The sequence below is a fragment of the Chlorocebus sabaeus genome, chromosome 25, assembly GCF_047675955.1.
Source record: "Chlorocebus sabaeus isolate Y175 chromosome 25, mChlSab1.0.hap1, whole genome shotgun sequence".
NCBI classification, from domain to species: domain Eukaryota; kingdom Metazoa; phylum Chordata; class Mammalia; order Primates; family Cercopithecidae; genus Chlorocebus; species Chlorocebus sabaeus.
In genome coordinates this window covers 65,651,117-65,795,295 of record NC_132928.1, presented here as the reverse complement: position 1 = coordinate 65,795,295, position 144,179 = coordinate 65,651,117, and the positions used below count along the sequence as shown (strand labels likewise).

The 144,179-nt window shown below is 37.2% G+C and overlaps 1 long non-coding RNA gene across 1 annotated transcript; it reads left to right on the top strand.

Annotated features, from left to right (window-relative positions):
- The first annotated feature begins 49,180 nt into the window (after positions 1-49,180).
- On the top strand, positions 49,181-133,511 carry LOC140710214 (uncharacterized). Its single transcript, XR_012091149.1, has 3 exons — positions 49,181-49,300; positions 51,432-51,561; positions 132,632-133,511. It is a non-coding gene; the product is annotated as an uncharacterized lncRNA (long non-coding RNA).
- Positions 133,512-144,179: the final 10,668 nt, after the last annotated feature.

Here is a 144,179-nt window from a genome sequence, read left to right as displayed (position 1 = left end):
CCCTCTTAATAATAGAGAGTAAATCTTCTCTCATGCATATTGGACATTTATAAAAATTTACCAATTCACCATGTTAGTGGTGAATTATAAATAAAGTATAAAAATTTATTACAAAAAGTGCTAATAAACTATAAAATTTTGTGATTATTATGAAAAAACTGGACTCAAATGAGGAAATGCAAACCAATATAACAGGTATTGTAAAAAACAATGATAAAAAGCTGTGATTCCGAGTCACATGTCTTTAATCATGCAATTAAGGCAGTGATCAGAAAAAATTTATGGTATTGATATGGAAGGGCTGGGCTCCCAGCTAAACCTGCAATGAATGACCAGTGGTGGACTGAGTGAAATAAATTACTCCAGTTGTTACTCACAAAGGGAGTCAAGGTAATTATCCTATCTTAGTATTAAATATATATGTCAATAAAAATGGACAATGACAATAAATTTGGAAAACAGAATAAAGAGAACAAAGGAGAGAAATCAGAATACAAACAGAACAATGAAGTAGAAAAAGAAAAATAGCCATACCATAAATAAATATTGGTTTAAAAAATAAACATAATGGACAATCACTAGCTAATCTGATCAAAAAAGGTAAGATTGTATATGAGAAGGGGGTAAGAGGAGAAAGCACAAATATACAAGATAAAAAGTGACAAAGAAAAATAACCATTGAAACAGAGAAGATCTAAGTAATGAAAAAGTGAAGAATTTTATGGAAAAGCATAATTTGTCAAAACTGATTCCAGTAAAGAAAACAGACCAAGTATTATAGAAGAAATAGAGAAAGTCAACTGTTACTTCTCACTCTCAAAAAAATCAGAAGCTCAAGATGATTTCACAGAGGAATTCTACAGAAATTTCCAAATCCAGGTCATTCTATTTGTACAAGAACATAGAAAAATGATCTTCCAAACATTTCTGACAAAAAGAATGAACATTAACAACAAAACTGGATGTAAAAAATATTTTTTTCCTCAAACCTACAGACTATTTTCACTTACAAATATTGATGCAGTAGTCTAAAATAAATATTAACTAACAGTGCTCAACAGCACATTAGCAAAATAATAATTCATTAGGACAAAAGAGAGTTTATATAAGAAATACAAGATAGATCAAGAATTAAAAATCTGCAAATATACTGCACTATGTTAATAGACCTGTGGAGAAAAACTATATGTTCATGCATACTGAAAAAGCATTTGCAAAACTTAGTTCACATTTCCAATGGAAACACATCATAAAAGTAACCAGTGGATATTTTTCAATATGATAAAAGGTGTGTATCTTACCCAAAAGTTGGTATATATTAAATGGAAAAATACTGAGCGCATTCTTTCTGAAGTCTAGCCCCAGGCAAGAATGCCACTTCACTATCCTTCAATATAGAACTAGAGATTTCAGGACACAGATTCTGACAAAAGTACAAAATTAGAGACATAAGAATTAGAAAAGTTATGTTAAAAATACTCCTATTTGAAGATAATATGATATGGTTGTATGTCTTGAAAACCCATGAACATCCATAGAAATACAACACAGCTAATAAAATTTTAGTACAGTTGCAGAATATTAAATTAATGTTTAAAAATCGATAGTCTTCCTTATATCACATTAACAGAATTAAGGACAACAATATATATCATCTGAATTGATGCAGAGAAAACATTTAACAAAATTTGACACATTTTAAGATAAAAACAGTCAACAAAGTAGGAATTAAAGGAAACTATTTCAATATAATAAAAGCCATGTTGATAGTGACAGGAGACAGACAAATTCCTAGACAGATAGGGACGGGTCCCTAGTAAAACTCAACCTTCAAGCCAAGGAAACTCTAAAGCCTGAAAACCAACCTACCAGTTCTGATAGAATCCATGGACTGGAGTGAGAACTTCCATCCGCATTTTGCCCACTCTCTCTCTACTGGCTCATTCTAAATGCTGCCTTTTAACCAATCAAATGGTGCCTTCTCCAAGCCTACCCATAAACCAATCCACATGTGTTTCTCCATTCTAAGCCCATAAAAACCCCAAACTCAGCCTGACAGATGGCTACCCATTTGTGGGTCCCTCTTCCTGTCAAGTACTTTTCTTTCACTCAATAAATTCTACTCTGCCTTACCCCATTCTCTGGCGTCTATGTACCTTATTCTTCTTGGTCATGAGACAATACCCAGAACTCAGCAAACTGTGGGAGCAAAAGAGCTGTAATGCTCCTGCCTGATGAACTACAGGGATGAAAAAAGCTGCAATGATATATAAAAAGTCCACAACTAATATTATACTCAATGGTGAAAGACTGAAAGCTTTATACCTAAGATCAGAAACAAGACAAGGATGCCCACTTTCACCATTTCTAGTCAATATAATACTGAAAGTTCTAGGCACAACAATTAGACAAGAAAAATAAAAGCAACCAAATTGGAAAGGAAGAAGTAAAATTGTCTTTTCTCACACATAACATGATCTTATATGTAGAAAACCCTAAAGATCCCACACTCAGAAAAAAACTGTTAGAACTAATAGATGAATTCGGCATTGTTGTAGGATATAATCAACACATAAAGTAGTTATCTTTTCATACAATAACAATGAACAGTCATCTAAAAAAGAAATTAAGAAATAATTTACAACAGCCTCAAAAAATACTTGGGAATAAACTTACCCAAGGAAGTGAAAAACTTATACATTGAAAAACACAAAGCATTGCTGAAAGAAATTAAAGAAGACACAAATGGAAAGACATCCTACATTTATGGATTGGAAGACTTAATATTGCTAAGATGTCAATACTAACTAAAACAATTTATAGATTCAACACAATCCACATCAAAATCTCAAGTGTCTATATTTTTGCAGAAATAGCAACAAATCATCCTATAATGCACATGGAATCTCAAGAAACCTTGAATAGCTAAAATAATCTTGAAAAAGTAAAACAAAGTGGGAGGACTTATGCTTCCTGATTTTTAAACATTATAAAGCTATTAAAGTCAAAATAGTATGACACTCATGTGAAGGCAGACATATAGATTAATGAAATAGAATAGAGTCCAGAAACAAACCTAAATGAGAGTGCCAAGCTCAATCAATGGGAAACAGTCTCTTCAACAAATGGTATTGGGAAAACTGAATACGCACATGCGCAATAATGAATTTGAAGCCTTATCTTATACCATATACAAAAATTAACTCAAATGTGTTAAAGGCCTAAATGTAAGATCCAAAAATGTAAAACTCCCAGAAGACATAAGAAAAAAATCTTTATGATATTATATTTGCCCATGATTTTCACACATAACACCAAAAGCACAGGTAACAAAAGAAAAAATAGACAAAAGGGACTATGTCAAATTTAAAACTTTTATTCATCAAAGGACACAATCAGCTGAGTGAAAGGTAGCCTACAGAGTGGGAGAAAATATTTGCAAATGATATATCAGATAAGGGGTTAATATCTAAAATATATAAAGAACTACTATAACTCAACAACAACAAAAAATCAAATTACTCTAAAAATGGGTGAAGGACTTGAATATACATTTCTTCAAAGATGATATGCAAATGTCCAATAAGCATATGTGAAAATGCTAGACATCCCTAATCAACAGATAAATGCAAACCAAAACCACAATGAGATATCAGTTCACACCCATTTGGATGGCTACTACAAAAACAAAACAAAACAGAAAATAACAAGTGTTGGCAGGGATATGGAGAAGTTAGAATACCATGCAAAAAATCCTCAATGACGGGGGCCTAACCCTAACAAATACTACAACATATTCTAAACACTCTAAAATAACCATAGCATGACACATGGATAGACAGACTGAACAATGAAACAGTAAGGTCCATAAATAGATTGTTGAAATTTGGCAAATGATAAAGGCAGCATATTTAATCATTGGCGAAACACAACCTATTAATAAACAATGTTGAGAAAACTAGATAGCCATTTAGTAAAAGATAAAATTGACAAATATCACAATATTAGTCAGAAAAAATCCCACATGAATCAGATATCTAAAATGGAAAAAAATTATAAAAAGTATCAGAAAACATGAGTAAATTTATTTATAGTTTGAGAATAGGAGAAGCCTTTCTGAAAATACTGAAATTTTAGTAAAATGACCTGGAAACAATGACACCTGATAGCAGTGAGTGCACTCAGGGCCCAAATTTTAGATTTTTGATATCATTCCTACTCAATGGAAGCCGGGATCGTGAAGAAATAGCTAATTCTGGGTCTGGATCAGGGAATGTATAAAGGAAACATTTTGTTTTAGGGTGCAGGGAAAGAGAAATGGCACTGAAAATGGCCCATATCCAAAGTCACAACATTCCTTTTGGCACGTCCCCTCACTACTACTCACCGTAGGCCATATTTAAGAAAATTTGAACATAAAAAAGAAAGTGACTCTAATTGGCTCTAACTGATTGTGAAAGAATAAATAAAAAACCAGGAATCCATAGTGATTCTTTTTTCCTATGTCCAATATCCCCTTCTTTTGCCACACAAAAGCCAGAAAGATTGATTTAAATTAAGATGTCACTTTTCTTCTAGAACCCTTCAATGATTTCCCTTGGCTTTTAAAATCTAAAATCTTTGCTATGACCTCTAAGGCCTTGAATGACCTGAGCCTTATTTAACTACAACTTTATCTCCTATATTCTCTCTCGTGCTCAGTGCCTTCTTAAACACAATGGCCCTTTTTCTCTTCCTTGAACACATCAAGCCACTTTGCTACTTGGGGATTCTGTACCACATTTATTTCCTCTGTGACATTTATAGCAATCTTCAATTATCCTGTTTCTTTCTTTATTTATTTGTTACCTGTCTTTCCCCAGAGAATATGAATTCCAAAAGGGCAGAAAAGTCTGTCTCTTTACTGTCATATTACAGTCCCAAGTGTAGTGACTGCAAACAGTTGGCTCTCAGAGGCTATTTCTGAATACATGTATGTTGTATGAATGAATGATGAATAAATGAATAAAATGGGTCTCCTGACTTCCAGTTCCAATCTCTCTCTGTGACAAGGCTCTCTTTTTTTTTTCTCCCTGCTTAGTTCATATCTGTATGCACATGGACCATCCTGCATATGTTATACAGCCTAAACGCTTACACATTACAGCTTTCCATGTAACTATCAATGAAAGCACCTGATATTGTTACTGTTTTTCCTCTTAGAAGGATAATATTGGAAAGGTCCTTAGAAAACCCCTGTAATCATCTTGTTTTACAAATAAGGAAACTGAGGCTTGTCATGTATATATTGCCCAAGTCACAGCTAATTAGTGGTATATGTGAAATTACAACCTACATCTCCAAATTTTCTAGTTCAGTGGTCTTTTCAGGATCCTTTCCTTCTCCATACTGGTTTACCCCTTAATCTTCAGCTTCCTACCTCTCGCCAGCACACAATAGGAATAGGAAAAAGATTGTATAAGTAAGTAAAAATGAAGTCCTGGGAGCATCTTAGAATCATTTGGTGTTCCCAGGAGAGAGCGCTTCACTGAGCTAGTAAACATCATTGTGTTCCTATGCAGCATTTTTGAAATCACTAGTGTGCCCTCCGAGTGAAATTAGCCTCAGATGACATTATGTCTTGCGAGGCTAGATGCTAGCACATCCCCAGCATGTGCATTTACGTAGTCTACTGTTCTCTAAGAACCACCTTGCCAATTGTAGAGATGGAAAAACTATACCCGGAATTCCATAGCAATTATTTCTGTATTTCCCATGTTTGTTCAAATGATAAATGTAAAACCATCATCTATTTTTAAGTTATTTGAGCCTATTGACTCAAAAGAACAGGAAAGCCATGTCAGGACAATTCTGTTTTATGAAAAAGTAAGGGTGGGGGCTTCTGCTATTCTTTAAATAGTCTAAAAGTTTAAGGTTGTTTTTTACACAAGAACTGTGCAGTTAATTGGAATTGAATGGCCTTGTCTTCCTCATAAATGAAGCCCATTCCCAAGATTAAGTACTAAATCTTAATCAGGTGACGTCCCTGAGGCAAGGATGTGCGTTGAAGTGTAAGCAAAGGTTTAGCAAAAAACATGCTATTCCAATGGGCACAGAGTCTGCTAAGGGAGCAAGGCCAACTCTTCAGGAAGAATGTTTACTATGATATTCATGAAGTTTTCATTGTATTATTCTGCAGTCTTTTCCTCAGTCTCCAATTAGCTCAGTAATTCATTTATCCAATGCTGTGCAGTATCAGTTATTCATACGGCAGAACACTGTGGGTTAGGGGCACAAAGATGGTACAACTCTCCCTCTTTCCTTAAGAGACAATTTAATGAAAGTTTAACCTTCTTATATTATGTACAATGTTTATGTACGTTTATTTAAGCCATGTAATGGGGGAAACGAATAGAAATGACTTCAGAGTGTAGCAGGGTTTGAAAGAAGTTCTGAGATCATCTTGGCCATTGCTACTCAAAGTGTAGTCCCTGGGCCAGAAGCATCAACATCACCAGGAATCTTCTGTGAAATGTAAAATCCTTGGCTTCCCTTCAGTTCTACGGAATCAGAATCTGTAATAAGGTCTTCAAGTGATTCCTGTAAGCATTAAATATGAAAAGTCTTCATCTAGTCTCTTTGGATTTGTTCTGTGTTTACAAACACAGAGAACTGTAATTCTGTGATGAATATATATTCAAACCAAAGTTTGTCCCTGTCTTCCACTCAATACCACACAATTGTATCCAACTTTGGCTACCCTTGCATAGGTACATCCTCATCTGTATTTCAGAACAAAGAATGAATCATTTAGGGCCATAGCTGGGTACTTGGACACAGAAAACAAGAGAGCAAGGGAGAAAGAGAACAAGAGAAGGAAAGAGATAGAGGGAAGAAGGGAGCGATGCCAACTATGATCTCTCCTATATCAAAGGATACATATCTTTCTAAAAAAATATGAGAGGTGGTATGGCAAATTGCTCTCAATTATTTCTGCTCCTTCCCTATAGGGGGCTTATACATCTCTATCTTTTGCCATGGGACAAAGTGCCTTCCTGGAGAAGTTGTTTTTCCCCTATTGACACCAGGCTTGGCCTAAGGACTTGTTTTGGCCAAGGAAATGTGAGTTTTAGAGTCATTAGAAAGTTCTAGCTTATCTTTTTGCCCTTTCCCTCTGCCTTGAGTTTAGAGAGGCTCCTCTCCACTCTAGATACTGGAATAAACAAGACACATGAAAAAGGAACAAAGCTGCCACCAATACGTAATGTGCATTAGAAACAAGCCTTTGTTGTTGAAAGTCACTGAAATTTTAGAATTGTTTGTTACTGCATTTTAGCCTAGAGAAAGCTGACGAATACACATGACAATCTGTGTTTCCTGCAATCAAGGGTAATCCCAATATATTTAATTCAGAAAAATGATGTTAAATATAAAACATTCTCTGCACTATTAACACTTACCATGTAGATAAATTATGAGATAAACAAAGTATAAGTAATCTCATTTTGAGGGTCCAAAGAACCTACTGAAGGATGAAAAGAGGTACCCACATAACCCTGGACATCAAGGCAACTCATTTAAAATTTTAATGCACATATTTTCCTGCCTGGAATGCATTTTAGTTATCTGAAATATTTTTCACATTATTAAATGCATCAGTCATTTTAGTGCATTTTTGCCTTCCAAAATTATTTTGGTTTTATATTTAACATATCTATTTTCAATTAAATAGGTCAGAGTTACACTGAAATAAAGTTAAAACTTTCTATTAACTTGGTACAAAAATATAATCAAAATATTGACAGAAAAGAATAGAGTTTTAAAAAGCTGAATAAGCTATTTGTTATTCCTTTAACAACTATAAAAATGAATAGTGTCTGCTTTTATATTAGTTGGAATTTCTAAGGTTAACCTTATAAACAAATTAATTATTAATAGGATTCCAGATTCTAAGATCAATTTTCAGTGCTAATAGTGATAATGGCCCATATTTTATATACTTTTATTGAATTAACACACTTGAACATAAATAATATTTGATTTCTCTCAGCAATCTTGAGATAGAAATAGGGGACTTAACAGCCTTCTTATCCAGAGGTGAGCTCAGACTCCATACTATAAAATGGCATAACCATGGCCACACACTAATGGACAGTGTAGGCAGAACCACGGTTTCTGAGTTCATTCCAGCCTCTCCATGCGTAAGAGATTGCCAAAGCTACCTACCAATTTGCTTCATGTGTTGAAACAGACTAGTAAGATTGAAGAGATTTTGTACCACTTGGAATTTGTAGATTTGTTTTTAGTTTTTCTCTACTCCTTCAATCTCTCCCTACTCCTGTATTTCATAATTCACAACTATCTAAAGGCTTTGGTACATTAAATATTCTTATAAAATGAACTCCCTGGACAACTTAAGTAACCAATACCAGAAAAGGTCCTTGGCACAGCCTTTATCTTAGCTGTACTATTCTCTTGGGTCTTGTCTTGACTACCAGAATCCTTCCTCACCCAAAGAAATTGCGAAGACAGACATCTGGAATTCATTGGCTGAGGCTCACCTCATGACCTCACAAAGCCCAATTTGCAGACTCTGGTAATTTTCATTTTTCACATGAGCATACACACTTAAATACAAAGAACATTGACAGAGTAAATGAATAATTCATTGACAGAGTAAATGAATAAGTAAATGAATAAACGAATGTCAGTTGAATGAATGAATAGGATTATTGGTTGCTTGGACCTAGTGTACTACCAGAGTGGACTCTATTTAAGTCTTTTGTTTTATGTCTATAATGTTGCCTCCAACCCTATATTCTCTACCGGCCTCTATTAAACACAAGATATTCTGCTTAATTAAGACATTTTGTTAATTAAGAGGTGATTGAATTGTTTGGAGTCCTAACTCCAGCAAATTTATGGTCCTTGAATAAAGCAAACTTTAATCTTGCTTCTGCCTTCTTTGAGTTGGGGATGAAATGATAAAGATATAACATTTTTAGAGGATAAAAGTTAGTTCTCTTTTCACAAACTTCCAAAGTGATTTGGTGGCCATATAATACCATATAATATTGGCCCTTGATACTAGATATTTTACAAAGAAAAAAACCAAAAAACTGAAGGTCAGAAAATAAGTTCCTCTCAGAGTACTAACTAAACCACAAATATCCTGATACCTCATATATTCTGCTTAACTCCATCCTTTCTGATTAAAGAGACAGTCTTGGTTTTAAACGAATTGCTTTCCTGGCCATTAACTTTTGGTTAGTTAAAAATAAATTCTGAGAGCCTACTCTGTACAAAACATGCTGTTAGATATTATGGTTACTTCAAGGATGTACAAAAGTGATCCCTTGCAGAAACTTATCAGCAAGTTAGGGAAATCAGATGAGGCATGGCAAGTAAGGTAACAGTGAGCTCAGTAACATGTGAGCTCTAACTGGTATACAGGCCACATGAGCCACAAGGAGTGCTGGCATGGCCTTTTCCAAAGGAAAGGTGGCCTTGGTCCTAATAAGAAAACAAACAACCCAATTTTTTAAAAAAGAGTACATGATCTGAATAAACACTTCATCGAAGATGTACAGATAAAAAATGAGCAAATGGAAAAATGTTCAAGGTCATTTATCATTAGAGAAATGCAGATTGAAACAACAAGATACCACTACACACAGATTAGAATGATCAAATTTATAAAATTAACAACACCAAATGCTGGTGAGGATTTGCAACAGCAGGACTCTCATTCATTGATGGTGGGAATGCAAAATGGTATAGCCACTTTGGAAGACAGTTTGGCAGTTTCTTATACAACTAAACTTATTCTTATCATACAATGCGGTAATCATGCTTCTTGGTATATACCTAAAGGAGCTGAAAGTTTATGTTCACATAAAACCCTGTACGTGAATTTTTTTTTTTTTTTTTTTTTTTTTGAGACGGAGTCTCGCTCTGTCGCCCAGGCTGGAGTGCAGTGGCGCAATCTCGGCTCACTGCAAGCTCCGCCTCCTGGGTTCACGCCATTCTCCTACCTCAGCCTCCCCAGTAGCTGGGACTACAGGCGCCCGCCACTGCGCTCGGCTAATTTTTTTCTATTTTTTAGTAGAGACGGGGTTTCACCATGGTCTCGATCTCCTGACCTTGTGATCCGCCCGCCTCGGCCTCCCAAAGTGCTGGGATTACAGGCGTGAGCCACCGCGCCCGGCCTGTACGTGAATTTTTATAACTCCTTTCTTCATAATTGCCCAAATCAATAAACAATTAATTAGTCCTTCAATAGGTGACTGGCTAAACAAACTGTGGTACAATGAAACATCGTTCAATGCTAAAAAGAAGTGAGCTGTTAAGCCATGAAAAGAAGAAGAAAACGTAAAAACATATTTCTAAGGGAAAGAAACCAATCTGTCAAGATTACATACTGTATAAGTTCAACTATAGGACAAAGGAAAAGGCAAAACTATTGAGACTAAAAGGATCAGTGGTTTCCAGGGTTTAAGGAGATAGGAGAGAGGGACAAACAGGTGAAGCTTGGGGTAATTTTAGGACAATGAAACTATTCTAAATGATGCAGTAATGATGGATGCATGTCATTATACATTTGTCAAAACCTATGGAATGTACAATGCTACGGTATGTTGTATTGATTGAACACTATTGTAAACCATGTATTTTAGTTTCTAATAATGCATCAATGTTGAATCATCGATTTTAACAAATGTACCACATTAATACAAGTTATAAATAATAGGAAAAGGGTGGGGAGGGAACATGTACAAACTCTCTGTGTGTTCTGATGAATTTTTTCTGTAAAGATAAACTGCTCTGAAAACTTCTATTTTTTTTTTTTTTTCTGAGATGGAGTCTCGCTCTGTTGCCCAGGCTGGAGTGCAGTGGTGTGATCTTGGCTCATTGCAAGCTATGCCTCCTGGGTTCACACCATTCTCCTGCCTCATCCTTCCAAGTAGCTGGGACTACAGGCACTCGCCACCACGCTAGATTAATTTTTTGTATTTTTAGTAGAGACGAGGTTTCACCGTGTTAGCCAGGATGGTCTCAATCTCCTGACCTCGTGATTCAGCTGCCTCGGCCTCCCAAAGTGCTGGGATTACAGATGTGAGCCACTGCGCTGGGCCATAAAATTTTTAAAACTCATAATATTTTTTAAAAAGCGATCTTGGACTAGTCAGGATTCATATAGGCCAAAAAGGTGAGGTGGGGGTTCCAGGCAATGGATGCAGCAGAGCACAAAACCTAAAGGGAGGAGGCTATGTCACACAATGAGGCAGAGAGAAGTAATCAGCGCCAGACAACTGGGTCTGCTAGTCCTTGTCCTGCAGTTCTGGATTTAAAACTTCAGATTACTGTCAAAAAGGCTGCATTCGAATCCTGGCTCTACCACTTGAGGGTTATATGAGCTTCTTTAAATCCTTAAGCTTTCCGACCTGCAACACTGGGTGAAAATAACATATGCAAGATTGCATAAAGGCACAAATGAGATAATGCATGTGGAATATCTTTGTGAATTTTGAAGTGTTAAAGAAATAGTTGTTGTTATCATAAAAAGAGAAACCTTCTCACTGCTTTCATTGCTTTTATGGTGACCCTCTCTTGGCAACTAGCTACCATGTGCCAGAGCAGATTTGCTTGTTGAAATGGAATTATTCAAGTCTACACCTGCTTTCTCTATCTCATACTGAAGTCTCTCCTAAACATTGTCTTTATGACTTATTTGTATATTTGGCTAGTCTTCTGCTGATACACCAAGTTTGGAATGGTATCAGGTATTCCAAGAGCAACTTTAGTGGTATTAAGTGCCAGAAATCTGGGATGGCTGTGAACAGGCTCTGGAGAAAATCAGGTCTGGGATAACAGTGCTTGAACTCAGTGACTTTTTTTCCTTACCTCCAAATTCCTTCTCCCTTACATTACTCTCTACCCCCATATCCCCTTCAATGGTGATTTTATGATGTCTTCTGCTAAAAATTTCTGTGAAAAAGAAAATCAAATTAAAAGGCAGCTAGAGACAGCTCTGTGGACAGTTTATCATAGGCAACCTGTTCTTATGATTGACGGGTATTCCATTAGGAGAAAGAGTTCAAAGCAACCCATACTTGATCGCAACAAATGTAGCATGCCTATTATGTAAAAAACAGAGTAATGCTTAACCATTCTAAATGTGGGAATAAAGTTTAGAGCTTCTTTTTATAGATTAATTTAATTTTCACAGACCTTTGGTGATATGCTTTATTACCAACCACATTTTACCAATGGTGAAACAGGTTCAGAGATTTTCAGTGCTTTGGCCTAAGTTCACACTCATTCCTCAAAAAGGCAGAACCCGACTCCACTTCTGCTGAGTCTAAGCCCAATTTCTTTTCCTCTTGAGTCTTTCTCTCCTACTGTCCTCCTAAATGACAGACATTGTGATGTTTTAGTGTGACAGTCACTTAAGAATGAAAACTCAGCCAACTGAACAGGATGTGTTTGTGCCTATGAAGGCAATAGTCCTCAGGTGGTTTCATTCAACAGACTATAAACATTTAATGAGAGCTCGTGTGTTCGAAACTTGTTGTAGGCACTATCATTTTAATGACGAAGAAAATGTTCTTCCCACTATCAGGAGATTTTCAATCTCATGGGAGAGAAAAACGTATCTCTCATAAGGTACTGAGATGGGATAGTTCCCTTGAATCCCCTCGTGGGCGGGAAATGGAGTGGCTCATTTTACTCAGCCTGCCACTGGTCACTCCTGGCAGCAGGCGGCGAGTGTGGGAACCAGAGGGAACGAACACTGGAACCAGCCAGTCACTCCTGTCTCCGGGGAGCAGGCTCTGTGCGGACCCCACAGCAGCATCCAGGTGTGTTACAGCCACGCACTTTCAGCCCTGCTGTCTGGGGATGGCTAAGTGCCAACCAGTTTAGAGGAGGGTCAGGGTGGCAAGCCCCCGCCCTCTCGGCACCTGGGTTCTTGTCCAGCATCCAAGAAGATTCAGGTCACACATGAAAGGTGATGGATGCAGAAGACTTTATTGAGAGGTGGGCGGCTCTCAGGGAAAGGGAGGCTGGAAAGGATATGGGAAGATGTGCTTTCCATGAAGCCCGGTCATCTCCGGCTGGGCCCCTCTCAGAAGCCACACCATCTGCAGTTAGCCGCTTCTATCTGTAGTTTCTGACGCTCAGTTGCTTCTCTGCTTGCCATTCAGCCACTTGTATCCTTGATGCTCAGCTGCTTGTGTTGCTCCGCCAGCTGGAGTCTTTTATGGGCACAGGGTACGGATGGAGCAGGCCAAAAAGGCAACATTTGGGTGGAAAAGCGAGGTAAGCTGTTTTCACTTAAGGCTGCAGTTCCAGGCTTAAGGGTGGGATTTAGCTGGGAGCCCAGACCTTCTGTATCAGTACCTAAAGAGTGCAGCTTTTATGATTGAGGTATCCAAAAACTACGGTGGGCAAGAATAAACCAGAGATGGATAGAAATAATTCCCCATAGGAGGCAGGAGGACTGGTGGTAAGGAGACAAAGATAGACAGAAAAGTTGTCTGAGTATATGTTTATGTGGTTTTGACTTTTAAATTATGTAAGTGTTTTACATGTGACAAAATTGAATTGAATCAAGAAAAAAGACTACAGTGATGGCACATGGGAGTGAGACACTTGCGTCTTCTGGGGCATGGGAAGAGATCATGAAAGAGTTCATAGAGGAAGTAAATTTTGAAATGAATGCTTTTGCTTTGTGTCGTGTTTAAAATTGTGGGTGTTTTAGGTTAGTCTGAAAAGGTGAGTGAGTGAATAATGCTTAAACTATTATCATTAACTGTTTTCCCCAATCACAGATAATGACACTTTCTGTACAACCCTTTGAAATGGGGGACTGCTTGAGAAAGAGCGGGCATGCAGAGGATTGGGAAAACAAGTTCCTTTGGTGGTGATTAATAGTGTAATCACTGGGAAAACACGTTACCTTTCAATGTCGTTTATAAATTGAGGAAGCCTCCCTGGGTGGACTTCAAAATCAGTTTTCATACAAGGATTCTACACAGAACTGCCAATAGCCTATCGCCTACACTGTGGCTATAATTTATTGGGCTGTCATTTTAAAGAGTTGCTCTTATGTCAACAAATGGTTATCCTTCACAATTAGTATGTAAACCTAGATTCTGGAATGTATTAATTGTTCTTCACTGTTGTGATTATTTAACTATAAAGTATTCAGAACCTTTGTCTTGTAACCCCTGGCCTTTCTTTCTCATGGGAAGGAAAGAGAATCGCTCAGAAGGATAACCTTCCCACTTGGGTCAACAAGAGCTGCAACTGGTTCTAAGGAGGGTGTCTTATCGCTGTCAAATTGACCGGGGTTGTCACACATGAAGCCTGCTGTCACTGCATCTTGCTCAGAACCAGCCCCTTAGCTTGCTGAGTCAAGCTGTGCTGACTCCTGGTGATAGAATTTTAATGTGAGGAATGACAGAGGCCTTGGAGTTAATGTGTACGTGGAGGTGACAGTTTTGAATGTCAGCCAAAGCACAAAGGCCTGTCTGAAATTAATTTTGGGGGGTGGCAGAAAGTCATGGGAAGATGGAGAGAAATAGTATGATGGAGAATTGAGATAAGTTGAGTCAAATCTACCACCATCTGCTACAAATGAAAGCATCATTCTGTGTATAGACACAGAATATTTGAGCCTGGGAGGTTAAAAACAGAAGAGCATTGTCCTCATCAGATAATTCTGTAGCTTTAAGTTTTAGTCAACCTAGCGTGCAACTTGCCACTTTTAGATCTCTATGACCCCAATTTCCTTTGTTAAAACAGAGTTACAAAAAGTGGGCATGGATCTTCTGATGATATGAGTTGGAACTTAATCATTTAAAGAGGCAATATTTAACTTTCTGGTAATAAAATAAGCCAAACTGCATTTTATGTACCCTAATTTTCCTTTTACATTGTCACTTTTTTATACTCTTAGATATTTTCCTTGTTATTTAGAGGACAATATCACATCTTTAATCTGTCTGTGGTAGGAAGAATAATGTCCAAAGATGTCCACATCCTAATCCCTGGAATCTGTGAGTATGTTAAGGGAGAATTAAGGGAGCAGATAGAATTAAAGTTTTTAGTTAGCTGACTTTACAATAGGAAGATGATCCCAGATTACCTCAGTGGGCCCAATGTAATACAAGGGTCATTAAAAGTGAAAGAGAATGGCAGAAGAAAAGTCAATCAGACTTATGTGGTGTGGGACTCTACTGGTCATTGCTGGCTTTAAAGATTTAAGGGGGCCATGAGCCAAGGAATGTGGGCAGTCTTTAGAAGCTGGAAAAACAAGGAAATAGATCTTGTTTAGAGATCCCAAAAGAAACACAACTTGCTAATACCTTTATTTTAGCCCATCCATGTCAGACTTGTGACCCATAGAACAAGCCTGTGTTGTTTCAGCTATTACATTTGTGGTCATTAGTTATAGTAGCAACAGGAAACTAATACACTGGCTTTTCAGGTCTTTCACAGTGTGAATCTGCTTTTGTCCTCAATTTTCCTAGATGTACCCTACCTCTGAATTCTGACACTGATTTCTAAACACACCTTATATATTACAAACTTGGTCATTCCATTTCCTGTGTCTGGACCCCACTGTGGGGCTAGTTAGCACTAGAGGAGAGCTATAGGTCCTAGGGGCTGATTGTGGTTAGACTTGCTACTTAATGTGGGTTGAGGGAAGCATGTGAGTCCATACCCTTGAAAAAGAGCAGAAGCCAAAGAGGAAAAACTAATTGCAAAAGTCAAGTTCAAAAACCATTTATAGAATTACAAACATGGGACAAGAGCAAGATTTTGAGGCCAGATGGCAATAGAAAAAGGCAGGGGATTAACAACATGTGTACTGGGAAAACAGTGTCAGAGCTCTTGAGGGGCCTATGACTCACGTTTGTCATGGTCCAAAGTAACCTGTGGGATTGCTTTGTGTTGATCGAAAGGTGATACTTATGTGTGGCTGCGAGTTTTCTCCACTATCTTCAACTACCCAAATTCTACCATTGTTCATAGCCTAGCTCCTCCATAATGCTTTCCTAAATATTCCAGCCCCAGTTATCTTCTCTTCCTTTGAAGTCTTAGCATTTACCTTTTCTATTCTTCATGTGGTAGTTGCAATTTATGGCCCAATATTTTTATCTAAACAAAGGTATTGTATGTACAATTGTAAAATTTTAGATAATACAGTAAAACATAAAAGAAGACTTTCAAATTATTCAGAATCTTACCATTCAAAGATAATCACTGTCACATTTTGGCATTTATCTTCCTATACTGATACTGATACAATATTTTTTGTATATGCACATACATGCACACACATATACACATACATAAATGTGTTTCATTTGTATTCTCTAAAATAAAATATATTGAAGGAAATTGTATGTATTACAAATTAAGTCAAGCTTATTACATATTAACTTAAACAAATTTGACATTAACAATATCTATATTATTATTCTGACATCTAAACTTTTCACCTGGACATATCTTTCTATCACAGACAAGTAGTAAGTATTGTGAGGTAAGGTAGCAAGATTTTATGTATTTTTTTCTGTCCCCACTGATGCTTAGTATAGTACATTGCACATTTTAAAGGCTAAATACAGATACATTAAAAAGTTGTGGCCAGAAACCTGTAAACACTTTCTACCTACAAATAGATAGTATTTGTTATTGATGTGCTTTCAGATTTTACCAAGTAATTCCAATAATTATTTCCATATAGAGAATTTTTAAAAAGCTGCACCATACTACTGTTTTTACAGTGGTCAGGCTATTATAAATCCAGAGATTTGTCATTTAGCATCAGAATTACTTGTTAAAATGGGAAAGGAGATAAACAAAGATAGGGTCCTTGTTAACTCATTAATATTCCCTATAATGAAAAATGTTGCAGGAAAGAAATAGCTGCGGTAATACATGTAATCAATCTAGCCAGGGAAAAGTGATGTAATTTGTTATCTTTACAGAGTTGCTCTGTTCGCTAGTCAGCTAGTTGGCATATTTATCAAATGCCCAGTTGGTGCATAAGAGTGTACTGTTTCTCTGGGCTGCATGCTCCTTGAACTTCATTAATTAATTCATGCACTTTTCACTATTCTTTCTTTGCTTCCCATTTTTGGTGTGTCCATTATATGCACGTTACTGTTACAAGTCCTGGAATAACAAAGGTGAGCAAGGCAGTTTTATTCTGAAGATAGACTCAGTGGAGGGGAAAGTCACAAAAACAGACAATTAAAAAATCAAAGAATGTGGAGGTGATTTTTTAAAATTTTTTTTTAAGCTAGACTCTCTTTCTGTCCCTCATGCTGGAGTGCAGTGGTGCAATCTGGGCTCACTGCAACCTCCACCTCCTGAGTTCAATGGATTCTTGTGCCTCAGTCTCCCATATAGCTGGGATTACAGGCACGCTCCACCGTGCCTGGCTAATTTTTTTGTATTTTTAGCAGAGATGGGGTTTCCCCTTGTTGGCCAGGCTGACCTCGAACTCCTGGTCTCAAGTGACCCACCTGCCTCGGCATCCCAAAGTGCCAGGATTACAGGTGTGATAATCATGCCTGGCCTGGATAACCATGCCTGTCCTGGAAGTGAATTTTAATGAGTTATGCACAAGCAAGAAGGCTTATTTCTACCCTCGAAGAGTTTCAAGTTGAGTAGCAGAGGTGCTATTACAAAAGACAAAATATACTCTTTCATTCTGACTGCAATAGTATGCCCAGAAATGATCTGATTTGGGCAGAAGCAGAGTTCTTAAAGGGACTCAGTCCTTAGCAAGACCGAAAAGGAAGATGCCAGATTTTGTTTATAATTCAGGAGATATCAGAGCAGGCAACAAGATATGTTGCAAGCATTCTTGCCTGAAAGACACTGTGCTAGCTTTCTAGGGCTGCCATAACAAAGCACCGTGGACTAGGTGGCTTAAATAGCAGAAACTGATTTTGTCAGAGTGCTGAAGACTAGCAGTCTGAGATCAAGGTGCCAGGAGGGTTGGATTTATCTGAGGCCTCCTTCCTTGGCTTAAAGACGGTCATCCGTTCCCTGTGTCTCCACACAGACTTCCTTCTCTGTGTTGCTATATCCTAATCTCTTTGTTTTATAAGGATGTTAGTCATAACTAATTAGGACTTACCCATATGACCTCATCCTAACTTAATCAGCTCTTCAGAGAACCTATCTCTGAATACAGTCTGAGACACTGCGTTTTTGGAGGAGCCCAATTCAGCCCATAACAGGTACCAAGAGTGGGTCTAACAGAGTCAGAAATCCCAAATCCTAAAAAGAAAGAAATTCACTTCACCTTACCCTTTGAGGTTGCTTTAAACATTCCTTGATTCCTCTGGCCCACTGAAGACAACTCTGTGTTCTAGGAATTTAAGAACTTGGGAAGGGGCAAGAGAGGACATCTTAACCACAGTCCCTGCAATTGGCATGTGGTAAATTATTTAACTAATTCCTTACTCCAAAGAGTAATTCCCTCCGAAATTTTACAGTAGTCCTACAATAGGACTCTAAAGCATAGAACTGAGGGAATTGTAATATAATGGATGATCCTTTAACTGCAGTAATAGAAAACCAAAAGAAAAGTGTGTTAAACCAGTGTTTCCAAACTTCACTGATGTTGAGACTCACTGCTTAAAAAATCCCAGCTTTCCAGCCCCTTCCCTATGATATTCTGACTTGGGACTGGGGTAGGACCTAGAAATTTATACTTTTAAAAATGGTACCATATATGTTTCTTATATTTATAGAAGTTTGGCAAGGAAATCAAGTCAACAATATCAGTTTGGGTCCAAGCTCTTTCTATGTGCTCTGCTATCATTATTGTGTTTACTGTCAGTGTGACTGTGACACTTGGGGTCACAAAACGATGCTGATGTATTGCATTCACAACAGAAGAGGAACAGTTTCTTCTGTTATGTTGCTGAGAGAAAGAAAGAAAGTGATAAAGAGGGAGGAAAAAAGAAAGGAAGGACAAGGGAAGGAAGGAAAGACCCTAGATAAGAAGGCCCTCAGCTTATCTCTCCATTTGTCTCATTGCAGAACTGCGCCCACCTTTAAACCACAGGGAAGGGAATAACCATGTTTGACCTAAACTATGCAGGATTTGCCATTGATCTTGTGATAGTTCATCATTTTTCTAGGTGTGTATCTTCACAGAGATGGATGGACATCCAAATAATAAGATGGAGTAATAAAGGATTGAATGGGCAAACCATGATGTCTCCTACAACTAAGTACAATGAATACAACGATGTTACCAGTCAAAGTAAAATTAGAATTAGATAATGATGGTTGATAGGAAATAGCTAATATTTATTCAGTGTTTATTATGTGAATGACACTGCGTTCTAAGGGCTTTATGTGAATTAAAATAATTAAGCCTACAACATATGATGATGCAAGTGCTGTTATATTAATCCCACTTCACAAATGAAGAAACTGAAACGGTGATGTTAATTAGCTTATCTAATATCATACAGCTCTTAAATAACTGAGCAAAGATTTAAACCCTAGCATGCCAGGCTGCTCCAGAACTACACTCTAAATCATATCCTATTCCACACGAACAGATAACAAAGCTGGACTTTACAAATACAAATAGTGCTTGTACGACAATTAATGAAATTGGTTTGGTGCCTAGTTGCATTGTTAATCTGTTCTCTATTTAACAAGCACAAATAAGCACCTTCTATCGGCAAAGGACTATATCAGGGGCTACAAAATTTCAAGAATTAGTAAGAAGTGATGCAACTCTCCTGAAAGAATGTCCTCCACTGGAGGAACTAGGCATTCAATCGATTATTTGTAATATAATATAAAATAAGATAGAATGTAGCAAATAGTAAACAAAATACAAAGAATGCGTTGTTGAACTGAAGATAAAACAGCAGTTAATTCCTACAGGATAGGTCAGAGAAGACTCCTAAAGAAGGGTGTGTATGTGGAGAGAGAGGAGGACATTCCAGGCTGAGAAGAAATGAGGAATCAGAATTGAATTATGTTATGTTGTACACTGAGAGTAAATTGCTGTGACTAGAATGTAAGAGACTTAGAGATATACTGACAACTGTGAAGATCTAACATTTAAAGGGGATGCCATGGCATATATGAAATTTATACAAGGAGAACCACAATTGTTAGATAAGGTTGTTATTAGGATGGTGGGTGCTTTATTTTGACTCTTGATTTCTGTCTTTTGATAATACTCAAAGAAGGCTGTTTTTTTTTTTCCTTCCTCTACTTAAATAATACATCCCCACCTTTAGGGCCCATTTAAATTTTTCCTTACAAATTTGACCCTTGTCAAAATATGTCTTACACTCTCATTAAACTATTACTGAGTGATGGTTTTATCTTTTCAACTAGATTTCATATTTTCATCTAGAGTTTCATAGAAGACAGGGATTATATTTTTAAGTATTTTTGGAATTGACTCTAATGCCTGACCTAGTGTTGTTTATAGTGGATCCAATCAATAAGTGTTGAGTAATTGCCCACATCATTGTGATTCCCTATAGGACTTCCCAGACCTTTAGAGTATCACTTTCCCAGGTGGTTTAAGAAGCCTCTTAATTTTTACAGGAGAACTACATGTGGGGAAGCCTCACTTTATATGAAATAACTTCTCTGCCACTTTTTCCATTTGCTGGAAAATCAGGTAAGGAGATAGCCGGAAAGTTTTTCCAGCCTCTAACTAACAATCCAGGGCATCGATCAATGCTTCAGACAACTTCTTTCCCAACTCTCTCAAGGGTTTACTTGATCTGCTACCTTTCTGACATCTGTTGCCTTAATAATTTTCCTTTGGGGAATCCATTCCATGGGCAAACCTGGCTGTGCATCTCTTCCCAGGGCAGTTGCTTCTTTGTAAGTCTCTCTCCTTGGTTATTTTCATGCCAGGCAGCTCCAGCTCTCTAATCAAGGTTTGTGTATTCAACTGACATTTTATCACCAACCCTGTGTTTAAGTTAATGAAAGATCGTTTCTCCCAGATACTTGTTACCATTACTTCTTATCTCATGTATTTGACTTGTCAAAAATTTTTCAGAAAAAAATTCTCTGAGATGGCTGTTGCTGACCCACTGATCATGGGAAAGAAAAAGCTATTCCAGGACCTAAGGGGCTCTGTGTTGGGTTCTCCTTGTCTGTTGGGACTTAGTTAACAAGGTCTTCATAGATATTCAGGAAGTATATGGCATTGCAAAGCACCTGATGACCCCACAGAAATTTTCTGTATTTGTAGTAAACATTCTTGCTCATTTATTTCATACTTGAAAATTTATTTCAAATTAGCCCTATACTACAAGCTTCGCTGGAGGTTATTGACATAAAAGCTTTCAAATGCAATCCTAGAAATATCTGATTATTAGAAATTCACACAGGTATGTTTATTCTCCTATATATTTCAGAGCCTATTCCTCCACTATTTACTGTTGTATTTCCAGTATCTAACAGTGATTGGAAACAGGTAGGTCAGAAATACAACAATTTAGAATGTGATCTATTTCTCCCTACTCCTGATTCTATGATATTTATTTCTAATCTATTACAGCAATCTTTTCTATAGAGTTCGTGCTGGCCTCTCAATGTTGCCTCAGGAAGCTTCTCTGCAAGTTGATTAGAGTTTGCATGCAACATGAAATCTACATATCATTCTCACAGTTAGCACCAAACACATATTTCTTAATGACTGAAATAATATTTTTCTCTGCACATGACCCCTTCAGCATCTTCTCTGATGAATTACCATTCTATGTCTGCTTAAACACCTCTACATGAGAAAGAATACTTTATTTCTTAAGACAGGTTCCCCCACTGTGATACAAATTAAACAGAAAGTTCTTTATATTTAGCAAAATCTTACCTTTGTTAACTTATTAATCAACTTTTACATACACCAAGAACAACTTGTTGCAATTAGTTAATGCTTCCGTAGGAATTAGTTCCTATTCAGATACCATCCTACAATAGGTAACTTTACCTGTTGTTTTCAGTTAGCTCTTCAATAGTGCTCGTAATCAGTCCAACCAACTTGGTTTCCTCTCTTTAATAATGTCTAAATTAAAACTTTTTAATGACAACTACTAACACATACATTCATATGCCCACATGTGTGTGTACATGTGTGTGCTATATGAAACAAAACATTATGAAATACATAACCATTCAAAAATATTAACAGGTACACTAATAGGTACAAATGTCGTGATGTTCTAGTGTTAAATATCCAAGATCTTCACACTACACTTCAGTCAAGTATTCAGCCAAGTGTGTATTGGTGGCATGTCTCTGCACAGGTTGTAATCTTAATTTTCTTCTTTTATTACCTTGGTTGTTAGTGTCACCTAGTTGTCAATATTAGACAAACCACTTTCTATTTCAGAGATGCTAAGTATGATAAATATTCAATCTCTGCAATTGCTCCAAGTTCTGTTCTTATAGGCCATCTGCCCTGACTACATAGACTTCATCAACAACATTTTCATGGATCATGCATTCTTCCCTTCTGTTTTGCATTTCTGTTGTACAGCTCTGCACAGCTTTCTTTAAGATGGGAAAATGCTGTTGTAATGAGAAAGATTTTGTAGAACTTCCCATGTGCATGTGGAGAAAAGAAATTCTTCTATGCTAAAAACTTCCCAGAGGACTCACATATTAATCAAAGGCTCTTCCCTCTTTGTTTTCTTTCTGTTAGTAAAAATAATCCTACTGACACTAACTGCCTGTCTTTAGAAATTAGGGGAATAAGAGCTGGAGCTTTAATATTTAAAAGTGTTTCATGCTTATATTAGGGGGTTGTATGCTCTTCCTCTAATCAATGTACTTTCTGTGATGTTGTTTCTCTTTACCAATGTTACTTAGCTCATGGAGAAGGGTGGGGATTTTGCCTATTATTGGTCAAGAGGAGGCCTTCTTAAAATGATTTAACCTCTCTTCAGTGTTTGGTGAAAGAAAGACCCTAGGAACTCAAACTTTCCATTTCATAATCTTTTGGTAACCCCTACTGTTACCTATTTTAATGAATAATTAGGTAAGACTTCCTCTTCCATCGACCTATAATCACTTCAGCTCCAGAGAATGAAAGTAGGTGCTCCATTGAGCCAGCCGTTATTACTGAGCCCTTTCAGAAGGCAGCAAAAGTAACAGAACACTTAATGAGTGATCATTACATGTGGCAGACACGTTACATGTTACAGGAAAGTAATAATTTTGCGTACAAGGAAATCAAAGTCAGATAAAGTAACTGTACTTGAAAGTCAACATTTGAACTCAGAACATTTGAATCTAGAGCATGTTTATATAACCATATCATCTAACTGTTTCCTAACACAGAGCATGCTTCTAACTCACAGATGATAAGAGAGTGTGGATTCTTGTCTAAAACCAAGAAGAATTAGTTTATATCCATTTCTGATCTTTAAAACTATAATAACAAAATAAACTCAACCTTATCTCTTTACAAGGAGGGGGAGTCTGGAAGAGGTGAGGCTGGAAGTAGGAAAGAACGCACAAGAATGTATGTACCAAGACACTTGCCAGAACTATTCCAATTGCACATTTCCCTACTGGCTAAATTATCATTCTCTGTCTCTCATTAGATTAGGCAGATATGAAATTATTGCTCATAGAATGTTATTTCTTAAAACTTTATCTCTCAAAGGCATGTATTTTGGAAATAAGATCTTACTCCTCCAGGGAAGTCAGAATCTTAGTTGTTTTGCCATGAAACAAAGTGATGTCTGCATTATGAGCTGCCTTCTAAATGGCTCATAGAACTTGCCTTGAGTGAACTTCTTTTTCCTCTCAACACCCTGGTGAGATGACAGGTGCAAACACTATTAATCCCATTTTGCAGATGAAGAAATACTGCTAATCCTCTGTTTCTATTTGAAGAACATGCTATGCCCTGGAGTTTGTGTCCGTTTATTTGTCTGTTTGGTTCCACCTAACATCTGAGAAATACTATCTATGAGCTCTGAGTTCTTTTTATTTCTAAGTTTTAAATTTGTCATTTACGTCTCTGAAATCCTAAGAATTGCTATGTTTAGGTGCTAAATAACATGGTCTAAAAAGAAACACCTATTAGGAAGTTGAGACACATTTCCATTGTCTGAAATATTTAGCAATACAAGATGGGAATTCATATTAGAAAAATAAATCTGAAGGAAAATTATATTTCTTTTAACTAACAGGGAGGGAACTCATGAAAGCACTGGTTAATGCTGAAACAGTGAAAACTGAAAAGTCATAGCATGTACTCTTTACTCAAAGGGAGTAACACCTCATTCCTTTATACCTGTGTCAGAAATGAGCAATGGTGTCTTAAATTAGGTTTAGATAGCATAGGTCAATCAGAATAACAGTGAAGTGTGGTCATACCCAAGTTCTCAGAAACCATCTGAATGGTTCTAGAATCAGAAGCATAAATTTGACATTTGGCATAGCTTATACATGACAGTAATAACTATTAAATGCATAACTATGGTGTTTGACATTGTGTTGTGTATCTTGCATTGTCTTGTTGTAGGAGGACAAAGGCAAGAGTTACAGCTGAATAGTTGACAAGGTCTGCTGAAGTCTTTTAAGCACCGTGTTGTAGTCCATTCCCACACAGCTGTAGTAGAATAGCATGGACAGACGAAACAATGATGAAATAGCCCTAGATAACTTCACTTAGTGTTGGGGTGGATCGTATGTTGGAAATATTGTATGTTGGAAATATTATCAGAAAACATATTTTGATTATCTTTATTCTAAATACCAAACAGGTGCATGGAGAATAATGTAGATGTACTTTGACTCCAAAACCAAAGGGAAACACTGTGTTGGATTCTAGGTGAACCATTAGAATGACATGTATCACTTCTCAATTGAATTATTTTCATATCCTTCTTCCTGGCCTCTCAGGCTACACTATTTTCCCCCTCCACTCTATGCTCATCTGCTACACATATGATTTTTGTAAAACAAGGATAGTGCTACTTTCTCCTGATTTTACATTTTGTCTTTATAAAATAAGGATCCATCACCTATTCGATAAATGCAGATTCCTTCCTTAGTGTTTAAGACAGCTTTCCACATTTTTCTACAGCTGGTCTCAACTGTGTTTGTAAACCTTTCCTTTAACATCAACCCTATGCAACGTATGTTTCAGCCAAATTCAGCCAAACTAAAGTATGTTTGGAACTTCCACATCTTTTTTCCTTTAATATTCTCTCTTTCTCCCTTTCCCTCTCCCTTTCTTTTTAAAAACAGCCGTATAGAGAGGGAGACAGTTCACAAATCATAAAAGTCACTCATTTGAAGTGTACAATTCAGTGGTTTTTAGTGTTCTTATGGAGTTGTATAATTATTTACTACGGTATAATTTTACAACATTTTTTGCTGCATCCAAAAGAAACTACATATCCATTAGCAGTCATTCTCCAATCCCTTCCACTTCTCATCCCACTTCCAACTCCCAGCCCTGGGCAACCATTAATCTACTTTCTATCTCTACAGATTTTTCTATTCTTGACATTTTATGTGAATAGAATTACACAATATATGGTCTCTAGAGACTAGCTTCTTTCATTTAGCATAATATTTTTATAGTTCATCTAATGTTGTGGATCTATCAGTTTTGCATTCCTTTTTAATATCAAATAATATTCCATTGTAGAGAGATGGTTTATTTCGTCAATTGATGGTTTATTTATTTCCTCTCACATTTAAATTGTTCCCACCTTTTGCCTATTTTAAATAAGTTTGCTATGAACATTCACCTGCAAGATTTTTGCATGGATGTATGTTTTGATTTCTCTTCATTTCATCCTTGGAGGAGAATTGCTAAGTCACATGTTAATTCTGTTCAAACTTTCTGTAAAACTGCCAAATTGTTTTCCAAAGCATCTGCACCATTTCATGTTCCCACCAGCAATGTACGAGGACTCCAATTTCTTCATATCTTTGACAACACTTGTCATTGTCTGTCTTTGGTTTTAACATTTCTATTGAGTGTTAAGGGATATTTTACTGTGATTTTGATTTGCATTTTGGCTTGAATGGCTTTTCATGTGCTTATTGGCCATTTTTATGTCTTCTTTGAAGGAATATCTATTCATATCCTTTACTATTTTTAAATTGTGATGCTTATCTTTTTGTTGAGCTGCAAGGATACTTTATATTAATATATTCTGCATGCAACACCCTTATCAGATATGTGATTTGAGATAACCTTCTATTTTATAGATTGTATTTTCATTTTCTGATGGTATCATCTGAAGCATGAATCTTTATTTTGATCAATTCCACTTAATTTTTAGTTTTGTTTCCTTCACTTTTGTTGTCCTATCTAAGAGGACTGCCCAACCAAAGTTATGGAGATTTCCTCGATTTTTGTGTTTTTTTATTTTTGCTTTTCTTTTCTGAGATGGTGTCTCAGTCTGTTGTCCAGGCTGGAGTGCAGCGCAATCACGGGTCACTGCAGCTGTGATCGCTTGGGGTCAGGTGACCAGATCCTTCTATCTCAGCCTCCTGAGTAGCTGGGACCACAAGTGTGTGCAACCCTGCCTGATTCATATTTTTATCATTTGTAGAGATGAAGCAGGTTCATTATGTTGCCCAGGTTGGTCTCAAACCCATGGGTTTAAGTGATCCCCTTGCCTTGACCTCCCAAAATATTGGGATTACAGATATGAACTACTTACTGTGCCCAGCCAGATATTTACAGTTTTAATGCTTGCATTTGGTTCCGTGATCCATTTAAAAATTTTTATTTAATTTTAAAATATATATTGTACATATTTTAGGGATATTCGTGATAATTTGATGCAATCATATAATCAAATCAACATAACTGGGATATCTATCACCTTAAATATTCTTTTATTTATGATAGAAATATTTGAATTATTCTAGCTATTTTGAAATGTACAACCGATTAATGTTAACTATAGTCACCCTACTGATTTATCAAACACCAGTTATTCTAAGTGTGTTCTTGTACCCATTAACAAACCTGTCTTTATCCCCACTTCCCCCAATCTTCTGAACCTCTGATAACTACTAATCTTCTCTCTATCTTCATGAGATCCACATTTTTAGCTCCCCATATGAGTGAGAACATGTGCTATTTGTCTTTCTATGCTGGTCTTATTTCACTTAACGTAATTACCTCCAGGTCCACCCACGTTGCTGCAAATAACAGGATTTTTTATGGCTGAATAATATTCCATTGTGTATATGTACCACATTTTCTTTATCCATTCATCTGCTAATGGACACTTAGGTTGATTCCATATTTTGGCTATTGGAAAAAGTGCTGCAATAAACATGGGAATGCAGATACCTTTTCAATATATTGACTTCCTTTCTTCTGGATATAAACTCAGTAGTGGAATTCCTAGAACATATATAGTTCTATTTTTAGTTTTCTGAGGAAATGCCATACTGTTATTCATAGTGGCTGTACTAATTTACTTTCCCACCAACGTTGGATGAGACTTCCCCTTTCTCCACATCCTCGCCAGCATGTGTTATTTCCTGTATTTTTATAAAAGCCATTCTAATTGGGGTGAGATGATAGCTCATTGTAGTTTTATTTGCATTTCTCTGATGAATAATGATGTTGAGTATTTTTTATGTCCATATTGACCATTTGTATGTATTCTTTTGAAAAATGTCTGTTCAGATTTTTTGCACATTTTTTAAATTAAATTAGTTGTTTTTTTGCTATTTAGTTATTTGAACTCTTCATATATTCTGATTATTAATCCCTTGTCAGATGGGTAGTTTACAAGTACTTACTTCTCCCATTCTGTGGATTGTTTTTTCTCCCAATTTGTTGATTGTTTCCTTTTGCTATGCTGAAGTTTTTAGCTGGATATAATCCCATTTTTCTGTTTTTGTTTTTGTTCCCTGTGCTTTTTGAGGTCAAATGCAAAAAATCTTTGCCCGCACCAATGTCCTGCAGCATTTCACAAATGTTTTATTCTAGTAACTTCATTGTTTCAGATCTAAGATTTGTCTTCAATCCACATTGATCGGATTTTGTGTAGGGTCAGTGAGCAGGATCTAGTTTCATTCTTCTGCCTCTGCTTATTTATTAAAGAGACTGTCCTTTCCTCCACTGTATGTTCTTGGAGACTTTGTCAAAAGCGAGTAGTCTATAAATGCATGGATTTATATCTGGGTCCTTCATTCTGTTGCATTGGTCTATATGTTTTTATGTCACTACCATGCTAATTAGGTTACTATAGCATTGTAGTATATTTTACCTTATTTACTTTATTTTTAACTTTTGTTTTGATTTGGGAATACATGTGAAGGTTTGTTGCATTGGTGAACTCATGTTGTGGGGGTTTGTTTTACAGATTATTTCATCACCCAGGTATTAATTAAGCCCAGTACCCAATAGTTATATTTTCTGCTCCTCTCCTTCCTCCCACCCTCTCCCTTGCATATCTACTTCAGATTTATACTACCTTAATTCTAATATGATAGGAAAACTTTACTCGTATAGCTGTATTCTTTCATTTTTATACTTGGTGTGTCTATATATGTTAGAAATCCAGTCACACATTTTTATGCTTAATATATGCATTTTTCTCTTTTAAAGAAGGCGAGAGAAGGAAGGTGGTATGGTTTGGCTCTGTGTCCCCACCCAAATCTCATGAAATTTTAATTCCCAGTGCCAGAGGAGGGAGCTGGTAGAAGGTGACTGGATTGTGGGGATGGATTTTCCCCATGCTGTTCTCATGATAGTGCGTTCTCATGAGATCTGATGGCTTAAAGTGTGTGACACCTCCTCCCTCTCTCCCCTGTTCATCCATGGTAAGATGTGCTTACTTCCCCTTTGCCTTCTGCCATGATTGTAAGTTTCCTGAGGCCTCCCAGCCATGCTTCCTATTAAGCCTGTAGAATTGTGAGTCAATTAAACTTCTTTTCTTCATAAATTACTCAGTCTCAGGTAGTTCTTTATAGCAGTGTGAGAACAGACTAATTCAATACAGAAATCAAACAAGTCTGTATTTATGGTGTTATATTAACTTTCATCTTTACCACTTTTTTGTTCTGTTCATTTCATAGTCTGTATTTGAGTCACCATTCACTGCATTATTTCACTTCCATTTCTCACTTCCATACAGCTTTGTTTCCACCAGTCTCCTTTGTGCTATTTTTTTAACCAATATATTACATTTCTATATGCCACAGGCCTAACAATGCAATTATATGTATATTGTTTTATACAATTACTCCTTAAATAAGAGAAGAAATGAAAAGAACGATTCAATTATACTGTCATTCATAATTACCTACATAATTACATTTTTCGGTGTTCTTGGTTTTTATGTGTACATAGGAATTACTTTCTGATGTCACTTGTGTTTAAACAAAACAACTTCCTTTCTTATTTCTTACAAGTTTGCTAGGAACGAAATCTCTCTGTTTTCATCTGGGTTGCTGTTGTTGTTTTTGTTGTTTTGGCTTTGTTTTTCAAAAATACTTTTACTGGATATAGGTTTTCTGGTGTTCATACTCTTTTATTCGGCACTTCAAATACATCTGTTTACTGCCTACTGACCCCCACTGCTTCTGATGAAAATGAGCTCTTAATCTTGTTGGAAATCCTTGTATCTGATGAATTGGCTTTCTCTTACTGCTTTTAAGGTTTTCTCCGTGCCTTTGTCTTTGAACATTTTGCCTATAATTAATGCATCTTAATATGGATCCTTTTATGTTTATCATTCTTGGAGTTTGTTGAGCTTCTTGAATGTGTAGGTTAGTGTTTTTCATCAAATTTGGGAAGGTTTTATAATTGTTTTCTCAAATTTTTGAATTTTATTTCTTTTTTTTTTTCTGATGCTCCCCTTATGTAGGTATACTTGATGGTGTCCTGCATTTCTCTGAGACTGTCTTCATTATTCTTAATTCTGTTTCGTCTCTGTTCTGCAGACTTTATCATCTCTATGATCTATCTTCAAGTTCACTGACTTTTTCTGGCCATCTCATGTCTACTGTTGGATTCTTTGTGTATTATTTATTTTAATTATTGTACTTTCAGTTTCAGAATGCCCATTTGGTTCTTTTAAATAATTTTCATTTCTTTATTGATATTTCCTGTGTGTTGAGTTATTGCCATCATCCTTTCTACTAATGATTTAAACATGGTTCCCTTTAGATCTTTGAAAATATTTACCAAAGTCATTTTGTAATCTTTTCTTGTTGTATACAACTTCTCATCCCCTGCAGGGCAGTTTCTATTGTCTACTTTTTATTTCTATAGATGAGTCACAACTTCTTGGTTTTATTTTTTTTCTTGATGTCTCATTTTGTTACTGTGGAAAACTGGAGATTTTAGATAATGTGTTGTAGGAACTCTAAATATTGACCCTTTTCCCTCTGAAGCCATTGTTTTTGTTGTCTATTTATTTACTTGTTTTTTAGTGACTCAGTTGGACTAATTTAGCGAAGTCTATATCCTCTGCAGTTCGCAGCCTCTGACGTTGGTCCTTACAGTTTCCAAACTTGGGCATGCACAAAATGTTTCTGACCACCAGCAATATCTGTGGTTTTAGCTATGCTCTCTTTAACGTTTTCTTTCTGATATCCCTGTTATTAACAAAATCTGGCTGTTCTGCTACTATTGGTATCAACCTCAGCTATTAGCCTCCACTAATTGCTAAGCAATAACCGCAATGTTTTCAACATACCTCTCACCCCAACCAGTCAGATCCAATTGAAGTTGAAGTCTGACCCTGGCAGGGGCCCTCTTTGAGGATTTCTTTGATGCTCCTGAGGGCAGAAAATTTGCATTGTGGAGAAGAGAATTATAAACTTGGTGGGAAACTCTTATCAGTTGCTCTAAATGGATCCTCCCTATAGCAGGAACGACACAAGTGTGTGTGTGTGTGTCTGTGTGTGTGTGTTTGTATTGAGGACATCTCATGTTGCTACCGTGCCGCGTCTACCGCCCAAAGCCAGAGAAGATGGAATTTGCCAATGCTCATCATCTGCCAAATCTAACCAGAATAAGTCTTCTACTCTATGATAATGAAGGAGATAGGAGCCACCACTCAGCTGCTGGGCTGATTTCACAACACAGAGCCATGCAGAAAAGGGAAACGAATCTCCTAACTACCTGTTACACTAGGATTCTTTCTTTCTTTCTTTCTTTCTTCTTTCTTTCTTTCTTTCTTTCTTTCTTTCTTTCTTTCTTTCTTTCTTTCTTTCTTTCTTTCTTTCTCTTTCTTCTTTCTTTCTTTCTTCTTTCTTTCTTTTTCTTCTTTCTTCTTTCTCTTTCTTCTTTCTTTCTTTCTTTCTTCTTTCTTTCTTTTTCTTCTTTCTTTCTTCTTTCTTTCTTTCTTCTTTCTTTCTTTCTTTCTTTCTTTCTTTCTTTCTTTCTTTCTTTCTTTTTTTCTTTCTTTCTTTCTTTGTTTCTTTCTTTCTTTCTCTCTCTCTCTCTCTTCCTTCCTTCCTTCCTTCCGTCTTTCCTTCGTTCCCTGCCTCCCTCCCTCCCTTCCTCCCTCCCTCCGTCCTTTCCTCCCTTCCCCCTTCCTCCCTCCCTTCCTTCCTTTATTTTCTTCTTCCTTTCCCCTTCCCTTCTCTCTTCCTTTCCCCTTCCTTTTCTTTCCCTTCCCCTTCCCTTTCCTCTTCCCCTTCCCCTTCCCCTTCTCTTTCTTCTTCCCCATCCCTTCCCTTCCTTCTTACTTCTTAATTTGCTAATGTCAGACCAATTTAACAGAGTCCTCTTTGGGAAGAGGTTTCCCCAAGTAGCATCATCTTTAGGGAAGTCTTATTTCCTATTTCTTTTCTCCTAGTGCCCTCCTAAATCCTTTCCCATTTCATAGTTTGTTGAAAGCCTATATTCCCGATAAACTCTTACCCTTTTTATGAAATTCTATCTAATTAAATCATCTATTTTTCATGAATCATCCATAATACTTATCTTGTGAATTCCTCTTTGACTCATAAAAACTCTGCGTTTCTCTTTATTTTTGGAAGTTGTTTCAACTGGGTATACAATTCTTAGTTGACAGTCTGTCAGTGCTTTAAAGCTGTCATTACATTATTTTCTAGATTGGATAGTTTCTCATGAAATATTTCATGTAATTATTTTCTTTGTTCCTCTGTATGCAATGTATTTTATTTTGGGTAGAAGGAGGGATATCTAGCTGCCCTAAAGATGTTCTTTTAATGTTTGACTTTTCACATTTTGAATATAATATATTTATAGATGTTTGTGTATGCATATGTGTTTATCTTGCTTGGTGATCTCTGGGGATTTTGGATATGTGTTTAAATGTCTCATTAATTTTAGAAAATCTTGGCCTTTATTATTTCAAATATTTCTTTTGCTTCATTTTTCTTCTTTTATGATTCATGTTGTACATATATTAGATCATTTGATATTATATCACAAATCTTGAATGCTCTATTATCTTTTCATCTCAGTTTTCAGTTTGTATTTCAGTATTGTATCTATTGAAATAATGTTTGTATAATTTTATTTTTGTTTTTTACGTACTGAAATTCAAGTCCACTTTTCACTCAGTTTTCTTTATACACGTTACCAAGGTTTTTTTAGTTATTGCATTGCCATTATATTTTTTCTCATAATATTCATTCTTTACTGAAACTCCTCATCTGTTTCTATATGCTGTCCACCTTTCCACTAGTCTTTAATATACTAGTCATAGTTACTGTAAACCCCCTATCTGAGAGTTTCAATATCTATCATATCTGCACATTGTTTTGTTGATTATTTTGTCTGTTAACAATGTATTGTTTTACTTACATTATTTTTCTTGCTCATAATTTTTGTTTGAAAATGAAACATCTTATGTAGGTCAAGAGAGACTCAGTTAAATAGTATTTATTTCTGGAAATAAGCACACGTCTGCTAGACATTTACTGTGAGGGATTTAGTCAGTCTATCTGGAGCTAGTCTGGGTTGAGTTTTGTTGTTGATCTAGAGTACCACTAGTTTCAAATTTCTGTAGCTTAGTTTGTGTTCAGTGAGGATCTGGGTAGGAATCTTCTGTGGCACTTATTGTTCCCCATCTCCCAGGTCTGCACCATAAAAAAAAAAAAAAAAAAAAAACACTTATCTCAGAAACTTTCCCTGCCCCAATCTTTCCTGTGAGCTGTGAGATCCATGGATAAGTGCCCACAAGTGCTGCAAGTTACTCTTGTATCACAGCAACTGTTTTTTTACTCTCCCTCCAGCCCACACTTGACTGTTAGCAATTTAAAAAATTAAGTGGAATTTTTTTCCTGCCAGCTTATATGGCATGTGCTCTGCCACTGGAAGGCATGTGCTTGGCTCCTACCTTTGTTGGAGACACCTGTCCTTCTTTAGATGTCAAGCAAGTTAATTGTCCTTTGACCTCGGCTCTCTAATGGGTTCAAGAAAAGTTATGATTTATAGATTATCTGGCTTTTTCTTGTTTTTAGGATGAGAACAATGCTCATTACATTGTTATACATTCCAAATGGAAACCGGAAGTTCTTAACGTGATATTATATTGAGCCTGGAGTAAATAAATGAGAAAGAGTAGGTGTCAGGGAGCTTTAGGTAGCAATGAGTAGAAGATAAGAGGCTCATGAATTTAGGAAAATTAGGAAATCCTGGGCATTTTGTTCTTGTATATACAATTTTATATGTTATAGTAGTAAAAAGATACAGATATTTATATTGCTCTATGACCTATAAGCTTCATAATAACCCTGTAAAAAATTACAATGTTCAACTTACATATATGGAGTTTAAATTGCTTTTTGATGACTTTGTGGAAATTAATTATAAAACAAGTAAGAAGCCTAGTTTGGGGCCTGATACATAATAGCTGTTAAATAATAAATGACAAGAGATGAATGAATGGCAAGGGTTAAATGGGAACTCTCTTTTTGCCTCACAAATCTGAAGGAAAAAAAATTCTTTATAAGTTTAACACATCTGGTATATTTATTAATGGAAATTATAACTATATGATTAGTAGTTGCTATGAAGTGTCTTTGTAATTTGGAAAAAAAGATGCTACTTTCACTAATATGTATTCTTTTTTCAATTAGATTTTCCTTTACTTTTTCTTTCAACTGGCACTCAAATTATCATGTTTTTCAGTGGCAATGTGTCTAACTCTGTTATGACCTTTATTAAATTTTAGAGGACTATCTGCTTATATGGTTGTCTCACTAAACTAAATGCTACCTAAGAAGAGAAGCTGTATCTAATTTATCCTTGTGGTGCCAGTTTCTAACATGCACCTGCACACAAAGTAGACACTCAATAAATGTAGTTGAAGTAAACTGTAATTCAAATGTGTTAAGTACATTGTAAGGATAGTAAATTAAAGTGTTTCCCCTGTGAAGGGGATCTAAAGTCTGTCCAGAGCAATCTTCCTTGCTGGACTTCACAGTGAAGTATCACACAAATGGTAGCTTTGAGGTGGGGGTAACTGGGTTGACCAGAGGTGCCACCAAGGAGTACCTCCATCTTCCTCATCCCTTTTTTTTTTTTTTTTTGAGACTGAATCTGGCTCTGCTGCCCAGGCTGGAGTGCAGTGGCGCCATCTCGGCTCACTGCAAGCTCCGCCTCCCGGGTTCACGCCATTCTCCTGCCTCAGCCTCCAGATTAGCTGGGACTGCAGGTGCCCGCCACCACGCCTGGCTAATTTTTTTTGTATTTTTAGTAGAGACGGGGTTTCACCATGTTAGCCAGGATGGTCTCAATCTCATGACCTTGTGATCCACCTGCCTTGGCCTCCCAAAGTGCTGGGATTACAGGCGTGAGCCACTGTGCCTGGCCCCCATTTCATTTTTTTAAAAACATGAAATTGTAATGTTTACTCAGTCTTATATAGCATGCTATCAATATGTTCTTGAACACTTCCAATTCCTTCTCTCCTCCACTTTCTACTTTTAAGTCTCTCATATATAGAAATTCCAAAGCCAGTAATTGCTGGAACAACCAAAAAATTCTTTCAATGAATAAAGTGCTCAAATGTCTACTAGGTTATTGGAGGGCAACTGGAAGTGATAATATGCCTTGTTCCTCATTCTTTTGTTTTTTGCTTCGTAGGAATGAGTTATGTGTCATTAGATAGGGAATGAAGTTACTACTTTTTCACCTAAGATTTTTTGCTTGACCTCTGATATCTGATATTAGAACTAGATCTTTTCCAATCTAGTTAAAAATTGAAGCATGTCTTTTCATTTTCTTTACATTTTCAGCAGGAGTCTGGATCTCACCTATGTTTCTACCTAATCATGATGTGGGCAGTTTTAGTTATTCAGCATTGGCTTGGAAATTCCATTTTTAAGCATTTGAATTCACTGGTGACATTTCTACAACAATCTGTATGTTCTGTTGGCAGGTAAAAGGGAATCAGGTTACTGGAGCAATTAAGTCAAATCTTAACTACATCTCTGAACAAAACACAGTATGCAGAGGCACCTAGAAAATTCATAAAGTGCTTTGCTAGAAACTTGAGACACTGTGAGGAAGACTTTTGTACACAGGCTAAAAGCCTGAATATTGGGGAGTTGTAAACACAGGTCTTTGAAGTAATCTTTACATCTACCTTTATTTTAAAAATTAACAAAAATTATTTCAACTTAAAACACCTCATTTGTGTGTCTACAAGTCAGTGGGTCAAAGTTATATTATAAAATAACATATCCTGACTATTTTAGAAAATATTTTACTTTTAATGGATAGTTGAGGCTTGTCTATTTAAATGATTTTAATTGAAACAACTGTTATCTGACTTTTGATTCAATTCCCTGTATGTAAAAATTAGCCACCTAATTGAGGGATGTGATTGTTCAAGGTCTTGGAACAACCTCACCACCACTGTCTCAGTCTCAACTCAGTTTAACAAATAAGTAAATCTTACTAAATCTGATTAGTAAATGCAATTATCAGGCCCTGTAGGGAATCCTAGGACTGAAAAATTCTGCCTAAGGAAAGAGTAAAGAGGAAGAGAGGAGATCATTTGACCGGATTTAGGGAACCAATCCTGTAGATGAAAATGGTTACTTATGTGTTTGAAAAGTAAGAATGAGAACAATTAAGACCATGGTTTGACAAGAAAGTATGGTTTGTATTGAACAAAAACAGAAGCCAAGGAGAAAAGAACAAGAAAAAGACGAAATATAAATTAAAGGGAAAACAGACAAAGAGAGAAACAGTGTTTGATAAAGTTCAACATATGGCATCCACAAGCATTTATTCATTCAACAGTCAGCTATTGAAGGCTAGGCATGGTGGCTCATACCTGTAATCCCAATATTTTGGGAGGTCACAGCAGGTAGATCACTTGAGGTCAGGAGTTCGAGATCAGCCTGACCAACATGGTGAAACCCTGTCTCTACTGAAATTACAAAATTAGCCGGGTGTGGTGGCACACACTTGTAATCCCAGATACTTGGGAGGCTGAGGCAGAAGAATTGCTTGAACCCAGGAAGTGGAGGTTGCAGTGAGCCGAGATGGTGCCGTTGCACTTCAGCCCGGGTAACAAGAGCAAAACTCTGTCTAAAAAAAAAAAAAAAGACAAAGAAAAGAAACCAACAACAAAACAAAAAACCAATCAGCTATTGAGAAATTATGTGCCAGATACACCAAAAACAGAACAAAACAAAAAGCTTCATGTTTACATAGTTATTTATATGTTTTTACAATATCTTAAGAGTGAGCTTTTTAATCTCTGATCTTTTTAGACAAAGAATGTAGTAATAGCTAACTACTATTAATTGAAGCAATATTATGTGGACTAACCACTTCACATTCATTCAATTCACACAGTAACCCAATGTTGTAATCAATGCTCCTTTTCTTGTGTTACAGATAACAGAACTGAGTTTATGAGGGGTTAAATATTTTGCCTAGGGCTACAAAAAACTGGAGGTAGGACTTGAGTATAAGTGTGGTTGACTTTAAAATCTCTGATTTCACAGCCCCCCCTCTTAATCACTGTGCAGTGTTGCGTCTCAAAGATGTGGATATCTGAAGAACTTGGCTGGAGTCATATAGCTGGTAAGTGATAGGAAGATCTGATTCTAAAGACATACTCATTCATTCATGTTATAGGAAGGCACTGGAAGTTGAAATCTAGTACTAGTTTTATCTTAGGTAAGGAATATATTGCCTAAGAATGAATTGGAACAAGAATATAGCTCTAGTTTGGGGAAATTTAAAGAAGACCTGATAGAAGCAACTTTTTAATTTAGAGATTCCACACAAATACCTTTCCTAGCCAGCTCTCTTCTCATTCCTAAAAAAAATAAAGGGTGAAGAGAAATGAAACTCATCAGAATGGTGAAAATTCCATGCAGAGAGTCTTCTTTGGGGAGTCTGGAAGTTTGTCATTCTTGGGAACACACTATTAAAAGAGCAGTATTCCTTGGATATCAAATCCCCTAAACCTTTATCAATTACCCTATTGGGCCAAATTATGACGGCCAGCTGGGGAAGCCCTGCTAGGATAGGGAAGATATGCAGTGTACAGCCTCTGGAGACACTCGGATAATGAGAGGCCACCAGCCAAACTCCTCTACTCCTGCCGAGCACTGCCTAGGACCTTCTCTATCCTAGATGGAGGGCTTCATGTAGCAATGCTGCACAAGATTTGGTCTCCAAAATAGCTTTGTGCGTCAAGATTTCTTGTTGATTAAGGACAGACTGAGTCTTCAGACAGGGCCAACACTGGTGTGTCTGGTACCTTTGCACAGCAGACAAAACGGGGACACATGTATGGCAGCCCTGCTGGCAAATAATATGTAAATAACTTGGCTAAAATAAAGATAATTCCCCTATCTATCGGCACTAAACTGATAATGGAACAATACTGTCAGTAGATGTGAAGGTACATCAGGTTCAGAGAAAGGCAGTCTTATAAAGACATTTTATGTGATTATCATCTTTACTTTGTCCTTTTCCTGATCCCATCTTTTTTCACTTTGCCACAGTTTACCAAACCAAGTCAGTACAACCATGAGCTCAAACCACAGGGACTCTCAGGTTGTGATCTGTAATTGTCAGTCTTCCCTTGGTCAATTGCGAGATATTCTTTTATCTCTCCAGGTCTCAGGATGCTCCTTGAGAAAAGCCTTTAGGACAAGGATCACTAAAATGAAAGAGCACATAGACACATCCCTAAAATAGTTTCAAACCTAAATTTTTGGTAGCTAAAGGACTTTAAAAATTCTTCTTAATTGGACTCTCAGAACAATTTTAAAATGTAAGGTCATATTATGTCATTTTACTCTTAAGAAAAATAACTTTCAGAGAGGTGAAGTTGCTCATTCAGATCACGAAAGATCTTTCAACTCTTACTCAGTGGACGTTGCATTACGTCATGCTGCCTCCCATTAGAAAATAAAGAAAGATGAATTTCATGATACTCACCAATGTGATTTTGGAATCAGCTTCCAACCCTTATACTTCTTTTTCTCCGTTTTTTTGTTCTTTTCTTACTCTTTCCACTTATGCCTTTCTTCCTTTATCTTTTCTTTCTGACCCTGGCTTGTTGTCATACTGATGCTCATGCTTACAAAAGTCAGATGGAAAAACCATTTGCTAGGAAAATGCCCTGAGAACCATCACTTTCACTTGGAATTTTTTTCTTACTGTTTAAAAATAATCTTTACACTAAATGATAGTTTTTTTAGGGTCTTTTAGTGCAGTAGTCTGGCAAAAGTTGGCTTCAATAATTTTTGTAGAATTGAATTGAATTGAATTAAACTGAGTAAAGGTCAGGCTTGACACTTAAACAGAAATTCAGAGTCAAAAGTGCCAGCCAGCCTGAACATTATAGCAGAGACAATCTGGCCCCAGCTTTTGCTAGTTTGAAGAGTGTTTTAATCTAATCTTGCATATGTTTTCAAAAATCAGCAAAACTGCCAAAATTCTGTTGGCATTGCCTTTCCCCAATTCACTACTGCCAGTCCCTCACTCTCTTAACATTCCCGTGTCTCTGTTCCATCAGTTTTCTAGCCTAAATGAACCAACTTTTGCCTGCATAAAAACACATTGCATTGTGTCTCAGATCAAAATCAGATCAAATCTTGTAACTCCAACCAAAAAAGTTGAGAAAGGAAGGGCTGAGAATAGTTAATTTAATTTAGGTCTGTGAAATTTAGCGTGCTCCTACTAAGTAACCTGCCTGCTGTGTGCACATGGTAGGTGATGTGGAGAGCAGGAAAAAAGAGTGAGAGGGGATAGGGAGGGGTCACAGAGGAATTGAAAAGGAAAACAATCTTTTGCATATGAGAGTAAAAGGTGGTCTCTTCATATTCAATACAATTCCCTTTCCTCCATCTCCATTTAATACGAGGATGTGTTTTAGATCCTTAAAATGCATCTTACCTACTAGTTTTTTGGTTATTTTTCTTAACTTTCATTGAATCCATTTTTGATTTTGTTTGTTGACCACATTGCCTGTTTATTTGCCTCACTTCGACCAGGGTGCTGGGCTGAGATGAGCTAAACGTTGATGGGTAGATTTTCTGGGCTATGTGGGACTACACTATCTGTTACTTACACATTCTGCTATAAGGGAGGTGGATAAAGAGAGCAATCATAAACAGATTTTTTTTAACCCTCTACCAGCATGTGATTGCTAAGAAAAAAAAGCAGCCAGGCTGGGCGCGGTGACTCATGCCTGTAATCCCAGCACTTTGGGAGGCTGAGGTGGGCGGACCACGAGGTCCAGAGATCAAGACAATCCTGGCCAACATGGTGAAACCCTGTCTTTACTAAAAATACAAAAATTAGCTGGGCATGGTGACACGTGCCTGTAGTCCCAGCTACATGGGAGGCTGAGGCAGGAGAATTGCTTGAACTCTGGAGGCGGAGGTTGCAGTGAGCTGAGATCACGCCACTGCACTCCAGCCTGGCAACAGAGTGAGACTCCATCTCAATAAATAAATAAATAAATAAATAAATAAATAAATAAATAAAAATTTAAAAGTAGTCATGATCTCACTGCATAGAAAAGAAGGTAGATGCCTAAGATCCTTCATTTCTCTCCTAGGAAAGTATGAGATATGATCTTTTTCAGAAAAAAAAAGAGAGATTTTGGGTGTAGGACCCAAATTTGGTTAGGATATCCTGGAGATTTGGGCTAGATAGGAGAAGACGACAGGACTAGCCCCAGATTCACATGCAAATTACAGAGGCTGATATGTGAAGCACTATCTGGGACCAAAGCCAGGTAGAAGAGACAAAAGTCAAGGAACCAAAGTTGCTGGAGGGAGAATAAGAATCTATCAAGTAAAAATGAATGAGTCTATCCATATTTGCAGTGACAGGGATAATTATTACCATAAACACTGCAGGAAATAAGTCACAAATTAATACATGTGGTCCTATTCACAAAAAAGTCCAAAACCATGCATGCCAAACCATATATTGTTAGGAATATATGCAGAGATGAAGTAGAACTGTAAATTAAACAAAAAAACAAGGCAATGATTTCAAATAGTTGTTTACTGTAGGGCAGGAATGGAATTAGAGAGTCATACAGGTAATTTTGAATATTTTGGTGATATTTTATTTTTAAGCTGGGTTTTTGGATATGTGGATTTTATTAATATTTTAACTATACGTGAACATTAATGTTTTCTGTATGTAATGTATATATGTGCATGTTTGTATATGCATATTTATACGTGTATATCTGTGTGTGTACCCAAGAGACCAAGAGAAAAATTCCTGTGAACCATACTTACTTAAAGTGTTTGAACTGAGGAGTATAGGAACTGCAGGCTGGGAAATGCCTTGAGTCATAGAATATAGTTATGGCCCCTTTCATAGGGTAGTTAGTGTTTTGTGCATGGGCAGGAAGAGTGCTGTTATGGTCAATGATCTGATTATATCATAAAATATGAGAGAAGAGGAAGAGAACCTAGAGGTAAACAGGAAAAAAAAAAAAAAAGAAAAAGTGAAACTTAGATTTTATAAAGTTTGTAAAAAAAATGCTTCTTTAATCTTTTCATCATAATGTACAATTACCTGCTCTCTAAAGATTAATAAATAGATATTTATTTTATAACAAAGCCTATACCTCTATGGCACTTAGAAGGTACTCTGAAAAATATAGAAATAAGTAAGCACTATTTATACACTTCATCCTGGTTGAGAGTTTTTGTAAAGTGTAGATTGGCTCAGGTATATTGCATGGTGGAACCTCAGCATCAAGGTCTGGAGAGGACAGGAAGGACTTGGGAGTAGACACCGCAAAGCTTTGGGATAAGGACCTATGGAAGCATGGCCTTGACCCCTAAAGAGACTGTTGGCAGATCCCATACAGAGTGTGGAAGAAATCTGGCAAACTCAAATTAGTGTGGGGTAAATCTTGCTATTGGAGTTGGGAGGTGTCCCACCCAGCAGGCAGTACAAAGAAGTGCCAAGAATTACACAGGCACTGAGATTATACCTGTATTAGTCTTTTTACACATTGTTGATAAAGACATACCCAAGACTAGGTAATTCATACAGGGAAAAGGGTTTGATGGACTTACAGTTCCACATAACTGGAGAAGCCTCACGATCATGGCGGAAGGCAACAAGGAGCAAAGTCACATCTTACACAGATGGCAGCAAACAAAAAAGAGAGCTTTTGCAAGGAAACTCCACATTATAAAGCCATCAGATCTCATGAAACTTATTGACTATCATGAAAGCAGCACAGGAGAAACCTGCCCCTTTGATTCAATCACCTCTGACCAGGTCCCTCCCACAACATGTGGGAATTAAAGATGAGATTTGGGTGGGGACACAGCCAAACCATATCAATATCCTACTTGCTAACAAGTTAGACTGCTACAGTTTTAAGGATGTTAGCAGAAGACATGGTACACCTGAGTCATGGATTAGAGGCTCACACCAAAAGCAGTAGCCAGAGCATCAATATTTGTGCTAGGTTCCCTGATGCTTAGTTCCCAAGAGCAATGCAAAGAGGTCCATGTGTCACCTGCATGTGCCATGAATTTTGTAACAGGAGAGAAACTTTGTGTTTAGGAACCTAAGAATGCCTGCCCATTATTCCAGAGGCTTCATATGATTCACATGAAGATGCTGGATCTAAGACACTAGGGTTCTTAGCTCCAGAAAAATTTTCTGTCTTCGAAATAAGGCGTGGAAGGAACACCAATGCTGAACTCAGTATGACCCATACAGGGTGGGTCAATAGATATCTCAATGGTAATCAGTTTGGCCTAATGACTGAAGGTCCTTTGCCTAATATATTCTTCTGGGTAAGGTATTTTAGGACTTTTGTATCATCATGGATATTTTAAAGAATTCAGTAATGGCAGACATTAGATTTCTGTCCACCAAGGAATCTGGGAGTTTAGAGCCCAGATTGAATTAAAAAAAAATGAAACAGGTGAAAATGTATTGCTTGCTAGTTTTGTGCTATAGAATGATGTCTGTGAGAAATCCAGAAGAAGGGGGAAAAGGCAGGTAGGAAGTATTGTAACTTTATTTTATAGAAGTATGTAGCGCTGAAATCTAGTTCCTGAGATTATAGATCTATTGGCCACAAAACTTATTCCAAATGGGTAGATAACATTGTAGGACTTCTTATATATTATATATTCTTGTCAGGATGGCTCAAGCTTACAAATGAGGTTGAGTCTGAAAACATTTACCTATTTAACTACAGGAAATCTAAATTAGGGATATAAGGGAAAGACAGGATTAAGGCAAAGACTAAAGGATTTTTCCGTGTGACTTTCATACCTACCAAGAGTTTTAGACCTAGATTATCTGGGAATTGGTTTATAGTTATTTGTCAATACTTCAAAAAAAAGTTATAATTAGCATGATTATGAGTCAACAAAAGCCAAACCACTGTTCAGAAGATGGTGTAATCTGATGGTTTAAAACCTTTTAGGGGAACAAGAACATTTAGAATATGTGTGAAAACTATGCAACTTCTCTTTGGCAACTGCGTTGAATTTTATCTACAATTTAGGGGCTTTGAGGGTCCCATGGACTTTATTCAACCAGATATTTCCAATTTTAGTGTGTTATTAAAGCACTTCAGAGTGCTTATGAAAATGTAGAATCACATGCTCTACAACCAGAAAGAACAGTACATTGGATGTAGAATAGGAAACTGAACCTAACCACTTCAGGAATAATTGATCAATTCTGATGCAATTGAGCCACGTACCACACTTGGAGGAAGAATATCCTCAATATTTGTGGCCCCCTTCAAAAAAAAAAAAAAGAAAACAAACCATTGTCTAAATGCTAAATGGCTTTAAGACTACTTATGAGGTAACTATTCTTCCAAAGTCAAGTTCCCCCTTCCCTTTATATATATCCTTGGTAATCTCATAGACTGATATTAGATTCCAGAGTAATCCTAGTCCAAGGTGGAGTTGGTGAGGTTTGGTAACAAGATCAGGTGCACTAAAACTGAGGGATTCTTCACTCACAACTTCCAGATGGAAGCCACATTGGGCATATTTGAGTTTCAGGGCACATGAGAACCAGAAGTCTGAAACTCTATCCAAACTGTCTATTCCCTTTTTTAGCCTCAGCAATAGCAAAGCAGTTAGTCTGCTTACATGTGAGTCTAAATGGAAAATAAATCTATTCTTTCTGTTCTTGTTTACCTTGGACCTAAAAGCTGGCAGTAGTTCATCAGTTTTCTGCAAAAAATTCCACTTTATTGTGAAGACAGCTGCATGGACTTTGTGTCCTATAATAACATCTTCATAGACAGCCACAGCAACAATTGTGTAGAGCAGCCCCTGATCCATGATTACTCTGCAATGATTATTTTTGGTTTTGTCAGTCACTTCCTAAAACCGGATCTTCCTGGCATCTTTCCACTCCATGTTGTTCTGTGTGAGCTGCAGCTGCATAGCTAGAGCTTACATCCAACTTCAACACATATTCGTGGTGTTTATATTAGGGAAAATTCTGTGATTTTCTTATTTATTCAGTGGACAATAATAGTATGTAATGTGAGGGAGTTGAAATGCCAGAGGGAAAAGTTACCAATAAATAAGAATTCTGATAAAGATATCCTATAACTAGATGGCAAAACATAAATGTATAAGTCTTGCTTTCGCTTGTTGTTATTTTAAAAAGTTATTCTGGGAAGATTGAGAGTGAGGTGTGAAGCAATTGGCTTGGCTGATTAGAAGGGTCCAGAACAAGAAAATCTGGCTATGCAAGATGGTTCTGAGAGATGCCTTACATTGATCAAGTAAGAGGTTAAAATGAGGCAGGAATGAATGCATCAGTCATGAAACAGGTTTCTGATACAGAGGAAACATTTTCAGAAGTGTTGAAGGCAGAAAAGGTAAACTAAGTACCTCTCAGGAAAGATTGATTCAGCATATCAGAAAATTTTTAAGAACCATATTAGCTGCAGGAGGCCACAACACTGATAATGCTAACTGTCCTCATTGATTTATTCATTCAGTCAGCCATTTTACAACTATTAATCAGGCATCCACTGTTGGTAGGCTCCCCAATAAGTACTGTATATACAGTGGTAAACAAGACAGAAAACATTACTTCCGTCATAGGCTTTAGAATGTAGCATGGAAAAGAAAGAACTAGAGAGGTTGTTTAGAATAAAGTATGTGGATAGAGAAAATCAATAACTCATGTATCCATTGAACAAATATGACATTTACAGTAAGGAGACTTGTAGTCACTTAGAGTTTTGGAGAAAGTGTACTCAAAAGTAAAGTTCAATAATGTGAAGGATAAATATGGATTTTTGAACTGTAGGAATGAAATGGTAGAGAGGTAGGGGCCGGATTTGGAAAGCAAAGGAAGTGAAGGAAGCATATTCTAGGCACAGTGAATAGAACTGCCTAATAGTTGAGAGAGTTCGGGTTTTCAAAGACTAAAAGATTACCATAGTTAAGACATAGATTGTATTGAGGGGAATTGAAAAAGAATGAGATTGAAGAAGTCAAAATTGAAATTATAAATTTTTACTTGTAATTCACTTAATCAACTTTTTTATTCAACAAATACTTCATGTGAAAACAAAAAGCTATAAAGAATAGGAATAGGATGATGAATTTTGTTTAAATACCACATTATATAATTATTTACTTCATTTGAGCCTCACCATAAGCGTATAGTTAGATAAAATAACCTGTTTGGGACTTCTGACCTAAATAACTGTATAGTAATAAATTTGAACTCTTTCAAGCTGCGAAATTTGTAGTAATTTGTTATGGCATGAATAGAAATCTAATACAATTTTGTATAGCAAATATTTCTTTATTAGTCAGTAGTATTTCGCAGTATCAATATTTCAGATATATATTAACGCTCCTTTTTTTTTTTTTGAAATGGAGTTTCACTCTTGTTGCCCAGCCTGGAGTGCAATGGCAAGATCTCAGCTCACCACCTCACCACAACCTCTGCCTCCCGGGTTCAAACGATTCGCCTGCTTCAGCCTCCCAAGTAGCTGGGATTACCGGCATGCGCCACCATGCCTGGTTAATTTTGTATCTTTAGTAGAGACAGGATTTCTCTACGTTGGCCAGGCTGGTCTCGATCTCCCGACCTCAGGTGATCTGCACGCCTCGGCCTCCCAAAGTGCTGGGATTACAGGCATGAGCCACTGCACCCAACCAATGCTCCTATTTTTAAGCATCTAAGGTGTTTCTCACTGTTCAACTATTACAAATAAAACTGTGGTGATCATTCTTTTACAAGACTTTTGTCATCATATGCTTTCATTTTTTATGGAAAAGTACCTAGGAGTAGAATTGCTGGATCATACAGTTGGCTTGTGTTTAGTTTTAAGAAAAATTGTCGGAAATTTTTTCAAAGTATTTGAACTATTTTATGCTCCCACCAACAGTCTATGGAGTTGCAGTTGCTCTACATCTTTGTCCACATTTGGCGTTGTCATTCTTTTTTATTTTAGATATTCAGGTGAGTGTGAGTGTTTATATAATCTGAATACAATTCTCTGTGAGATGTATGTATTGTGAATATTTTCCCCAAGTTTGCTGTTGCCTGCTCTTTTTCTTAATGGTATCTTGGGATGAGAGAAAGTTTGAATTATGAAGCCTAATTTATGAATTAGGTCACGAGGATCTGTCTAATACTCCTTTGTCTAAACCCAAGTTTCACCTATAAAAGCTCCAAGGTTTCGGCATTTATATTTAAGTCTATAATCTATTGCAAATTAACTTTTGTGTATATAGCAAAGTTCATTTTCTTCCATATAGATATCCAGTTATTTTAGCATCATTTGTTAAAAAGACTTTTGTTCCTCATTATTCTAGTGCATTATCAAAAAATCAAATGTCATATAACTCTATTTCTGTGTTAACCCTTTTACATTCACTTATTTTCCAAACTGTATGCCAGCATCACACTATAATGATTATTTTGGCTTTGTAGAAATATTAAAATCAGGTAGTAAATAGCTGTTCTTTTTCAAATTTTTTTTTTGTGAACAATATGCTTGCTTCCATATATCACATTTTGTATTTTGTGTATTTGATGTATTGCATTTGTATTATCATTCAGTTGATGTTTACAATGCTTTGTTTTACTTCTTTGGCCATGAATTATTTGGAAGTGTGTTGTTTAATTTCCAAATGCTCGAGGATTTTACACATATATTTATTTTATTGATTTCCAGCTGAATTTTGTTGTGATTAGAAAACATTCTCTAAATGATTTCAAATTTTTTTAACTAAAGAGATTTGTTTTATGGTCCAGTATAAAGTCTATCTTTGTGAATCATCATGTGCACTTGAAAAGAATGTACATTCTGTAGTTGTAAGATTTTTTTAAGGTTCTATGAATATCAAAAAGGTAATTAATACTGTTAATTGGATCATCACTTCTCTTCAGCCTGAATAACTTTGTTATTTCTTGTAGGATAGGTTTTAGCTTTCTTTTATCTAAAATATTTTCATTTTCTTTCATTCTCAAGCAATATTTTTACTACACATAAAAATCTGGGTTGATAGTTTTTGATATCAGCGTTTTAAAGCTGTATTTTATTATCTCTGGCCGCCACAATTTCTAATCAGAAGTTAGCCATTAATTGTTTTGTTGTTCCCCTTCATGTAATTTTTAGTTTTTCTTTTGATGCTGTCAGTATTTGCTCTTCATCTTTTTTATTAATTTTTGACACGATGTACCAAGGCATGACTGTTTTCATGTGTATTTTGCTAAAGGGTCATTGCATATCTAGAAATAGCAAATTAGAGCCTTAAGTCGAATTTGGGACACATTCAGCCATTACTTTCTGAAATATTTTTCTTGGTTCATCCTATATCTCCTTTCCCTTGGGACTCTGATTGTATATATGTCAGTCTGACATTATCTAATAGGTCCTTGACATTTTATACTTATGTATATATACTCATTCTCAATGCTGTTTGAATTGTGCAATTTCTATTAATATATTAGGTTGGTGCAAAAGTAATTGCTGTTTTTGCCATTACTTTTGCACCAACCACAATTACTTTTGCACCAACCTAATAGCTAACATTAAACATTTCCACTGTCATCTTCATTAACTTATTTTCAAAAGAAATTCTAATATGTTATTTCTCAGTTCTAGAATTTTCACTTTTTTTTTTCTTTTTGAGACAGAGTGTTGCTCTAGCACCCAGGCTAGAGTGCAATGGCATAACCATGGCTCACTGCAGCCTCTACTTCCTAGGTTCAAGCGACCCTCCTACCTTAGCCTCCCTAGTAGCTGGGACTATAGGCACAGGCTACCATGCCAGGCTATGTTTTTAAATTATTTTTTTGTACAGATGAGGTCTCACTATGTTGCCAGGATTGGTCTTGAACTCGTGGGCTCAAGCAATCCTCTTGTCTTAGCCTCCCAAAGTGCTGGAATTACAAATGAGCCAATGCACCTAGTACTATTTTATTCTATCTATTTATCTGCGAATATTCCCTACATTTTTCATGTATTGCAACCCTATTTTATTTAATTTCATTGAAAATAATTTTATTAACTACTTGTGAAAGCTTTCCTGCCCATTCCAACAATTCTGTAATTTTAGAGTTGATCTCAATTTATCTTTTCTCTTGAGACTGAGTAATGTAAGGTAATTTTGAATTACATCTGAACTTTGTGAACATTAAGATGCTGCAATTTGGAATTCTATTTTTTTTTTGTTTACAAAAAGTGTATTTTGTTTTTGTTTTTGTTTTTTGAAATTTTAGCAAGCACTTTAGCTGGTTGGACATAAACTGCTGTTTTTCAGGTGATATTTTCTTTTTCTTTTTTTTCTTTTATTTGAGACAGAATTTCACTCTGTCACCTGGGCTGGAGTGCAGTGATGCAATCTTGGCTAACTGCAACCTCCACCTCCTGGGTTCAAATGATTCTCGTGCCTCACCCTCACAAGTAGCTGGAATTACAGATATGCTAATTTTTGTATTTTTAGAAGAAACGAGGTTTCGTCTTATAGGCCAGACTAATCTTGAACTCCTGACCTCCAGTGATCTGCACTCCTCGGCCTCCCAAAGTGCTGGGATTACAGGCAAGGGCCACTGCGCCTGGCCCAGATATTTTCCATTTTAATTCAAATATTCTGTCTTTATCTGGGCTTCTTTTTATTCACTTATATTTATTTATTTAATTTGTAGAGATGGAGTTTCATCATGTAACCCAGGCTGGTCTTGAACTCCTTGGATCACACAATTCACCGGCCTCAGCCTTCCAAAGTGCTGGGATTATAGGCATGAGGCACCACAACTGGCCTTATCTGAGCTTCTTAGTATGTGCTCCATCCATGCATCATTCAGAAGTAAGCCAAAGATTGTCAGGCAGAATTTGGAAATCTCCCTATTCTTTCCTTCAAGGGATTCTGTGTCCCTACTCTCACTTCAGTAGCCAGTTTTTCAGCCTTGGTCCTCTGGTTACCCAAGCGAGAAAACCTGTAATTACTTTTTATTGTTACCTCTAACACCTACACCGTTTTGACCGTGCCTGCCTTCATACTAAGAGTAGTCACAACTGCCTTCCTCTAAGTATGGACACCCCACCAGAAGCTATTTCTGTTCACTTTCAGTGCTTTCAGATAGTCTCTTTTTTGTATTAATGTATGTCCAAAGTTTATAGTATTAAATGAGGATGAATGGGTTCATTAGTATCTTACTCATCACTAAAAACAGAAATCCTCTCTTTACATTTTTAACCACAGGTTGAGCATCCCAAATCTCAAAAGCTCCAAAACCCAAAATTTTTGGACACTGACTGGGCCCTCAAAGGAAATGGTCATTGAAGCATTTCAGATTTCAGATTCATTGATTTGGAATGTTCAACTAGTAAGTATAATGCAAATATTTCAAAATCTGAAGAAAAAAAAGAAATCTAAAACACTTTCAGTCCCAGGCATTTTGGATAAGGGATATTCAACCTTTATTTCCTCTTAGTGGTTCCTGTTGGCATTAGAACATACATATTTCAGTTTTCATGGTCTAATTAAAGTTTATACTGTACAATTTTCTGTAAAATGTAGAAACCTTATAACTATAGCAGCCTATTTATCATTCCTCAATTTTTAGTTCTATATTTGTTACAGGTATGAAATCTATATACTTCATAATCCTTAGAAGGCAATGCTGTTTAGTAAAATATTATGAAAAATATATCTAATAATTTAACAAAATTATAAGAAAAAGTAGTCTTTTATATTTACATAGATATTAGTTTTAAATTTGTTCCTATTATTTCCCTTGAGTCTGAAGAATGTTTTTTTCCTTTCCTTGTAAAGCAGCTATGCTTACAACAAATTTTCTCCTTAATTATCTGAAAATGCCTTTATTTCAAATAAATTCTTAAATTGTATTTTTGTTAGATATAGAGCTTAAGTAAACAGGTTTTTTGGGTTTTTTTTTTTTTCTTTGCACTTTAAAGAAAAAATACCTTGGCAATGAATTGTGTGTTAGAAAATCTCAAGAAAGGAAAAGAAACATTTTTAAAAAACTGAATGGAAATCCCAGAATTAAAAGAATATCTAAAGTAAAAAAATAAATCACCAGAAGGACTTATAAGCATAATGGAGATTAAATAAAAACAAGTTGGTGAAAATAAAAGGAGTACAGAAATTATTTAATCTAAGAAGAAAAAGATTTATGGTATCGGAGGGGAAAACAGTCTCAGTGACCTATGGGATAATATTAAAAAGTTAACATATTTTTTAACTGTAGTCCGAGCAGTCAAGAAAAAGAGGACAGAGAATGAAGCAGATGGCCAGAAGAGAGTTGCAGTAGCTACTTTAAAATTCTATTTCCTAATTCAAATTATGAATCATTTAATGGTTGGTCCCAGTCATCTGTATTTTTACTAGAGACTGAGTCACATTTTCCTAGTTCTGTACATCTCAATTTGAATTGCATTCCAACCATTACACATATTATCTTGTATAAACTCTGGTTTGTGTTATAGACTTTAAAAAGTGTTGATGTTTTTGCTGTAGCAGGCAATTAAATTGGTTGAATTCAAATTCAAATTTTTGTGTTCGGGATAGCTCTTCTAATCTTAGTTCAGATCATTTGCTTTTATCTGAGTTGCTTTGAATCAACTTCCTGCATGTATGGTTCAGAGGACAGCCAGAGATTTAGGAAGAGATTGTATACCAAATTTAGGATTTTTTCCTCTGGCTCTCTCTTTTCTGAATTGCCCCCCTCACTTCTCAGTTCTTAGCCAAAACTCTGGCCTCTGATTCTTCAGGTCAGAAAGACTCTGATTGTCCATAGGTGTTTTAGCGGCCAGTTGCAGCACTGTCTTTGGCCATCCCACAGGATAAAACCTATAACAACAGGAAAATCACTCTACGCTAGTTTCTCTTCAAAAATGTGTTTTATCCTCAGAATCTGTTTGCTTTTTTTCTCTCCCCAGGATTGCCAAATTGCTGTTTTATTTATTTTTGTCAGAGTTTATAGGTTTGTTTTCCCTGTGAAATTAGGGTCTGTACACAGCTGTATTTAGAACCTACTCCCTCATTTTTGATGGATTAGAAAATGTGTTTTGAGAAAGTTGAAGTCCCTGGTTATATTATTTTCTTTGATGTCTAGCTATATTTCTAAAATTGGATTTTCTTGGAGATAACACTTTTCTCCTCGTAATATATTTCCCTTTTAGTGTAAGATGGTTTACTCTGGATTTGATTACAACCAAGATTCTTAATAATACAGAATGTTTTTTTAATGTTAAGAGTACATAGTAGGTATATATATTTATGGGATACATGAGATATTTTGATATAGGCATGCAATATATATTGATGATATGGTAAATGTAAATCTGTCATCTTAAGCATTTATACTCTGTGTTACAAACAATCCAGTTATACTCTTTTAGTTATTTTTAAAGTATACAATAAAATTATAGGCTATACTCATGCTATTGTGCTATCGAATACTAGATCTAATTTTTTTTTTTTTTTTTTTTTAGTGTTTGAGTCGGAGTCTTGCTCTGTCGTTCAGGCTGGAGTGCAGTGGTGCAATCTTGGCTCACTGCACCCTCTATCTTCTGGGTTCAAGTGATGCTCTTGCCTCAGTCTCCTGAGTATCTGGGACTACAGGTATGTGCCACCATGCCTGGCTAATATTTGTATTTTTAGTAGGGATAGGGTTTCACCATGTCGGCTGGGCTGGTCTTGAACTCCTGACTTCAGGTGATCCACCCACCTCAGCCTCCCAAAGTGCTGGGATTATAGGCGTAAGCCACTGCTCCCGGCCCTAATTCATTCTTCCTAACTACATTTGACCTCCGTAAGCATCCCTACTCCTCCTTCTACACACCCTACTATCATTCTCAGCCTCTGATAACCATTCTTGTCTATCTCCAAGAGTTCAATTGGTTTAATTTTTGTCTCCCACAAATAAGTGAGAACATGCAAAATTTGTCTTTTTGTGCCTGACTTATTTCACTTAACATAATGACCTTCAGTTCTATCCCTGTTGTTGCAAATGACAGGATCTAATTCTTTTTTATGGCTGAATAGTACTCAATTATGTATACGTACCACATTTTCTTTGTCTGTTTACCTGTCGATGGACACTTAAGTAGCTTCCAAATCTTGGCTGTTATGAGCAGTGCTACAATAAACATGGGAGTGCAGATATCCCTTCAATATATTGATTTCCTTTCTTTTGGGTATGTACCCAGCTGTATTAGTCCATTTTCACACTGCTGTAAAGAACTGCCTAAGACTGGGTAATTTATTGTTGGGAGCGAGCCCCCCAAAATCTGGCCATAAACTGGCCCCAAAACTCGTCATAAATAAAATCTCTGCAGCACTATGACATGTCCTTAATGGCCCTAACACCCAAGCTGAAAGGCTGTGGGTTTTCAGGAATGAGGGCAAGGAACACCTGGCCCGCCCAGGGCGGAAAACCGCTTAAAGGCATTCTTAAGCCGCAAACAAAAGCATGAGCGATCTCTTAAGGTTGTGTTCCTGCTGCAGTTAATTCCGCCAGTCCCTTCGTTTCCCATAAAGGATACTTTTAGTTAATTGAGTATCTATAGAAACAATGCTAATGACTGGTTTGCTATTAATAAATATGTGGGTAAATCTCTGTTCGGGGCTCTCAGCTCTGAAGACTGTGAGACCCCTGATTCCCCACTTCACACCTCTATATTTCTGTGTGTGTATCTTTAATTCCTCTAGCGCCACTGGGTTAGGGTCTCCCTGACCAAGCTGGTCTCCGCAATTTATTAAAAAAAAAAAAAAGAGAGAGAGAGAGAGAGGTTTAATTGACCCACAGTTCTGTAGGCTGTATAGGAAGCATGGCTGGGAAGCCTCAGAAAACTTACAATCATGGCAGAAGGTGAAGAGGAAGCAGGCACATCTTTACCATGGCAGTGCGTTAGATAGTGAAGGGGGAAGTGCCACACACTTTCAAACAACCAGATCTCTTGAGGACTGACTCACTATCAAGAGAACAACAAGGGTGAAGCCCACCCCTATGATTCAATCACTTCCCACCAGGCCCCTCCCTCAACATGTGGGGATTACAGTTGGAGATGAGATATGGGTAGGGACACAGAGCCAAACCTTATTTACCAGCAGCAGTAGCTCTACATTTAGTTTTTCGAGGAACATCCAAACTGTTCTCCATAGCGGTTGTACTAATTTACATTCCTACCAACAATGTACTAGGGTTCCCCTTTCTCCACATCCTTGCCAGCATTTGTTATTGCCTGTCTTTTGGATATAGCCATTTTAACTGAAGTAGAAGGATAGTTCATTGTAGTTTTAATTTGCATTTCTCTAATCATCAATTATGTTCAACACATTTTCATATATGCCTGTTTGCCATTTGTATATCTTCTTTTGTAAAATGCCTATTCAGATCTTTTGCCCATTTTAAAATAAGATTATCAGTTTTTTCCTATAGAATTGTTTGAGCTCATTATATATTCTGATTATTAATTCCTTGTGAGATAGATAGTTTGATACTATTTTCTCCCATTCTGTGTAATTATCTTCATTTTATTGATTGTTTCCTTTTCTGTACAGAAACTTTTTGACTTGATGTCAATTTTTGCTTTGGTTGCTCATTCTTGTGGGGTATTACTCAAGAAATTTTTTCCCAGACCAATGTCCTGTAGAGTTTCCCCTATGTTTTCTTGTAGTAGTTTCATAGTTTTGGGTCTTAGATTGAAGTCTTTAGTCCATTTTGATTTAATTTTTATATAAGGCAAGAGATAAGGGTCTAGTTTTATTCTTCTGCATATGAATATCAGTTTTCCTAGTATCATTTATTGAAGAGAGTGTCCTTTCCCTCAATGTCTGTTCTTGGTCCCTTCGTCAAAAATGAATTCACTGTAGATGTATAGATTTGTTTCTGGGTTCCCCATTCTGTTCCATTGGTTTATGTGTCTGTTTTTATGCCAATATCGTGCTGCTTTGGTTACTATAGCTCTGTAGTATAATTTGAAGTCAGGTAATGTGATTCCTCCAGTTTTGTTATTTTTGCTCAGGATACCTTAGGCTATTCTGGGTCTTTTGTGGTTCCATATAAATTTTAAGATACTTTTTTCTATTTCTGTGTCATCAGCATTTTGATAGGGATTGCATTGGATCTGTAGGTTGCAGTGAGCAGTATGGACATTTTAACAATATTGATTCTTTCAATCCATGAACATAAAATATCTTTCCATTTTTTTGTGTGTGTCATCTTCAATTTATTAAATTAGTGTTTTATAGTTTTAAATGTAAAGATTTTCACTTATTTGGATAAGTCCTAGATATTTAATTTTATTTGTGGCTATTGTAGATGGAATTACTGTCTTTCAGATTGTCCACCATTTACATATAGAAATGCTACTGATTTTTGTATGTTAATCTTACATTCTGCAACTTTACTGAATTTGCTTATCAGTTCCAATAGTTTTTTTGGTGGAGCCTTTAGGTTTTTCCAAATATAAGATTATATCATCTGCAAACAAGGATAATCTGATTTTTTCCTTTCCAATTTGGATACCCTTTATTTCTTTCACTTGTGTAATTGCTCTTGCTAGGACTTCCAGTACTATGTTGAATAATAATGGTCAAAGTGGACATTCTTGTTATACTCTGGGTTTTAGAGTGAGGGCTTTCACTTTTTCGCCATTCAGTATGATACTAGCTGTGGGTCTTTCAGATATGTCTTTTGTTATGTTGAGGTGTGTTCCTTCTATACCTAGTCTTTTGAGGGTTTTTATCATGAAGGGATGTTGAATTTTATCAAATGCATTTTCAGCATTAATTGAATTGATTATATGATTTTTGTCCTTCATTCTGTTGATACAGTGTATCACAGTGATTGATTTGCATATGTTATACCATTCTTGCATCCATGGGATAAATCTCACTTAGTCATGATGACTGATCTTTATAATGTGGTGTTGAATTCAGTTTGCCAGTATATTGTTTAGCATTTTTGCATCAGTGTTCACCAGGGGTATTGGCCTGAATATTTCTTTTTTTTTTTTTTTTTTTATGTATCTTTGTCTGGTTTTGGTATCAGGGAAATACTGGTCTCATACATGTCTTGGAAGTATTCCCTCCTCCTCTGGTTTTCAGAATAGTTTGAGTAGGATTGGTATTAGTTCTTCTTAAAATGTTTGGTAGAATTCAGCAGTGAAATCATCAGGTCCTGGGCTTTCCTTTGCTGGGACACATTTATTATGGCTTCAACCTCACTACTTGTTCAGGTTTTGGCTTTCTTCATGGCTCTATCTTAGTAGGTTGTATGTGTCTAGGAATTTATCGATTTCTTCTAGGTTTTTCAATTCATTGGCATGTAGTTGCTCACAGTAGCACCTAATGATCCTTTGAATTTCTGCAGTGTGGGTTGTAATGTCTCCTCTTTTATCTCTGATTTTATTAATTTGAGTCTTCTCTCTTTTTATTTAGTTGTGCTAAAGGTTTTTAAAATTTTATTTATCTTTTCATTTTATCTTTTTATTGTTTTCTTCATTACAATTTCATTTGTGTCTGTTCTGATCTTTATTATTTCTTTTCTTTTACTAATTTTGGATTTGGTTTGCTCCTTTTCTAGTTCTTTAGGATGCATCATTAGGTTACTTATTTGAAGTTTTTCTTCTTTTTGATGTAGCCACTGACAGCTATAAACTTCCCTCTTGGTACTGCTTCCACTGTATAACGTAGGTTTTGGTATGTTGTCTTTCCATTATCACTTGTTTCAAGACATTTTTTGTTTTTCTTCTTAAGTTCTTCATTTGTTGATCCACTGGCCATTCAAGTACATAATGTTTAATTTCCATGTGTCTATATAGTTTTCAAAATTCCTCTTGTTATTAATTTCTACTTTTATTCCAATTTTGGCCAGAGAAGTTTCCTTATACTTTTTCCATTTTTCTGAATGTGTTAAGACTTGTTTTGTGACCTAGCATATTGTCTATCCTTGAGAATAACTCATGTACTAAGGAGAAGAATGGGTATTCTGCAGCTGGATAAAACATTCTGTAAATATCTGTTAAGTGCATTTGGTCTGCAGTGCAGATTAAGTCCAATGTTTTCTTGTCGAGTTTTTGCCTAGATTTGTCCAGTGTGGAATGTGGATGTTAAGGTCTCTAGATTGTATTGCAGTCTATCTCTCTCTTTGTCATTAATAATATTTGCTTTATATATCATTGTATGTTATTTGTGCTCCAGTATGGGGTGCATGTATACTTACATTTGTTATATCCTCTTGTTGAATTGACCCATTTATCATTATATAATGACCTTCTTTGTCTCTTGTTACAGTTTTTGTCTTGAGATCTATTTTGTCTGACATAAGTAACCTTGTCCTACTCTCTTTTTGGTTTCTATTCACATAGAATATCTTTTTTATCCCCTTATTTTCAGTCTATGTGTACCTTTAAAGTTGAAGTCTGTTTCTTATAGGCAAGAGATCACTAGATCTTGTTTTCGTTTTTGTTTTCCATTCAACCTTTCTATATCTTTTGATTGGAGAGTTTAGTCCATTTACATTCAATGTTATTATTGATAAGTAAAGACTAACTCCTGTCATTTTATTTTGTTTTGTGGTTTTCTCTTCCTTCTTTCCTTCCTTCCTGTCTTCCATTTAGTGAACGTGATTTTTTTTTGGGTGGTATGACTTAATTTCTTGCTTTTTATTTTTTGTATATCTGTTGTATGTTTTTCAATTTGAGGTTACCATGAGGCTTGCAAACACTATCGTATAACCCATTATTTTAAACTGATGACAACTTAATGTTAATTGCATAAACAAGCAAAGAGAAAACTAATGAAAATTCTACTCTTTAACTTTGTACTCCTACTTGTTAACTTTTCGTTTTTACTCTTTATTTCTTATTGTACTGTCTATGTCTTGAAAAGTTGTTTATTATTTTTTATTGGTTCATTTAGCCTTTCTACTTAAGAGTAGTTTACACACTACAATTACAGTATTATAATATTGTGTTTTTCTGTGCTTATTATGGTCAATGAGTTTTGTCCCTTCAGATAATTTCTTAATGCTCACTAATGTCCTTTTCTTTCAGATTGAAGATCTCTTTTTAGCATTTCTTGCATGACAGGTCTGGTGTTGATAAAATCCTTCAGGTTTTGTTTCGGCAAATCTTTATTTCTTCTTCCTGTTTGAAGGATATTTTCACCAGATACATGATTCTGAGGTAAAAGTTTTTCTCCTTCAGCACTTTAAATATGTTATGTCCCTCTCTCCTGACCTGTAAGGTTTCCACTGGAAAATCTGCTGCCAGACGTATTGGAGCTCCATCGTATGTTATTTGTTTCTTTTCTCTTGCTGCTGTTACGATTATTTCTTTATTCTTGACCTTTGAGAGTTTGATTATTATATGCCTTGGGGTAGTCCTTCATTGGGTTAAATATGCTTGCCATTCTATAACCTTCTTGTACTTGAATGTGGATACATTTATTTAGGTTTAGGAAGTTTTCTAATATTATCCCTTTGCATAAAGTTTCTGCCCCATCTCTGTCTCTAGCTACTCTTTATGGCCAATCATATTAGAATTGCCCCTTCCCTTTTAAGGCTCTTTTCTAGATCTTGTAGGCATGTTTTGTTCTTTTTTATTCTTTTTTATTTTCTCTCTTCTGACTGTGTATTTTCAAATAATCTCTCTTTGAGCTTCCCTAATTCTTTCTTCTGCTTTATCAATTCTGCTATTACAAGACTCTGATGCATTCTTTAGTATGTCAGTTGAATTTTTCAACTCTGGAATTTCTGCTTCATTCTTTTAATTTATTTCAATCTCTTACTACATGTATCTGATAGAATTCTGAATTCCTCCTCTCTGTTATCTTGAATTTCCTTTAGTTGCCTCAACATGGCTATTTTGAATTCTCTGCCTGAAAGGTCACATATTTCTGTTTCTCCAGGATTGGTCCTTGGTGTCTTATTTGGTTTGTTTAGTGAGGCCATGTTTTCCTAGATGGTCTTGATGCTTGTGGACATTCATCAGTGTCTGGGCATTGTTGAGTTAGGCATTTATTGTAGGCTTTGCAGTCTGTGCTCATCTTTTTTGGGAAAGCTTTCCAAGTATTCTAAGGAACTCATGCCCCAAGTCCAATAATTCTGTGGTTTATGCTGACTCATAGAGTTGCCACCTTGGTGGTCTTGGATTCGATATAGGAGAATTCTTGGGTTTACCAGGTAAAACCCCTTGTTTTTTTCCCGCACCTTCTCCCAAACCAATGAAGTCTCTCTTTCTGTGCTGAGCTGCCTGATTTTGGGGTGATGCAAGCACCCTTGTAGCCACCACCCTTGAGACTGTGCTGTGTCAGATCTGAAGCCAGCACAGCACTGGGTCTCACACAGGGCCCACTGTAACCACAACCTGGCTACTGCCTATGATCACTCAAGAGCTTGGGACTCTACGATCAGCTGGTGGGGAAACCAGAAAGGTTCGTGCCTTTCCTTCAGGACATCGAGTTCCCTCAGACCCTGGGCAGGTATGGAGATGCTGTCTGGGAGCCAGGTGTTGGCGTTAACAACCATAGACAAATACCTTGTGAGTTGTATTCTACTGTGGCTAAGCTGGCCCTCAAACCTCAGACAAAAATCCTTCTCACTCTTCTCTCTTTTTATAGGCAGAGGAGCCTCTCCCTGTGGCTGCCACAGCCACCATTAATGTTCACAGAAAGCCCACAGGGATTTCTGCCAGGCCACCATTAATGTTCACTGAAAGCCCAAGGGCTCTTCAGTCAGCTCAGAGCATTCTGCCAGGCCTGAGACTCACCCTTCAGGGCGGTGGGATCCTCTCTCGCCCAGGGATAGTCTATAAATGCTGTCCAATAGCCGAAGCCTGGACTCAGTGACCCCAGGAACCTGCTTGGTGTTCTGCCCCGTTGTAGCTGAGCTTGTACCTAGGGTGCAAGACAAATTCCTCCCTTTTTCTCCCCTCTGCTTTTTTCAAGCAGAAAGAATCTTTCGCTGTAGCCACTATAGCTGGAAATGTGCTGGGTCTCACCTGATACCAGTACATCTCCAAGTCTCACCCAAGGCTAGTATTACCTAGGTAATGCTACCTAGTAATTTATTTGCTACCTAGTAAGTTATTTGTTATTTTAATGCACTCACAGTGTATTACCTAGGTAATGTTGTTGGTTATTTAGGGCCCATAGGCTCTTTAGTCAGCATGTGACTAATCCTGCCAAAACTGTATCCTCCCCTTCAAGGCAGTAGTTTCCCTTCTGGACCAGGGTATGTCTAGACACATCATCTGAGAGCTAGGGCCTGGAATGGGGCCTCACATATCTGCCCAATGCCCCATCCTCTTGTGGCTGGTCTGGTCTCCAAGATTAAAGAAAATGTTATCTTTACTCTTTGCTCTCCTCTCCTCAAGCAGAAGGAAGGAGTCACTTTTGTTGCTGTGAACTATGCTGGCTGGGGTTCAGGGAGGGGTTGCGCAAGCACTCCTTTGGCTGCCTCAGTTGGTGTTTCACTAGGTCCCATGCCACCCTTGTCCACTGGCTCTAAGCCCAGGCCAGCAGTAGGAGTTTCCTAAGAATTGCAGTCCTTGTGTTCTAGACTGCCTTTCAAGTTTCCCTAGAACCCCAGAGCACTTTAGTCCATGGTGGTGAGGCTTGCCAAGAAACAGAAATTCCAACCACTGGGATGAGTGATTCCCTTCTGGCTAGGGCTGGTCCAAATGCTCCCTCCATGGGTGGGCACTGACTGAGCCTAGCATAGCTTTGCTGTCACTGTGACTGGGCAGCATTGAGTCCAGTGCTAGGTCTTCCAGTTGGTATGGACTCCCTCCCTCAAGTGCACAGATTCTCTTTTTCCCCTTGTGGCTGCTGCCATGGGTATGGGGAAGGGGTGGTGTCAGCAATTCAAGACTGTTTTTTCCTACCCTCTTCACAGGTGCCAGCATGTCTGTTATCTTGCATACGTAGAAGTTTTAACTAATAGAGGGTTACTACCAGTGGTGTTCTGGTAAATATTTATCAAATGGCTCCTTGCAGGAGAGAAATCAGATTGGTAGTGCTTCACAACTGCTGTGATATAAATACTCTCCCCATGGCTCATTTCTGGCTACCAACAGGATATCACTGGATATGTAGGTAAGATGAGATGCGAACAATCAGCACTGATGAGCTGAACAGACTCTGGCATGCCATTGTTTGCAACACAGCTTATGCTCAGAATTCTATTTTCCAAATTAATATAGACCACAGATTGACAAACTCTTTCTGAGAAAATCCTGATCGTCAATACTTTAGGTTTTGCATGCCACGTAATTTCTGTCTCAACTATTCAGCTCTGTTGTTGTAGTGCAAAATCAGTCATAAATAAATAGATAAGTGAATGGGTGTAGATGTGTTTCAATGAAACATTATTTACAAAGACAGAAGGCAGGCCAAATCATGAACCATGGTCTGCTCACCCTCTATAGACCATAAATGCATGTAGAACCAAAAGTGAATTCAAAACCAGAAATTCAGTTAAGACTCTTCAAGATATCACTATACTACAGATGTGTGACTGTGAACATCTGTTATTACTGCAGTGTCAATGTGTAAAAATATGGGTTAAAGGGGAGCCTAAGCCAATAAAGTGCAGGCTAATAGTGTTTCCACAACTCTATTGTTTAGGAAATGCAGGTATGTTTCTATCAGATCTTATTAATTCTCTCCCACTAGAAGATGTGAGAAGACTGTAGAAAATATAAAAGAGGGCAAATTCTCTAGGACTCTGGCTCACATTGAACTTATCTGCAAACTTATTTACATGATATATGAATTATTTATCTTAAGACATATAGTTCTTAGTGAGTGTGGGTATAGGTGTCTATCTCTTGCTAAAATTTTTCTTTTTTAACAAAGATGCAGACTTCAGCACTAACTGATTGATATGCCTTACCAAGGGTTGTCTTGATAATCAATTTTTACAGATAATATTGGGTCAGAGGGGCTGTGGAATTGTAAGTCCTTTAGGGAATGCAGTTCCAGCAAAGCAGCTCTGAAAAAGCCAGGCACATAGGCAATTGATACAATAGGGCTGTATTCACTTTCAACTTATCTTTCTTTCCCGAATAATCAATTATTTTGCAGTTTAGTTCTAGCACTCCTATGGAGAAGAAAAGTTTGAGTTCCATAGTGTTTTTCACCTCACTTTGATAGCATTTTTATTTACTAGGAACTTGGTAATAGACAAAGGGACCAAGATATAAAAGCTCTAATGTGCTTAATGACTGTTAAAAAGCACTTAACATTCCACTCTCACTATGTCAGTATTGAATGAACAACTGAGTCATTAATTCCATGAAGTTTGCCTGCACCTTTATTCTATACAATGCTGGCTTGGTAACAGTGAAGCCAGACAGATCAACAAGGAGGTTCAGCCTTTGCCCTTTCTTCAGTATACACAACTGAGCCTTAACTAATCCCCAAGAACCTTTTTGGGGGACAAATTCTTCTGTGAATCATGATAGGACTTGATATTCCTGTAACAGCCCTTTATTAAGGAACTTGCATGTTACTGACATTTATCTTCTTAATCTCTGGAATCCTTGAGGGCAACCTGTATGGAGCCAATCCCCTTCAAATGTGGGAAAGCCACGGCTCCAAAGAGGGAAAAGAAAGATTGCCAAGACCTGTTATGTCATTCATTAGGAAAAAGGAGATTTGTATTTAGGTTGTTGTAAGAGTGATAGTCATAGCCACAGCTAGAAACATTTCCTCTGAAATGTTTCCTTGCATCTTCAAAGACATTTAACCTCATGGGCCAAAACCCTGATAGTCTCATTATATTGATAGCAATTCCCTTAGGGGACTTCTTTTTTATTTGTGCCTTGACCTGCAGGCCCAAGAGTGGGTAGTCATAAATCCTGTGAAAAAAAAGTTTATCCAGGAGAGGGAGATTCCTCTCTTCCTCTTCCGGAGATAGAACAGAGCTCGGTCATGAAGAGGTCTCAGAGTGCCCTTAGGCAGTCCCGAGGTAGAAAGTAAAAATGTCCTAGAGTTTATCATGTGGCATTTTAGAACTATCTCAGTTGGGTGTGGAAAGGGCATCAAGGTTTGACTTGTGAAAAAGTTTTTCAGGACACCAGAGCCAAATACAGGTGTGTCTCATTTTACATAATAAAATACGGTTGCCCAAAACTGCAGGCAAATCAGTTTGATGCTGGTAAAATTATAGGCGGCCATCCCTTAGCATTGACAGCTCCATCAAGAACGGTAGAGGTAAAGGGTTTAAGTTTTTAGTCTCTACTTTCATCGGGCCAGCTTTACTTTTAAAATGTTAAGTGTTTGAACTTGGTATAAAAGTTTGGGAGAATAAAGATTATTTTTAGCTAGAAGACCATTGATTTAATATACCCCTTTCCTATGAAAAAATTAAAAAAAAAATGAGGAAGAAAAATGTGAAGTGACTTTCTCAAATAGTTACCAATATTCTGTTGTGCTGAGAGCTTCTTCTATCACTGTATTCTTGGGGGGGAGGGCGGGGCAGCGTGTTTACCTCCATTTCTAATGTGCTTCATAAATCCATAGACCCAAAGCTGAAAGGGAGCTCAAGAGATTGCGATCTTCTTACAAAGAGCCAATTTACTCTAACCACACTGTAAAGATTAGAGCCTTGAAACCTAACTATTCCGTACATATTCACACAAATAATTAGTGACAAAGAAGGTGACGAATGCTCAAGTTTGGCACTGTAGTAGAAGCTCTACTCCCTGCTCCCACCTGGGTCCTTCTTGCTGGACTCTTCATTGGTCAGTGGCAACTGACTACTTAGCTTCCAGTTTATCTGTCCTCTTATTCAGAGGCAAGGCTCTGGAAACTAATACTTAAGGCTTTGCTATAAACAAGGTATGTTCTATTGAAGAAAGAGTCCTGAGAAAGCTCTTCTTTTCTCACTGTGTTTCCCATGCAAGTAGATGTAGATACAAAATTTTGGCTTAGATTGTAGACATGTGTGGAAGATGTATTTGATCTCTTGAGAACACTTTATGGTTAAATAAGGCAAAATAATACTAGCCTTTTGGAAAAGTCAACTTTAAGAATGATTATAAAAACAATATTATTTTCATTGCACCATACTTGACCCATATCAGAGTTCCATTTGTATTTTATAAACATGCCTTCATCATCATCGTAACAAGCTGATTGCTATCTGCCTACTTTTTAAATAAACCCATATGATCATTTTAATTGACTGGCCCTTAGCTATCCTGTTGCTTTAAGTACAATGACACTGATGTATACACATCAGGAAGTGATGGAGTGGTCACTTAATTTCTTGAATGAGGGTGATTGTTTATATGGGCATATTAACAACATAGCCATGGATTCTGTCAATCGAAGATGCATTTGATAAAGGAGATGAATATTCAGACATTTTCCCCCAGCCTATCCAAGGCATTTTTTTTCTGGTGCTAGGAAAACAGGGAATGAGAGATGATAACAGCTGCCTGTGGTGAACTTGGCACTGCTACTTGAAAATATTCCTGTGGCCAGGTGCAGTGCCCTGCCTTGGCAACAGCAATGACGCCAATACTAAGATGAGAAGCACATGCGGTTTATGACGTTTAGAAATATCCTTTATTTTTGTAGCTCTTCACATTGTTCTGTGCAAAATCAGAGGGAACTCCTGTTTCTTCAGCCTCATTCCATCTACCCAATACTCAATACTGAAACTCCAACCTAACTGGCTTTCTGGCTCATCAACTCCTCCTAGCATGTCCTGCCTCAGGGATCGTCAATAGAGTTGGTTCGATCTAGAATCCTCTTATTACTAGATCTTCCTCTGGCTGACTTCTTCTCATTCAGGACTCTGTGCAAATGAAATCTCCTCCAAAAGGCCTTCCCTGACCCTCCTATCTAGAATAGCTACTGTTCCTGTGATTATTTTTCTTTTTTTTTCATTGCATCTAACATGAACCTATTTTATCCACATGTTTATTTATCTGTCAGTTTGTTTCTTCTTCCAGATTGCAACTTGCAGGAGAACTGAAGCACCAGAATTTGAAACAGTACCTACTACATTCAATAAATACATGTTTCTTATGTAAATAACTAAACTGATCACCTTTAAACCTTTTAAAAATGTCTGAGGCATAGAAAGTCATGTGACCACAACAAAGTCAAATAGGTCAATAGTGAATAAGTGGATGAGTCTATATTTGTACCCTTGCTTTTGACGAATCGGGATTATGTCCGTTAAACCATATTGCGTCTTGCACAAAACATAGTGGGTAATACTAGTCACTTATTATTATTTTTATTTCATTTAATATTGGACAACAATATATCCCTTTTGTGCCTCAGTTTCTTCATCTAATTAGGAGGATAAAAGTACTACTTTATCGGATTATGGTTAGGATTAAGAACACACACACACACATACACACATCACTTTGTAAAGATTAGAGCCTTGAAACCTAACTATTCTGTGCACATTCACACAAATAATTAGTGACAGAGAAAGTGACAAATGCTCAATCACACACACACACATATATGTATATAGCACTGAGAATAGTGTCTGAGATATAATAAGCTATATAATTCCTGTAGAGTCCCTTTAAAGATGAAAATTTCCATTTGGCAACTTACCGCCCAATCATCTTTTCCCCAGCTTAAATAACCTCAGCTCTTTAACAATATAGTGTGGTTTCTCCACCTCCTGCCACTTTTTTTTTTTTTTAAATTTCCAACTTTTAAACTCAGGGGTAAATGTGCAGGATGTGCAGGTTTGTTACATAGTTAAATGTGTGCCATGGTGATTGGCCGCACAGATCACCTACTGTACAAACTGTGTTCCAGCTTGTTAGTGCTCCTTTAAAAACAGGAGACTATAAAAATATTCATTACAATACTATTAAAATAGCTAAGAATGGGAAACAATTTGAATTCATAATAAAACAATTATATGAACTACCATATATCCATATGATGAATAATATTTGCTAGAAAAAGAATGAAAAAAATCTCTATTTTCAGTTAGTATGTATATTATGTATGAATCTAGGTATATAAGCATTGACTGATGGTTTTCATTATGAGGTTATAATCTGAGTTATTATTTATTTTCATGCTCAAATTGTTCCAAATTTGGCTATTAGACTTTCTTTCATACTGACTTTGGGTCTTTTTCACTTTTCCCCAATCATTCTTTGATCACTATCTTGCTTTTTCACACAAGATATTCAATTTTCACCTAATTCTTTTCTGGACGCAGTCCTGAAATTAGTCATTCCCACTCCTCACACACATAAAAGGAAATCTCTAGTTCTTTTAAGCGTGGTATTTAGAAACCAAGCACTTAGTGCTAGGTATGCTCATTGTTTTTGGTGTGTCACTACAGTCAAGCCCTGTTAGTGGGTGATGTTAGGAAATATATATGTAACGGGTTGAATAGTGTATCCACAAAGCTTAATATCTACCCATAACGCAGAATGTGCCTTTACTTGGAAAGAGAGCCTTTGCAAACATAACCAATGAAGATGAGGTCATATTTGATTAGAGTGGGCCCCACATCCAATGACTGGCATCTTGATAAGGGAAAACAGAAGAAGACATGGAGCCACAGAGCCACAGACACTCATTGAGAAGAAGGCCATGTGATGATAGAGGCAAAGATGGAAGGGATGCAGCTACAAACCAAAGATCACCAAAGAGTGTCAAGGAGTGCTATCTACCACTAGAGGCTTGAAGAGAGGCATGGGATCTTCTCCCTCAGGGAAGGAATCAACCCTGCCAATGTCTTAATTTTTGGTTTCTGGCCTTCAAACAATGAGAGAATATATTTCTGTTGTTATAAACCACCAAATATGGGTAATTTGTACAGCAGCCCTAGGAAAATAACACACTATGTATCTATATGTTTGTGTATGTATATATTTATAGCCACAATTATATCTATATTTATTTGTAATATATATGATACCCTATCTATCTATCTATCTATCTATCTATCTATCTATCTATCTATCATCTATCTATCTCTATGCATGCTCCTCAAGAATTTACCTCCAATTCTAATTTGGTACTATGGGAATTAATTCCAGTTTTCTTCCTTTCCATATTTGTAACTCCCTTCTCTTGTAGTGAGAAACTTAGCTTCCATTATTTTGATATTTACATATTTAAAGGTAAAAATCTCTATGACCATTAATGGATGTACTGGGGTAACTGGATTGGTTATTGTCTTTGGGAGTTCCCTTCTAGTGAAAGAATCTAACCAGGATATCAAAGTAGAGGCAGATAAGTTTATGGTGATCAAAGTTTAAGAACATTTGGTCTCCTGTGGGCCAAGACGGCCAACTAGAAGCAGTGGTGATTGGAAGCTCCCATCAAAAAGATCCAAAACAGCATGTGAGCCCTGCACTGGCAACAGAGGTGTCCAGATACTGTCATGAGGACCGACTAGACAGCTGGCATGACCCATGGAGAGGAAGGAAGAGCAGTGTGGTGCGGCTGCTCACCACCTCCCTTGACTGAGGGTGGGGGCTCTCTTGCCACATGTAGCTATCAGGTGGCAGGGGAGCCCCACCCGCAGCCAAGGGAGGTGGTGAGTGAGCATGCCACCCAGACTGGGAAACCATGCCTTTTCCATGAAACTGTGCAACCCAATGGAATAGCCTACTTGTGAGCCCATGCCACCAGGGCCTTGGGTCCCAACCATGGAGCTGCAAAGAATCACAACAGCCACTTTGCTAGAATTGACCTAAGCTTGCCAAATTCTCTGGGAGAGGGGCAGTCATCACTACTGCTGCGGCTGCCTGCTGTCTAATAGTACTGAGCTCCTTGGAGGAGGGGCAGTAGCCAACACTGTGGCTGCAGGGCCTCCCTGCAGGAACTACAAGTCCATTCAGGGGCTCAGGGACAGAACTCTGATCCCCCTGGGCCTGAGCTCCTAGGCAGCCCAGACAAGTGCGTTTCACCCCACTGCAGCACACCCTCTCCACCAAGGGACACCAAAGTGCTTCATTGAACAGGTCCTGCTTCCCATGCCACCCAACTGGGTGAGACCCCCCCACAACAGAGATTGTCAGATATGCTATACAGGAATGTTCCTACTGGCATCAAGTTGGTACCCCTCAAGGTCAGAGATCCCAGAGGAAGGAGTGGGCACCCTTCTTTGCTGTTCTCCAGCCTCCTTGAGTGACATCTCCAGGCATGGGAGCTAACCTGATGAATAGGCCTTGAAGTGAACCCCCAGCAAACCGCAGCAGCCCTAGAGAAGAGGGACCTGACTATTGAAAGAAAAACAAACAAACAGAAATCAACAAACGACAGCATCAACAAAAAAAAGTCCCCACCAAAACCTCAGCAGCCTCAAAGATTGAAACTGGACAAATGCATGAAGATGAAAAAGAATCAATGAAAAAATGCCAAAAACCCAAAAGGCCAGAGTGCCTCTCCTCCTCAAAATGATTGCAACACCTCTCCACCAAGGGCACAGAACTGGACGGAGAATGAGATGAACGAATTGACAGAAGTAGGCCTCAGAACATGGATAATAACAAACTTTGCTGAGGTAAAGGAGCATGTTCTAACTCAATGCAAAGAAGCTGGAACCATGATGAAAGGTTAGAGGAGATGCTAACTAGAATATCTGGTTTAGAGAGGAACATAAATGAGCTGATGGAGCTGAAAAAATGCAGCACGGAAACTTCATGAAGTATACAGAAATATCAATAACCAATCAAGCAGAAGAAAGAATATCATAGATGGAAGACTATGTTGCTGAAATAAGGCAGGCAGACAAAGTTAGAGAAAAAAGAATAAAAAAGAATGAACAAAACCTCCAAGAAATATGGAGTTATGTAAAAACACTGAACCTACAACTGATTGGAGTACTTGAAAGAGACAGGGAGAACAGAATCAACACACTTCAGGATATTATCCAGGAGAACTTCCCAAACCTAGCAAGACAGGACAACGTTCAAATTGAGGAAATACAGAGAATGCTACTAAGATATTCCACTAGAAGACCCACCTGAACACACATAATCATCAGATTCTCCAAGGCTGTGTGAAGGGAAATATGTTAAAAATGTTAAAAATGTTACGGGCAGCCAGAGAGAAAGACTCTGCAAAACACATGAAAATATAAAGACCAATGACACTACGAAGAAAAGGCATCAACTAGTGTGCAGAATAACCAGCTAGCATCATGATGATAGGATCAAATTCACACATAACAATATTAACCTTAAATGTAAATGGGCTAAATGTGCCAATTAAAAGACATAGACTGGCAAATTTGATAAAGAGTCAAGACCCATCTGTGTGCCATATTCAAGAAACTCACGTCATGTGCAAAGACACACATAGGCTCAAAATAAAGGGATGGAAGAAAATTTTCCAAGCAAATGGAAAGCAGAAAAAAGCATGAGTTGCAATCCTAGTCTCTGACAAAGCAGACTTTAAACCAACAAAGATCAAAAAAGACAAAGAAGGGCATTACATAATGGTAAAGGGATCAATTCAACAAGAAGAGCTAACTAGACTAAATATATGTGCATCTGATACAGGAGCACCCAGATTCATAAAACAAGTTCTTAGAGACCTAAAAAGAGACTTAGGGCCGGGTGCAGTGGCTCACGCCTGTGATCCCAGCACTTTGGGAGGCCAAGACGGGCGGATCACAAGGTCAGGAGATCGAGACTGTCCTGGCTAACACGGTGAAACCCTGTCTCTACTAAAAATACAAAAAAATTAGCTGGGCGTGGTGGTGGGCGCCTGTAGTCCCAGCTACTTGGGAGGCTGAGGCAGGAGAATGGCGTGAACCTGGGAAGCGGAGCTTGCAGTGAACCAAGATTGTGCCAGTGCATGCCAGCCTGGGCGATGGAGCAAGACTCCGTCTCAAAAAAAAAAAAAAAAAAAAAAAAAGAGAGACTTAGACTCCAATATAACAATAGTAGGAGACATTAACACCTCACTGTCAATATTAGATAGATCAATGAAACAGAAAATTAACAAGGATATTCAGGACTTGAACTCAACACTGGATCAAGTGGAACTAATAGATATCTACAGAACTCTCCACCTCAAATCAACAGAATATACATTGTTAGTGTCAGATGGCACTTATTCTAAAGTCAACCACTTAATCACTTAATTGGAAGTAAACCACTCTTCAGCAAATGCAAAAGAACTGAAATCATAACAAACAGTCTCTCAGACCACAGTGCAATCAAATTGGAACTCAAGATTAAGAAACCCACTCAAAACCATACAGCTACGTGGAAATTGAACAACCTGCTCCTGAATGACTCCTGGGTAAATAATGAAATTAAGGTAGAAGTCAAGAAGTTCTTTGAAACCAATGAAAACAAAGAGACAACATTCCATAATCTCTGGGGTGCAGCTAAAGCAGTGTTAAAAGGGAAATTTATAGCACTAAATGCCCACATCAGAAAGTTAGAAAGATCTCAAATTGACACCCTAACATCACAAAAGAACTAGAGAAGCAAGAGCAAACAAGGCCAAAAACTAGCAGAAGACAAGAAATAACTAAGATCAGAGTGGAACTGAAGAAGACAGCGACATGAAAAACCCTTCAAAGAAATCAATGAATCCCGGAGCTGGTTTTTTGAAAAACTTAACAAAATAGATAGCACACTGGCTAGACAAAGAAGAAAAGAGAGAAGAATCAAATAGACACAATAAAAAGTGATAAAGAGGATATCACCACTGACCCTACAGAAATACAAACTACCATCAGAGAATACTATAAACAGCTCTGCACAAATAAACTAGAAAATCTAGAAGAAATGGGTAAACTCCTGGATAAATACACCCTCCTAAAACTAAACCATGAAGAAGTTGAATCCCTGAATAGACCAACAAAAAGTTCTGAAATTGAGGCAGTAATAAAGAGCCTAACAACCAAAAGAAGCCCAGAACCAGGCAGGTTCACAGACAAATTCTACCAGAGGTACAAAGCGGAGCTGGTACCATTACTTCAGAAACTATCCCAAACAATTGAAAAGGAGGGACTCCTTGCTAACTCATTTTATGAGGCTAGCATCATCCTGATACCAAAACCTGGCAGAGACACAACAACAAAAAAACACTTCAGGCCAGTATCCCTGATGAACATCAGTGCAAAATTCCTCCATAAAAGACTGGCAAACAGAATCCAGCAACACATCAAAAAGCTTACCCACCATAATCGAATCAGCTTCATCTCTGGGATGTAAGGCTGGTTCAACATACGCAAATCAGTAAACATAATCCATCACACACACAGAACCAATGATAAAAACCACATGATTATCTCAATAGATACAGAAAAGGCCTTCAATAAAATTCAATATCCCTTCATGTTAAAAGCTCTCAATAAACTAGGTATTGATGGAACATATCTCAAAATAATAAGAGCTGTTTATGACAAACCCACAGCCAGTATCATATTGAATGGGCAAACCTGGAAGCATTCCCTTTGAAAACCAGCACAAGACAAGGATGCCCTCTCTCACCACTCCTATGCAACATAGTATTGGAAGTTCTGACCAGGGAGATGAGGCAATAAAAAGAAATATAAACTATTCAAATAGGAAGAGAGGAAGTCAAATTGTCTCTGTTTGCAGACAACATGATTATTTATTTAGAAAACCCCATTTTTTCAGCCCCCAAACTCCTTAAGCTAATAAGCAATTTCAGCAGAGTCATCTCAGGATCCAAAATCAATGTGTAAAAATTACAAGCCTTCCTATATACCAACAATAGACAAGCAGAGAGCCAAATCATGAATGAACTCCCATTCACAACTGCTATAAAGAGAATAAAATACCTAGAAATATAGCTAACGAAGGACTTGAAGGACTTCTTTAAAGTTAACTACAAACCACTGCTCAAGGAAATAAGAGAGGACACAAACAAATGGAAAAACATTCTATCCTCAGAGATAGGAAGAATCAATTATGCAAATGGCCATACTGCCCAAAGTAATTTATAGATTCAATGTTATTCCCATGAAACTACCATTGACATTCTTCACAGAATTCGAAGAAACTACTTTAAAATTTATATGGAACCAAAAAAAAAAACAAACCCACCTAGCAAAGACAGTCCTAAGCAAAAAGAACAAAGCTAGAGTAATTACACTACCTGACTTCAAACTATAGTACAAGGTACAGTAAACAAAACAGCATGGTACTAGTACCAAAACAGGCATATAGACCAATGGAACAGAATAGATACCTCAGAAATAAGACCACACGTTTACAGCAATCTGATCTTTGACAAACTGGTAAAAAACAATGGGGAAAGCATTCCCTATTTAATAAATGGTGCTGGGTAAACTGGTTAGCCATATGCAGAAAACTGAAACTGGGCCCCTTTCTTACACCTTATACAAAAATTAACTCAAGATGGATTAAAGACTTAAATGTAAAACCCCAAACCATAAAAACCCTAGAAGAAAACCTAGGCAATACCATTCAGGACATAAGCACGGGCAAAGATTTTATGATGAAATTTGCGAAAGCAATTGAAACAAAAGCTATAATTGACAAATGGGATCTAATTAAACTAAAGAGTTCCTGCACGGTGAAAGAAACTATCATGAGAGCAAAGAGGCAACCTATAGAATAGGAGAAAATTTTTGCAAACTACCTGTCTGTCAAAGGTCTTATATCCAGAATTTACAAGGAACTTAAACAAATTTACAAGTAAAAAGCAACCCCATCAAAAAGTGGGCATGGGATATGTTCAGAGGGAGTTCATTCATTCTTGAAAGAAGACATTTATGTGGCTGACAAACTATAAGAAAAGTTCAACATCACTGATCATTGGAGAAATGCAAATAAAACCACAATGAGATACCATCTCACACTGGTCAGAATGGCAATTATGAAAAAGTCAAGAAGCAACAGATGCTGGTGAGGCTGTGGAGAAATAGAAACACTTTTACACTGTTGGTGGGAATGTAAATTAGTTCAACCATTGTGAAAGACAGTGTGGCAATTTGTCAAGGATCTAGAACCAGAAATACCATTTGACCCAGCAATCCCATTACTGAGTATATATGCAACAGAATATAAATTATTCTATTATAAAAATACATGCACATGTATGTTTATTGCAGCACTATTCACAATAACAAAGACATGGAACCAACTCCAGTGCCCATTAATGATAGACTGGATAAAGAAAATGTGGTACATATATACCATGGAATACCATGCAGCCAAAGAATGAGACCATGTTTTTGCAGGAGCATGGATGAAGCTGGAAGCCATCCTCCTCAGCAAACTAACACAGAAACAGAAAGCCAAACACTGGATGTTCTCACTCATAAGTGGGAATTGAACAATGAGAATACATGGACACAGGGAGGGGAACAAAACACACTGGGGCCTGTTAGGATGAGGACAAGGGGAAGGAGAGCATCAGGACAAATAGCTAATGCAGAAGGGGCTTAAAACCTAGGTGATGGGTTGATAGGTGCAGCAAACCACCATGGCACATGTATACCTATGTAACAAACCTGTACATTCTGCACGTGTATCCCGGAACTTAAAGTAAAAAAATAATAAAAAATTGTTAAAAAGAACGCTTGGACTGTTATTCTTACGGAATATTTTCAGCAAAAACTAGATGAAATTATTCCTCATTTTAACTATTTTTGTTTGCTGATATTAAATCATCGGCATGAGAACTCACTCTCTTCCACAGCTTTGGATTAAATGTCTATTCATAATCTCCTGATTTTCTAGAATTCATGCCAACCAATCAGGAGGTAGGATAAAATTATCTCATATAGATTACAAACACAACTGAATTAAGACATAGCTTGCTTTACATAGTTTAGTTGGTACTTTGTAAAAGAAACTAGATTAAAACATTATTATCACAATTAACAGCACAGTATAGTGAATATGGTATAGATTAATGCTTAACTTCTTGGGCTCTGGAAGTAAGGCGACTGTATCATACTTATTAACTTCATGGTACTGGACATATTACCTCAATATTTTAACATTAAGTTTCCTCACCTGGAAAATGGAGATTAAAATGTGCTGAGTTATAGTGATAACTAAACGAGTTAATATATGTAAAGCATTTGAACAGTTTTGGCATACTTTGAGTTCCCAATGAACGTTAGCTATTAAAGACCAGTTTTTTTGTTAGCAGAATATTATAATTGCAGTAGTTTTATGTCAGTTTTTTCTGAATTTATTTTCTCATCTTATTCAACAAATAATTTTTGAACTTCTAAATATGTGCCAGGCATGGATTCTACATAAAGCCCAATGTGTGTTGAGAGTGTGTGTGTGTGTGTGTGTGTGTGTGTGTGTATACATGACTCACTGTATTTTGAAGTTTAATGTATTCATATTTAATGTATTCATGTTGGTTTCATTGGAACCAAAGATGGTATTGCTAAAGTGCACAGGGTTGTTCTAGTTTTGTCCTTACTACTAATTCACCAATTCATTTGAGCACACGTCACTCTTCCTTTCTGACCCTCATATTTCTCTTCAGTAAAGTCAGAGAGGAAAATAGGAGTTGAACTGGATAGTTTCCAAGTTCTTTCCAACTTTAAAATCCCAGTGGTATATAAGCAATGTCCATCTCTGTTTCCTTGTATCTGTCTAGAGGATCTGACATGAAATGTTGCATATTGTGGGGCCATTGTATCATAGACTGGTTCAGTGATTGTATTAGTGTGTTCTCACATTGTCATAAGGAAATACCTGAGATGTGGTCATTTATAAAGAAAAGAGGTTTAATTGGCTCACAGTTTCACAGGCTGTAAATGAAGCAGGATGCTGGCATCTGCTCGGTTTCTAGGGAGGCCTCAGGAAACGTACAATGGTGATGGAAGGTAAAGGGGGAGCACACACTTCACATAGCTAGAGTAGGAGCAAGAGAGAGAGAGTGAAGTAGATGCCACATACTTTTAAACAATCACATATTGCAAGGACTCATCCACTGTCATGAGAACGGCACCAATGGGATGGTGCTAAACCGTTCATGAGAAATCCACTCCCATGATCCAAAACCTGCCACCAGGCCCCACCTCCAACACTGGGGACTGCAAATCAATATGAGATTTAGTAGGGACACAGATCCAAACCATGTCAGTAGGCAAGCCTATTTCAAAACATCTATCTTTCATAAAATGTGAATAGTATTCTAAAGTAGCGCCAATTCTCAAGGTGGTCACTTCAGATTTGACAACAGGAAAAAAAATTAAAAAGGACAAGCAGAAACAAAGAATAATGAGTTAGTAGTGTATTTTCAGTTGTGAGAGTACCTTCTCAAATGTAATTTGGTGCCCCCAAAATAAATGTGAGCTTCTGCCTCCTGAGCTTTTCAGAGTATGGAGAAGCACCCTTTAAAACTCTGCCCTGAAAAACCTTCCCATTAGCCTGCTATCCTAAACGTTGCCCTGCCTCCTTGATGAAGTAGTCTGACCCCTCTGACAAGAGTTCCCACACCATCTCTTCACGCCTTGTTGGTTTAGTTTCACATGATGGATGACATGACACGCAGTCAGCAGGGCTGCTGGTACCTGCTCTGTAAATGACGCTGGCATCGTGCTGCCAAAGGCAGAGTGACCATCTCTCAATTCTGGCTGAGCATTTTGACTTTGGGTTTTCAAGTATGGAAGTTAGTGATTTATGAGACACAAAAAAGCATAAATGGCCTTCCGTTCCTTCAACAAGGATAGACTCCCTGTGTAATCCCCAACCCGTGCTTCCTGTGCAGGGTAACGCTGCTCTGGCAGGAACAGCATAGCACCCCTTGTCCACAAACCAAAACCACAAAAGCCAAAATGTGTTTGCTCAGTCTTTCCCTAAGTTTTTTGCTGGTGACTGAGAAACGAAGTGCCCCTGTGAAACATCTGAGCTACAACACTTCACCTGTGTGGACTTCTAAACAAGCTGATGATCAAAGATGTATTGGGGGTAGGGTGACCACATATTCTTGTTTGTCCAGTATTGAGGGGATTCCTGGGACAGGAAAACCTGAACAATCCCAGGAGGCATAGTACTTCCAATAATAAAACCTGGATGAGTTGGACACCTATTTGGAGGTGGGGCCTTGGGAGGAATGGTGTGGGATGGAGTGAAGAGTAGCATGAAGCTCCAGGTTGCAGTGGAAATGTCCGGTGCACATTACTTGGTAAGTAAATACTTTTCTGATGATAACATCACTGTCAATGAAGCCCTGTCAAAACAATGTGTACCTTTGTCTAGTACAGAATAGATGCTCAGCAATTATTTGAGTTGAATTTGGATTAGCAAATTCAAATTTGCTAATAGTGAAGCCAACTAGATTGACACAGCACCATGGATCTAGTAGCCTTTAAGTGAACTTGCCATGGGTCAATTGCTCCCCGAGGCTGGAATGGAGCTCCATCTAGAAGTGGGAAGTGAGTTATCCAGCATATCGTATCAGAAGGAACTGTGTCTTATGGGTAACCCCACAGAGTTTGGCCAGTAAACACAATAAATAAAATTTTACAATTTCCACTAAACACATCTTTGGTGATTGTCAAATGCGTTGATCCTGTTATAAAACTGTTTTCTTGCTCTAACTCTCACATACAAAGAGCGGGGTGGTATGCACTTTTCTGAGTGACATTATCTTATAGGAAAAAAGAGAAAAGATGACTTTGATTTTTGTAGTCATTCATTATGGTTATTAGTGAATAGGAGTATGAAACCATTTAGAGTTTGAAAAATATTTCAGGCACCTTTTCAGACACAGAAGTCTTGCAAAACAAGGCAAACTCCAGGGACTGTTCCTTTCCAGTCTTATGGCAGCATTCTTTTGAAGGTTATGTAATTGATACTTTCTTGATTCATTTAGCCTGAACTCATCTAAATGTGACTTTGTAAGACATATTAACTGCTTAAGAAGCAACTTGAGATTTAAAATAGGCTTTTAAAAGGTCTTCTGGTCTTAAGAGCAGGAAATGATACATCCACCAAAACAAGCCCACTTTAATTCTTTGTTTGCTTTTTGTGAAATAAAAAAGAGGAAAGAAAGAAAGAAGAAAATAAATTAATTAAAGAGAAAGAAAGAAAGAAAGAAAGAAAGAAAGAAAGAAAGAAAGAAAGAAAGAAAGAAAGAAAGAAAGAAAGAAAGAAAGAAAGAAAGAAAGAAAGAAAGAAAGAAAGAAAGAAAGAAAGAAAGAAAGAGAGAGAGAAAGAAAGAAAGAAGAGATGGAGAGAAAGAAAAGACACAGATGCTGCATAACTAGATTCTAAAGTTTAAAAAGCTATTTCCTGAGATTTAGACTGAGACTAAGGGGAGTCTACTCTGATGATTTTTACTGATCCCTATTGCATCCAAGTTAATAGAAATATCCTCTGAATGGAAACAAATTTGAGATTCTGATTCCCTCATGCTCCTTAGCAGGCTCTGGCATTTCAAAGTCTATGTGAGTGGTCCTCAGACCTCTAAGAGGCATTATGGTAGAATGACACAGCAAATCTCTGGCATCCTGATGAGTTCAAACCCCAGTTTTGCCACTAAGCAGCCCTGTGGCTCAGGACAAGAAGCTTAATGATTTCCTGTTTCGGTTTCCTTGTTTGCAAAATAGGAATAATAAAAGTACTTTTCTCATAGAGTTGTTGAGAGGAATGAATGAGTTTATGTTTGTATACTACCTAAAACAATGCCTGACAAAATATGTGCCATGGAAGTATTACTTATTAGTGAGCATAAAAATCTTTTGAAGAGGCTAAACTCTTGAATTCATGAACTCAGAATCTCTAAATTACTGGTTCCCAATCCTGGGTGCATATTCAAATCATCTGGGATGCTTTAAAAAATTCTGCTGCCCAGATTGTTACCTCAAGCAAATTGAATTCAGATGTCTGGGGGTGGGGCCCAGAAATCTGTGTTTTTTAAAAGCTTTAGTATGTGATGATGATACACAGAAAGTATTGACAGCCACTGATCTAAGCTCAAGCTGGAGAACCAGTGCTTTAGAAGGGCTTCGTATGTCATATGTCAAACTGTCTGTGAGTATGTTTGATCCTATCAGAGTTTCATCATTCATTCATTATTTAGAAGTCTTTAAGTAAGACAACATTATTTTGTTGAAGGTCATAATTTTCCTGATGCTAGGGTGTCCCTCTGTTGCCATTCACATCAAGTATCTAACATAGGACCAACATAGTAAAATTGCAATGGTGAGGGAGGCAGGGGTGAAAAAAAAAGATTGTTGAATTTTACCGTCTGTCTTCCAGATTGTGATAATATATTTGAAGAAGGCAGAATCAGAAGTAGTTCAACTCAGAGGAGTGCTATACATTGATCCCTGACCACTCCAATCACACCATTGGAGATTTTCTTTGTGAGGTTTTGCCCATTAGTCACAGGTCCATTTATTATCATCTGAAAGCCCAAAGTCTTCTCTCCCTGGGCAGTGGCACCCGGGATGGCAAACCCTCAGGAGGTGCTGCGCTACCCCCAGAAGCAGGCCTTGAGGGCAGTGTCATGGGTGGCAGGAACAGCACTGTCAGCTTGTTTAACAGGCTGGTAATCTTGGGATCCTGGGCTTCTTCATAGGACTTGATCAAGCAGAACAACTTAACACCTTCCCATCGCAGCTGAAGGCACAGGATCTGCTAACCTCCTGCTTCATCTGCATAACAACATGAATTGAAGCATCTTGCCCAGGTTATTCATTCTGCACATTGTCCCAAGCCCCATCCATGTGCTTAGACTTCTCCTGGGACGAGAAAGTCTGGATCATCTCAGTCAGGACCACCTTGTCCAGGACTACTTTGGCCTGTTCGGCTCTCAGAGACACCATAAGATAATAAAAGCTGCACAGGCCAGGGAGCCAAACAGAAGTTCAGGAGGGATGAGCCACCTCCAAGAGCTGGCTGGTGGAAGAGCAGCAGCATCACCTATAGCCGGCAGCCATTCTGCATGGTCTTACCGTTCCCACCCTGAGCTCCCAAGATCTGACGGGCAAGCTATTTGCTGGGGAGAAAATAAATAAGCCAAGAGACAAGCTATTTGCTAGGGAGAAAATAAATAAGCCAAGAGACTTCAAGAGCAATAATCTGGTGACCTGGGTAGTCTACGTTCTCTATGTAAATGGGGGAAACTCTGAATAATCCAGCAGTGTGGATCTCAAATGGACTAGCAAAACCACAGCATTTTATCAAGAAAGAATTAAAAAGGCCAGACATTTCCAGCATTGCTGCTCTGCCTCATTTTCCTGGGAAGTTGACTCAGTCAGCTTGGCACAAGTGTACACAGTTACTAGAAGAGGTGTGGGTAGGGAAGGGAGAGGAAGAGAGAGAGAAGAAAAAAAAGAAGAGAAAGCCCCAGAGCAACAAATCCATGCACCAGTCCTACAGTAACCTAGCAATCAAGGCATTAGCAGCCAAAAAGCTTTTCTTGTAGAGGGGGAGTTAATGGATTTATATTATTTGTGGTTATCTGGATTTCAGATTGACACCATAAATATTCAGACTCTGAACTCCGCTGGAAGCAGCCGCTACTGACTTTTCTGTGACCTAGCTGGAAACTTTAAATCAGCTGTCTCCTTGACTTTCAAGTGAATGACATACTCCAAATCCACGAGATAGCATCTCCTCAGTGTTTTATTGCCTCCAGAGGACCTCAGTTCAATGGGGTCTGTAACTACAGCCTCTCTTTTGAATGCAAGTCCAGTTAAGACTGCTAAGACATAAAGTACTCTGTAATGGCATAGAGATGTCTTCGACTGTGGGTACCGACAGAGCTTATTCTACAAAATACACATCTCATGCAGACTCTGCAACATAGTTTTCAGTAACTGACATGGATCTCCATCCATGGTTCGCTCTGTTCAGTAGATCTTGCCTAGGTACTTTCATTCTCATTTTCTTCTTGCTTTTATTTGTCTCTGCGAGTTTGATTGATAAGAGACTTCCACACAGGTACATGGGAACATTTCCTTCTCAGTGCATTGTGAGCTGCGTCCAGTTCCTACGGTCAACAACTGGAAAAAGCGAGAGATCCTTCCTAAAAGGAGGTTTGAACCTCTCTCTGGTTCACTTCAGAGCTGACAGTAAAACTTTAGTGATAGGAGAAGGAAGGGTGGGGACCTCCTCCTCCTCCAGTGTTGCTGGGGTTGGGGAACCTTCCACAGGCAACGGGCTCCCTTTTGCCCCGTGACAAATTGTGCTGAAGGTTTGACAATGCCAAATTCATCATAAGGATCAGGCCAGCTCCTTCTCTCTGTCAGCTTAACAGATGTGGCAGCAGCCACAATGTCAATAAAGGTTATGTCCTGCTTCAGAGAAAAAGGGGCTAAAACACCATTTAAGTAATTGCTTGGGGAAAAAAAAATCAAGCTATCCTTCTAGGCAGGCAATAGCGTTATCAAGAACAGCTCCACACATGGGCTGCTTCTCCCTTCCTTTCTCTGATGAGTTGAAAGGTATTTTCAGGGGAAGATGTGTGAGTCTATTACCAGGAGAAAGGGCAAGGCATGAACAATTTGCAAGTTGTGAGTTCACAGGTCCCATCAACTTGATGATTGCAACTCCACCAAGGATTCTTATTCCATCATTTAACCCATACCATAATACAGCCCAGATGTTATAAAACTTCCTGTGGATATTTGATATAAGGGCAGAGGGTGGGGGTGAGGGGGAAAGCAGTCATTAAGGGCAAATCAGCACAATCTTGGACTTGTTTTTATAGTTTAGTATTATATTCTGAATTTTACATGGATAACCCTAATTTTTTCCAAGCTTAGGGCCTCTGATTGCCTTAATTCTGGCTTAATAGAAAAGCATACTAGTAAAAGAAGAGTATAAACAGGGAACTGCAAGAACAATAGAACAGCTAGCTGAAGTGAAAACTTAGGGATGGGGAGTGGCAGGCCATGAAAGTGGAAAAGCAGGCAGGACCCACAACTGCAAGACAGAGCTGGTCTGTCATACTAAGGCTCCTGTAGTGATGAGACACTCTTGCATGAGTATTAATAGGAAAGCAACTGGATTGTATTTGCATTTCAGACAAATCACTCTGATAGCTGTGTGAAATATGGAATACAGGAGGCGAAGAATGGAGCCAAGGAGACCAGTTAAAAGGACATTAAACTAGACTTGGTAAAATACAATGAGTGTCTTAGCCAGGTAATTAGTAGTAGAGATGAATAGACGCAATGAAATGTGTATTTATGTACTTATATCCTTAAGGGTTAAAATTGAGTAAAATGGTGCACGGTTAGATGCTGTGGCTGAGGGACTTGAGGAAGAAAACTCCGTCAATGAGAAAGTCATCATGTATTAGTTGTGTAACTGGTTATATTGTGGTACTAGTAACTAAAATCAAGAATAATGGAAGAGAAGCAGATTGGGGAGGGCGAATGATAAGCTTAGCTCTAGACAGATTCAATTTGAAGTTCTGGTGAATAAGAACTGTTCTGTTTTCCCAACCTGCTTCCAAATAGCTGCCTCGGTTGCCAGTCTACAGACATTGCTTGACAGAAGTTTCCACTGCTATAGTAGAGCCACATTTTTGGAGCACGGTGTTAACACTCAGTCTCCAGCCCACATTTCAGAAGAGGGTGTATACTTGGGATTCACGAGACAGTACATTCCTGTCTATTCCTTCCATACTTGAAGCCATTCCTAACCCTGTACTCCACTGTAGCCTCCTGCAGCTTAATGCAGCCTAGAATCAGATCCTGCTAGGAACAGTAGGAACACTCTGGCAGAGGAGTCATTAGTACCAGGTAACAGAAGTGTGTAGAAACAGATCTCACTTGTAGATTAGCAGATTGATACCCTACTAAGTCTGAATAGATTCTGGATTTTAGAGAAATTCTAGTGTTGACTCTGCCAGTCATCTAAATTAGTTGGGACTTGGATAGAAGAGGCAAAAACCTATTTAAAGTAACTGAGGCAGAAAGTGAAATATTTTGGCTCTGCAATCAAATGGTAGGGAGTGTACTGGCACAGCTGGGCCTGCGGTATGACCAGAACCGGGACTATGAACTTGGTTAGAGACCTCTCTCTGTCTTTTTCTTTCATTTCTGTTTGTCTTTGTGCCTTTACTTCTTTCTGTTAGATGGACTTCCTTCAAGAGCTGGAAACATATCTTTTGGCAGACACAGGCATACATTAACATCTTTCTACTCAAGAGGGACTATTTGCCCATAGTTCCAATTAAAGAACTCTGGGACATGGTAGGTAGGGCATTGTGATTGACTATCCCTAATATAAGCACATATTTGAAGAAGAGGAGAACAATATTTCTCTCCCTAAAGGGGCTGCTATTCTCAGAAGAAAGGAGGTCCACCTACTGAACAAAGCAACAGATGCATGCTACACATCTGTTATAAAAGCTCTGCAAAGCTTTGTGCGTACCATGCCGTCCCAAAATTTTCTATAAGGGCAATGAGAATTTAATTATGCAAGCACCAAGCTCACCCTACCTCTGAGAACATAAAATCGGGCAGGAATCATTACCATATTCCTCACTCTGATTCATGACTCACTCTCTTGTGTTCTTATAACATGAAATATAATATATGCATCTGATAAACCACTTAATACAACAACTTGTAATTACTATTTATGTGCTGTGTTCATCTCTAGACTGTGAGCTCTTTGAGATCGGTGACTGTGTCTTCATTGCTTTTGTATACCCAGAGCTTGGCACAGAGCTTGGCACGTTATTTCAGTGGCATTTTACCTCATGCTGGAAGACAGAAAAATTTCTTGGTTTGCAACTCTCTCTCCAAGTCACAGAAGCATCAAGTCTTTCAAGCAACAGTGTGAAATAAAGAAAAAAAGCTTTCCGTTGCATTTCAGATAAATACTGTTGAAAACTAAGATTACTCCTGAAACTCACAGCACTCCTCCCATAGTGGCCATCAATAGATATCGATTAATGGGTTGAATGATTAATTAAAAAGAACTAAAGAAAAGGAAGGAAATGGTAGTCTTTTATGCGTTTTACATATGCATAATATTATTGATATATATATGGATGATATTAATAAATTGCCATTTATACAGTGTTGTGTTTGAGATTGTTTAGTGGTAATAGGAGTAGTAAAGAATGGGTGTTATGCCATTCATACTCTTTCTTTTTATTGTCTTTTCCCCAACAGTATGAAATTGTGAATCCATTGTTTCCAATTGTGCACCTCATTGTTTGAGGTGCAGTTCGTGAGTGTGGAACATTTGCAAAGCGAATTTCAAAGTAGCACAAACACATTTTTTTTCTCACCAGCAGTATCCCATAACCAACACAGTTAATCAGCCATCAGAGACATAAAGAAACTGCTAAATTCCTGTAATCTTATAACTTTGAACTATTCTCTGCCGTTACTGGTCCTTGTGTATATAACCTGAGAGAAGAGGGTTCTGGGAAAATGACAGGGCCTTTACTAGAAGATCTGCAATATCTCAGGTCTGCTAAAAGGACCACTCACCCTTTCCTCCTACCACCAAAGCATTAGGATCTAGGAAAATAGTTTGAATTGATCAATGGACTGGCTTCGACCCTACCGAGAAACTTGTCATATGCAAGAATAACATTTGAGATGAAAAATCTAGCCATATGCAGATTCCTAGTTTTGTTCCTAAAATAACTCCTGGTGTTGTTGGCTTCTCTCCCTCATCTAGTTACCATCTGGGGTTTGTGTGTGTCTGTGTGTGCACGCGCGCAGGCAATAATACCTCCTCCCCACAATCTGCCAGGCACAGACACCCTCCTTCCACCTCTCCCACGCTTATATACTCACTGAACCAGGGATGCGGAAAAGATTTCAGATTTACTGAAAAGGCCCAATTTCTGCTTTCCTGCCAAAGATTTTACACGTACTTTATGCCTCCCTTAGAAAAAAAAAAAAAATAAGTTGCCCTATAAGCAGAGGCCAAGGAGACCAGTAGCAACAGGAATTCATTTGTGAAGGTCTAGGTTGTAGGTTATATGTGGCTTCTTGGTGCTTAAGCCAATGTGTAGAAGTAAATATATAATGGCTTGGGGGCTACAAACATTTTTGTCTAAACTTAACAACTCACTCAAATGATGGCCTGTTTCTTTTTTACTTCAGAAACTTATTTATTTCACATTTCTTCGCTTTAGAAATGACCTGGGCATTGAACTAATTAAAAAAATAATTTAATATATGGGGAATAAATCCTACCCAAGCTAAGACCTTGTCAGCCAATTTCAACCTGGAGTGCAACCTCAGAACAGAATAGTAAATCTCCTATAATAGGGGCTTCCAGATCCACTATATCACAGAATGCTTTGCATACTTGTCAGGAAGCACAATTCACCTCACCAACTGCCCTCGCAAACTTCCTGAAACATGAGGGGTTCAGTGTATTAATGGGGAAGTCAAGGGGCTGGGGAGAGGGAGGCTGGATTCAGGCATTGACAGTGGGGGAAATCAGGGCTCACCCACGGGAGTCAGAGGGAGCTGGGGAGTCAATGGAAGTGAAAAATAGAGGTTAAGAAGGATGAAACCAGAGACCACTCTGCCTTTTCCCCTTCCTCCTGTGAAGCCGACAGACTCATACAGGAAGCAGCTATCCCGGTGTTGCTTCATTTATCCCAGAAAAGAGGTCAAAGAAAGGACAAAGCAGCCATCGTGCAAACGGAAGAACTTAAGGAGAAGACCAGGAGAGGCTTGAGAGAACAAGGATTTGCTCATAAGCATGGGAACTGTGCTACTCCAAATGAAGGATATCCAATAGTGGGTTCCCTGCTCGCTGTGCTGATGTGAAACGGACCATTTTTGCTTGGCTTTTTTGTGCCTGTTGGAAGAGAACTCGGCAGTGGCTAACACTCATTGAGCATCCCTGTGCGATCACCCTGAGGATATTGGTGGCCTAAGAGTAGTTGTAGTGGTTTGGGATTATGAAACATGAGAAAGCCTCTGTGACCCTAACTTTTTATTTGCTAATGCTGAAAATACCTCATTAAAGATTCACTCTTTTTGATTAAGGTTTGTCCATGTTAAGGAAAGGATAAGGAGAAGAGCTGAGTAATTTGTGAATTAATTACTTTTTAAGACTTTTCCTGATTTAGAACCGTAAGGTGTGGGAGAGAGGGGAAAAGAACATGAAAGTATCGAGTGTCTGAGGCAGAAGAAAGGGCATCCTCTACGGACTAGGTGAAATTAGAGATATTCAGCTCACTTCGTAGTTTTTCCTAGTAAAAAGTCTCTAGCTCCGGTGAAGACAATGTGACATGAGCAAATATTTCCTGAGTTCATTCTAATCCTCTGATGATGCATGATATGTGAGGTTCTTCTCTGCATCATGCCTCGGGCTCCCAGGAGGTATGAAAGAATAGCCCTGTCACTATTATTCACCTCAAAGGAAGTGACCAGAACCAGCTTTAATAGTTTAGGACAATAGATTCTAATTATTTAAACTTCATTAACCTTCTATAGAACTGGAATCAGGTTATAATCAAGGGTACCTGAATTTTGCATCAGGCCTTATGAATGCAGAGGACTTTTTCGATTCTAGCAGGTTTGCAGGGGTTTTCAGTCATACCAGTCATCATGTGACTAGCAAACATCCAATTTCTGTGGAAGTCACTGAGATGAAATAGGTTTCTAAATCCATACCATCATTCATTAAAGTGTCATTTCTCCTTGGAAATTTCCAGTTCAAGGGAAAATGATGCATGGTCATAGGGTAGAGAAAGCAAAATCAGATACCAATTGCCCCTCCAAGGAGTCCTGTAAATGACTTTCATGTGTTTGGCTTATCATTAAGATTTCAAGTTCATGGGACAACAGTTTTTTTCTTTTTGGTGGCGTGTGATACCCCTCTTGAATATTAACAGAACAATAAATCCTACAACTCACACAGAGCACATGATTTCTCTTTGATCATAACCAAGAAATCACAAACACAGAGATTTATTTGCCTCATGTTATGACCCTTTGATCAGAGTCTTAGATTGGATGGACAGAGATGGCCAGGTCCCATGCTCCACACAAGGAACAGAGTCAAACTGGATGTGGCTCTTCAGCCATGAGGACCTGCCAGGCCTCTAAGTGGTATCTGCTATCCCATATATTATTCTCCTGGGTTTTATGGTCCTCTCCTCACACTTTCTTTTCTTTTAATAGTGCCAAAGAATGGGGCTTAGATACGCAAGATCAGAGGCTGATCATTTAAAGATGATTGAAGAAGGCAGAGGGATTCTATACCATGAGCAATGTATAAATTCCATGTTATTAAGGTGATGCCATTTCTCGGATGGAATTTTAAGTCCCCAAAAGGGATTAGAAAAAGATAAAAGTTAGGGGAAAATATGAAGGAATAAATAGCTCCTTTGAACACATATAATTAAAACTAAATTAATAATTTTGCTCCTATTATATGCTGGGCACTGATTCAGGAACTATAGAGGTAGTAACACATTTATGATGAGCAACACACCCTCAGAAAAGCTTGTGTCTTGTTGGATAGAGAGACTTACAAACAATAGGTAATATCCAACAATAATGGCTTTAAATAGCATTTTGAGATATGCTAATAGAGGATTTAAATAGCATTTCTAGACAACAGTAGCTATGCTATCAAAGGGTACCTATGATTAATTACTGAACAAATTTTACAGGCAATAATTGCTAAAAGAATTCAGAGAAAGGAGAGATCCCTTTCGGCTGGGACTGGCAAGGACATTGTCAAGGAAAAAAATATGCTTCAATTGACTTTTGTCAGGATAGGAAGTGATTTGGTAAGCAGAGTGATGTAGTGTTTCTTGATTATCAAAGTAAATGGAAAGAAATGCCTACCTAGTGCCTACTACAGGTGTAGTTAGATGCTATACACTTTTATCACAATAATCCCATGAAACAAAGATTATTATTATTCTCAATTTATTGAAGAGAAAACTGAGGCTCACAGAGATGAATAACTTTAGAAATAAGAAAAAAATAGCTGTCAGATAGCTATCAGAAAAATTATGTGGAATTTCACATTCAGCCATAATATAGTAATAGAACTCATGTTTACCTTTCCAGATTAAAAAGGAGAAAGCCAGACAAAATACATGAAACAACAACTTTTAGTCGTTGGACAATAGACAATGCAGGACTGTGTTCCCTAAAGAATAAAGAGCAAATGAAAGAAGCCCTATGTTGTCTCAGTTTACTACCTGGAGTTTCTAGGCCATAGGATAGAGTGGGAGAACCCCCAAAGAGCCTGTTTTTCTTGCTTAATTGAAGAAATAAAGATTGCTGTACAGGGAAGCTAAAGTGGCTAGAATTCTTGGAACAGAGTTTGAGAGAAGAAGGAATTTCATAGAGAAAACTCTGGAAATTTTCAGAGAGTCCCTTTGAGTCATTGATTGAGTAGCAATCTATGGACAAATAAAAAATAATGTAATGTGTACAGGAAAAAAGAGCTCTGGAAAATAGTATGCTGAGGAATTCTTAGAGCTCATAGAGAACTGGGAATCATTTATATTTCTTAGAGCCAGAATGGAAAGACCTTGTAAAACATGGGTCATTTGGCAGAGTGCTCACAAAGGTATTGCCTTGTTAGTGGGAATAAATTAGCTCTAAGCTAAAGATTGACCTTGGTTTGCCCTAATGAAGCATAAAAGCAAGACTCAAAAGGATCAAACTAATAATAAGTAACTTAACTGCCTTATAGGACACAGTCTAAAACTGTTTGAAGGAATGACAACAATAACAAAAAATCCAGCATGAGCAACATAAAATTTAAAATGTCTGGCATTCAAACAAGAATTACCAGGCATGCATACAAGCAGGAAAATATGCTCCTACCAAGAGTTGGTTAATAAAGAGAAACAGACTCAGAAATGAGATAATGAAATTAGCACTAAAAGATATTAAAATAGCTATTATAAATATGTCTAGAGAGGTAACTTAAAATATGAACATAAGAAGAAAATGAAAATATATAAAAGAGACCCAAATAAAAATCTTAGGGAATAAAAAATGCAATGTTGAAATTAAAAAATATACTAGATATAATGGATAATCATCACAGGAATGCAGAAGAAAAGATAAGTTAAGGTAAATGCATAGCAAAAGAAACTGTCTAAAGTCAAGGCCAGAGACTTAAAAAAAATGAACAGACCCTTATTACTACTGTGTAATGATATCAAGCATTCTACAACAGATGCAGTTGGTATCTTAGAAGTAGATGGGAGGAGATGAGGAAAAGAAATAACTGTGAATATATAATGGCCAAAAATTCTACAAATTCGGTGAGAACTATAAATATATGCATCCAAAACCTCAACAAACCATAAACAGTATTAAATTTTAAAAATTCACATGAAACCACCAAGTGGTTAAAAACCCAGGATGAAGAGAAAAATAAAATACTAATTTACACATTAAAATAATATTCATAGAAGTCAGATAAAAATATACGTATGCACAAAGTAGTACAGAGTAACAGTGAGAGGAATTCTGAAATTATGCAAGCCAACAGACAATGAGTTCAAATTTTAAAAATTGTAAGGTTAAAAAAATCTAGAATTCTTTCCTGAACAAAATTCTCTCTCAATAAAGAAAGCAAAATAAAGATGTTATTAAAAAAAAAGAGGTGAGAGAATCCATCACCAACAAATATGCACCTTAACAAATGTTAAAGGAATTCTTCAGGCAGAAGGAAAATAATACAAGCTGTAATTCATATCTATACACAAAAATAAATAGCACTGGATGTGGTAAATGCATGAGTAAAATATGGAAGAAATAGTCAACGTCTTAATCACTTTAAAAGATAACTACATTTTTAAAGTAAAAATTATAATACATTTGGAGTTTCATAACTTGTGTCAAAGTAAAATCTATTCAAGTGAGGGATGAGAAGAGGGCAAATTAAAATATAATGATCTTAGACTACATGTAAAATAGTGTTATATAATTTGAAGGTAGACTACAATAAGTTCAAGATGTATATTGTAAACCTGAGGACAGCCACACTCCAAAATAAAATGAAAGATATAACTAGCTAGCCAAAACTGGAGAAAAAATTTATAAAATGTATTCAATCCTTCTTAAAAAGACAGGAACAAAAGAAAAGAAGAACAAATAAAAGATTAGAAAAATAATCTCTTATTATTTTCTAAATAATTAACTAAATATTAACTAGTGGCTTCTTTAAGATTTCCTACATATATAAAATCATATCATCTGCAAATGATCATAATAGCATGATATTAGTTGTTAGTTTTTTACAGCTGCCTTTTATCAGGTTAAAGAAGCTTCCATTTATTCCTGGTGCCTTTTTTTTTATCATGATGGATTTTGGATTTAGTAAAAAAAGAAAACAAAATAGAGGGTCTAAACCAATTTTATTGACAACTACATCAAATGTAAGTGACCTAAACACTTCAATTATAAAGAAAATGTCAGATTGGATTTAAAAAATAACATCTAGGTAAATGTTGTCTATTTGAAACAAAATGTAAATATATACAGACACAAACAGATTAATAGTAAAAGGATGAAAAATTAGTGTAAACACTAACCAAAAGAAAGCTAGAGTTTATATATTAATATCAGACAAGTAGACTTCGTAACAAGGAATGTTGCCAGAGATAAAGAGGGGCATTTCATGTGAATAAATGGACAATATTCTCTTGGTAATTGATAGAACAGGCAGAATATGAATATATACGCATATATATGACATGGAAGACTTGAACAACACTGTCAATTAACCTGACCTGATTGACATTTGTAGACACTACACTCAACTACAGGAGAATGTATATTATTTTCAAATGCATATAGAAGGTTTACCAAGATAGGACAGAGTTCTGGGTGATGACAGTTTTTCAGAATTTTAAGGGATTTAAACCATACATAGTATGTTCTCTGACAAGAAAATTAAAATAAAATAAAAATTGGAAAGACATCTGAAAAATTCAAAAATTTTGAAAATTAAACACCCAATTAAAATAATACATATGCAAAGGAAGGAAACACAAAGAAAATTAGAATGTATTTTAAAAATTGTTTAGCAACTTACTGGGGTTAATTGACACACACACACAAACCCTCCACATACTCAAAATATACTAATGGATGAATCTGTTATATATAGACACTTGTGAAACCATCATCATAATTAATAAGTTGAATATTTCCACTATTCCCCAAAGTTTCTACATGCTCCTTTGTAATATCATTGCAAAAACAATTATCCAATTTCTTATAAAGTTTAACGTACATAAACTTACCTTATCACCCAACAAACACTCCTAAGTGTTTTCTCAAGTGAAATGAAAGATATATCTATGCAGAGACTTCCATTTCAGGTGTTCACAGAAGCTACATTTATAATTACCCAAATTTCTATTTAGCTTAGAAGCTACTTGTTAATTACAGAAATATCTGCCATCTAGAATCACTGGGAATTTTTAAAATAAAAAATTCCCAGCTCCTTTATTTTATTTCCTTTTAACCTTATTTTTATTTCGTGCATTGTACAATAGGCAAGTAGGATAAAAGTACAAATATATTTACACCAGACACATCACATTCAAAATATCGAAAGAGAAAAATAAAGATAAAACCTTGAAAGCAGAAAGAGAAAAATAACCCAAATAAGATTAACATTTGACTTATTAGAAAAATGGAAGCCATAAACAATAGGATGACATATCCAAAGTGCTGAAAGAAAGGAGAAAAAGTCAAAAAGCTTATATCCAGAAAAAAATATTTTACAAAAATGTGACCTCATTAAAGAAAATATACAGATGGCAAATAAGCATAGAACAAGATATTCAGCATCCTACATTATTAGGGAATTTCACATTAAAACAACAATGAGATACTACTACACACCTGTTAAAGTGGCCAAAATCCAAAATACAACACAAAATCCTGGCAAGGATGTGGAGCACCAGAAACTCTCTTTTATTACTTGCGGAAATGCAAAGTGTTACAGTCACTTTGGAAGAGTGATGGTTTCTTGCAAAACTAAACATACTTTTACCGTATGATCCAGCAATTGCGCTGCTGGGTATTTACCCAAATGTGTTGAAAACTTACACCCACACAAAAACCTGCATACAAATGTTTATTGCAGCTTTATTTATATGCCAAAAGTTAGAAAGAACTAAGATGTCCTCCAATAGGGTGATTGACATACAAACTATGGTACATCCATACAATAAAATATTATTTAGCAATAAAAATAAACTATTAAGCCATAAACAGACATGGAGGAGCCTTAAATGCATATTGCTAGGTGAAACAAGCTAATTGGAACAGACTGCATACTGTATGATTCCAACATTATGATATTCTGAAAAAGGCGAAAGTATGTAGGCAGTAAAAATATCAGTGGTAGCCAGAGGTTTGAGAGGAGAGAGAAAGAGAATACTCAGCAAAAGAGATTTCTAGGACAGTGAAACTATTGTTCTGTATGTTAATGTAATAGTGAATATATGTTACACATTTGTCAAAACCCACAGAATGTACAACACAGAGTAAATGCTAGTGTAAACCATGAACTGAAGTTAATAATAATGTACCAAAATTGATTTGTCAAGTATAAGAATGAACCACACTAATACGAGAAGCTAAAAACAGGAGAAATTGATGGAGGTGACTAGCATATGAAGATTTAATACTTTTCACTGATTTTTTTTTTTTGTAAACTGAAACTACTTAGAAAATAAGTCTATTTAAATAGTTTTTTTAAATGAAGGTGAAATAAAAACATTCCCTGATAAACAAAAACTGGAATAATTCATTGCTAACAGATCCACCTTACAAGACATACTAAAGAAAATTTTTGAGCTGAAAGCAAGTAACACCAGACAGGAGTGTGAATTCACGCAAAAAATCAGAGTTCCAGTAAAGGTAATTATGTACGTGATACTAAAAGACAGTACAATTACATATTTCTTCTTTTACCTTATTTTAAAAACAAATATATAAAACAATATGTGTATAACTGTTGGACTCAAAACATATAGAAAGTGAATAGGTTTGGCAATAACAGCACAAGGAAGGCATATGGGAGCAAAGCTAAATTTGAGAAAGGAAATGACACCAAATGGTAACTCAAATATTCAGGAAGAAATAAAGAGAGCCAGCGATGTAAAATGAGAAGATTATATAGCCAACTCTTTGACATGCTCATTTTTCTTCACTCAGCTTTCTTAAAAGATATAAAATTACCTGAATTAATAATTATAACAATGTATTGTTGGGTTTGTAACATATATAGATGTGATATGCAGAACAATAACACCATGAAAAATGAGGAAAAGGGAACAGAGTAATAAAGAAGTAGTATTTTTACATTAATTGGAATTAGATTCCTTAGTAGATTCTTATAAATTAAGATATGTAAGATAAACCCTAGATTGACCCCCTAAGAAAATAACTAAAAGATGTAATTCAAAAATTATTGAAGAAATTGAGATGTTACATTTAAAAATATTTAACCAAAGAAAGAAGTAAAGAGCATATAATAAAAAAACAAAGCCACGAAATTTATAGAAAACAGAGTCAACTAGTAGACCAAATCTAGCTGTTTCAGTAATGTAATGCACCATACTAATAAAGAAAAGAGCAAAAACCACACAGTCAACTCATTAAATGCAGAATTGTTTTTGTTTTCTTTTTTTACTAAATCCAAAATCCTATCATGATAAAAAAAAAAAAAAAAAAGACACCTGGAATAAATGGAAGCTTCTTTAATCTGATAAAAGGCAACTGTAAAAACTAACAGCTAATATCATGCTATTGTGATCATTTGCAGATGATATGATTCTATATATGTAGGAAATCTTAAAGAAGCCACTAGTTAATAAATTAGCTCAGGAAGTTTGCAAATACAATATCAACATACGAAAGTATGTCGTACTTCTTTACCCTAGTAGTAAATAATCTGAAATTATAATTTGTAAAACAATTTCATTTACAATCACTCAAAAGAATGAATTACTTAGGAATACATTTAACAGAAGGAGTTAACAAACAATGTTTTCTAAATTTAAGAGAGGATGTGCAAAACTTAAACTACAAAACACTCCTAAAAGAATCAGAAATTTTTAGAAAATTTAGAAAATTATAACGTTTTAAATTAAATTCTCGGTTAAATCCTAAAATTAATGAAAATCTAAATAAGTGGAAAAACATCTCATAGTCATGGATCATAAGCCTTAATTTGTTAAGATGGTGATATTTTCAAATTAATCTACATATTTAACTTAATTCCTATTAAATTCTCAGCTACCTTTTTTTCAGATATCAAATATGAATATGAATCCTGAATAGCCAAGACAACCTAGGTAAAGAAGAAGAAAGTTGGAGAAGTCACACTTTCAAATTTGAAGACGTATTCCAAAGCTACAGTAATCAAAGCAGTTTGGTATTAGCATATGAAGGCACATAGGTTGCCATAATAGAATTGTAAGTTCAAAAATAAACTTACTTTATGGCCAATTTATTTTCAACAAGAATGCCAAAAAAATTAAATGAGGGAAAGAATGGTCTTTTAAACGAATGTTCCTAGAATCACTGGATATCCAAAATCAAATATCATGTGCCAAAAATTAAGCCAAAATACATCACAGACTTAAATATAAGAGCTAAAATTATGAGATTTAGAAGACAAAATAGGTATAAATCTTTGTTAGTTTCATTTGAACAAAGATTTCTTAGATATGGCATAAAAATGCAAATTATAAAAGAAAGAATAGATAATTTGGACTTGATATAAATTAAGAACTTTGTCTTATGAAAAATACCATCAAGGAAGTAAAAAAACGGTATAAATTAAGAAGCTTGTCTTATGAAAAATACCACCAAGGAAGTAAAAACACAACCCACAATTGGGAGAAAACATTTACAAACCATACATCTGATAAGAGGCTCCTATGCAGAATATATAAAAAATTCTTACAACTCGATAATAAAGAGATAAACAACCCAATTAAAAAATAGGCAACAGACCGGAACAGACATTTCTTGGAAGAATGTATACAAAAAGCATAAGAAAAGATACCCAGCCTCATTCGTGATTGGGGGAATGCAAATCAAAGCCCAATAAGATACCACTTTTCACCTGCTAGGAATTATATAACCCCCCCCCAAAAAAAATCAAAACATAATGAAACAAACAAAAAACCCCACCAGACAATAATGTTTGTGTTGTTGAGAAGTTCAAAAAATCAGTATCCTCCTACATTGATGGTGGGAATGTAAAATGATGCGACTTCTTTGAAAAACACTTCAGCAGTTCCTCAAAAAATTAAACATCATCGTGTGTCCCAGAAAACCTACTCCTAGATACATACTCGAGATAAATGAAAACATCCATTTACACAAAAGCCCATACACAAGTGTTTATAGCAGCATTATTTAAATGACCCCAAGTGGAAACAACCCAAATGTTCATCAACTAATAAATGAATAAATAAAATGTGGTATATTCATCTAATAAAATCTTATTATGCCATAATGAGGAATGAATTACTGACACATGCTACAACATGGATGAACTTTGAATACTTATTCTAAGTGAATGAAACTATTTTCAAAAGACCACATATAGTGGTATTCCATTTATATGAAATGCCCAGAGTCAGCAAATCCACAGAGACACAATGTAGATGCCTGTTGTCTGGGGCCTAGGGGAGAGGTCAAGTGGAAAAGGACCGCTAATGTGTATGAGGTATCTTTTTCAAGTGATGAAAATACTCTATGATTAGATTATGGCAACTCTGTGAATATACTAAAAACCTTGAATTGTAAACATTACATAGGTGAATCGCATAATGTGTAAGTTATATCTTAATAAAGCTGTTAAAAAAGAGTTCTTTGCTCCAGACAAGAGTGGGAGTGAAACTGTTTGCACTGAGATCGTTCCTTTGGACTTTTGAATTCATTTCATGTATTCTCTAGTAAAAATAAAGTCATCAGAAATAAATAATCTAGTGTTATGTGACTGGTACTAGAGTATGCACTTGAGTTCACATCCGTGTGAATAGTTAGGAGATAATTAGGAGGGTTTTCCTGATATGTATCCTTTGATGATTCTCTATCTTTAAAAATTAAAGGGGAGTCTTTGGTTTATAGAGTGGTATAGACTTGAATGGTGCTAAGAAAGCAATTCCCTGTGTTGTTTCCTTAGCATATTACAGAAACTAGAGATGTTTCCCTTTTAACTGCAGTAAATCCTCTAAAAGAAAATTTTGTAACTAGCTTATCCGTCCTACAAGTGATGTCCTACATAGACATATTTAATTATTCAAAGATGTCGTAAGTGCCAAAGAATCCTGAACTGGAAAGTAAGGTGCTAGGTTCTAGAGTTTTCCCATGTAGTAATTTGTTCTGTGCCTTCAGTAATTCTTCTAACCTTTGATCTGTAGCATCCTCATCTATATAGGATTTTTCTTTCAATCTTACAGAACTTTTGAGTATTAACCCAAGTCAGATCATAGCTATGAAAATCATTTACAATGTAGCAAGCCCTTTACACATGTCAAGTAATATTATTGCTATTTATTATAATATGAAATTAATAAAATTAAAGTAATAATGAGGATAACAAGGTGCAGGTTTATGCAATATATATTTGTGAATGGCTTCTGCCCTCGAAAGCTGACCTTATATATTCATAGTCTGAAGTTGACACTGTATATTCATAATCTATAGGGGTATATATATTCCAGTTTTCAAATTGCCAATGCAGAGAATTCTAGTTTTTTTAAGAGGAGATTTTATAAGAAAAATGGCATTATATATTTTGCTACCAACTTGGTGGCTTGTTTTAAAATATTATAATATTAGAACTCATGGGAAGAAGAAAAATGATAACTCTAACTCATGTTATTCACTCAGCATAGGTACTTACTTCTGAGATGTGTGCAGAGTACAAAGCAAGTTTAGAGTTTATGAGGAAGAGTAGGTTTTGTTTATACACTTTACTTTAATTCCTTGTATTAACTTTCTGTGTTTCCTTAAGTGATGAAGATTTTCTCATATCGCTTATGGTGTACTTAATCCACCCTTCTACTGGCAAACTCCTGTATATTCCTCAAGACCCTTCTTAAGGCAGAGTGGGTGGCATTCTTGAGATAGCTTCCTGATAAAATTGAAGATAATTGTCTCCTCCCTTTGGCCACCATAGCGTACACTCCTCTGTCAATGTACATACTGCGCAATATGTTGATTGTTTATTTTCCTATATTTCTTTCTTAGTAGACTATAAGTTCATATGCACAGGAGTAGAGACCAGAACTATCCAGCTTAAGTCATATAATTGTTATGATTAGTGTGAATTTACCATTTTTCTGTAATGTAGTCATATGGAAAATGACTGAAAAAAATTAATAAAATATATAAACCAAGCTTTTGTTCATGGTAATCTGGAAAGAAGAGTGATTCAAAACACATGGGATACATAGCTGTCCAGATTCAGGGCCTCTGGAGGGGCAGGGAAAGCTTAGATATTTGTTCAGTAGCAGATGTTCCAAGCAGATCTTGTTATGAAACTATAAAGCAAGAGCCCTTGCCTTATGGGAGAGACCATCCATAAAGAATTCTGCCTCCATTCCAAATGCCTGTTGGTCCAGGCACAGCTAGGCTGAAGGAATTTGACCACGCCAAGGTGATGTAGTTCATCCTGGTCATCTGGCTGTTATCCTTCGCAATCCTAGATTTTATCCCTTTCTTCACACCCACATTAACTGTGCTCTCCTCTCAGGTTCTTATAGCAATATGGCCACAGTTAGGTTTTAGGTGTGATTTTTCCACTGCCCCTCTTCATTTTTATCTTGTCTTCTCATCTGCTTCTCTTTTCTAAACCTATTTATGTTGCTAAAGGAGATTTTTCTACTTAGGTCTGTTGGAAAGTATCCAGATTTCCTTTGTCATCTCTCTATCTTTGGTCTCTCCCCCTCATCCATCTAAAGCATACACTAGGACGTCACGCCATTTTCTGTTTTGAGTGTTTCCCCTCTATCTTTTTCTTTTCTGCTTTAAGTATGGCTCAACATGGGCAGCCTTTTATTTTTCACTTTCAACATTCACTTCTTATACCCACCAGAAGGGGAGACTACATATTTTGTGAAGTCAAGTACAAAATAAAAATGCAGGATACCTTATTCAAAATTATTAACAACTTCAAGACAATAACAGCAGAGCATTAAGACAAAGTAGAACCCTTCTAAGTACAGGGCCCTGTGCAACCACACAGGTCCCAGGTCCGGGATTCCTGCCTCACTCACTAGACTGGAATCTCCATGGAGACAGGGGCTGCACCTTTCTTGCACATTGAGGTATCCTAGCAGCAAGCTTAGTGTCTTAATTAGTACAGAGGTTATGTGAAAGGATAAAATAATATCTAGAACTTTGTGGTTCACACAGCATTTGCCCGCCCACATATCATCTCATTTCCAATCTTAGTCCTTTTGATTAAGGTAGGAATGGCAATCACTAATTTTCTCATATTATACATAAGCAAACTAAGGTTTACAGTTGCTGGGTGATATTGTTTGGGTCATTCTACAATTAAGAAATAGCACAGAGAATCGTTGTCACCCCTTCTAATTCCATTCTCTAAACCACCTTAATTCTCACCTGGGGGATAGGAAGTGAGTGAAGGCATGGAGGTGCAATCTTTTCATAATCCCTGCTGTCCCAGAATTCTGGAAGTACAGTAGGATGAGATAAGTAGTTTCTGCTCTTTTTTTGAAGCTTTCTTGGCAAATAATACTAATACTACTAGTAATAATGCTTTAAATATATTTAAAACTCTGCATTTTATAAAGGTCATTGCACATCCAGTTATCATCATGACTGAAACTAAGAGAGAGGCATTGAAGAAATGTTATTGATGTGCAAGATGATACTTTCCTGGATTAACTACTAATAACAGTCCCTACATCATTTCAAACAGATAACTGAAAACATCAAAAATGTCAGAACTGCCATTGGTCCTCAGGACACTCTTATCTGTTTTGAGCTACAGGACATGACACAGCTACCATTTAGGTAGCTCCTGCAGCATCTAGCTGAAGGACAAAGTATCTCAGGATACTTAGGAAGAGTCCTTCTGTGGTGGAGGTGCTGAAGGGTAAGAGTAGGTGAAGAGATTTTGCTTTGTCTTTCTGGAAATGGATAGAACTGGGTTGAATTTTTAACTTTTGCCATTTCTTCTTGGTTAACTATGTCATTGCTTTACATCCACAGTGACGTATTAGCATAGAGTTTAAGGGACTATTAATAGCATTTTTTTTTAAATAAAAAGGATTCCATGGCCAAGTGAGTTCAGGAGACATGGGCTGCTGAGGTGTATTATTGGGCTCCAGAAGCACCCTGTACTTATGCCTGGTATAGTACTTATCATGTTAAATCACAGTGCCTGGTGATTCGCCTGTGTCAATTTTAAGCTCCTAAAATCTTAACCTTCATGTCTACACACCTAGTAACAAGAAAGTGCTAAGTAAACACTTGATGAATGAATAATTATCTTCATTGAAACAGGAAGTAATCTCTTCATCCCAGTATTCACGTCAGGATATTCACACTGAGTAGCCATCACTTCATGCTCTAAACACTCAGGTGCATGTGAACGCCATTCTCACATCCCTACTCAGCAGGCTCCCATTCTAAACCCTCAAACTGCAGGTGGGCCCTTCAGTACTGCTGCCGATATGCTGCATACTTGAATATTAAAGTCCTCTGCTCTCTCTCCAATTTAACCCTGGCTTCTCAGAGTTGGCCCTCTGGGACCCTCCAAGCATTTCAAATGACATCCAGGCAAACCAGGCTGAATTATGAAATCATAGCATTACTAATATCAAATCCCAGGCCTCATATTTTAATATTGTATATGAAGTTCTGTCTAAAGACCAAGATTAATTTAATATGTAAAACAATAGATACCTCAAATTAATACAAAACATTGTAATACAAATGACTTTTATTCAGATCTGAATACTGCACACAAAGGCTATAAGTAAATTAGTTTTATTGATCTATATTCATAGAATCATTTAAATGTACCCTCTGGTACTGAGAGCCAGGGGTTTTTCTGATGCTTGCCATTAATGCATTTTTCATTAGTGGCTAGTGCTGGGAAACCCAAATTTCATTTGGCTGCAAGAGATTAATTTCCTCTTGACAACCATGGCCAGATTAATAAAAAATGGGGGAGTTGAAACAGTGACCTACAGGACAGTTCTCAGAACTATGATTTAGAGGACCAGGAAAACACAGATTTTATATATATATATATACACATACACTATATATATATATATATAGAGAGAGAGAGAGAGAGAGAGACAGAGAGAGAATGTGTGTGTTTTCTTGTGCGTGTTGTGGAGAAAACAGCCATTTTGAAGAGAAATAGCTCAGAGTCTATGTTTCTTGACCTTGTCTCAGAATATGTGTATATGCCACAACCATTTGTAATTGACAATTGACCTATTTTCAGTCTCAGAAATATAAATAAGAAGACATATGGGCAAATAATTTACAATTTTTTTTCTTGTATCTATCATTTGCTTGTTGGTTTGTTTCTCCAAAAGTATTTCTCATCAACCTCACAAAGGAAGCATAATGATGATGATAATAATAATAATACAATTAAAGCTAATTAAAGTCATTCAAATTGATTCTATTTGGAGACATATTAGAAAATTTGGAACTCCCACTGAGATAATTCATACACACTGAGGAGCTGGGGAGTCACAAAACTAAGCCCCTGAATTTGAGTGTTGCTTGGGTGTTGTGACGACTGAAATGGTTCACTGCTTCTGCTCCTTCCCTAGGTTGGTGCAGTCATTGTATCAGCTCTGTGGGGAGCCTCCTAGTTTTCTTAACCTAACTACCTCATCACTGAAGCCTATAACCACAACCTATTTAGATTATGACTGTTGAATAATACTGATATGCACCATGAAGAAGAAAGTGGGAACTATTTCTACAAGTGAGCAGAGCAAACAGTCATTTTTATGATGTGACCTGTGAACCGTTAAACGCATCCTTGCTTAATATATATCTCTCTCCCAGGCTTACACCAGTGCCAGAACATCCCCCAGTTTAAGGAGAATTCCTTAGATATGAAAGTTTTATGTATTTTGGAGAGGCCTCTTTAGGATACAAGTTCTTCTGGGAAGGCTAACCCTATAAACCACCATGGACTATTAGCACCAGGGCTTCAATGAGTCCCGTAGATTGCTTTTTAAAATTACAGCTTTTACAAACTGTGGTAGGCAGAAAGATAGCTCCCTAGAGATGTCCACATTCTAATCTTCAAATGTTAGATGGTAACACAACAAAGGGAAATTAAGGCTATAGATGGAATTAAGATTGTTTTAAGATTTAATTTCGTTTAATTTTAAGATTTAAATTTAAGATTGAATTAAGATAGGGAGATTATCCTGGATTACTCAGTGGACTCAATGTAATCAAAAGAGCCCTTATAAGTAGACAAGGGAGGCAGAAGAGAAAGAGAAGTACAGAGATATTAGTGTGAGAGGACTCATTACAACATCGCTGGAGGAAGGGGCCATAAACCAAAGAATGTGGTCACCTTGTAGAAGCTGGAAAGGGCAAGAAAACAGATTCCCTTCTAGAGCCCCTAGAAGACAATATAACCCTATCAAGATCTTGGTTTTGGCTCAGTGCAACCCATCTTGGGTTACAGAACTGTAAGATAATAAATTTATGTTGCTTTAAGGCAGTAAATTTGTGGTAATTTATTATAGCAGCAGTGGAAACGGTTACACAGAGTACTGGGCACTTGTCTGTTCTGGTAAGTGTATAAGCAAGTAAAGATTAAATGGGAAGGACTGGGGTAAGCACTTCAGAAAATAAACTACTGTTGAGTAATACATTGTAGAGTGGCATTGTGAGAGATAAGAATAAGGGAGTTATTGGGCAGATGGATAACTCATGGCAGTATTAAATGGATGTACCAAGGGGGAAGGAGGGAATACACAAAAGGGAGACTGAAAAACACTGTATTCATGTTCTGTTGCTATATGATAAAATTACCACTGACTGAGTGACTTAAAACAACACATTTATTTTTTATTTTATGTTATTTTATTCAGACAGGGTCTCATTCCATCACCCATGCCAGAGTGCAGTGATGCAATCACAGCTCACTGAAGCTTTGACTTCCTGGGCTCAGGTGAACCTCCCACTTCAGCCTCCTGAACAACACATTTATCATCTCACAGTTTCTGTAGGTCAGGAGACAAAACAGCTTAGCTGAATGCTGTGTTCATAGTCTCACAAAGCTTCAATCAAAGTGTTAGTGAGGCTGTTCTCATCTGGAGGCTCAACTGGGGAAGAATTCACTTTCATGTTCATTTAGGTTGTCGGCAGGATTTATTTTCTTGTGACTATATGACTAAAGACTTCCCCCCTTGTTTTGCTGGCTGTTAGCTGGTGACTACCCTCAGGTGCTAGAGGCCACTCCAGAGTTCCTTGGTATGTGTGCCTCCTCAACACAATGACTTAATTCATCAGGCTGGCAGGGAGGTTCTCCGGCAACTCTAGTCTGCTAATACTGAGTCTTCTTATTCCTGGTACAGTACTTGTGGCATAATGTAATCATGGGGCTGGCATCACAATACCTTTGCCATATACTATTTGTGAGGAGCAAGCCATAGATATCTCCTACACTCAAAAGGAAGGGATTACACAGAGTCGTAAACACCAGGAAGTGAGAATCACTGGAAGTCATCCTAAGCTCTGTCTGCCACTGGCATAATAGTCAAACTTAATATATGTTACAGTTTCACCTGGATCATGCATTTTACAGGAAACTTGTTACTCCTGCCAATGATTTGTCTGATAGTAAGATGATGGAATTGATTTTTCCTGGTCCTAATTGACAGCTATGGATCTCTAAATAGTCTTTAGGAAAAGATAGCTCCTTGATTAGTATTTGTTGGAGGTGATAAACCTCATACAACAGTGAACCGGATGAAGTCTGATTCCATATTGCTCCCTGGTCCCATACTTCTCTCACTCTCTTCCTTTAGTGTTTTCATTCCCTAGGGATGCCATAAACTTTCTATATCTTCCTCATAACTAGTAGTTTTCTAGATAATGATCTACTTTCTAGATAGGTGTTTATGGTAAGCAAGTGTCATAAACTCAAGTGCCTAAGCCAGCTTCTTGGGGTGGGGTGGGAGAGTGGTTCAAGTCACTGTGGTACACTGAAGAGCACAGAACCCATCTCACAGAGGCAGGCAATATGAGGCTGCAGTCATTGTTGCCATATTTCTGGAAGTTTCTAAAAATACAAATGTTCTTGTTAATATGAAATGGTCTAAGCCTACCATGTTAGAAACAGATTCCATTAAAACAATTTAAGTGAACAAAGTAAAACAATTCTGTAAATAAGGTAAGCCAAGAGGATGTCTGCAGTTTTTCTTCTGAATGGGTCCTCTGATTGTTGGTGAAAATCCCACAACCCGGCAAGCCAGCTGAAGACAGCTCTCAGTGAAAAGATAAGGTACTCCATAGTATTTGTTGAAAAAATGATTGAATAAAGGGTTCTTAGCTTTTCTTATAGAGAGAACTTCTTAGGCTTTGCCAAATAAACTAGAATGTTCTCTTAGGTTTTCCACACAGCTTCTGTTATTGATATATTTTATATAATTTTAGATTAGGCAGGACTCCAATTTACCTGTAGAAACCATTGTAATTATATGGAAGGTGTTGGGGAGAGGAGAAAAATGTGGCCACACTGCAAGCAAATGAGATGATGATGATGATGATGATGAGCATGGTGTGTGTGTGTGTGTGTGTGTGTGTGTGTGTGTGTGTTTTATTAGAGACATGCCCAAGAATCCTAAGAAGTCTATAAATGAACTATCAGTGAACCAAATGAAGAGATCCCCTTTAAGTCAGGCAAGATTCAAATTTTATTCCATAGCTGGAGTGAGTGATTTAGGATAGCAAGAGTGGTTCTTGGCTAGGCAGTAAAGGGGCAGGAGATTGTGTTAAGATAAGACAAGACAATAAATGCAAGAATGATCAGTATGTTATAAATTTTACATAGTATTTGTAAACATTTTTGCAAGCCCGTATCTTAAAAGGGGATTCTACACTGAGACTCCCTTACTGTGAAGATAATAGACCAGGGAAAGCACCATTTAAAATTGTGTATGTCTTTGTATAACTATCTAAATTGTTTTTTATTTAAAATACATTGATCAATTGTTGCTTCAGAGTCAAGGGACAGAATCAGCGTTGTAGGAAATTTTCTGTGTGAAACTCTGACAAATCAGGTAACCACTGTCTGCGTCACTTTTCTCTCTCTCCCCCTGAGCTAACCTGAGTATGGATCTAGAGTAAAGGCAGATACTACAACAGAATCTGATCTGAATTTGGCCTCCAGGGGGAACAGCCAAGATGATTTAATAGATCTTCTTTCATTTCAAACTTCCACAGGTTCAGCATTCTCAGGCAGTCATTGATTGCTTTAAGAAATAATGCCTGGCCAGATCCTAATTATTACTACAATTAGTCTACTGCTTTCTAGCAGTCTAACAACTATACCTTATCTGCAAGGATTAAACATCACTGGCAGATGAATGTAGAATCCCCGAGTTCTATGAGTCTGGCACAATTGTCTAGATCTCACTTCCCATTCTCTTTTCCATATTACAAACCCTATTATAAGGACTTTATGCTGCAGACTTGTTTTTACTGTGACTTAAATCATTTGCTCTGAGGGCATAGTAAATGGTGAAATCCTCTTTATTCTTCACAACCTATATTAAAAATTGTGTCCTTTAGGAAACCTTTTCTGAGAACACATAGGTGGATTGACTCTTTGCTATAAACAGCAAGATATTAGCTTTAGTATTGACTCTTTAATTATAACATGGATCTCCTTATCTTAATAGTGGCATTTTTGTATCTTTTTTTTTTTTTTTCTTTTTGGCTAAGAGTAATTTGACAGCAGGGATTGGGTGATCTCCAAATTCCCAGTGCCTAGTAGTGGAATTTTAGAGTAGTTCATTAAATGTCTTCAAGAAATTGAAAAATCAATGAATGGCTCACTTGTTCTTACAGACATGAAAATGTGGAGAAATGGGTAGATCATGATTTTTAAATTCCAGTAAAATTGTTTTACACTAGAGGAAATTAAAAAGGGTGCTGTACTATATCCTAAAGATTTTCACATTGGGCGCTTTCCAGTCCCTCATTCAACATGTATTACCTGAGTCCCTGCTATGTGATAAGCACTGATCTAGAGGCATTTGGGGAGTCTAAGGTGACTGAAACAGATGAACAGTTACAGTCGTCATAAAGCTTGAAATAGAGTAGCAAATTTTTCAGTGTAGTGTTTCTTTTTTTTTCCTTAAAATGGCATCTTAAAGAGAAGTCTATATACCTAACACATCTATGTCGCTCCACGCTAACCCCCCCAGGCTGCCCCTGTGGTACCTCTTCAAAAAATCTGGGACCCAAAAGACATAGTTTGAAGAAAGCAGCTGTAGCGCTTTCAATAAAGTATTAGCTTTCTAAAGTAATGTTCTATTTTTTTTTTTTTTTTACAAGTAGCTATTTTCAAAAGAGTGATGTATCTATACTGAGTAGTTTATATGGTCTATCTCATTTAAGACTTGACAACCATCCTAAGAGTTGGACAATAAATGACATAGCTAGCATTAGACATGCCACAAAGGGTAGGCAGAAATGGACTGAAATGGGAAGAGAGAAAGAAAGAAAAAATTTGCTAATTTTACACCTGTGAATTACCTACTGCCACTATGAAAGAAACCGAGATAAGCAAAAGAAGGTCTGGAAAGTTCCATATAGACTGAAGATAGTTCTAACTTTTGCATTGTGGGGGTTTTCAGGTTTGTTTTTCTTTCTAACACATGTTCCAGTGTTTGTTTCTATATTATTGGAAGAAATGTTTGATAGTAGAAGCCATCTGTATGTATCCTTGCATTTTGTAGGGTTTTTTTTTTTTTTTTCTCTGCACAGTAACATACAGGAGCTGAACAAATAACGCCTTGAGTAAATATACTTAGTCTCCGATTATTCATAGTTAAAGTTTTTCAGAGCATTTTTGTAAAAAAAAGAGTTAAAGTAAACAATAACCTTGATTCATAAGACTGACTCTTCAGTGTGAAAACACCAGGGGATGAGTCACTTGCAAATGAATTTGTTTTGCATTGTTAGTGTTTATTTCTTTAGAGGACTGCTGGATTTAGAAGTCATTGGCTGTAATATAAGTATAATGTGAAACTCTGCCTATAAATTGGGCTCTGTGTTTTTCCCCACCTTTCATATTCCCCAATTTTTGTCCTCCAGTATAGTGAAAGAAAGACAGACTATCCTTTGTTCCTTTCTGAGTTGCCTCTGCCTGGATACAGGGAGCAGCTGGAGGCAGCCAGCCCTCAGGCTGGTAATGAATAAGTACACATGTCTTGGTCCTGTCTGCAATCTCCTGTAAAGATTGGCTTGTCCTGGAGAGGCCAACCCTGATTGGTAAGAAGGCTGGAAGAAACACCTGTAGCATGCAATGGGATCCTCTGAGGATAAATTGCCTAACTCTCTCCTGGCTCTCAACAGACACCAGACAGCAAATCTTTAATGAACATTTGCTACATGCAAGGTACATGTGAAAAAAGAGGAACGAGAAACAAAGAGGCACATTCACACAGGAATCTTGAATTTTGTAGATCATAGAGGGCTTAAGAAGACATAAAAGAAAGTGAATTTTGTGTGAAAATCTCTAGCAGTCTTTGCCCACAGCCCTGCTCTAGTGCTCCAGGCTGTGCCTGTACATTGTTTCTAACCTATAGCTTATCATATCCACAAAATGAGATTATAATACTTACTTTACAAAATTGTGGAATTAAATAAAAATGACATTGTTAAACTGTCTGGGACAGTGCCTGGCATGTGATGAGTACCCATCAAATAATAGCTATTGTGATAGAAGCTGATTGTTTTCTATAGAACAGGGGTCCCCCAAACCAGGGCCATGGCCCAGTACTGGTCTGTGGCCTGTTAGGAACCAAGCCACGCAGCAGTAGGTGAGCGGCAGGTGAGTGAACGAAGCTTCATCTGTATTTACAGCCACTCCCAGTGCTTGTATTACCACCTGAGCTCTGGCTCCTGTCAGATCAACTGTGGCATCAGATTCTCACAGGAGGGAAACCGTATTGTGAACTGTGCATGTGAGGGATCTAGGCTGCATGCTCCTTGTGAGAATCTAATGCCTGATGATCTGTCACTGTCTCCCATGACCCCCAGATGAGACTGTCTAGTTGCAGGAAAACAAGCTCAGGGCTCCCACTGATTCTACATTATGGTGAGTTGTATGCTATAATGTAAATTATAATGTATATAATTTCATTATATATTACAATGTATTAATAATATAAATAAAGTGCACAATAAATATAATGTGCTTGAATCATCCCAGTACCATCCCCCCACCCCTGCACCTCCTGCCAGTCAGTGGAAAAATTGTCTTCCACGAAACCTGTCCCTGGTGTCAAAAAGTTTGGGGACTGTTGCTACAGAACATCTGTTCTCCTTTTCATTCTGAGTAGCAGAATTGTTGTTTATTGGCAACAATGTACCCAGATTGAGTGAACGAATGAATAATCAGTCAAGCCTATTTTTTCCTAACCTCTAACACAGGTTGTGATGTGTATGAAGCCTTTAAAAGGAACTGACTCAGCTGATTCCACTAGCAGATACGGGCTTTTGCCCTTCTGTCCTGTTGCTCAAATCTCTGTTAGTATGGCTGGAGCTATAGCAGTTACCTTGAACCATGTGATGACTTTGAGGATGAAAGACATGTGTTAAGGATGGTAGAACCAACTGATAGAAGGATTCTTGTTCCTGGTTACTTTGAAGCTGTCATCTCGGCTCTGTATTGTTTACCTTTAGAATTACTTTATGTGAGAGAAAAATCAGCCTCTGTTTCATTGAAGTCACTACTATACGGGTGTTCTAGTTGACGCATACCAACTCTCACTGATGTTTCTCAAGGTGTTATTAGTAACTTAACAAGATATAGACAACTTAAGTGAGCAGGCCATGTTAATATCATCCCCAAACTGGTGTGTAACAAATGCAAAAACACAGTGAGAAGAGCAGAAAGAGAAAGTTAGAGAAATCAGTGGAAGCGGAGGTGTGATTAATCACCATCAATCTACGAATCCCACAAGAAAAGTCAGGCAGATAAAATTCATTCCATCTCAAGTTTAAAATTCTGGGTATTTTCATATCTTATATATCATCCACATATTACATATTGAAGAAAAAATCAAACAGAAATGTACAACTCTTTAAAGCATTTATTTAAATCCATCCATTTAATAGTATCTGGGGTGTGACTGACACTCTTTTAGGGAGCCAACTGAACTGCTGGCTTTATCTATAGTTCTCCCAGTCTCAATAAATGGCCCATCCACTCCTCTCCCTCTTCCATCTAACACCTTCTTATCCTTCAAATCTCAACTTGAAACATGCTTTCTCAAGAATGCTCTCCCTCACATCATTGCCAAATATCAAATGCCATCATTACATTTCAACTCTGTCCTCTACCCTAGATTATAAGTTCTATGGTCATAGGGTCTATGCTTGTCATTTTCACAACCATATTCCCAGAACCTAGTCCTGCACGTGGTACTCAAATAATTCTTATTAGATAGTGAATGACGAAATGAGGAATGTTATCTTGACTTAACAATAGTGAAATATTAATGGTCAGCTGATGTGGGTAGTCAAGATTTCAGCCTAAACTATAGCATGACCAAGAAACTCATAAGTGATTCTATGATTGTGTTTGATGGATTTTTGTGTCCACATTAGCCACTTTTGACTTTTCTGCTCAAAGAAATAAAAGATCTCAAATAAAAGATCTCTTAATCAGTTTTCTTAGATGAAACAAAGGGAATTTCTGTGAACCTAGTGGATAGAGAATTTCCTACCTTTTCATAAAGCAGACAGGTATTTCAAACCATTGACAAGGAGTGAGAAGTAATTTGTGCCTCCTGGCTGACAGCCCATTTTTCCAACAGCCCTCAGCCAAAGGGCAGTCGGTAAAGGAGCCACTTGAATAGGATTGGCTATGCCTGTGAGACATGATCATCTGGTGAGCAAAAAAAAAAAAAAAAAAAGGTGTTCAAATTGGCACCCACTGAAATGGGGCCCAGCAAACAGAGTCAATTTGTTATGGCCCTAACAATGCCCCTGCACTCAACCCATTTAAATGGTTGTTTCTCTTATATCTGACATTGCATAGAGAGGCCACAATGGGCAAAATGAGGCCACAAGCAACAAATGGTTTCACGGTAATGGTCTAATTTCCTGTTAATGTACTGCTTATTAAGCATTTTTAGTGTTTTTTCCTTAAATTTTTAAACTCTCATCCCTAAACTGATGCAAATGAATTACATCTTTTTATTAGGCGAGATTAAGATTAAGATAGGTCAGGCTAGAAGTTGGAATAAAATTATCTCCTATAATCACTACAGGAATTCCTGCTCCCAGGAAATTTCAACATGCCTTCTAACAAAGAAATTTTCTATTTTCTCAATTTATAATCAGGAACAAGTTCTCTTTACACCTCATAAGCCAAACAAAGACATCATCACAGATCTCTCAATGTGCCCTCAGAATGATTGGAACGTCACTACTTAATCACTTTGCTAAGTGTCGCTGATCTAAAATATGAAACATTTAGTCTTACGTGTTTTCTTCGTCACTTAATATTAGACTTTTTATTATAAAAATTTTCAAGCATACAGAAAATCTGAGTGCAATCAATAACCATCAGAGTTATAATAACCATCACTATTTTGTTTGTTTCATCAGTGCTTCTTACCCATCCTCCATCTTTTTTACTCATTTTTTTTTTTTTTCTGGAGTAGTTTAAATCAAATGCTTGGCCTCATTTCACTTTCAAATGCTTTAGTTTGCATTACAAAGATAATATTGTCTTATATGATCCAAATGCCATTGCTATACCTAACACATTTAACAATAATTCCTTAATACCTCTTAATACCCAGTCCATACTTAATTGCCCTGTTTGTCTAAAAAAATGATATTTTACAGTTGATTTGTTCAATCAGAATTTAAACAAAGCCTAGCTATTGTATTTATTATATGTAAATATCTCTTAAATTTCCTTTAATTCAGAATTATCTCATCTCCTTCCCTTATTTATTTATCTATTTTCCTCCTATGGACCTACTGATTGACTTAATGAAGAAACTAGGTCACAATGTTCTGCCTTTTGTATTTGTCTGCTTCTGATATCTTTTCACTAGTTTCTCTGTTTCTTATATTTCCTACGAACTGAAAGTTAGATCTAAAACTTTGATCGGATTAAATTTATTTTTTTGAATACTTCATTGTTAGTGTTTTGTTCTCTGTAATATCTCACATTGGGAGGCCACTAATGTTTGGTTATCTAACTTTTAGTGAGGTTAACATTGATCAGGGGTCCAGCACTCTGATGTTTTGACCCAGCAACTCCTTTTCATGGTGTGAAATGCTGCCCAGCTCTCTACCGCCCATCCTGCTGACTCAATGCTGGTAGTGACTCAACAATGGGTTCCTAAAAGCAAATTAGAAAACACTACCTCAAGCCTTGCACCTGGCTCATGTAAGTGGTTTACAGGGTGGAATATCATCAGTCTCTAAATGCATCTCCAGGGGCTTTATAGGACAAATTATTCTGATCACTGTAGAATTGAGCCTAACATTAGGAGACATTAGATAAATTGATAGGGACTGATAAATTCACGTGGATTTTATTCTCTACAGTTTCTGGGATAAAACACTGGACATGTAAGTCTCCATATCTATAAATAAAGGATGAGAGTTGGACAAGATGTTATCTTAAATCATTTTTAGTTATCGAAGTCTAGGGTTTTATACTGACCTCAACCACACCCTGCATGCAGTGACCCTGGACAATTTCTGTCTGTGTGTGAGTACTAAGTATCACTCTGTGTACCAAGAGTCAAGGCTTATGTCTAAAGGAGTGTAGCTTCAACATTAGAAATGCTTCTGCTCTTAATAAGGGAAGGATGTATTCCAGATTCTGATGTGTGTTGTACATAGAAGTTATTTTCTTATGATGACACTTTTAACTTTTGGTTGTCCCATCGAAAGGGAATGGAAGAATCACAGAAAGGAAGAGGAGAACAAATAAGCAAAAAAAAAAAAAAAAAAAAAAAAAAAAAATCCACCATCATTTAGTCTGATGAAGGTAGCAGGCTGAAAATGGGAAACATCTTTCTGCACACCTGAACCCACACTAATGCCTCTACTCTCACAGATGTACATTCCAAGCAAATGCCTGGCAGAAGAAAAACTGAACCTCTCAGTCCTCTCCTCCAACTCACTACAAAGATTCTGGACTGATGTCTGGCAGAAAAAGTTGGTGCGCAAAGATTGGAAAGAAGACTTGGGTAGACACAAGGGCTCTCTTCAGACACCTAAAAGTTTCTCATGTGGGAGACAAATTTGGATCATTCTGACTGGTTCCAAAGCAGAGAGCATAATAATGGTCAAATGACGAGAGGGGCAGGAAGGTAGAATTCAACTCAAAATAGGGAAGTACCATGCAGAAGTTTACACGATAGTGTTAAGACATAGTCTTGGAAGTCTTAACAGACATAAGATATACCTCACAGTAGCAAGAATTTCTGTATCCAAAACTGTTCACTTTGAAGCAAAATGTCTGGCTATCCAAAACTTTGTAGAACATTCTGATTTGGGGCATGAAGTTTAATTCTATGGTCAGCATAAGTTGCTAATTCCAACTCAAAAATTCAATAGTTTCTTACTCATTTTTTATCTTCAGCCCTATTTTCTCCACAAATATTTCACTCAGAACTTCTGCAAATAACAATTTCTCCTTTATTTGAGTTCCCAGCACATCTATTGTTTGTTCCATGCATTGCAAAGCTTCAGAGTAGCACTTTATTATATATGTATTTAGATTTTTCTCCACTGCCTTATATATATTTTTTGCCATCTCTCCCCCTCTCTGCAAGATTGCATGCTTCTTTATATTGTGGGAACTGTGTAATATGTTCTTTTTTTATATTCCCCACGGTGCTCTGTTCATGACTGAACACATGCTTTGTGTCCAATAAATACATGTTGAAATGGATTGAATTGATGTTCAGGGACCTCCATCCAAGAATGCAAAGCTGCACTGTGAAGGCTTCACTCTGGAGCGGAAAAAAAAAGAATCCAACTACATCCTCCATCATGGCTTCCCTCAATTCCTCCACAGTGGCTCAAGGCCTTTCTGCGGGCCCCCACCCTCCTTCCCCTTCTCTCCACAGTCCACTTCTAGTTCCCTTCTTCCTGCAGTCCACTTCAGCCTGAGCAAAGTAGCTGTCTTTGGCTTTAGTTTTAATTCTGTATCTGGTTAGTTCATCCATTTTTTATGGGACAAAGAAAAAACTTTTGTGTCATAAAACTTAATTGGGGTAGCTAAACCAAAAGATATCTTTCCTATCATTTCTTATTGGGATAAAAGGAGTAAAGTGGAACAACACATCTCTCTCACACACACACACAATATGTGCACATACAGACATACACAATTATATACATATACAGATACATATACACAACACACACAAATATGTACATGTTCAGACACACATACAAATTTATGCATATTACACACACACACACACACACACACAAAGGGTTCTGAAATTATGATTCTATTCTTGTCCCCAAAATGTGCTAGTAGTGTGATCTTGTGCAAGCTTTGCTGCCTCTCTGTGCCTCAGTTAATGCATCTCTAAGTGGAGATGATACTACTTGCCCTACTGACCTCACAAAAATTCTGTGGCAATGAAATGAAAAAAATGGATGTAAAAATACTCTGTAAATTATCAACTACATTGATTTCAAGCATTCTTCTTGTTTTTTATTACGGCGCTGAAAGCAAGCCAGCCTTGCCTTGCTTCTGAAAGATTTGCCATGTACAAATTAAAAGTAGGTAATCTTCTGCAGGTGATTGAGATGTGTTTCTCTCTCAGTGCCTTGTGGAAAGAGGGGAACCCCAGAGCAAAACTAAAATCAAATGATCTTCTCATGTATTTCACATTTACAGAAAGCAGTAGCCACTGCATTGTTAAACATGTGGAATCCAGCACATGGAAACTGTGGAAGATCAATTAGTTTTGCTTGTTTGTTTCTGAAGAGCAGAATTCTCATTCAATATTTAAGTGTACATGCTTTCATTCTCTGTTTTTCTTCCTAATGGTTTCAAATTACAGTGCAAAGCCTCAAAGCTGATGAAGTAATATTTTTTCAAAAAATTACTCTTTTCTTCAATAACAATATAGAGCGTTGTTTTCTGAAAGATGAAGAATGGTGGTTGAAATGTTTAACGTTCCTGTATAATTTACTAATGCTTTCAGAAATAGAAATGTAATGTCAGTGGCAGATGTATCATACAAGTGAAAAAAAATTAAATTACTTAAATGTGTTACTTCTTGTTAAGAGAGAAGTGAGATAATGCTTAATTTAGGTTTTCATTCTCTTTGGATTTATTGTAATATGTATAATAAATATTCTACTAATTTGAGAATATGTATTTTTTCAAATGCATATAACCAAATACAAAATCATTAAGTTTCCTATTTATCATCTCATCTCCTCAAACTCTTCTGATGGCATCCATTGATGTTATCTTCAGACTAACTTAGGTTGTGAGGTGATCTTGACCAAAGTTGAACGTATGTTAACTGTCTACACCCCTCATCACTCAACCGATGGGATCTGGTCTTAGCATTATGGTTACAGGATGAGATTTTGTAATATAAGTAGTAAATCCATAGATTTTGTTCATCAACTTTCAGCCTTCTGAAATTAATCTGTAACCTCATTTTGTAAATATAACCATCAATTTGTCTTCTGCCTTGGTTTCCCCACTTAGCACTCTTGTATCCTACTGCACTACCACACTAAAGTTTGAACATAAAGCCCTACCTGCTTGGATAAAGCCCTGGAAAACTACTATATCCCTGTGACAGACCTTCACTGGAATCTTGGAGAGATTCCTCATTCTCCCCACAAACTGTCTAAGATCAGGAGGCCTGTTACTATACCACAGCATCAAGAGCCACAGAACACGCACCCTCAATCTTGCCCATCTTACTACAGTGCACTTCCCCCAACCTGACATTCCAATGTTCAAGAGTAAAAGATGTGCAAATGTAATAAACACACACATCAACTCAGTTATGTTTTATGTTGATCTCTGGCCCTCACAGTGGGAGACACTTCTCTTGCAGGTGAACTTACGACTGGACTCATATCATACTCCCTGATTTTCATGCAAAAATGTTGCCTGCATCTCCATGGTTATATTCTACCTGCTAGCTTAGTTACCCCTCCTCAGCCTGAAATTCTGTCCTTTTCCTCCCTACAGATGGTTTGGTGTCTTTAGCTCTATTCTTTCTGTTTTTGGATTCTGCTCCTTTTTCAAAAGACTATAGCATGATCATCCCTGTGTACTGTGCTCTACAATACTTCAAAAGAAAGAAAAAGATAAAAACTCCAAGCGGCTGAGTCTATAAATTTTAGTAAGAACTTTTTCTAGTATCACCTACAGCATTAATACATGATATGTCTTTTACGTAATATGGCAAAATTAAATACAGTTCTTTGTTGGTTTCTTTAATGGAGTTTAGTTTGTACTTTATAGAGGAGGTTAAAGGTATTTAAAGTCAGGTAAGAATCATCTTCAATGTATTTAATATCTTCCACACCCTTTTGCATGTTCTCTGAACTAATTAAGTTCTTCACAAAGAATATATATTATACAATGCAAAACAGGAAGAATGTCTTTAGTATTGAGACACTCTTCTCATATCAATCCTGGCACTGTCTAGATGACTATGATAAGACATTCATTTCTTTGAATTTCAGTCTTATCATCTGTAAAACAAAGGGGGTAAACTAACTTATATACAAAGTGCCTTATAGTTCTAATGTTTCATGGTGGAATTTAAAAGCCAAACAGTTATAGTAAAAAACATTATCAATTAGAACATTTGGTTTATTCCGAATTAGGGTTAAAGGCTAATATTGGTATTTCAATGTAGCTGAAATTACTGCTATTGTATGTTAATGCAGGTTTGCTTCAATTGCAGTGTGGTGGCTAACACAAGAACCAAAAGACAATTGTGTACTTATTTCTTATTCTTAGAGGTATAGCATCTATTGCTATGGTAGTAAACTGGAGATGTTACGTAAAAGGCCTTGGGCTGGGTAATTTGGGAATGTGTGCATACTTTAGGCAAATTATGTTACTTATTCAAGGTTCAGTGCCTTCAGCTGAGAAATGGACATAATTATAACTATCTCACACATTTCATGGAGTTGTGAGAAAGCAATTTAACTTATAAGAAACCAATTTGTAAATATTGCATGCTCATCAAATGTAAACTAATGTAAAAAATATAAAACAACTTCTAAACTCATCAAAGGTGTTGACATTATTACCTAAAGCAGGGCGGCAAGCCTAATACCTGTGGAGCTAGGTGTTCCCATCTGGTAAAGCGAATAGGTGGTGCATGATGGCTGGCGTCAGACATTGGACCTCCACTATGCAAAAGTCACATCAAGTTATGGGGACTGTGGCAAACTAGAAAACACATACATTGTCTAAAGAACTAGTGGCTACTGATCTCCAAGTGATCATTGCCTTGTGGAAAGGCAGACCCAGTGTGGAGAGAATTTTCGTTTTGTGTATATGTGTGAAGTCTGGAAATCCAGATTAGTAAGTACAATTTCTCAGTATTTAGATGTTGGCAACTAGTTCAAATTTAAAACACTGTGTGAATCAACATTAGATATGTTAAGTAAAATATACTATCAGTCCAAATTTGGTCTGAAGGTCACCAATTTCCAACTTCTGACCTAAGCCTTAACTATCCCTGTAGCTCAATCCTTGCTGAATGCACGTGAGACTTCCCAGTCATTGGGAGGACAGCTTCTTCCACTTGTAGTAATGATCACAAGGGATTTAATTTGAGACTTGGGTGAATGAAGCCAGAGACCCCTGGAGAAATATGGGATAACAGTTCTCAGGAACGGAAAATGCAAGATTGATGAACAAATCAGCATCCTGCTTACCATCCGGAAAGGAGATTCCCTGGATGCCTATAAGGATGGTTACCAAAATAATAGCTGGCAACACACTGTTAGATTCTATTATGGTGCCCAATAGCATATTCCATTTTCAGATTCCCAAGAAATCTTTTCTCTCATTGGTCCTATACTACAGATTATTTTTGAAATTCTCATGTTATTTTATCATAGAGTAGACTGCATGCTTCATTAACACTGAGTGTCTAATTCATCCTTGAATGTTCCATAGTGGTTGAGTATATCTTAAGTATATGGTCAATAAATCTTGTTAAATACTTAACAAATCTGTGATTCCTATATACGCCAGAACACAGTATATTTTCCAAAGACCATGTGGTATAGTTCAAAACAAAACCAAACAAAATAAAGGCAGAGAAAGAATGAAGGAGGAATCAGCAAATTTGGTTATACTGGTTCTACTATAGGCTCTACAATTATGTAGTTGAGTGATCTTGAGCAAGTTACTTCAAATCTCCAGGACTCTATTTCATCACTGTAACATGAGAAAGTTCAATTAGATACAAAGGTACCTTCTAATTCTATGCCTGAAATCAACAATGATGCCTACTGAATGCAAATCCTTTGGGAAGTGTTAGGACTCTTCGTCACTTTTGCTTTGTAAAGATTCTGAGTCAGACACCTTAAGCCAGTTTTGTTTCCCAGATTCATTTTCTGATGTTGGTTTCAGATGAAAAATGGTTGTTCTGTCCTGCAAAACTGGTTTTTATAAAGCTCCAAGGTATACATCCCTTTATTCCATTTATAGACATGTTAATTATCTAGTCAAATAACACCCAACCCAGGTCCAGCTACCCAAGAGGTCAAAAGAAGTACAATAAAACAATCTCCTAGTGGGAAATTCCAAGAAACAAAACCAGTCTCTGGAGCTGCTGAGATAACATTAACGTGGAAATGCATTTCCTGACTTCTGCTCAGAGATAGAACTACCCTGGAAGCCAGAAGACAGGTGCCCCAGGAATTTCGACAGATGCCTGACAGGCCAGCATTCATCATTCAGTCCACCATGAGAAATGGTGATTGGAGACTGATGTTATCAAACTGCTTAATCTCACTCTCATCACATAGCCTTTTCCTGAACCTTGCTACACATTGTTGCGGAAGAGAGACAGTCATACGTTTTCCTCTGATGGCAGTTTCTGATCATCAGTAACCAAGGCCAGACCCAGGTCTACTTGTGAAGTAGAAAAGCATGTATTTAGTGTTTGTAGCCACTTTATTTTGGTCATTTGTTTATTCACTTACTTCAACATTTATGTATTCATTCATTCAACAAACATTCATTGACTACCTTCTGTGGCCAAGAACAGTTCTGTTCTAAATATGATCTAAATATGAGATCTAAATATGAATCACATATTTGTTGAATGAATAATGTGTGAATTGTTGAATGAATGAGTGAGAGGCATAGTCCCTGCTCCTAGTGCACTCCCATTCCAGCATGAAAGACCATTAAAGAGACCATTATAGTTTTTTATGGTGAGTGCTATGGTAAAGATGGGTAGAATGTAATGAGGCCCATACAGGGCTACTGATGCTCCCTTGGAGGCTCATGTAAACTTTCTCAAGTGGAGGGAGCCCATTACAGTTGAATAGAGCAGCCAGCCTCTCAGAATGATGGTCTGATATAAAAGGTCTGAGGTCCTTAGCCAAGGTTTGAGGTCCTTAGCCAGTAGACAGCTAGTTCAACCTTGACGTGAATGAGATGACCAGGAGGAAGGGACAGAGTGGGGAATGAAACAAGATGCTGGGGAAGGACAGTGTTTAAGGGCACAGTCTGAGCCTTCTCCTTGAATCAGTATGGCCTGAATTCCTAACTTGCAACATACCAGACATGCTGTGTTTTCCATCTCCATGCCTGCAACCCTGATCAAATCTCTTCTCTGGGTGTTTCCCACATTTAGGTGAAACAGATTAATACTACTTAAATTATTAGTCTTCAGTGGCAAACTAGGGAAAGTTGTAGAATACCAATGATATATATATACAATCAAAGCTTGAATTCTGATTGTGGAATTTCAAAAATGAAGCAAAAGGCGAGGGAGGATTTTCAAGCGAGTGAATCTTTTCTACTGGCCGTGAAATCATACCTGTTGTGCCCTCTGCCTGTGAGTCAAGTCTGGTTCATCTACTGTATCTATAAATTTTTCAGGTTTGTATATTAAAAAGAAATCTAGTGTTGCCACAGTAAAACTATTATGAGAATGAAAACACTAGGTTGTGATTATTGATATTATGATATTAATAAGAGTCCTATTAAATCAGGCACTATGACAAACGCTTAACATACATGGTCTCACTTAATTCTCAAAACCAAGATTTAGGGTAAAGAAGCACGGCCGAAACGTTTAGTTGGCTTATATAGGAAAACATTTGAAAAATACTTCAGGAATTTGAGGCTGTATTAGAACTATTACATAAAATTTTTTTTAAAAGATACTATTTTATAGAGATTATTAGTTTATGTATTAATATAACTAAATGACACAAATTACTTTTATTAAAATAAACTGACATAGTATTGAAGAGATTCAAGTATACAGCAAATAGTTGGCATTCTGCTATCAAGTCATGGTAATAATTCTGATGACTTTCTTATTATATTGCAAATAGTGGCTCTATGCCCTTAGAAAAAAAAAAAATCTGCTCTAATGCCCGTCCAAGATAATTATTGTCATGTTAAAAGGATGTGTGCTTCATTGGATAAATCAAATAAATGAATTTTCATTTGGAAGTCCATCTGGTGTGCTGGGGAAGAAACCAAACAAAAATAAGGAGTTTCCTTGGCTTTCTGTGGGCACTCCCCTATGTGACCTTGTGCAAGTCACTTACTCTGCTTGCATAACAGCACTTGCTGCAAATAGTTATTAGAGCGAAGGATGTTGCACAGAGAAAAGTGTCACATATCTGAGTACTCCGGAGAATGTTGTAAGATTGAGCTCTTATAAAACCCAGAGAAGAGCGACTAAAGACAAGAAAAAAACACATTACATTTACCTTTCCTACTTTGCTCCTTTTCCTGACCCCCAATTAGCCATTCCTTCCATTTCAGTGATGTAGGGGGACTTTTCTGGCTGCAAGCACTCTTCCCCGATGAGTACAATAATCAAAATTTATAATCTTAATTTAATAATCTTAATTTATTGAGGCCTTAGTATGAACCAAAAATTATTCTAAACGATTTACATACACCAAGTCGCTTAACCTCACAAAACCCTATGAGTTGCATATATTATCACCTGCAATATACAGAAAAAGAAACTGCACAAAACATACTAATTCTAAAAAGCCAGGATGGGGTGCAATCCCAGGCAGTCTGACTGAACATTTTACCTTTGATGTTACACACAAGTTGATTTTTTACAAAGTGTACTTCTATCATTGTATTCAGAACCATTCATTGCACTTGTGGTCATTTTAGTGTCTCCATATTACGTTTTAAACCCCCTTAGGAAAAGGAATATATTTTACTTCTCTGTTTACTCAGAACTTAGCAGTGTCTGAAAAATAAAAGGCCTTAGGATGGCTGACTGAGTGTACAACCATGTTCCCTAAGAGCATGATGTAAGTTTGGAGACATTACTTAAAATGTAAGTTTTAAATCCAAGACTCCAAAGAATCAATGGATAGGTTTCAAAGAGTCTATGGCCTCCTCACTTCCAATAATTGTATGCAATATATTATAAACAAACATTTTTCTTCCTCTAGGGAGAGATTCTATATACCCCTCAATGATATCTAAAGGGATCTCTCCCAAAAAAGTTTAAAGGGCAACTGGGAGCCTTGAAGCAATTGGCCACTGGGAACCAGTTTCCCTACCTGATTTGATTCCAAGCAGGATTATGCTAATAATCATTACAGGAGTTAAATGGCTAAAGTTTTTTGCCCTTAGCCATATAGAACTATAACAAAATGCCAAATTTAATTATACATAGAGAAAGTCAATTTTTTAACAATTTTTATTACTAAAATAAAGATATTTAAAAATAACAATATTAAAGTAAAATTCAGTTAATAATGTTTAATTAGATTATATGTTTTCAGAAATATTGTGTTTATGTTTTCATGTTGACCAATTTTTGTGGATTTATTTTTGTTCATGTTAATAATTACAAAGAAATTAACAAAATTGATCAGATAACAATGCACATTCATCTTTTAGTTGAATAAAAATGCAAAAATAACTCTGGGATTACTTTTTTTTCCCCTGGATATAGCCTATGGTAATATGCAATCTATTTTGTGCTCCTCTAGTTTCTGTTGATACCACTTGATAGAAGTCTTTTTTTTTTTTTTTAAATGATAATAGACTCTTTTTCTTTTGTTTGGATTGATTTCTCATTTGAAAAATACTTGTTTTCTCAGATTGGAGAATTTCTTAAGTGCCTAAGAAGATGACAGGAGAAAGATTCCGAAGCAGCAATTAAATTAAATTCAACATGCATCCACTGAGCACTTCTTTTCTGCCTAGAACTCTACAGGGACCCCAAGAGATATTTACCAGAAAGGAAAATATAGTCTTTTCCCTAACGAAAACCCTTATTTCCAAGAAGGTAGTTTATGGGTGTTCTTAAATATTAAACTTGGTGCAAGCTTGTACAACACGCAGCCCGCAGGCTGCATGCGGCTCAGGATGGCTTCGAATACAGCCCAACACAAATTCATCAACTGTTTTAAAACATTATGAGGGCCAGGTGAGGTGGCTCACTCCTATAATCCCAGCACTTTAGGAGGCTGAGGTGGGTGAATCACCTGAGATTAGGAGTTTGAGACCAGCCTGACCAACATGGTGAAACCCTGTCTCTACTGTAAATACAAAGTTAGCTGGGCGTAGTAGCTCATGCCTGTAATCCCAGCTACTCGGGAAGCTGAGGCAGGAGGTAGAGATTGCAGTGAGCTGAGACTGCACTATTGCACTCCAACCTGGACAACAAGAGTGAAACTCTGTCTCAAAAAAAAAAAAAAAGAAAAAAAATTATGAGATTTTTTAAATTTTATTTTATTTTTTAGCTCTTCAACTGTCATTAGTGTCAGTGTATTTTATGTGTGGTCCAAGACAATTCTTCTTCCAATGTGGCTCAGGGAAGTCAAAAGATTGGACACCTCTGGTTGCTGGTTTAGAATTGATGTATAGGCAAGAAATGCCTGCAGATACTTGAGCAGGGAAGGATAATGATCAAAATGGAAAGCTGACTCTGGCAGAGTTCTGAAAGCTGAATGAAAATGAGATGAAGCTGAAGCTGGATGAATGATAGCTGTTGTAGAAGACTTTTGTGGCTACCTATCAGAACCTAGTATAAGTATGGGGTGGTTCTGTATTAGCAGAAATGATAATGAAGGAATGAAAATAAGAGATATATGAGAAAGATTCTGAGATTTGGAAGACTGTATTATTCTTGTCAGTCATGAAGCTGACCAGGCTTACAACCCCTTCTGGTGAAACTGTCTCATTCATGCACTTACTAAAGAAACAGCCTTGTGTTTATTACCACATGCCCCCTATCTTTCTGGACATAGTTAATTTATTCAATAATATGCTTTGGCCATGAGGTCGGTCAATCTATATATTCAGGCTATGGATTGACCTGGTGTGAAATGACAAGTCAATCAAAGTTTTTCTCTCTGCAATTTAAATTAACAAATGCCAGATGAGGACTGTTAGAAATTGTAGAAATTGAAATGGAAAAGATACACCAAGATAAAAATAAGTAGAATATGCATGATATTAGAATTGGAGTACATTCATTGGATATATTTTGGCCAAAATCATGATGGCATAAATAAGTTACATGTTTGTTTCTAAATGTTACGTCAGATCAGGAATTAGCAATCCAGAGCTGAGTAGGCTGATCGTCTACTCTGTGTTCTCCCAAATACATATCCCTGATGGAAACTTATTTTTCAGGTAGTTTATTTTGTTTATGATTTCAGAGAACATAAGGGACAAGGAAAGTGAGATAGTAAAGGAGAAAAAGCCATTATAGGGACACATTACTGAGCAATAGGACCTCAATTCCACTGGCATCTTTTGAAAAACAAAAACAGAATGCCTACCAGAATGATTCAGTTGAAAAATGGGAGGTGGGAGCATTTATACACCAGTGGCCATTTCTTATCCGTTGAGCATTGTTTCTAGAGGTATTAGCCCTCCAACATCTTAGAAGATAATGCATTCTGCCAAAGCAAGTTTCTGCCAGGGATCTACATGTGAGGGAAGCTCTAGGGGAGTAACCAAACCCACGCAAACATTCCTGAAGGGAAGCACTGCCAGCACAAAGTTGGTTGAACCCTATATGGAACTGTCCACTATTGTCATGGCACGAAGCACATGCATACTAAGATGATGCTGGTTGGGGCACCAGGGATATCTGACATAGTCCACCCCTTACATTGTGCAAATTAGTTCATTCCTGTATAAAGTTTGATCTGTTGAATCCTCAGGGCAATGGCTGGCTGCAAACTTTGCCAAAGATTTAATAAACAAGGGTTACTGAAAAAAGCTACAATGTCATTGCTGCAATTAGTCCAGTGGCTTTAACTGATATTCAGAATCTCTTCCTTCCACCATGCATTCTAGATTTCTCTTACTGTTGCCTGGAACTTCTGTTGATTTGGGTTGTTTGCTTGGTGAGGTGACCAAAACCTTCATTTCTGGGTTATCTGAGTCTACAGTTTGTCTTGCCCTTATTAGATTATGGTTGCTGAATTATCTGTTTGCCATTTCATCCAAGAGCAATTTTTGGTTGTATAAGAAATGGCCCAGAACCCTGTGGATGTGGACTGTCTTCCTCAAAACAGACAACTTTATGAGTCACTCAAAAATTAGGTCAAAGCAACATTTGCAATCATGGCATGTGTGACCTCCAAAATTCAAAGAAGCCTAAAGTACAAAGTACATATAGGGGATATTCATTCATATTCCAATCTATTGAATCCCTAAACACTTAACTGAAGTGTCAAATCCTTTAAATGTTGAAACTGCCTTAAATTTATCATTCACCCTTCTGGTATGTACGTGTCTTATTAGGATATCCAGAGTATTTGCTATTTTCTTCCACTAGGTCCAATTAGAATCATCATTAGGCATTGATATAGTGGACTAACATGATGTTTCTGAGGAATGTCAAGATGATTAAGGTCACTGCAGATAATAGTGTGGCAGAGAGCAAAAGAGTTAACCTAGTGCTGGACAAGACAATATATATATTCAGCTGTTGTCTTTATGTAAACATGAACAGTTTCCGGTAGAAAAGAACACATAGGGGCAATCAAGTGTCAATTTCAGTAAAGGTACTACATTCAGCATAACAGCTGCTATTGGGACTACTAATTGATTAAGTTTACAGTGATTCACAATTATTTACCTCTGATTATGATTCATTTGATTTTTCAGAGATCCAACAGTGGGACTAAGTGGGAATACGATGAGACCACACTCTTGCGAACTTTAAGTCTTTGAGTACAACACCAGTTTTTACAATTATTTCAAGGGTGAATTATTACTTCTATTTTACTATAATGGCAAGATAGTATGGAGGGATGTTTCAGAGGCTTCCATTAGCCCTATTTACAATAATTGCTTCTAAATTCCACAGGTTAGAAAACCAGTGTGACTATTTTGCTAGCTTCTAAGTATCTACATCTCAATTACACATTTGGGAAACAACTACTGGGTTTATGCAGCCATATATTTTGCCCCTCTCCCCAAGTCCTTAACTCCTCTACGATCAACTCTCTGCTTGTACTTATTGGTCAAGTATTAAAATTATTTTGATTGAGTAAGCCATTTCCTTCTGAAACATGGACAATACTTCTTTACTTGGGTTATAATAAGCTCTGATTCTAGTTTTCAGTCAATAAAGACATAGGGACAGATTTTAAAGATGATAAGCATCACTTTTTGAAGCATTCACCTTGGTTAATGTATTTGCATGCTTCCTCAATAAAGGGAAGCTGGTTTCCAGCTAGAGCTGGGGTGCGTCTGTAGGTCCAGATTTTTTTTGTTTTTTGTTTTAGTTTTATTTTTCCATAAATTATTGGGGTACAGTTGGTATCTGGTTACATGAGTAAGTCCTTTAATGGAGATTTGTGAGATCCTGGTGCACCCATCACCCGATCAGAATACCCTGCACCATATTTGTTGCCTTTTATCCCCCGCCCTCCCTCACTCTTTCCCCAAGTCCCCGAAGTCTATTGTATCATTCTACCCCTTTGCATCCTCATAGCTTGGCTCCCACATATCAGTGAGAACATACGATGTTTGGTTTTCCATTCCTGAGTTATTTCACTTAGAATAATAGTCTCTAGTCTCACTTAGGTCATTGCAAATGCTGTTAATTCATTCCTTTTTATAGGTGAGTAGGACTCACCCATAAAAGGGTCTAGATCCTTGTCTAGAAGGGTTTTTCCAATGTTTTCTTCACGATTTTGCTATTGTGAGTTGTACTGTTATAAACATGCATGTGCAAGTATCTTTTTCAAATAATGACTTCTTTTCCTCTGGGTATACTCAATAGTGGGATTGCTGGGTCAAATGGTAGTTCTACTTTTGGCTCTTTAAGGAATCTCCACACTGTTTTCCATAGTGGCTGCACTAGTTTACATTCCCACCAGCAGTGTAGAAGTGTTCCCTGATTGTCACATCCATGACAACGTCTACTTTTTTAAAAAAAATTCTTTGATTGTGGCCATTCTTACTGGAGTAAGGTGGTATCACACTGTGGGTTTGAGCTGCATTTCCCTGATCATTAGTGATGCTGAGCATTTTTTCATATGTTTGTTGGCCATTTGTATATCTTCTTTTGAGAATTGTCTATTCATGTCATTAGCCCACTTTTTGATGGGATTGATTTTTTTTTCTTACTGATTTGTTTGAGTTCATTGTAGATTCTGGATATTAGTCTTTTGTCAGATGTATAGATTGTGAAGATTTTCTCCCACTCTGTGAGTTGTCTGTTTACTCTGTTGACTGTTCCTTTTGCTGTGCAAAAGCTCTTTAGTTTAATTAGGTCTCAGCTGTTTATCTTTGTTTTTATTGCATTTGCTTTTGGATTTTTGGTCATGAAATCCTTGCCTAAGCCTATGTCTAGAAGGGTTTTTCCAATGTTTTCTTCTAGAATGGTTATAGTTTCAGGTCTTAGGCTTAAGTCCTTAATCCGTCTTGAGTTCATTTTGTATAAGGTGAGAGATGATGATTCAGTTTCATTCTCCTACATGTGGCTAGCCAATTATCCCAGCACCATTTCTTGAAAACGGTGTCCTATCCCCACTTTATGTTTTTGTTTGCTTTGTCAAAGATCAGTTGGCTGTCAGTATTTGGGTTTATTTCTGGGTTCCTTATTCTGTTCAATTGGTCTATGTGCCTATTTTTATACCAGTACCAGGCTGTTTGGTGACCATGGCCTTATAGTATAGTTTAAAATCAGGTAGTGTGATGCCTCCAGGTTTGTTCTTTTTGCCTAGTCTTGCTTTGGTTATGTAGGCTCTTTTTTTGGTTTCATATGAATTTTAGATTTGTTTTTTCTAACTCTGTGAAGAATGATGGTGGTATTTTGATGAGGAGATGTTTTAAGACAACATAAGACTCACAGTTTTCAGACCCATTCATCCAAATATCTTCATCCTAGGTCTCAGGGTTTTTTCAGTTCTCCTGTCTGTTCCTATTATCTAAGAAAATAAACCTGCTATGGCTGCACATTCCATGTTCTTTGTATCCCTTATATTTACATCTTTGCAATTAAATTATGGTTAGGATTTTGAGCACTCTTTGACCTGTGGCTGCAAAAGATAAGAATCACTTTAATCATTGCTATGGACACTTTCTTGCTTTAACCCTATGACCTGAGTTAGTAGTTATCTTTCTTTAGAGCATCCATAGAAGTTAATAAAATGTAAGGGCACCAGAGGCTAGATTTTGCAGGGATCTCATGAAACATGTTCAGATTTTCTCCCACAATTGTGCATCCAAAAGAGGTAAAGAAAACAAGAACATTTATCCAAAGTTTCCCATTCCCAATTAGTTAATGGTTTTCTCCAAAAGCATGAGAACCCCTGCACTTCTTAGCTGTCCATATGTTCTAGCTGAGTAAGTTGCTTCTGGTATTCAAACTTTAGGAGAAGCCAAATGGCAGAAAGTAAAGATACGTGGAATACACCCTTGATGCAGGACACTCAGTATGAAGTGAGTTAAAGCCCTAGTGAGACTTGCCACTGCAACTGCAGATGAAGTCAGAGATAAGACCAAAGAGATGCAAGGTGGGGCATCAGAGGTGTCTGATGCCACAAGTAAGGCAGTTCCACAGTGTCAAGGACTAAGATCCTTTTGTCATCTTACTTTTCATCCTGAAAGTGATGCCCTCACTATAATGGTTAAAAATAAATTCTTCTACCACATTTTCATTTAATCCAGACAGAAAGGGAAAAAGAAGAAGAAGGAACATCTTTAAGAGCAAAATTAAAAAGTTGTGCTCACATCCATTGGCCAGAATTTAGTCACATGACCATAGTTAGTTGCCATATAGGCTGGAAAATGCAGTCTAGTGTATTCTGAGTTGCTGAATACCTGTTACAAAATCAAGGATTCTAGTTATATAGAACATTTATTTTCAACTTATTCTCTACATGGAATTTTAGAAATGTTTGGTAGTTTTTTGTTTGACACAGTGACTGACTGGAAGGTTTCCTTGTCTTTTAATTAGTGCGTTTAAGGAGGCTGGATGAATTACAATGTCGAGAATAACCCAGCACAATAAAGAGTTGTCTTGTATCTACATTTTTAAAAATATCCTGAAGGACATCCAGTTAGGTGGGAAAAAATGTTTATAATTTTCTATGCCTAGAAGTTAACTCCATTTCCCATGTAAATATATAATCATTTAATACACACTGAATTCCCAAGGAGTATACCTACTTCCAGGTCCTACTTTTTTTTAACTAAAAAAAATTATACTTTATTATGTATTATTTTTGTATCTTTACTTAGAGTTGTTCACCATTTCAGCAAAAAACAACACAAAACTTATGATCTCCAGCAATGCTGTCTGTGGTATGTGAGTCACCAATATAAGGCACTGTGTCAGTCCACATTCGTGTCACATTCATCCTGGTTCATGTGTAGTTATAAGCATCTTACTACTTTATTTCATTTTCTATTGTAGCTATGCCTGAGCATTTATGTATCACATTATATATTATTTAAACTTAATTAATTTATATAAAACTTTTTCTCTTTTTTATAGTAAGATAATTTTAAAGTATTTACAAAGTATTTGTATATTTATAAATTTCAGGATAGTAAAGAGAGCTTTGTACAACATTCAGTGTAAAATGAAGTGCTTAGTCAATAAGGTTAAAAACCTCTACTGTAGAAGAAAAAAAAGAAGAAACTGAGTGACAATGAATTACTTCTTCCAAAAGGAGCATGATAAGTGAAACTAGGGAGACAAAAATTATGAGTGAATTTAGAAATCGTAGAATATGTACCAGTAGAAGCTAGGAGGCAGAAAAAGTATACAGTAAGTATACAAGAAGTCAGTTGTTCGTACAAAAATAATGAAGTAGATGCATGGAGAGTAGTCCAGCCTTGTCCAAAGTGGAACACCACAGGGAACCCTCTTGAAGTCCTGCTGCTTTTGTCTATGAGGATGCCTAAATCCAAACTGATTCCAAGGTCCAGTTTTCCTATGGGCCAGCTATATTCTAACTCCCACTTTTCGTAATAGCTAACCTACAAATCTAACTTGTTTTCTGCTCCTACTGCCTGCTACTTCAGCTTTCCCTGGGTTCCTTTGGACCTGGGGTGACTCTAGGGTGTCTGCATGCAACCAGCAGAGCATGACATCAATGAAGACTAAAAAGAAGAAAGAGTGGGAAGGTCTTCCTGTTGGAGAGCCAGAATCTAGACAGAGTGCTGAAAAAAATGATCAGAATGAAGAATGAGAGAAAGGAATGTGGTTTGAATTAGTGAGAAAGAAGATGCAATACTGATCTCTCATGCTATTTCTATCTCATTTAAATTTTAATTATTTATAGTTATTGACTTCTTAGCTCCTCACCCATCCCTCTAGTTTCCTCTACCTCTCTTCTTAGGGTTTACTTGTGAAATTCCCTGTTACATTTTACTCTAAATGCCACATAATTTCAGAAGTGGAGCTTCTTCTCCTTCCTCTTCAGGCACCTGGGAGAGGTTAATTTAGTTAATTCTGATTACTTTAAACACTGCCTATGCCTGGATGATCCAAGGATATGGAATCTGGATCATTTATTCTTTCATCAAACCTCTACTGTGTGCTAAAAAACCATTTTTGATAAGGAAACTAGAAAGAAGCATACATTTCAATCCTTCACCTCAGATGGCTCATAGGGGAGAAGAGACAGATATTCTGATCAAGTTTTGCCATTAAAATACAAATTATATATTACAAAGTACTACAGGATCACAGGTAAAAGTGGTACTGCTAACTTTGCCTGGAAGACCTGGGCAAAAAGAAAGCATTTGGAATAAATTTATATTATGAGCCATAGTTTACAAGATAAAGAGAAAAGTGAAAAAAATGCATAGAACGAGAGACATGGAATAAAAATATTGTCTATACTTACGTGTGGCACATTAATAAATGAACTTAGAGTATCTGACGGTAGATGGGAGAGCGCCAGAATGGAAAGAATTGAGGGCATGAAAATGAAGGTTGATATAAAGCTAGGGTAAGACAGTCACTAGGTAAAGTGTCCATATTTTAATCTCAACTTACTAAGTTTCTCACTTGGCTAAGAAGTTTGAACTTCATACATTTATTCACTCATTGTTTGGTAATAATGGTAATAGCAATGCATATCACTTAAAAGGGTCATTAAACGCTAGGCCCTTTGTTAAGTAATATTATAATATTCCTAGTAATCTAAGCAATATATTCAAAACTGGTGAGTTTCAGGTGCCAATATGATATTTACATGGAAGTAACTATCTGGCAGTTGGAAGTATGAAGCTAGGGCAATGGAGTGAGATCAGGGCTAACTGTTGAGACTGGCAAGCTATTGGCATCTGGGTTCTGGTGGAAGTTATCTCAAGCCAAAAAGAAGGCAAAGGAAAATGCCAATAGAGCATGAGTAGAGGAAGAAGCCACCATGAAATAAATTAGAAGTAGTTGTAAAGAAAGAATCAGGATGAATGGGATTCTAAAGCTAAAATACAGAAGATATTAAGAAGGAAGCTCTTACTAAGCCCATATTCTGCTGTGAAACTTAGTAAGTCGAGATTAAAATATGGACACTTTACCTTTTCCTTCATCCAGAAATTAACTGAAAATTTTAGGAGAAACTCAAATCCAGAAGGTGTATGAATACTAAGTCTAGCCTGAAAATATTTCTTTATAGAGATCAGGACCAATGCTCTGAAAATATTTCCAAATCCCAAATTTAAAGAAAAATTTCCCCAAGCGTGGGTTGATGCACCCTAGGATTTGGAGGTAGCAAAGCAAAATGATTGCAAGTATGAATTTTACACTAATAGAAAAAACTTGGATCAGGAAATAGCTTTATCACTGAAATGAGTAGAGTAGTCACTTTCTGAGCCTCAGTTTCCTCACCCATAAAAGAGAGGAAAAGATACCAATTTCGTAAGATTGTAGGTGAGGATGTAATGAGATAATTGGATGTAAAGCACTTAATCTGGTATGTAGTGAGGGCTCAATAAATAATAGCTATTATTATGATGATGGGCTGCTATGTGATGAGAACCCTGCCATTGCCTGACTTTTCATTAACCATGCAACACTAGGGAGTTTTTGGCAGCAACCACAAAGCAGTTTGTTGGCACACAACCTTTCAATTATCTGCACTACTGATCCCCTCCATTAGCATGGATAAGAGAAAGTGTACAGCACAGATAAGCCAGAGGGAGGAAGAAAAAAACAGTGCAGCCATATATCTATATAAATCCCTATTAGGATTTAGGAGCAGTTCCTCATGGCTACAGATTTATATCTTCAAAGAGAAGAGTCCAAGTTCTTCTTTATATGAGTTCTTTAACTTGACCATAATGAATGTTAACTCTTCTTTGTTGTTGCTTTATTTTTACAAAACAAATCTCCATTTAAGAAAATATATCAGGAGGTTTTTTCCTATGTGTTGTAATGTTTTATCTCTGATTCTTTTTCCAATGTTATGCCTCTCCTTAGCCATGGTAAGAATGATTCAACTTATCTGAGACTCAACGGAACAATACTAAAAGTCCCACCTTATCTATCACTGAACTCTCAGGCTTTGAAATGCAGATACAATCTTTTTTTTTTTTTTTCTCCCGCAAGGCTAAAGAGGTTTCACTTAAAGATGATATAAATTTATAAGTTTTATTTTTGGCCACTGGAGGGCTCTCATATTTTTTCTACTAATGAAATAGAAGCATGACTAAAAACTGAAAATTTAAGATAAATGTTTAAAGTGAGTGATCTTATGGTTTGTGCCAAAAACTAGGTGAGATGAAATTTAGGGACAAGTGACTCTAATGCTTTAGAGCAGTGATTTGGATACTTGGGGCCATTGCTGAATCACTACCAGTACCTTTCAATGGAGCTCCTGTGAAATGACATGGATAACTAATCCTTTTTTGGAATACCTCCTTTTTCTCTTATTACTAAATCCTGTCTACCCACAGAATCTCTCTTTATCAAAGACTTTCCCTAATCATTATACTGTATTTGTGCCCCCGACCTCTCTTATGAACTCTAGCAGTAATCCTCCTACATAGCCATTTGTGCTGACCTGTGATTCTGGATCTGCTCGGGTCAATCATACAGTGCTGTATACTTGTGTTGTGATGTCAGACATCTAGAAATGGTCAGGTTTGTACACAAAGGAAGGCAGTCAGCAGTTTGGATCACAGTGATGGATATAGTGATCTTAGGTCTCATCTCAGCTGTTGTGGATACTCAACAAATAGGTAAGAATTGCAGCAGGTATTTTTGTAATAGTAATATTCCATCAGAAAAGCAATATAATTGTCTATTTGACCTCCTATAGAAGGTCTACCTGGCCTAAAACAGTACTCTCAAGCAGAAGCTACAGAAAGGGACAAAGTCTGGCTTTTTGGTGAAACATGTGGGAAGAACCATTACATCATCATTCAAGCAAGCTGGGGTGTCAGAGGAGGGTTGAACAAGTAAATCATGATGGAAAGGTTTAAGATATGCAAACATCTGGGGTATTAGTGGAGAAAGCTCCAGTTTAGATGATATACAAGTATCCAGAGATTCACCTGTGATGATCAAATACCCAGTCTGGAGCAACATGAGTAATTCCAGGTCCCACCTGTGGGAACAAGCTACTGAATTCATTGTTAGTGCACTATAGGCCAAAGTCTACAGGCTTTGGTTGAAAGCCAAATTATAGGCTGAAAGTCTCCAAAACCAGCATTTGAGGAGGGTTGGTACAGGTAGCCTGACAGTCCTCTCTGGTGACTAGGCTTTTGTTTTCCTCCCTCCCTCCTTTCTTCCTTCCTTCCTTCCCTCCTTCCCTCCTTCCCTCCTTCCCTCCTTCCCTCCTTCCCTCCTTCCCTCCTTCCCTCCTTCCCTCCTTCCCTCCTTCCTTCCTTCCTTCCTTCCTTCCTTCCTTCCTTCCTTCCTTCCTTCCTTCCTTCCTTCCTTTCCTTCGTTCTTTCTTTCTTTTTTAAAGATATCATGAACTCAGTCTCTTGAGAGTCCTGCTGGTTTTGTTCTGCCTCATTGACTTCGAAGTTTAGGGCGTAAATAATACTCATATTGACCCTAGAGGTTCTTTCTGTATGCAGTTTTGCTCTTGTTTTTCTTTGTCTATCAAAGACAAGATTGTTGAAATGTTCTGTTCTTTATATGTAAAGTTTAACTCTTTCATAACCGCTTCTACTTCACTTAAAAATATACACTATGATCATTATCAGTCTCTAGAGTATATGCTTAAGTAGGGTTTTTAAAATTTGTATTTTGTTTTTAATCAATATATAATAATTGTACATACTTACAGGGTACAGTGTGATGTTTATAATACTTACATACATTGTATAATTATAAAATCAAGATCATTAGTATATCTATCACTTCAAACATTAACCATTTATTCATGGTAAGAGCATTCAAAATGTTCTCTTCTAGCTATTTTGGATTATACAATGCATTATTGTTAACTATAGTCACCCTACTGTGCAAAAAACCATCAGAACATATTTCTCCTATGTAACTATAACTTCCAACCTATTGAATAAGCTCTTCTTATCATCCCCCTATTCCTCACCCTCTCCAACCTCTGGTAACCACTATTCTACTCTCTACTTCTATAAGATCAACTTTTTTAGATTCCATATAGGAGTGAGATCATGCAGTATCTACCCTAGAACTGGTTTCTTTAAAGTTGCCATTCGTTAGTCAATAATAATAATGTATCAGTATTGGCCTATTCATTGTGACAAACATATCATACTAATGTAAGATATGTAAGGTGAAAATAATATAGAAAACTGGTGTGTGTAGGAAGAATGTATATGAACTCTCTCTGTGCTATCTCCTCATTTTTTTTTTCTTTTGGTAAGTCGAAAATTTTCAAAATAAAAATAATTAAAGCAGAAAAAGTAGCTGGCTATTCACTTAATATAACCCCAGTCAGTTAGGGCTAAAGGATGAATCATGTAGGCATCTGTGAGTGCTGCAGAGATCAGCCCTTAGAGTTGCCTAAGTGCACAGAGGCTGTGTTGCGCAGCAGTCCTGGGACGAGAGGGATGACCTGTTTGGGATATCTGGGATATTTCTATTATTTGGACTATTTCTATTATAAGCCTAGTAGATTCCCATTTGGACCACTAGCCTCTTCCTGCTGCTGCCTCCCCAAAGACATCATTCTCAGGAAGCACCAGCCTGCCCTCTTTCACTCCAGAGCCCTGAACTGAAATCAGTTCAAAGCAGCTTCCATTATCCTTGCTTTTTAAATTTGTCATGACTTTAATCTCTTGATACCCAGACATGACATTCTATTTTTACTGGCCTATCTCTTTGCTGAATTTTGAACTCTGGTCCAGTTTCTGCTTCTTCATTTCATCCTACCCCTTCTTTGGGCAGAAATATCTACCCCCATATTCCTTTTAGACTGTTGGTTTTCTGCTTCTTCATTTCATTCTACCTACCCTTTGGCCAGAAATACCTACCGCAATGCCCTCTCCAGTTGTTAATTATTGGCAAAAGATTACTTTTAGACTGTTGGTTTTTTGATGATGATGAATATCACAACACTGTTTACAGACAAATGACTTGATACTTAAAAGTGGAAGAGTCAGAGCTGGTGCTGAGTTGGTTTTCTTTTGAGAAACCTCTATTTCTGACACCTTCTCCTCCACTGGGAGCTGAGTGCTACCCTGTGTGTCTATGTATTCAGAAACCGATGACGTTGACCCATTAGATCTGCCTACTAATTTGTATATAACTCTTCCCCTCCACTTCACTATTAAAAATATTTTCAATCACAGCCTAATTTCTTTTTCTTTTGAATTTTATCTTTGGTGAATGCGCTATGCATGTTATTTTTAACTGATGTCTGGTTCTTCTGGGCACATGAGAAACCTATAATTTCCTACCTCCTTGAAGCTAGGCATGGCCAGGTAACTTGCTTTAGCCAATAAAATGTGAATAGAGGGATACATGTCACTTTCTTGTAGGAACATTTAATTGCTAGTGTATGAGTCTTCTAGCTTCTCTTCTGCCATGGTGATCATGGGAACACGTGTTGATATGAAGGTGCCGTAAGATCAGAGCAGCCTAGAGTACTGAGCCAGCACATGGTGGACAGCTGCCCTGGAGAGTTGCCCAGACATGCAAGGGAATTTGTATGAGTTAGTAAGTTTTGTTGTGTTAAAAAATAATGAAGATTGTGGGAATGTTTTTACTAGTGCATAGCCTAGAATATCTTGACTATTATTGCTGAAAAGTAATCTCAAGCGTATAATACATTGTTAGTAATTGATGGTATTTGAGTGTATTACCTCTTCCAGAGTATTTCTATTGTGATAGGAGACCCCAGGGGATAAGATATCTTAACTGAGAGGAATGAACTACTAATGATGGAGTGGAAGACCCTTGGGCAAATTAGAGATGATGACATTTTGAGATAAAGTGGTCTTTCTTTGTTCTCTAATCATACCATGATGTTGTCTGGCCAGATCCTTATTCAAATACACATTTTAGGAAGTACAATTTGTGACAAATGCAGAAGCTGTGAGATCTAGCCTCTTGAAATATGATGCCTCTCCCTAACCCATTCTGAATACATGATGTCAGAGGTCACTCATTGGGTCCTCAAAGTACTTGGTGTCTAATTTTTACACAGCTTGGAATGTCCTCTTTTGTGATTAATAATAATAATAATTCCTTTCTAATTTTTTCTGGCTACGATCTAGGCTTTAATATATGTTTTTGCTATTCTTTTCAACTACCTGTGAGGTATTACCCCCAAAGGTACATGGTTTTGAAGTGATAGAAGCATGATTTGAACTCAGATCCTCTTGAAAGTATATGTTCATTTCACCATGAGGTCTTTCTTCTCTCTCCTTAGGTGGAACTCACATTTCTTTCAACTTAAGCTGCACCTCTTCAGTGACATGGCCTCCCTAATAGTCCTCTACACAGTGACCCCTCCTCCTTTGGAATCCTTATTGTCATTTGGAACCACAGTAGCTTGTCTCCAAAGACGGCCTTCCAGTAACTCATGCTTCTTGATGATCAGGCCCTAAATAGGTTGTCCTTGTGACTCCCATCTTGACCCATAGAATGTGGTGGAAGTGGCATTGGATGACGTCCGAGGTTAGCTCATAAAAAGCTTTGTGGATTCTTCCTCATCCTCTAGAAACCCTCATTCTTGGAGTGTATGCTTTGAGGAAATCTGTATGTCATATGAGATGCCTGAGACTACTTATCTCAGACTGTTGTGAGAGAGACTACTGTGCTGTGAAGAAGTACAAGGTAGCCATGTGAAGAAAACATGTGGAGAAAGACAGATGCCTGGGTAGCCCCTTGCTGTGCCAGCCATCCTATCAGAATCACCACACATAGGAGTAAAGAAACCATTGTGAATGTCCAGCCTGGTCAAGCCTGTCGATGATTCCAGCTCCAGCTGCCATCTATCAGTAACTGCATGAGACCCAAGACAAGAACAACCCAGCTTAGCCCACTAAATACACAGAATCATCAGTTATCATGATAATAAATTGTTTCTTCAAGCAACTAAGATTTGGAGTTTATTTTATCACAATAGGTATAATAAGCAGAAAGTTACTGTATGCTGTCCTCCCTCCCTACCTCTGGTACATTGTAATATCTGTGGACTGCTATTGTATTTTTGAATAATCAATAATTTCTATAACTGATCCATCGGCATCATCTTAGTTGAAGGCTTTCTGGGAGCTTTTCTTATTCAAGATGAATCCTCTTACTTTCTAGCTTAGTATCTGGAATATGATAGGACTTCAACAAATGTTTGTTAATAATAAACTCCTTGAGGCCAGCAACTGTTATCTCTACCTTTATATTTCCTACAATGTCTAGCACAATTTTATTGTAGATCTTCAAGGATGTTTGTTGGTAAGGCATGTGTCAATCATCATGTTCCAACATACTCTAACAAATTATTGGTTCCTTTTGTAACTTGTTTTTCAAAAATTCCCTCCTTGCTCTATCTATACACTCTAGGCTTTAGCCTTGTGTGGCCATACACCTTAATCCATTCATTTAACTGTGCTATTCCCTCTGCTTGTTACCTCCACCCCACCCATTCTACTTTGTGAAAACCTATTCATTCTTCAAAATTCATCTAAAAGATTGCCTTTCCTTTAAACCTTCTCTTCCCTATTACAACACAACAGTAATCCCTTTTCTTGAACTCGTGTTACCTGTTGAGTACTTACCCCATGACATTTCACTTACCACTTGTCATTGTCTCTCTTAGCCAGTGAGCTTTTCAAGGATGGAGGCTGTAGCTTGTTTAACTTTAGCTTACTAGCACAATAAATGGCACAAAACAGATGGTCAATAACTGACTATTGGATGAATGAATACATTACAAGGAGAGAACACTCATGTGAGAGATAAGAAATAAACATAGTGTTGAGTGCTTTGTCACCGCAAAGTGCTATTAATATACAATTGGCATCAACTTCCCTTGCTGCTCCTGCCTATCTCATGCCTTTAATCTTTCACCACAAAGCCAACCGCCCTTCTTTAATCAATGCTGTTGCCTTTCTCTGAACTCTCTCTAGTGTGTACATTTTTTTTTTTTTTTTGGTCCTGAGATCCTGAGATGCCTGAAGCCTCTTCATATTCAGCCCAAAATAGCACTGACCTTTCAGCTGCTATATCACCTGGCAGCTCATATCTAATTTCCTTTTGCAAGAGCCTTGCTCACTTGCTTTAGCATTTCTGCTTTCCAGGTTTCTCTTACTGCTTGCTGTGTTGCTGATTGTGTTTTTCCCTCAGAGAATCTGGTTTCCATTTTTTTCTGGTTTGAACTCTACCTGGCTATTTCTTTTCCCTTAGGCATTCAATGGTGCACGAGGTGGGGAGGCTGGGAAATGGGAGCCACTACATTTCGATGATTTGTCTTCTGTGGGGAAGCCCACCTAAGACCTAGAAAATAGTACTGTCCTGGCTCATTCTGCCTGCTCCTCAACAAATTGTTGTCATTAGCTGCTTTTCCAGCCTTAACATGAAGTCAGAGGAAGCATTTCATGGGACTGGGATTTTGTTTGTTTGTTTTTATCTTTTTGCTTTATTTTTCCTTCCTTCCTTCCCTCCTTCTTCTCTTCCTCCCACTCTCTCCCTCTCTGTTTTATCTCTTTCTTTATCTATTTGAATCATACCCATTTCAGATTACATGAAAATGAACCTAGGTGACATACTAAGGAAATTATTTCTCAGCATTTCTTTTTCAGCATATCTTTTTCAAGGCCCAGCCCCAGACTCTAGCCTACATTATTTTCTACTAAATGACTTTCCATAGAGAACAATATGAAGGTATGAAGGGGAAAGATGTCACTATCTCCTCCTTACCTCCTGTGAACTGAAATGAACTGAAAATGGCCTCTTTTAATATGGAACTCTGTGTATGTCTCAGGAACTGAAATTTTAACTCAAATTTAAACAAACAAGGAAACTATAAAATTAAACAACATATGTACTTATAAAAATCACTGCTTAAAAATTATATAGGTTCTAGAATATTCTCTATATTTTTATGCTATTACACTTATCTAGACACTGTTTCTTCAGTTTAGACTAACTTTGCCCATCTTCTTGCTTTATTGAAATTCTACTTATCCTTCAAAACATCATTCAGATGCCATTTCCTCCTTGAAAGATCACCTTATCCAACCCAAATGTGAATTATCTCTCTCTCCATCAAGTTCCCTCTGCTTTTTGTTTATACTAGTTTTTCTAGCTTTTAAGACAGTAAGTCTTATATTTGAGTTACTTATGGAGGCATTATTACTCCCTCTAAACTGTAAACTTCTTGGGGATAGGAAAGCCATCTTATTCATTCCCGTGAGTTCTACCAAGAAGAACAGAAACCGTTTGACATCATGTCCTAGAATGGTTCATTATACTTTGGCTTTCAGAATGAAAAAAATGCACACAGATGTTAAGTCCTGCTGAGATTGTCTGAGGTTTAGGGTCCTCCTAGACCACTGCAGCTTGGAGGTTAAGAAAAGTCCTTTTAGATGCTCTCAAGGTGAATTCAATATGACAAAGTGTTTGCATGCGTGGTGGAGCGTGGTTCTGGGTAAGGAAAAGTTAGGGGCAGTGGGAGCACAGAAGAGGAGACTGTTTTTTAATCAGGCAATAGAATATTTGTCATTGATGGGACTTAGTTGCGATCCCTTCTAATAGCAATATTATAAATAATTATTTTAACACTTAACATTTGAGGATTTTTAAAGGCCAGGCAGTGTGCTAAGTGCTTTACATAGAATATAAAATACTTAATTCTTATGGCAACCCTGAGATAGGTGTTATCATTATTCCTCATCCAATGGAGAAGAAAAGTGAGGCCAGAAAGGTTAAGTAATTTGCCCAAGGTGACACAGCTAGAAAATTGCAGTAGTTGAATTCAAGCCCACATCAGCTGGGGACAGGATTCCTGCTCTTGAGCAAGCTATGAGTTTGTTATTCTCTGAAGGTGAAAATTCCTTTATTTTCCTGGTGTAATAGTTTCTTTACTTTGTTCATTAATGAATATCAAAGGTTTTTGAGCATGATGTCACATAATAAAAGGACTAAAATTTACACTGCCAAATAGAATGAAAACTAATTACTATTTATAAATGACTCTTAGACTACTTATAAATGGCTCCTATGTGTCAGGAATCTCTGCACTTTCCACACAGTCATCTCTAATTTTAATAACAACCCCATAAGGAGGGTATCATTATTTTCAATAAACAGAGAAGAAACTTAAAGGTCATAAAGGTGAAAGAGCTTGCATGAAGTCCAAAAAACAGTAAGTGATAAAGCCAGCATTTACCGGCTGTGCTTATCTTTGAGGAAATTCTGGGCTACCTGCACAGCCCTAGAAAAAAAGGAAGTGATTAAATTAGTGAATAATTTACTTGTCTCTCCTGTCATTGAAGGAAGATATTTATTATTGTTTATTATTACTATTATTGCATCTCAGAGCCTCTTTAAAGTTAATAATGTACATGCTAGATTTAAATTATTGCTTCATTGCTCTCTGATCCTAATCCTGTATTTGCAGAACTTTCTGGGCAATTTTGTTTATACATGTGTTGGACATTGAATTGAAACCTTCTCTTTCTCCTACTAAACTGTGAATCACTGAAAGGCAGGACAATTTCTTATTCAGCAAAACCTCAATTCCTAGCAAATAGTAAATGGTAAATAGAAGTTGAACTGCATACCTGTTTTCCCCCATTGTTTTCCATGCTTTCAATTTATCTGTCTCCTTCCTCCTTTGCTATCATTGTATCACCTACCATACTTTACATTCAGTCTTGGAACTGCAGTGATACCCACAGGCACTATCAACCCTAGTGGTAGCATTTCAGGACAAAAGTGTGCCTTACCACTCCCGGGGCAGTGGTCCGTGCCCAGAGCAGTCTTCCTGCTGTGGGATCACAGCAGGCCTTTTTCTCTCTATTCTCATAGAACACTGGTTTTCACATTCCTGTTTAGCAGGAGTAGTGTTTAAATTCATTAATTAGTAAAGATTAATCAATAATTAATCATTCTAAAGCCACCTAGAGGCCATTTCGTGGTGCGGTGATGTATTTATTGCCTTATTCAGTGAAAGGGCTTGGGAGCTGTCTGGCTCCACTCACAGGTTAGTTTATTATTTGTCGATGCCTGATCGACACATTTAAATTCCAAGCACCATTCTCCTGGCCCCTTTCCCAGGTAGGGACCTCAGTGCAGCCCCCTGGCACAACTGCTGTCTGCACCAGCCCAGACTTCCCTGTCCTTTGTAGATGGTGGGCTCAAGTCCCTTAGTTGACCTATGCTGGGCCTGGGACAGAGCCAGGCAGCTCAGAAAGAGTGTCCTCAGTGGTGGCACTGAATCCTGCTTGGTTTCTCTGGTAGTAGCTGGTACTTGTTGCTCACAGGACGCACTGCAAGTTCAAAGCTCTCTGTCCCAATGTTAGGGGAGGGTACCCCCATGGACCTTAAATAAATGCCAGTGGAAGGTCAGTGAGAATGTTGCCAACCACCCATCGTGCCTCCAAGAAGGTGAGTGTTTCTTCTAAGTCAGGTTCAGTGCACCAGCAAATGGCATGCACTGCAGACTTGGTAGTGACCTGCTACTTGACTGGCACTGGGGGCTCTGACTCTGGCACAAACTACTGTGTGTAGTCCAATCTATCTTATACTTTCCACACCTCTATTTTCCATTTCTTGCCAAATATTAATCTCAGAGAAGAAACATTGGCCTATAGATCCAACGCAGTATCAATCTATGGTGAAAATTGTGCACAAACTAAGATATTCAACCTCAAGGCTCCTAAGACTCTCATTTCTGTATGTATCCAGGGGAAAGGGAAGCTGCTTAGAACAGAGTCCTCTTAAACTGTCTAGTTCCAGTAACACTCAGATCCTTCATTCATATTTTTTAGAAGATCAATGACAGTTTAACCAAAGCCAGGTGGGACTTCTAAGCCCCTTCTATAAAAAAAGATATGCCTGTGGTCTGGAATGTTGAGCTTTTTCCAAGAAAGCCCTATTTATTGTCGCTCTTATTAATAATGACCAAATTATTAAATATTAATTGCAATGATATAAAAATTGCCAGTGTTGATTGAGTACCTACTAAGTTCCAGTCTTTCCCATTGAACAAGCACAGGAGCTGCAGTCTGAGATAAAGAAATCATAGTGGAGGGAACAAGGGATTACAAGTGGAATTGAGCTGGTGCAAACACTTTCTATTCATTTTTTTTTTTTCCTCTTCATTCTCCTACTGCACACTCAGTGAGGTAGGTACAGAGGAGCCCCCTAATTAGAACTGTGCTCCTTCTTGGAAGGCCCTATAAGACCAGGATAGATCACAGGGAGAGGAGGCATGGAAGAAATTGGATATTAGGGGAGCAGAGAAACAGAATTTCAGCCTATTCATACATGGATTTGAGGCAAAGCACCCAACAGCCATAAATAATATAATTAGGCTGGAATAAATTTAATAGTTTATAACTTATTGACAGTGAAATGAGATTTAGGAATTCAGGATCCTGATCGTAGCCCTTTCTAAGTGAGAAGTAACAAACTTAAATAGTATCATTTTCATTTGGTGATTGAAGAAACTGAAGCTCATGGAGACTGAATAACTTACCTCTGGTCACACAGCTGGTGAGTTGCTGAGTTGGAAGTTAGTTCAGTTTGACTCCAAAATTCTATCTATGGAACAGCTATGTAAATATTATTTTCTTCTCATTATTAAAAGGGACATTCTTTCCTATTAAATGTATTACATTTTTACAAAAGGTCAGATCCCAAGAGGCTTCACATGATATTCATTGGTTGTACATAAATAAATAAAGCAACTACTTAAGATCTCAGTTTGTATTATTGAAGATCTAAATTGTTTAGGTTAACAGAAAACTGTTACCCCAAAGTATTCACTTTATTCTTTTATGCACAACCAACAAACATCCTGTGAATCTCTCATAGATGTTAAACTGTGATACAAACCAAGCCTTTTCTCTTGCTATGAAATTAAAAGTTATTAGAATCTGAAGTCTCAATACTATCAAAAAGAAGCCATTTCCCCATTACCATTTTGAATAACTATTGTCAAACTATTGATACAGCTTTCTTTATTGATTGATTGGTATACTTCTGTTTATTTGGAGGACCAATACCTGCCAGAAGAAGAGAAGTGAACAACCATATCTCCTGAGTTCCAGGGAGGAAAATAGAGTGCCATAGGCTCAGCCTCAGATTCCTTATTTTAAAAAAATCATTTTCTAAAGGTTTTGTATGCCCAGCTGGGTTTCAAGATGGTCAGCAATTAGTAGTAGGAACTTTCATTATGCTGAAATGTGGGAAGATAAAGGAAAAGAAGATCATACATGTACGTTTTTAAATATCAACAAGAGAGGGTTTATCTTCTGCCTCTACCTTTCTGATACAAGTAGAGTCTCAAGCCGGGTAGGCTAGAAACTTAGGGCATATGGGACAGTGTATTTTATATGCTAGATTTATTATAATGATACTGGAGTAATATTGCAGGTTACATATTAGGAAATTTCCCAGTTAGAAACATGGCAGACAACCAATCTAAAGACTGCATGCAGAGCAGTGGAGATTAGGTACGGGTCGACGGAAGGGCAATGGAGAACTAGAAAGAGAAAGGAGATTCAGACAGAGGGTAAAACATTCACAAGAGAGGTTTCAATGACTTTTTATGAAATGCAACAATCTCAGATGCTAGAAGTGAGAGGGCAGTTAAAAGTATTCACTAAAAGGAGAGGGTTAACCATGCGGCAGTGTCTAGTTGAGATGCTGCAGTTTTTCCATGCTGGAAATGTGACCAACCACTACCTCTCTCAATTTCTCATTGCCCTTTATATAAAGTGTAGTATAATCATTTTACCTATTTTCTTCCTGTCTGAGAAGATAAAGCAGATCTCTTCCTATTTAGAATAACCAATCTACCTATCACTTTATCCTATACTTCCCTTCTCTTTCAAGATATGCTCTATTTTTCCTGTGGCTTCTTTTATTTCTTTGTTGGATTTGTCTTTAACCTACAAGCATTCTGTCTTAGTTCATTTGTACTACTACAACAAAATACCTGAGACTGGGTACTTTATAAAGAACAGAAATTTATTTTCTCAGACCTGTAGAGGCTGAGAAGTGCAAGATTAAGACCCTGGCAGGTTCATTCCCTGATGAGGGATGCTCTTTGTTTCCAACATGGTGCCTTGTTGCTGTATCCTCCTAAAGAGAGGAACGCTGTGTCCTCAAATGGTGAAAGAAGGAGGGCAAAAGGGTAAGCTAGCTTAACACTGCTTGCAGCCTTTTTTATAAGTACCTATTCACAAGGGAGGAGACTTAATGGTCTAATCACCTCTTAATGGCTTCATCTCTTAATACAATCATGTTGGCAACACCTGAATTTTGGTGGTGACATGTTTAAACCATAGCATGTTCCAGCTACCTCTATTCACTACTTGACCCCAAGGCCTATTATATTTATTCTTCAGCCTCATTTCTTTTCTCTCCATCTCTGCTCAGCTGCAGTTACTCTCTGCAGGTCCTCATTTCCCATTCATTCCTCAACCTACCCTCTGTTTCTACTGATTAATTGAAAATCTCTCAACAAAGTCTTAAGAAACCATGCTCTTTCTGATAATTCCTTTCAATTCATACTTTACTATTGTTCTTTCTTTCTTTTCTTTTTTTTAAAATTATACTTCAAGTTCTAGGGTACATGCGCACAACGTGCAGGCTTGTTACATATGTATACTTGTGCCATTTTGGTGTGCTGCACCCATCAACTTGTCAGCACCCATCAACTCGTCATTTACATCAGGTATAACTCCCAATGCCATCCCTCCTCCCTCCCCATAATAGGCCCCGGTGTGTGATGTTCCCCTTCCAGAGTCCAACTGATGTCATTGTTCAATTCCCACCTATGAGTGAGAACATGTGGTGTTTGGTTTTCTGTTCTTGCGATAGTTTGTTGAGAATGATGGTTTCCAGCTGCATCCATGTCCCTACAAAGGACATGAACTCATCCTTTTTTATGGCTGCATAGTATTCCATGGTGTATATGTGCCATATTTTCTTAATCCAGTCTATCACTGATGGACATTTGGGTTGATTCCAAGTCTTTGCTATTGTGAATAGTGCCACAACAAACATACGTGTGCATGTGTCTTTATAGCAGCATGATTTATAATCCTAACATTTATAGGAACTCTTACAGTCAAAAGGTTCTGGAGTACAGATATGTAACTTTCTTCTGATGGTAGAAAATTAAAATGTACCAATTTATATAAATTTATTTTTGTTTAAAATTGAATTTTGTTTAATTATATAATTAGTTTATTGTGTTCTCCTCCTCTCTATTTTCTTGTCTTTTCACCAGAGCTCATGGCAATAGGGAAAAAGACGTGATGTGGAGATTCTTGAGGAATCAGAACCTTTCCTCATTGCATCCCTTGATGCAATTTTACCATGCAGTTCCATCACGGCTAAGGTCCACGTTCTCTGACTTTCTTTGTCCAAACTGGGAGACCCTTGCAGAACCATCAGACTTTTCAGCCAATTCTGTACTGCCCTGCGGGCCCTTTTCCTGTTTTGCCAACCTCATACTGGAGTCCAAAGCAGTCTTTGAGACCACCTATTCACTCACATGGCTCCCCATTCACCCACACACCTCCCCCTAGTTGTTGCAATTAGCTCATTCACACTGTATTAGAATCAGTGCTGTTTGAGAGGCTTGATCTCTCTATGGCTACAATACTTTTACTTATTCCATTGTTGATGTTTGAAAAACCTGGAGTTACACATTATTTGACCTCAGAAAATCCCACAGTAGAGCTTGTATCTTCCTGTTCCTCACGTCCTCAGTTCTTGCTTTATTTGGTTAAGTGCTTGACCACTGCTGGATTTGTCTCCTTCCACAATGATGCTAAAAGCAATTAAAGTAACAGAGCTGAAGGTATGATCCATAATTCCTCAATTTATCACCCTTTGCTTGACCTCCACACCACACTCCATCTCTCTTGGGATAAGTGCCAAACCAGAGGTTGTTTTTAGGACTGAGACCCAATTAGATTTATCACTAAAAGGAACAAAATAACTCAGGCATTTTAGTGCCAGTTATAGAAAAGAGAAAGAATTTAACCCTTAATTGAATGAAAGAAGAAAATTAACATTCAGATCAAATAGATTGTCTCCAGTAGACTTGTGCTGTGGTGTGGTCTCAAGCAGATGATACAAACCCCCTAAATTCCCACTGATTCAGGACAAGTTTAGGCCTGAATAGCATCTCTGTATTTGCAGTAATAATGTATGGCAATCCCAGCTAAGACAAAGTTAAAGAAAGGGTCAGGGTTTTATCCTCTTCTTTGGCTATAAACATTGGTAACCCTTGTCTCAGTAAAGATTCAGAGAGCAGAAACTAATAGGCTTTCACAGATATTTACACAAGCTAGAAAAATAGTTGAATTCTTTCATCAACCATTCTATTATCTATATATACCTGACAGTGCTCCAAATTCTGCACTCTTAGAAGTAAAATCAGGCCTTTGTCTAGTGAACTCAGATGCTTCTGAAGAAAAGCATAACGTCTATTTCCTTTCTTGTCATGTCACAGTTGGGAGAGCCCCTCACATTTGGTATTTCTGGGCCTGACTGATGTCATTGTCTACCCCAGGGAAACACCTTAAGTCAAAGAGTTGCCTGTTGGATACTTGTACCCCTACGTGCTGAATCACCTTATCTCTGCCAGTAGAAACAGTTGAGATTTTAGTTCTTCAGCCTCTGTCATCTTTGAGTCAGAAGTTAAAAATACAAAGGGAAAGAGAGGAATGTCCAGTTGCTTCACTAGCTTCATCGCCATCATTAATGTTGGGATTGATGCCAACAAGAGTTGATTACATGATTCCAGCACGTGACACCGTGTTACGCTCCAGTCCATGTAGGTCAGGTCCTCAGGCACCAGATAAAGAGCATTTCTGCCAACAGGTCAGGTGAAATGCTCATGCCTAGTTCTGTGGCAAAATTAAAATTCACAAAAGCATGTCCAGGGTCTTGCCATTTTGGGCAGACTTCATCAGTACTGAGTGATTGGCCGAAAGTACATAGACAAATGGACAATGACATCAGGAAGTCCCAGGCCAAGTCAGGCTTTTGCCTCAGGTGTGGCAGGGAATGCAATGAATCCCTGGTTCTCTGTGTTGATGCCAGCTTTCTCCAGGTCCAACCTATTTTTTTTTTTCTCATGAAGCTACAAATATTGGTTTAGAAAGGAAGTTATTTGTTTAATCTGGAGCAAGAGTACAGCCAACATTTGTGTTTTCCATGGCTGGATCAGACATCTTGAAGGTTTCCATAGAACTTTTAAAAAGCAAATTAAAAAGTACTTTCATTTTTGCAGTTTATGAAGATAATTTAAGTATTTTTTATTTTGAATAGACTTATCTTGCAGAACATGGGACATATTATACTGTTGATGCATGTATTACTCCTTACTATTATTAGTCTAAAGATAATATCAAACAGTAATGTCATATGATAGACACTGGGGTTACCTGACAAAATGCAGTGTTAAACATGATCCCTCGTTTCACATAAAGAAGGGTGGGGAAAACAGACTCAGGAATTTTAATTTGCTGACAAGATCATATTTTAGAATTTAGATGTAAATTCTTCAGGTTAGTGGATGGCGAAGATTTGAGAGTATAGAAAGTGAGTAAGACAAAGAGTTAGGGATAGCAGAAGGCAAAGGCCAAGGTTGAAAAAGTGCTGCAAAAGTTAAATTAGGAATGATCCAAGCCTCAATATCAATGCCTCCACACCCCAAATCTAATTAAAATCTACTGTAAAATTTTATAAATATCTTGCATGATGTCACAATGAGACATAACGCAAGA